This window comes from Lates calcarifer, linkage group LG11, assembly GCF_001640805.2.
Source record: "Lates calcarifer isolate ASB-BC8 linkage group LG11, TLL_Latcal_v3, whole genome shotgun sequence".
Classification (NCBI taxonomy): Eukaryota; Metazoa; Chordata; class Actinopteri; family Centropomidae; genus Lates; species Lates calcarifer.
The window spans coordinates 16,369,064-16,485,243 of NC_066843.1; the positions used below are offsets into that span (position 1 = coordinate 16,369,064).

The 116,180-nt window shown below is 43.2% G+C and overlaps 3 protein-coding genes across 4 annotated transcripts; 2 read left to right on the forward strand and 1 right to left on the reverse strand.

The window, feature by feature from the left end:
* The first annotated feature begins 22,663 nt into the window (after positions 1–22,663).
* Positions 22,664–27,181, forward strand: actb2 (actin, beta 2). Its single transcript, XM_018667666.2, has 6 exons — positions 22,664–22,820; positions 24,317–24,446; positions 24,796–25,035; positions 25,474–25,912; positions 26,019–26,200; positions 26,316–27,181. Exons 2-6 carry the CDS (start codon positions 24,324–24,326, stop codon positions 26,457–26,459), a joined length of 1,128 nt encoding a protein of 375 aa, XP_018523182.1. The 5' UTR covers positions 22,664–22,820; positions 24,317–24,323; the 3' UTR covers positions 26,460–27,181.
* A 7,937-nt stretch (positions 27,182–35,118) lies between these two features.
* Positions 35,119–79,012, forward strand: tnrc18 (trinucleotide repeat containing 18). The gene is made up of 30 exons (XM_018667667.2): positions 35,119–35,289; positions 36,951–37,294; positions 49,425–49,565; positions 52,766–52,870; positions 53,296–55,251; positions 57,672–57,759; positions 57,940–58,169; positions 59,284–59,430; positions 59,700–59,884; positions 60,044–60,458; positions 60,763–61,764; positions 61,922–62,067; positions 62,185–62,318; positions 62,481–62,594; positions 62,717–62,897; positions 62,991–63,306; positions 64,293–64,505; positions 67,182–67,358; positions 67,901–68,367; positions 68,830–68,958; positions 69,572–69,713; positions 69,816–69,933; positions 70,675–70,750; positions 70,948–71,056; positions 71,427–71,543; positions 72,467–72,619; positions 73,758–75,535; positions 75,643–75,879; positions 75,992–76,066; positions 76,404–79,012. The coding sequence occupies exons 2-30, from the start codon at positions 37,087–37,089 to the stop codon at positions 76,608–76,610; spliced, it is 9,366 nt and encodes a 3,121-aa protein (XP_018523183.1). The 5' UTR covers positions 35,119–35,289; positions 36,951–37,086; the 3' UTR covers positions 76,611–79,012.
* A 10,185-nt stretch (positions 79,013–89,197) lies between these two features.
* slc29a4a (solute carrier family 29 member 4a) lies at positions 89,198–107,780 on the reverse strand. 2 transcript variants are annotated; one of them, XM_018667692.1, is made up of 11 exons: positions 107,557–107,780; positions 104,851–105,242; positions 101,959–102,090; positions 101,715–101,828; positions 100,630–100,758; positions 99,203–99,277; positions 98,847–99,106; positions 96,229–96,349; positions 95,851–96,038; positions 93,994–94,234; positions 89,198–93,196 (listed from the first exon to the last, which is right to left on the reverse strand). In XM_018667692.1, exons 2-11 carry the CDS (start codon positions 105,083–105,085, stop codon positions 93,051–93,053), a joined length of 1,641 nt encoding a protein of 546 aa, XP_018523208.1. In that variant the 5' UTR covers positions 105,086–105,242; positions 107,557–107,780; the 3' UTR covers positions 89,198–93,050. The 2 variants fall into 2 exon arrangements, with proteins under 2 accessions (XP_018523208.1, XP_018523207.1); XM_018667691.1 differs by having other exon boundaries at positions 98,838–99,106.
* Positions 107,781–116,180: the final 8,400 nt, after the last annotated feature.

Sequence of the window (116,180 nt, forward strand, 5' to 3'; positions counted from 1 at the left end):
CTATGATTATGCATCTTTTAAAGAGATTTTGACCCACATATATGATGAGATTGCTGAGATTAGCAGTGATTGGTGGTTACACCACACCTCAGCCAAACACAAACCAACATGCACATGCATATGAACACATACACACACACACACACACACACACACAAACACAGGCCACTGGAGAGATCTCACCACAGGAGTCTCAAACGCCTGGTCAAAAGGAAGCGGGGAGGGAGAGAGAGGGAAGCAATCTTTGTTCTCAAGCTGAGCATTAAGGACGGTTGCCATGGAGACCTGCCTCAAATCTGTTGGTTGATGAAGGGCAGGCAGTCTGCTGCAGCGTTGAGCGCGCGTACACACACACACACAGAAGCACACGCTGACACACTGACACAGTTGCTGCACTCACAACACCTGCAGACTGTGCAGCACTGCAGCACTGCGTCAGCAGACACAAAGTTGACCAATCAGCATCCTTTTCTAACACACACCTCTGAGCCAGAGCCAATCAGAACTTCTTTTTCACCCCTGCATTATAATATCCACCAATCACGAAACACCTTTCCAGATGTGTCTGAAAATATGGCTAACCAAAGGCCTGTCAGGGAGAAGTTTTTATTGAAATTAGGTCTTTTTAAGAAGCAACTGTGGAGATGTTGTTGCAGCTTTTAGTCATGACTCACAAACTTGACTGAAATACGACAAAGATGCATTTGAAAAAGACAATGAAATTGAAACATGAGCAGAAAAAGGAAGGATGTGAACAGAATAAGAGAGGAAGAGTGAATGGTGTGAATATGGAGAGAATAAGGGAGGGGGATTTGTGTCTCTCCTCTGACCTGTTTTTTCTCTGTCAATCATTTCTACTCTGAGCAGAAACCATTGGATGATTGTGCGTGCAGACGTGTTCATGTCCGGAGTGTCCTTGGTCAGCTGGGATTGTGCCGGATTTAAGCCGACATATTCGAGTGGGCCCACAGGAGCTTTGGCTGAGTGTTCAGGGCGGTGATACACGGCAGACTGATTATGAAAATATGTGGGATCTGTGAGATCCATGTCTGCTCTCCTACATTAACCTACATTTTAGTCTGGATATTGACCAACTAAATGGATGCAGCTCGATCTGCAGTGGCTGCAGAGGTCAGCAAGTGTTTCAGTTGAGACGGTTGAGTGTGAGTGAAGGTGTTAGTGTCTGTCCCACTTGTGCTCTGGTCACACAGTAAATCATGTGACACTGCTTCAGGTAGACACAACAAATACCTCAGTGTTTCCAGGAAAGCATGAAATTGAAATGACTTCATAGTGTCCCATCACAACTCAGTCCCTAATGGGATGATTGTGGTGAGGGCAGCAGATGACCTGACAGTTTTTTTGCACTTACCACTGATTTCAGCTGGTCTTTCTATTGATCATATTGATCATTGTCATGATGGCAAATGTCCTGAGAGACCCGCCCTCCATCTCTCTGTTTCTGTCTCTCTCCTCTTTGTCTGGTTGTTAGGATCATGTTTCCCCACAAACAAGGAGAAAGAATCAGATCAGAGTTACAAACCTCAGTGTTGTCTTCAACTGTGACTGAAGCTCAAAACAACGTACTGACAGAGGGAACAGAACAGCTGCATCTGGATGAAGCTCTATTGCACTTTTCACTGCTCCTCCTGTAGAAGTCTGTTGACAGACTAAAACTTATTCAAAATTCTGCCTGCATGACTCTTGACCAGATCTAAAAATAGGGAGAGGAAGCTATATATATATATATATATATATATATATATATAGCTTTTTTCCAAAGTGGAATGTGATTCCTGAGGATATTATGAGCATTTTTTGATTTTTTTTGCCATGCTAATAATAGCCATGTAGCTCTGAGAGTGGTGATGTTGGTAGGTTGGTCCACCGCTTTTACTTAAAACTGAAATATCTCATCAAATACTCAGTAGACTGTAATAACAGACAGATATGTGCAGACATTCATAGTCCTCAGTGGATGAACTTTGCTGTATTATGGTGATCCACTGACTTTTCCTCTGGTGTGTGCATGAGATGGACATTAATGGCTTTGAGTGAAATGTTTACACAATTATGGAATGGATTATTATGAAATTTAGACTCATTAATGTCTCCTGAGGATGTATGGTGATCCCTTAATTTTCCATTTAGCACCATCATCAGGCCAAAAATTTGTCCAATACTTCAGTTTATGACCAAATTCCCTTCAAAACTAATTACATTACTACAATTACCGCATGTTTAGAATCTTTACTGCATGTTAGCATGCTAACATAGTAAACTAAAATGGTGAATGTGGTAAATATTATACCTGCTACACATCAGCATGTTAGCATTGTCACTGTGAGCATGTTAACATGTTAACTAATGTTATCATTTAGCTCAATGCACCACTGTGCCTGAAAAGAGCCTCATGGAGCTGCTAGCATAGACAAAGACTTGTAACCGTGTTATTTTCATTTTACTGAGGCACTTTGAGCTGTATTCACTGATTAATTAAGTTTATCATTAAATAATCATTGTTGTTACATTAACACTAAAGACATATAGAAATGATATTGCATTCTTAGTGGGCAGAAACCAGAGCAACTGTTATGGACAAATGATTCACTGAGTGAGTGACTGAGCTGTCTGCTGGTGTCTCTTGCAATCACTAAGGAATGCAAGTGTTTGCTTGTGAGAGTGTGTGTGTGCACACAGCTGCAGCCCTACCAAGGGCCTCCTCTCCACCAACAAAGAGCTGGAAGCTGGAGCCACTGGGGAACACCACACACTCCCCTCCTCGCTTTCGCCACCATTCTCCACACAGCAGCCAGGTCAAAGGTCAGCATTGTGTGTGTGTGTGTGTGTGTGTGTGTGTGTGTGTGTGTGTGTGCTTTGGGGGTGCCCCTAGTTCCTCCGCCCTCTTATTGTCATGGCGACAGCAAAGCAGTCGAGCCAAGATCAGCAGAGCAACTTCATAGCTTCTCCTTCTGTTTAACACATTATGAAGTGTGTGTAGCTCTGTGTGTAGGCCTGTGTGTGTGTGTGGTGTGTGTGTGTGTGTGTGTGTGTGTGGTGTGTGTGTGACCATGATGCCTGTAGCCGACAGAAAGATATAGGTCAGTCCAGAGGGGCAGAGCAGTGAGGCATGAGTGGGGCACTTGCAGGGTGTGTGTTAATGTGTCAGCGTGTGTTTCTGTGTGTGTTTTTATATTAGTGTAAATTTGCTTGCGTGTTGTGTGTTTGTGTGTCTGTTTACATGTATGTGAATGTGTGTGCGTGATAGTATGACAGTGAGCTTTGCGTGTAACTGTCACATCATCTCATTTTCACCTCCCCCTCTCCCCTTTTGTAGGAAATGAAACAAGATGCTGATTTTCATCTCAAGGTCATGAGAATGCATCACACTATCTTTTGTGTGTGTGTGTGTGTGTGTGTGTGTGTTTTTGTGTGTCTTTGTGTGTGTGTGCTTGAATTGATTGTGGATGCTGATTGGCGCCTCTAGCACTGACTACAGGGAAACTTGATCAGGACGCCACTAAAAATACCTCTTCCTGCTGCTCAGCCAGGGCCTGTGACATCACATCCTGTCCTCATGAATGAACACTGTTTCTACGGTCAGTAGCCTGAATATCCCTCCTTCCTGACTAATTTCCTTTCTTTTCTTAGCACCATGTGCCACCTCTTTGATCTCCGAGGCAGTAAACAGAGTATTACTTAAACCTCTCTCCATCTAAATAAGAAACAGAGCTTTTTTTTCCTGTATCATGTGACAATCATCAGGAAATAGGCCCAACTTCAGATTTATTTACAGATTAACATATTTTAAAGATGCATTAACTGATATTTTGGGGGATATTTGGAGGCAGCAGAACTAGTTATAAACCCAACACTGACATAATCACCGTAAAAAGTTGTCATAACTAACATGTTAACAGTTTATTTACACATTGACCACTTACAGATGAACATCATCATTCACTGGTTGAGTTGTTATTCTGGCTAACTGGTGAATGTTCTGCTCTGTTTTGGTTGCTACTAATATCAGAGGGGAAATGTCTGGCTCTTGAGCTGCTAAATGCTCCACTATGTTTGGTGGTGGGCAGATGGCGTACAGTGAGCTTTTAAAGCTGCTGCTGGAGATGCTGATGAGAGTGGTGAGAGTGAACCAAAGCAATAAAATCATGGACTGCCTTCTTTCACCTGCATAATATCACCAAAATTAGACATTTTCTTTCTCAAAAGGATGCAGAAAAACTAGTTCATGCATTTGTTACTTCCAGACTGGACTACTGTAATTCATTATTATCAAGCTGCCCCAACAAGTCTCTAAAGACTCTGCAGCTGATCCAAAATGCTGCAGCATGATTACTGACAGGAACTATTTCTCCTGTGCTAGTTTCTCTACATTGTCTCCTGACCCAGAATAGAATTTAAAATCCTCCTCCTCACATACAAAGCCCTTAATGGTCAGGCTCCATCTTACCTTAAAGATCTCATAGTCCCCTACAATCCCACCAGGACTCTGCGCTCCCAGAATGCTGGTTTACTGGTGGTTCCCAGAGTTTCCAGGAGTCGAATGGGAGGCAGAGCCTTCAGTTATCAGGCTCCTCTACTGTGGAACCTTCTCCCAGTTTTGGTCCAGGAGGCAGACACCCTCTCTACCTTTAAGAGTAGGCTTAAACTTCTTTGATAGAGCTTATAGTTAGGGTTGGCTCAGGCTTGAACCATCCCTTAGTTGTGCTGCTATAGGCCTAGACTGCCGGGAGATCTCCCATGATGCATTGAGTTTCTCTCTCTCTCTCTCCATCAGTATGGATTCATATATTACATGTTACTAACTAAATATCTTCCCGTTCTCATAGTATTGTGCTCTCCCATCTCTCTCTCCTCTTCTGTCTCTTTCTGCAGGTATTTCTGCCTCTGGAGCTGTAGAGTCTGATCTGTGACAACAAGCCTCCTGCTGCTCCTACAACTCTGCACAACACCTGCTGCTAGAATTAGAAATTACTAGTACTGCCTCTAGTATTATTGCTACTTTTGCAATTACTACTTTAATTATCACTACCATCATTACCACTACTGTATTATCTCTTTACTTTTTCTTTTTTTTTACATGGAACCCGTGCTATGCTATGTTCTTCTGTCACTACTCTCTACCTCCCCCCCTGCTCTGTATGAAAAGTGCCTAGAGATGACTTTTGTTGCGATTTGGTGCCATATAAATACAGTTGAATTGAATTGAACTGAATGGGCTAGAAAACCAAAACAATGAGGTGAAAGATGCTAAAACTGCACTGTATAGGGCTGAAGGAGAAACAGTTATCTGTGGGTTCATGACTTTCACAAACAAGTCATTTGATCCATTGTTCATCTAAAAATATTGATCAGAGCAGCTTTAAACATGATCATGCTGTCGTGTAACAGAAAACCACATACGTGATCCCTTTTTAATCACAATATTAATGCTAAATATCAATATATATCAAATGATAATATATTATAATATATGTATGACTATTGCATATGAAAACTATACCTGCTGTCCACCCAGTATATGGCTTTAATGTAGCACGTTGTAAACAAGCATTTTGCAACGAAACACCTGCACCATGTCCTGGATTAGGATTATTATTACTAGTGAGTAGTACTAGTAACATAATACATTGAATTGTATTTACTTATTCCACTATATGATAATACAATCGCTGCAGTGTTGTCATTATATATTTTTATATTACAGGTAATATCATGATAGTCTCTTCCATTTCTACTTGTATTATATTTTTATAGTCATTGTGCATCACATATATTACACATATATTATATGCAGTACTTTATACTTTGCCATAATACAATGTATATTGTATGTATCATTCATTATACCTGTGTACCTACACTTCTATTGTACATAGTTCACACAGTATGGCTGCCAGAGTTGTACAACTGGATTTCTTTCACATAAATTTTCACATAAATAATGTTTACATAGTCTAGTTAGGTATTGTAATGTATATATTACAAATAGCTTTTTAATGTAATTTCTCTATGTTCTTTAATCATTTTCTTTTCATTTATTTTTTTCATTAATTTAAAATCTTTATTTGTTTTTGTACCTGTTGTTCCCCATAACGTGGGAGATAACGAGGAGATAACTTTGTTGAATGACTCACAGGTCTGTTGCCTGCACCTAAAGCCTCGTCACCCTCTGAAGGAGTCTAAAGGAGCTCTCCTGCTCCACCCACTGGCAGCAGCAGCAAACTACACCAGTCTGAGCTTCCGCCTACTTATGGAATTAATTTCACGGTCACACACCCACAGATCTGCTCTGGGAACGACACATGTGAATCTACAAAGAATGGACACACACACACACACACACACATAGAGGGTTCATTTGTGTGAGCTGGCAGGTGTTGCTGGTCATTGCCACCGCTTTCCTGTTGTATCCCCTGGGTCCCCTTCTTCCTCTGCCTCACTGTACATCTCCCTCCTTCCCTCTCTCTCTCTCTCCTTCTCTCTGTGTCACTCACTCACTTCCTCTTGTCCTCAGCTTTTCATCTTTTTTTTTTCTTTCCCTTCATGAGCAATAAGGAGTTTTAGATGCTAATGATATGCCCTCTTGCAACAAAGGGTCGGAGGCCCCCCTTACAGAGCCTCTCTGGACACACACACACACACACACACACACGTTGTCAAGCACAAACACCAGCTGTTCTCTGTTGGCCTCTTATTACACAGATCGCCTGAAAGATTTAGTTGCTCTGGTTCTTTTTCATTTTGCACACACAAACACATGCACAAAGTGCAGACATGCATATAAATACACACTTTTTTAACAAGAAAGAACAAACACAGGCTCGGAGTGCCCAAGTTCGATCAGCTCTATATTTTTGCAATTCTATAGACTGTGGTGTGAAATGTAACAGATTTGACAGATTTTACTGTAAATTATTTTCCATTTTTTCCTCACTGGTTTCAATCTCCTGGTGTGAATAATTGATGATGGGGAACTGATAATGGAAGAGAGCATGTGTGTGACAGACACACACCATCTGCTGACACACACATGCACGCACCAAGCTATCACACACACGCACACACACAGGGGGATCATTAACATCTGGCACAGATGGACATCTTATATACACACACACACACACGCACACACACACACACACACACACACACACACACTAGTCATCCCTCTGGGCCAAACCAGGGGGTATGCTGGTTTCAGCCGGATATACAGACACATAACAGAGACATACAGTATCAAAAATTAAGTTTTCTACTTTTCTAAGAGTTTTCCTGCAGCTTTAATTTAGACATTGAAATGAGTTGCAGGCACTATGATGAGATGAACTTATTAATCTATCTTTCTTACTAAATGACCACTGACTACCACCTTTGACACAACAAACGACTGATTTACTGGTATACTATCTTTTAGAAAAGCTTACGTTCTTTTCTTTATTTGATATCATAGCAGCTTTCATTTCCCTCTACAGCTAAACATAAACCAAACTAACAGAACTTGATACAAAGGTTAAATAAGTTTCCAACACTGCTCTCAGTTCTGCCTCTTCCTGCTGAGAGGCAGAACTGCATGTGTTGGAAAGCACTGGGGATGAACTGACCTCAGCCCAGAGATGAGATGTGATATTACAGAAGTACAGACCTGGAGTATTATATGTTTTTCTAACTGCAGTAACAGTTGTAACTCAATCCCTGTCAGTAATCCATCTCTCTGCCCAGTATTTCTGGCCAGTCCTCATTACACAGTATGTGTTTAAATGGAAAGTCAGGCCATGATGAGGAAGTGATCTGTTTTCACTGCAGATGTGGGGATTCTTGAAAGGGTTATCTAATCCTAACTTTGCAGTTGGACACAATCAAGCTTTTTTGTTTTGAGCAAATTTTCTCATGAACAAAGGAACAGTTTGACATTTCAGGACACACACTTCCAGGCTGCAAGTCAGATGAGAGGACTGACAGCGTTCTTCATGCTAAAACCAAAAAACACCAGACGGTGTTTTACAACGGTTTCTTGGCCAGAAGCAGTGACTGACTTTCAGCTGGGTGCCTAGCAACTCATCCTGGCCAAGAAATAGTCCATTCAATTATTGCAAATTGTTTTTTCACACTTTGGTTTTTGTACAGTTTATATTATTTGGATTTTGTCACCCTTGGACAGAGCCAGGCTAGCTGTTTCCCCCTGTTTACAGTCTTTGAGCTTAGCTAAGTTAACCAGCTGCTGGCTGTAGCTTAATATTTATGGTACAGATATGAGAGTGATCTCAATCCTCTCATCTAACACTAACATCTGCTCCTTCAAATACATTTTTAATAAACTAATACATGTAGTCCTACAATTGTCATCGTGTTTATTGATACAGATCTGGATCTGCAGGCAGATTAAATAGTTTTTACTATTTTGTTGTGTTTAAATAACAATTGGTGGATGTACAGAGTATGCACACTCTGGGTGCTTTCTAAGTTGCAACATTTGAATACCTAGTCAAAGCTGACACGTCAGGTTTCCATCAGTTCAGCAAACAAATATAAATTTCCCCCTGTTTTTAATGAGTCATCAGTCTTGTAGTGTAGCGCAGAGGAACATGGTTTAATACTTCTTTAATGTGAGGCCCAGGACCTCCTCAGAACTGCTCACATTATGAGGTTTCACTGTGCTGTTCATGGCCTTGTTTTCACAGTAACTAATGTTCAAAATAAAGGCTTTTGTCCTTAATTGTTTAGGAGAGTTACTCAAGTAGAAACTGCAGCCTGAATTTAAATGTATATACTGTAGGATCCACTTCCACAGACTGATACAGTGAAGGGGAGGATGGTGCCAAGGGAATTTTCCCAACACAAGTTTTATTTTTAATAATTCATGCAAACAGCATTCCCCAGCAAACTTCCCCCCTGTTTTACTTCTAAAATGATACAAATGTGTTTTTCAGGATTTCCCACCACATGCCTGAGCAGAACATTCAGTTCTCTGTAATGTATGTCAGCCAGATTAGACAATTCACTGTAGCTTATACATGGTGATATGTCGTGAATTTAGGTCAGTCTGAGGAGGATGAATTAAAGCCAGGACCCACACACACTCAACATGTTCCTCTTCCTCTCAGCGACAATGTGGTCTCTTCTCTTAAGACACAAATGAACCACAGATACAAGCAAATTCTTTTACATGAAAAAAAAATTGGCTGTGTGACTAACCCAGTTATCCGTGCGTTACCAAAGAAACATGGGAAAAACAAGACAGAAATGGGACTGCTGCTTACTTTGTCACACACTTTCTGCTCTCTCTCTCTAACACACACACACACACACACACACATATAAAGTCTCTCAGGGTGTCTCCTATCCCTTATGTAACAGCTTGGTAGTACGTTCCAGGTTATCAGCTTACAATCAGATGAGCCAAGAAAGGCGTAACTCCCCCTCTCTCAATCCCCCATATCTCTTTCTTCCTCTCTCCCTTCTTCCAATTCATCTTCTTTCTATTGTCCCATCAGCCTTTTGTAGCACAGAGGAGCATGTAAAACAGAAGCTAAAGCAGAAAGACTTTGTAGAGGTAAAGAGAGAAAACTGAGGGGGATGAAAAGGCAGGAAAAAAAAGAATGGTGATTTGAGAGAGTGGAGGAGGAGGAGTGCCTGAAGCGAGTTAATGGGGGATTTACGACAGGTATGTGAGCAGAGTTTCCTTATAAGGCAATCCAATCCCGGTGATTACCTGCAGCCCTCAGCCAATCACCATGCAGCAAGTTATCTACCTGCAAAAGTCCAATCTGTCTCTTCTTCAGCACACTGAGGCCATATTTGGACACATGGCACACACACACACACACACACACACACACTGGACGATGCTGTGTATGCGTAGAGATAGAGACAAACAGCTGCACTTGAAGGTTTCATAAAGAAGTTTTACAGTTGCTTACTCTGGACGTCTTCCCTGCACATCAGCACAGTCACAGCTAACGTTGTGTATCTTGGGTGTGCAGGATCTAGCTTCACGACTGTGCACATGTGTGCAAGTGTGGGCCCATGTGTGTGTGTGTGTGTGTGTGTGTGTGTGTGTGTGTGTGTGTGTGCGTGGTTATGCAACAGTGTGAGGAAAATTCTGTGCCTCTTGACCTACATTTCAGAGTTTGACTGTATCCCACTGCTTAGGGAATCCCACATGATTAGCCATAACACATTTACACACACGCACATGCATGCGCACATACGGATGCACATACACTCACGCACACGGACACAAGCGCACAAACATCTTCTCTTTATGACTTATGCTTTCTTCTCCCCTTCGAAAGATACCCTGAGCCCCGTTCCTCAGAGCAGCTGTTTCCACTTTAACCCCTCGGCAGGAAGTGAATATGTGAACGCACAGTGACGAGGGAAGCTCAACTAGGCCACGGGCTTTGTGCAAACGGTCAGTGTAACAATGCAGAGAGGGAGAGAGGGGAAGGTGTGCAAAGAGGGAGGGAGGGGCTGTCTTATTTGGACACCCTGCCAAACAGGCTTGTTAACCTACACACACACACACACACACACACACACACACAGATGGTGCACTTAAGTGCCATGCCAGAGGAACATACCAAAGTCAAGGAGACAGTAAATGAATGAATGGAGAGAGCGCATCAGAAAGAGAGTAAAGAGGGAGGAAAGAGGAGGAATGTAGCCTGGTCTGTATTCTCGATATTACATCGCCTCCTCCTGTTTTCTCTGGGATGTGGGTTTGTGTGTGTGTGTGTGTGTTGGGCTGGTGGAGGCAGGAGGGGGGGGTGAGGCAGTATCTCAGCTTGAGAGATTGGGGAGTAAAGGCTCTGGCTTGGCAAGGGAGGAGGAGAAGGAGGAAGGAGGAGGGGGAGGAGGATAGGTGGTGATGGGAAAGAGCAAATCCTGAGTCAGAGAAGGATCACGGATGAATCCACCATATATTCCCATCTGTCTTCATCTGTCTCTGTCGGGCTTCTCTCTTCCTCATTCTCGGCTGCACACCTTATTTTTCTGTATTTGTTCTTCCATACTCTCATCTCTCCTCGATTCTCTGTGTGTCTCTTTTTCCTCTTGCAGACTATAAAAGCCTGGAGGGGGTGGTGGTGGGTGGTGGTGAGGCGGTGGAATGTCTGTGGCGGCAGAGCTCGGAGGTCATGCACAGAGAAACAAACTGCCATGGGATGACAGAGGCCTAAATTAGAATCTGTTTATTAATTTCCTGTGCTGCAGTGCTGTTCAGCACATTCCTCAGATGATACAAGGACAGGGTTCAGAGTACAATTAGACTTGTTTCATTCAGAATTTGATGCCTACTTTATGTTGCACGGCTGCAAATACAAACCTGTGTTTTTCAGGCCTGAAAACTGTGAAATTAAACAGTGTTTTTGAGGATTCATGTTGAGTCTCTGCAGCCATGTCATCAGCTCTGTGAGGCTCCACTTAGACATAGCAGTGCTTTAATTCATAGCTAAGACATTACACTCAAAACCACTTATTTTCAGTGTCATGGTGGCACTAAAGCTAAGGTCAAGAGGGTCGCCAAAGTCTGTAGGCCTCATCCTCTGGACACCACGAATGTCTGTACTAAATTACATGGCAATCCATCCAGTAGGTGTTGAGGTATATATGCATTATCATCTCTTCAGCTGCTCTGCTAGCATGGCTAGGAAAAAAAAGAAGAACAGTAGATTTATGCAGCTCAGAAAATTCTCAACAATTTAAATGGCACTTAAAAAAGGAACTCTCTATGCTGTTTAGTCCAGTCTGGAAAAACCAGAAATGCTCTGCTGATGACAGCTAAATAGCCTCGCCAAGCTGTTGCCCAAAATTTCCTGTCTTCATGATGACTAACACACACATGCACACACACACACACACACACACACACTGACAGAGCAGCAGATAAAAGAAAAGACGGTTTTTGCAGCTTCGGTTTGACCAGATATGGCTTCCACTACTCCGCCAATGCCAGTGTCTTAACCCGTGTCTCAATGTCTATACCTGTCAAATGTTAGCCTTATATGGTCCCCTGTAGTGAATAAAGAGGAAGTCCCTGTCTGTGTGCAGCAAGCAAAAAAAAAAGTGACAATCTTGTGGTTTCAGTAGATGCTTGGCAGCTGTAGGAGGCAGCACAGAGCAGCATCAGCTGCAGCCCACACAGCAGCTACAGCTTTAGGAAGTGGTGTGAGTGATGATTTTCATTTCTACATAAACACACACACAAATATTTGCTGTTGTTTCATGCTTAACAGGAGCTATGAAACAGTGAAACAGATTTTATTTTGCTGTTTGAAATAATTCATAAAAACACCCCTGATTTCATCCTGATGTAAAATTGACAAGTCACAGGCCACAAGTTAAAGGCCACAACACAATGAAGCACACAATCCATCATCACACACACATACAGAGAGAAGGAAATTGGAACGTCCTCCTCTGCAGTTTCCAGTTACTGAAACACGACTGAAAGAGAAGTGAAATCTCTCGAGCTGTGAATTCCCCTATAATCACAAAAACGCACACACACACACACACACACACATTCATAGGAAGGCACACGCACATGTTCAAAAAGACACAAAGATACTCTGTACATCGCTGACACACTGATACATAAATGATGGTACTGTAGGTTCTTACAAATGGGAACACACACCTAATGGGACACAAAACACACACTTCTACAGAAGCACAAACACACACATAATTTCACAGTCCTTAGGGGGTGAAGCTAATTTCCTTGAGACGGCATCCCCATGTGACCACATTCCTCAGATTGTTGTCATGTGACAAACTTAAAGATCTCCTTTTATGGACGCCAGCCTTACCAGGAGGGTGTGGCCTCACTAATACACACCCAGGTTAACAAACGCACACACAAATGAGGAATGCACATTACTACACACCACAACACCTCACACACTGCTGCCAACTCAAACACAAGCAAACAAACAAACAGAGAAAGACAAAAATGAGGAGGGAGTTGTGAAATCAGGCTGGCAGCATCATCATCCTCCTCTAAGTCCCTTGACAGGAACAACCAGTCTCAGACCAACTTAAATCAAGCCTGGATCACATAACACTGTATCTGCTGTACTGAAACCCAGTGTAATTTTAACAACAATACCAGTGCTGTAATGGAAGTGAGGGTAGAAATGCTGTCTCTGTGGTTAAGAAGAGTTTAAGAAAATGAACATCACTGATGAACAGACTGTGCTGCAGTTGTGACACTGCAAACATTGCTCAACAGTGTTGGACTGTTTCTGTTTTTCCTCATTTGACGACACCAAGAGTCACAAGTTCTCTCAGGTCTTGGCCTTTGCTAAGGTTGTTAGCATGAGCATATGATTATAACCAAGCTAGGTATCTGTCATAGACAAGGTTTTCAGAAATAAATGCACACTTTAAAAAACATATGAGTTCCATTTCATAGCTGTCTCCATCCTCAATCCATCCATTGCCCTGTGCTTATCACGGTCTGGTTTATGATGGCAGTAGACTAAGGTAGCTCATCCGTTTTCTTCCTGGGGGATCAAGAGACCAGATGGGATCTCTCTGGTGTGCTCTGGTAACCTCGCAGCTGGATGTGCCTGGAACACCTCCACAGGGAGGCATCCTAATCATCAGATAAAATTTTAGGGTGGGAGAACCTTCTGTAAACTCCCTGAAGGCTGCTAAAACCTAAAGGCTCTGACTTTAGTGTCTGCAGTGGTAGCGATGGCTCTGATTGGTTATTATAGGTTTTGGATTTGTTTTCATTATGATACATTAACAAAGCAAAATATTTGATCACACCAAGCATAGTGGGAGACTTTCCTGTCTGTATTAACAAACCTGTGTCCTCTGTCTCTCACACCAACAGTCTTTATGGTGACTTCTCTGTGGATCTAATTGAATTTCTTGAGTTTATCTGCAAGCTACAGCACATCAGCTGGAGTTTACAGGCTCGCAGATGAATAGCAAGCGCTCCTTCAAATGTCTCACACTGACACATTACATCATACTGTACTCATATAACAATCTGCTGCACCACAGCACCATGTACTGAGGCTGCAGAGCTCCAAGTGGACTTTGACCGACCCTCGGCTGTAAAGTAAGGCCAGTGTGCTGCACTAAGCTTTAAGATCGCTGCCATGACTGATTAAGAGGCTTCCAGTCACACACACACACACTTTGAGCATACGTATACGCACAGCAGGTATTACCAGTGAGTCCAGACACGTTTTTGAATGTGCTAATGAGGAATGCTAAGTCAGGAGGGAGAGGGAGGGGATAGAAACAGGAGGAGAGAAGAAGAAAAGAGGGGACAATGAATGGGAATTGTGCAGAGGGAAAGAAAAGTGGATAATTATGCCCAAAAACTAAAGGGATGACATGTTCTGATCTGAAAAGAAGAGACAGAGGAGAATCGAAGGAAAGGTGTGGCACTTTCTTATGAATTCTCTATAGGCTGCACATTCTGCTGCCGGTCTCAGAGAAAGAGCCGGCTCTCCACTTCCTCTTTACCCCATTTCCTGCCTCTGCTGCTGCCCTATGTCCTTATATGGCAGCCGCCGGCAGCCAATCAGAGGGGACCAGGCAGCTCATTCAAACAGCGAGTGTGAGAGAAGAGAAGGGTGGGAACAGCAAACAGAAATGAACAGCACCAGCACCATACAAAACAATATAGCCCCACTAGCACACACTAATACACACATACACACATAGACCCACACACACACACACACACACACACACAATCTGCCTGCTGGCTTGAAACAAAAAAAGAGGTGTTACAATACAACAAAGCAAAGCAACGCATACAAACTTTACTCAGCAATTCAGGGGCACTGGGTGCATGCTGCAGCACCGCATTGAAGTTGTTTTTTGGTGGCAAACGGAGAGGTTGGGCTTGGTTACTATGCAGAGGAGAGGAGAGGAGAGGAGAGGAGAGGAGAGGAGAGGAAAGGAGAGGAGAGGGGAAGAGATTGATTTCTGGAACTGAGAGGAGGATTTAGACAGAGGTATGACTTGGCACCCTGCTAAAATTTCTCTGTATCTGTTTATTTTTATCACTTTAATCAGTGGTTGACTGGCATCTGTCACAGTTAAATGAAAAACAGAGGAAGTAAATGACAAGAAAATGACACAGAGATATGAAAAGATATTAAGAAAATGAGGAAATAAAAGAGAAAGCAAGGAGGCATGACAGGCTCTGATGTTACGTAAAGAACGTACAAACAGAGCTGACTGCCAAGGACTACAGAGCAAAGTGCATGGGCGTGTGTAGGTGGCTGACCTCTCTCGCTGCACAGTCGAGGGGAGCAGCGACGGAATAAGGAATATCAGGAAGCAAGAGCAAGGCTGCGGCCCAGTCGAGAGGCTCGCAGGTTTCACAAACCGGCCAATCGAAAGGCCAGTCGCGTGTGAAACCAGCCAATCTGAGAGGAGGAGCCCTCCCACCAAACAGAGACAGATGGCAGAGGATAGATAAGCCTCCCTGGGTTCACCACCATGCAGGGGGTGAATAAGGAGTGTGTGTGTGTGTGTGTGTCTGTGTGTGTGTGTGTGTGTGTGTGTCTGCATGCATGTGTGTGTGCGTCAGTGGGATATAGAATTAGATACAGAGATAGATAAGTCTTCTTAGCTTGAGCAGCAGAGATGAAGATTTACTTTGCATGTAACTCACATTCTGCATAAACTGTAAAGTTAAGTTCCCCCTTTACTCATGTGATCATGCATGCATGTGTGTCGTGACATGCACTTTATGTCAAAAGGCATCAGACACCTACACAGCAAATACACCAGGACTTGGCGTGCTGATTTGCCTTCACTTCTCACATTTCTCCATTAATGGTTTGAGGCCATAGAAGCTCAACGCCTGTTTTGCGCGACACCTGAATAAAACCTCACAGCCTTAAAAGGCACCTCAGTCTCTGCTTTGGGCCAATGAGAGGCCAGAACACCAAGAGGAAGTGAGGTCGGTGCACAGGAAGGGGAAGAGTAAGACAAAGAGGGGACAGAGTGCCCGGTGTGTGTTCATGAGGAACAGGAAAAAATACAACATTCAGAGAAGCCTCCGCAGCATCGAACGCTGCATGTGGTTATTACATTAGTTTGGCCATTATGGAGAGGCTGCCTTTATCTGACAAAAAACAAAGGAAGTCTTAAAACTGGGTTATACACTTCAAGCTCTTGATCAGATTTAGCCATAATAATCATACGATTTTCAAGGAAAGGGCAGATTCTCCGAGGCAGCATTAGACTTTGATCGATTATTATTAGCTGAAGACGTTTTGCATTAGCTTGTAGCCAGCACTAACAAATCGCATTCGTTTCAGAGCTCTATGCCAGGAGCTGGAGCAAAAACAACACGAGCTGTGACACAGATTTAAAAGAGGAAGTGCCAGGCCTGTAAAATAAATAAAATGTGTTCAGATCCTCACGACAGTATGTGCTTTATAATCTGAACTACTTATTGTAACTTGTCACACACACACACACTCAAAGTGCTAAAAGTTAGGAGAACTCCAATACATTTTCATACATTGTAAGGTTTGATAAATGACATAAGATACTGGTCAGGACGCCATGGTGGGGCGTGGCCATTAAAGTGTGTGTGTGTGTGTGTGTGTTGTGAAGAAGAAGTGGGGGGTTGGAGTTAAGGATCCATTTGGGCTGTAAATGGGAAGCTAATCCAATCGGAGCACGAAGAGGCCAGCTGGCAGGCACAACACACACACACATACACACAGCTGGTAACTGGCCCATGCCTTGGAGTCAGACTATCACCACGGCGACCCACGGATCAATGACGCTGCAGACAACCAATCTATTGGCTGTATCATGGGAGGGGGGGTGGAGGAAGGAGGGAGCGAGCCAGGAAGGGGGGTGGAAGAAGAGCGGTGAATAGGGCTTCCCTCTCTGAAACTATGACCAGTCACAGATGGCAAACAATTGGTCAGCCAGTCACTTTTCAACAGGCTGCAAAGACAAGGGAGAAAGAGAGGGCGTGAGGAGAGGATGGAAATGCCTCCTTAGCTAGACAGAGGGGGTTGGCTGAGTGAAGAAAGAAAGAAAGCTGCTGAAAGACAAAACTTTGAGATACTACATCCAAAGCAAATACATTTGCAGTTTGACATTATTCATTCCCTGGAATTACACTTATATGATGAGAGAATAAATTTAAAGATTGACACCACTCTTCTGTCTGCATGGTAAATGTGAAACTATAAGCCTAGCCTAGCACAAAGACTGGAGACAGGGGGAAATAATTGGCCTGGCTCTGTCCAAAAGCAATAAACTCTGCCTACTAGCATAAAACAATAACAGGCACATAACAATAAAGTCATTTCAGCTTTAAGTTTATTCGGTTTAACATTTGGATGGAAATATGGAGCTACAATCAGTAGGTAGTTAGCTTAGCACAAAGGCTGGAAATGGGGAAATTGCTAGCGTCAAGTGTAAGTGTCAAATTAGCTATTTAACAAGGAGGTTATGTCCCTATTTCTTGTTAGTTGTTATTTTTGAACAGAGCCAGGCTAGCTGTTCCCCCGTTTTCAGTCTCTGTGCTAAGCTAAGCTAACCATCTGTTGTTTACAGTTTCATATTTACTATACAGACATGAAAGTGGTGTCTACAAAATGACCACTGTGTGTCAAACTATTCCTTTAAATCCTTAGCTCTTAACCTAAAGGAGGAAATCCCAACGTTGCTGTATTCACCTTGACCTCACATGATCACACATTCTATTACACATAACCAGTGTTGGAGTGAAGCAAGAGTGAAACTCCTGTGGATGACAAATGTGATGCCTTTCCCAGATGACATTAAGTATTTCTCATCATCCCTCTCTTCTCTAATCTCTCTCTGTGCCTCCATCTGATGGGTTTCATCTCTCGCTTTCATCTCACCCTTATTGTTTTCCACCCCTCTTTTAACATCCACATTTCCAGGCCTTAGCTTTCAACCACACTCAAGGCTAATTGCAACTAATGTTTTTTGTATTGAACTGCAGTCTTGCAGTCTAGAAGCAGAGAGACTCAAGGCAGCAGATATTTAATTCTGTGTGTGCATGTGTGTGTGTGTGTGTGTGTGTGGTGTGGTGTGTGTGTGTGTGTGTGCGTGTGTGTGCGTGTGTGGATAATAGATATAGTATTCATGTCCACCCCCTATGGCTGACTTTACCCATTAGCAACAGGCCTTTCATGGTTCCTCTCCCTTCCCCCCCAAACACACACCCACATACACACTAAAATCCCCATGTTTATAGCCTCAGCTGCCCATATCATAATTAAAAATGTCAAATTCAGACAGTGACAGAAAGAGGAAGAAGAGGAGACACCATAAATGTGCACAAAGAGGAGAGAAGAGGAGGTAGTGGAAGCCAATTTGTCAATGATGGCCTTCTTAGGTTGAGAGCAAAGAGAAACTTGCAGCATCCTTTCTCATTAGAGGAACAGGAAGCCTTGGTGGGACGGGTGTAGCAATGCTGGGAGTGGCAACGCTGCATAATAGACTGTTTCTTCTGTGGTGCTGCTCCTGGTTGGCTGGTTGGTTGGTTGCCTTATTTGAAGAGAAAAACCTGTTCTGGTGACATCACACAAGCGGATGAACACTTTGTGAGGTTGTTGTGTGTGTTTTTGCTATTAAAACTGGATTTTGCTTCTTATAGCTGAGCAGACAGGGTGGCAATCTGTCAGCAAAGAGTCAAGTGTGTTGTTTGACCCTTACACACACAGTCAGACACATGTATGCACTCACTCAGGTCATTTATCCAAGTAAAGCTTACCACTGAGCTGTGAATTACTCATACACACACTTCCACTGTCAGCAAAGATAGCATTCGGTTATGATTAGCTGTTGTCATTTCAGGTTCTTTGACCCCTGAATCACACACACACACACACACACACACACACATAAACAAACGTGCTGCAGTGGACATTGAGTTACTAATTGACATCTCACATGGCCATGGTGATGCCTGGCTTCAGCAGGCAAAAGGCAAAATGTCAGTGAGGTGTTTACTTGTATGATATAAATCAAGGCTGCAGCCACTGCTAAACACATAATGGTTTAATGATAGGGAGACGTTAGAGAAGATTTATTTTAAAGGAATACTTTGTTATTTTGGGAAGTACACTTGTATGTGTTCTTACTAAGTGTTAAATGAGAAAATTGATATCATCTTACGTCTTTATGGTAAAGATGAAGCTACAGCCAACAGCTGGTTAGCTTAGCTTAGCATAAAGAATAGAAACATTAGGGAAAATCAGCATACCTGCACCTTCCAACACATAATCAACTAAACACATGTCTCAGTTTGTCTCCTGCCTGGAAGCTGGTCATGTCCAAAAAATAACATGGCTCAAAATCCCCATAAAAACAGCATTTTGTCATTCGTACGCTTTGAATTTGTGAGCTTTACAGGTGCTAGTAGACAGATTATGAGATCTAAAGCTTAATTCAGGAGGGTTTTCCCCACAGGTTACATAAATTCATGTCAGTATTCAAACCACCAGCTTGTGTGAGTTATAATATTCCAGGTTCTCGGCCCTGTAACATGCCATAAAGAGAGGAGATGTGTGGTAACAATAAGCACTGAAATGCAGACAGCTGAACAATCCACCTGGCTGAAAACCTTTGTACCACCTGACTCTGGCCTCATGTTGGCTTCCACTAGTGGCCGCACAGTCAAGCTGCTGAACATCCATTTTGTAGGAGCATACACACAAGGGAACTTTTTTTTTTTTTTTTTTTTTTTTTTAAGTCAAAGGACTTTTACAGCTAAATTACAGTCATTTTAAGGGGCTGCCTAACTGACTCTAAATGACAGGTTTAAGCTCAGAGCTTCCACTTGTTGCTCCTGTGAAAGTGTCACTTAGTTTGACAAGTGGTCTATTTAGACAACCACTACTCATAGTAATGGTCATTATACACAACACCTCAAGTGCCTGTGTATAAACTCCTGTCTGGGAGAGAAATCCTCAGAAAAATTCATTAGGTGGTTTTATTGCACTAAGGACCTTGGCAGTGGGGTCCAGGTTCAGAGAGTCTGTATTTTGCTGGCACCCAGGGTGTAAACACACACACACATAGAGTCTGTTATGATACATGAGAGGAGTCTTTCCAGGACAGTATTCCAAGCACTTGGCTTGTAGAAATTCCCACTGAAGAGTGTTGACAAGATGCCACTTAAGCAGACACCTCTCACTTACTACTACAGGGACACACACATACATAAATACATACAAGTCCTGTTCACCTGAACTGACAGACAACTGATTTAACACAGTAACTCTAGTTCCACTCTTTACTCAGGATTAAATGACAAAGAATATGTCATACTTGAATCAAAGAAATCTGGACCGGAACAATGACTCATTGTATGTGCAAACATATAGAGACACACACACACACAGAGTGGAGGCACTCCCTTGGGGCCAGATTAAACATTTCCAAGCCAATCCCTGTTTACGCCATTACATCGTCAACATGGAGAAACAATCCTCTCAGCATGTTTCTGGCCAAATCTATGTTGCCAGTGTTACCTGTACCCACCTTTTTTTTTTCAATCTCTCGTAAACTTTTATCACCAATGAAACAAATATGACTTAAGTTTCAGGCTGACATAGGTCAGACAGGGATAAACTATGTGTGAGATTTGAACCCTTAACATTGGGATTTAAGGCCTGTAAATCAATAAGTGGGCCCTGTGGACCTTTGATCATCTTCCTTACATCCGTAAACCCTCTAACAGTGCCTGTGAGAGTCTTTCACAAGAGTCAAAACTCTGACTCAACATTGTTGAGTCTTGCTCTGATTGTTCCCTTTTATTAAATGTTTCCCACCACCAGATAATTGTTATAGTTTTGGAGCAGTGTCTGTGTTTGAAAAATGGCCTACTGGAGCTGAAATGTGTCGCCCTGAGAGTCTTCAGGGTTAGAGAGGAGTCACACAAGCCATCATCATCTTCGCACATATTAAAAGAGCATTGTTTCACACTGTAGGGTCACTGAGTTGTAGCTAATTTAAAGAGGTCATGTGAGCCACATGGGTATGACAGTAATGTCCATTTAAAGCCACCTTAACAGCATGAATGAAGACCAGGAAGAGAAAAGCAAAAAAAAAAGATACACAGGATTTGATACAAGTGAGAGAGAGGAAGGGGAAGTGGTGAAGGAGGAAGAGAAGACGTTGCTGCATGTCTCAGTGGCCACTGTCACAGCTTTAAATGGTTATGAGGCCACCCCATCATTCAGCTAGCATATACATGCTTGTGGTTTAGGAGCATAAAATGAATATAAGTGTGTGCCAGATGTGGTGTATTAAAGAAAAGGTAGATGAGAGAAGGATGGAGGAGATATAAAAGGGGCAAAGGGGGGGAATGAGAATGAAATTCAGAGGGTTGAAAAAAGAAAAGCACTTAAAAGTGGAGCACCATCAGTTATGGTGAATCAAGAATGGAAATTTTACTATCCTGCCGGCCTGGGGCTAAAAGGCCTTTAAATTTCAGTCTGAGAATGTGTCACATGGGCCTCATCAGTCAGGATGTGAGTGAGGCAGAGGGAGAAAAGTCCCAAAATTTTACAAGTTTCAGGCTTACAGTAAAGCACTGGAGCAGAAAGTGGACATAGCATTGTGTTTTATTTGATAAAGATGAATAACAGTGGATAAAAGAGGTAATTTCCAGGCACTTCCTGCTTCATGGTGATCAAAATGACATACTATAGAAATGTAGCTTACATGACTGAAATGAAACAGCAACTGAAAACCTCTGGGCTAGTACTTTCACTCATCGTGTATTTTGGCTTTTTTTTTTTCAATTTTTCACAACATAGCCTATTATTTAGCTCTCCTTTTAACATCTACATCTAGTGCAGTGGAAGCACCATTAAAATCTGACATGTAGCCAACATATCCCATGCTCTCCTGCAATGACACACCTTTATCAAACTGTTGTATCTGTATCTCAGGCAGAGAGAGATAGAGGCAGCCAGCAGTCCGTGACAGGATATTTAGGTGGAGCCCAAGACCATGTAGCCACAGGGCACTAATACTTGATCAATAAATGAACATTTAGGTTGGTAGTATATGGGAAAGGGGCGGCCTACATGCAGTAAACAGTGGTCATTCCCTTGTCTGAGACAGGGCAGCTCCACTGTGTGTCATGTGTTTGACCTGGTGATGCAGGTCAGTGACTCCCACTGGGCTTACAGCTGGTTTTCAAAGTGGACAGCGACATCAGCATCAGCCCCACGCTCTGTATTGTCTGAAAAATCAAATAGTGTGACATTAATCTGGAGAGAAGGACTGGGAGCAAGGACAGCCTTTGGATAAAAGTCTTGGGCCTCTGCAGCCTTCACAGGGAGGAGTCCTGGGTGATGAGCTGTTGCAATTGTCAAATAAGTATGTGATGCCCAGCTGCTTAGAGCAGGTGCAGGGAAAATACTTTCACACTTATTAAAGTTTACACATAATTTAACCTGTATATAAAACAGTATATCAAGAGATTAAGCTTACTAGGCCTCACAACATCAATCCCTTCCCTTTTATTTTCTCCAATCCTTTGCTATTATCGCCTCCCTCTCTCTCTCTCTCCCTCGAATCGCGAGCGCCCAGTGCACCACAGTGTGCACACTGCATGACGCTGGACCAATCAGAGGGCGCAATTCCGAAAGTTTACCTTTTATGGCTAGAGCCGGGCAACTGACGCAGTATAAAAAACAAGCGCCCACAGCTAACGGATTCACTCTGAGCGCCGTCACACACAGCTTGTGCGGGATATCATTTGCCTGAAACCGGTTCCCTTAAAGCGAAAAGCCCCCCACCCAAAGGTAAGGAGACGAAACCAGGATTTACAAAATTTTAAATTTAGAACAATATCGATCAAGTAAACAACGTGTTAATTTGTTTTTTTAATGCATTTGTTTGTTAAATTTGTGATTTTTGAATGCAAATGATGGCAATGACCACGAGGTTCTTTGTCCTGTCAGACATCCAATTGTACTGCTAATTTAACTTAAAATTTTCAAAATGGTAATTATAATAAGACACCAGTCTTGTATGTATTTTGTCCATGTATTGTTTAAAATGTGCAATGATGATGACCAGAGACCGGCACTGAGGCGTCTCACAGGTGCCTTTGCACGTAGCCGGCTTATGTTAATTGTACTTTGTAACCGTCTTACTTAAAATTGATTTGTCTTTGTGTAACATTTGCACTTTTTTTCAGCGCTGGCTTTGAGTCTCTTCCCCGGCTGGATAGTTTTAAAGAGGCTTGAGTTTAGATTGACTAGACCTCGACTGTTCCCTTTGTGCGCCCGATGCGGCGGGGTGTGACCTACTTTAGCATTTTAGCCTAGCCACATTATGCTAACGCCGCCCTTCATACATGCAACAGTGACCGTTTTAATCAAGATTAATTTTTTCAGGGGTACTTGGTTGTACTTTTTGGGCGTGTTAAATTTCACTTTGTCATCTGAATAAGTATTAAATTAGACTTCCTCTAAATGAGGAACATTAAAGAAAATGGGGCCTGCAAAAAGCATTAATTGATTAATGACTTGATGAAATACACCTGTTTAGTCATGAACTGGTGTATTGCCAACTTGAACACGAGGAAATTTCAATTGGCAGATCATCCACTCTTAGAAAAGGCGTGGCTTTCAGGAAATGGAGCAACAGTCAAGGACTTGTGACCCATTCATGACTCAACATGAGTTCATTATGCAATTAGATTTCTCTTTAACGGACACGGTCCAGTATTTTTAGAGGTCGATGCCATAGTTTTTGTAAAAACGTTAAACTGATTTGCGTAATGGTCCTGTAGTCGTGTGTCAGATGGCTAATGTGCAATGAATGAAGCGGTGGAGGATGGTTATGACGCAGTGATATTAAAGTAACGGTTTCTGATGGCGTATTAAAACTAATAAGATTGAACAACAGTAGGAGGAGGCAGGAGAGGAAGTTAAATGTAGTGAACCGGAGGGAGTGGTCGCGGCGCCGGCGTCTGATCGTGTCTTTTTTTTTCTTTCTTTTTTTTTTTTTTTTCCCTTGCTGTGCTGGCCGCGCGCCATGGCGCCGGTAGCCGCAAAGCTGCTCAAAACCGAACCATGTCCTTATATGGCAATAACAGAATGCAGCGCAACTTCCTTTTGTCTGGTTTGGTCGGAATGTGGGGCGCGAGCGCCACCTAACGGCTAATCTCTTTAACTGCAGCTGGCGTGTTAACAGGAAGTGAGAGCTCAGTGTCACAACTGGTCTTGTTGGTAGGAGGACGCCAGACTTCACGTTTTTAACGTTGTCTTTTCTTTTTTTCCCCCCTTAACAGTTCAGCCATGGAAGATGAAATCGCCGCACTGGTTGTTGACAACGGATCCGGTATGTGCAAAGCCGGATTCGCCGGAGACGACGCCCCTCGTGCTGTCTTCCCCTCCATCGTTGGTCGCCCCAGGCATCAGGTCAGTGTTTTGATATTCAACAGGATAAAGTTCTCCAGTTTTAAATAACAGCTAATTTTAAGATTTGTGACTTAATTTTGATTAGAATTCAAAGTTGTTTTTTTGTTTGTGTTGTTGTTGTTGTTTTTTTATTTTTAATATTTGAATTTCTGGAACACCAGCTTCAAAATCAACTTGTGCAAATACTTAGCAGTTTAATGATACTTGGCAAAATTATAACAGAATATTTTGTATTTCTCATTAGTGTTTTGACTCTAGCCCATGTAAGCAAGACATAAGTAGGTTTTGCATATCCCAATGTTTTGCTGCAAAATTGTTTGCTAATTTAACAAGTTCTCATCTCTTTTAGGGAGTGATGGTGGGTATGGGCCAGAAGGACAGCTACGTTGGTGATGAAGCCCAGAGCAAGAGAGGTATCCTGACCCTGAAGTACCCCATTGAGCACGGTATTGTGACCAACTGGGATGACATGGAGAAGATCTGGCATCACACCTTCTACAACGAGCTGAGAGTTGCCCCTGAGGAGCACCCTGTCCTGCTCACAGAGGCCCCCCTGAACCCCAAAGCCAACAGGGAGAAGATGACCCAGGTATATGCCCTTACTTGTACACATTAAAACGTTCATTTCCAGTGTAGTCATTGAAGAACTGACCATTCAAAACTAGTTACCTCATTTCCTCCTTGATTTCCTTTTTCCATTCTCATTTGCTCCCCCCCCCTCCTCCTCCAGGACCTCTCTCCTATAAGATGATCTTTCATCAACAGGTCTCTTGACTGTGTGCCTTTTTATCTGCACTTGTGTCCATAATATATAGCAGAGTTAATAGATCAGTATCTAATTAGACATCTGACTATGCACAAGTGTGAAGGAATGTTGACTTTCTGCACCTTTTTTCTACTAACTTAAGTCTGAGCCTCACTCTATTGCATGTAGTGGGTGCAGTGGCCACAAGTTAAACACCCCTTGCTTTTTTTTTTTTTTTTTTTTTTTTTTTTTTTTAAATACTAAAGTGTTCTCTTTTTACAGATCATGTTCGAGACCTTCAACACCCCCGCCATGTACGTTGCCATCCAGGCTGTGCTGTCCCTGTATGCCTCTGGTCGTACCACCGGTATCGTCATGGACTCCGGTGATGGTGTGACCCACACAGTGCCCATCTACGAGGGCTACGCTCTGCCCCACGCCATCCTGCGTCTGGACTTGGCCGGCCGCGACCTCACAGACTACCTCATGAAGATCCTGACAGAGCGTGGTTACTCCTTCACCACCACAGCCGAGAGGGAAATTGTGCGTGACATCAAGGAGAAGCTGTGCTACGTTGCCCTGGACTTCGAGCAGGAGATGGGTACCGCTGCCTCCTCCTCCTCCCTGGAGAAGAGCTATGAGCTGCCTGACGGACAGGTCATCACCATCGGCAATGAGAGGTTCCGTTGCCCAGAGGCCCTCTTCCAGCCTTCCTTCCTTGGTAAGTTTCCCAGCTTAAGCTGGACATACATCACATGCTAACAACATACTCGGCCTCCAGATACTCTGCACTTTCCACTTGCTAATAAGTGTTTGTCTGCTCTCAGGTATGGAGTCCTGCGGAATCCACGAGACCACCTACAACAGCATCATGAAGTGCGACGTCGACATCCGTAAGGACCTGTACGCCAACACCGTGCTGTCTGGAGGTACCACTATGTACCCCGGCATCGCTGACAGGATGCAGAAGGAGATCACAGCCCTGGCCCCATCCACCATGAAGATCAAGGTGAGCTGACTTGTTACAGAAGCAGCAGAGTGGCCTGTTGTTGCAGCTTAGTGTATGCATTAGTAAATGCATATCTGCTTTGGTATCCTAATGGGGTTTTGTCTTGTCTTGGCAGATCATTGCCCCACCTGAGCGTAAATACTCTGTCTGGATTGGAGGCTCCATCCTGGCCTCCCTGTCCACCTTCCAGCAGATGTGGATCAGCAAGCAGGAGTACGATGAGTCCGGCCCCTCCATTGTCCACCGCAAATGCTTCTAAACAGACTGTTCCTCCTCCCCTTCCCCAACCAAACGCCCAACAACTTCAGCTCTGTGCAAAACAACCACACCACACATTTCTCATACACACTCAGGCGCAGAGCCTAGACGACCAACTCATTGGCATGGCTTCAGTTATTTTTGGCGCTTGACTCAGGATTTTAAAAAAAACTGGAACGATGAAGGAGACAGTAATGTTTGGCTAGGTTTAAAAAAAAAAAAAAAAAAAAAAAAAAAAAATACACCCCAGGGTTCTGCAGTTGTGTCTGGGGACTTAAAAAAAATTGTACATTTTGTTTTCTTTTTTTTTTTTTTTTTTTTTTTTTTTTTTCTTTTGAGTCATTCCAAATGTTTGTTAACTGCATTGTTCAGACACATGATTCCAAATGTTAACTGCATTGTTCAGACACGTATTCGCCTCTGTGAAGGCTGCCCAGTGGTTGGCGCATACTTAAACATGGTTGTAGTATCGCTTGTATGTAAATTATGTCTGGGTTTTTTGTACTTTCAGCCTTAAAAATATCTTGGTCCTGTTAATTTTTTTTGTTTTTGTTATGCAAAACCCAATCGTGACCTCTTCTTCCCCCTGATGGAGGTTTCATCCCCGGGGTGGTGGGGCAAGGGGTCTTGAAGTGATGGGGTAACATGGGGTGCCAGACCGGTGGGGCCAACCTGTACACTGACTAAACAATCCCAATAAAGTGCACATGTGTTCCGACATGACGCCTGACTCTTTGTCTTCCTTTTCAAGTGTTTGGTTTTTAAAGCTGCTGAAATGTAAGAATATTTAACTTTTAGACCAGGGAATGGTTAAAGTAGGAATGTTTTCATTCAGTGTTAAAATACTAGATACTTTAGTGTCAGTGCTCACAGTAAAAAAAAAAAAAAAAAAAAAAAAAACTAGTGTAGCAGTAAAAATCAAACCTTGTCTTGACCAGTAACTTCCACAGGCTTTCACAAGCTTTTAATGATCATTTGAGTTACACTGAACTCTGCTCAGTTTTCCAGCTTCAGTCAATTGAACTGAAATAACTTGGATTTTAAATATTTTATTTGACAGAATCAAAAGGATGAATTTCCTGAGTTTAAAATGGTAAAAAAAAGATGCTGTGATAACCAATACTTTTGCTCAACCCATTTCATCTTGTTGCCATGAAAGATGTAACTTTCAGAGGCCACATATTCAGAGTGCTAAACACTTCCTTACTCTTTTAGACAGAAGTCTGAGCCACTATCTGAGAAATATCACTGACTTGGAAAAACACTGAGTTATTATCTAATGCTGTTTACACCACATATACAGTGACAGGCCCAGGAAGTCATTCTGCTGCATATCACAAACGTGACCTGCAGTAGACAGGACTGCTGACCCCCTCACTGTCAGTCAGCAGTCAGCTTCTCAAGACAGCAGTGAAGTGATGTTAGAGTTTTACAGTCAGAAACAGGATGACATAACCTCTGCTATCGACTGTTTACCAGTTGGAGTTCAGTTTAAAGGGCATGTGACCAGTCATGACTTGAAGTGTGAGCACACCTTCAGTCATGACTGGTCATGACTTGAAGGTGACACTGTATTTGGTAACAGTTATGCACCTGCCAACACCTGCTTACACTAAACTTTAACTCAAACACAACTGTATTTTCAAATGTGTTTGAAGAGGAAATCTAATCTGCTGCTTGCATGTAGAGTCTTAGCACACCAGAGCTAAACAGGATGCATTTTTTCTCTTCAGCAGCGTGTTCCTCAGTGTGATGATGCCGCAGACAGGACTATTAAAACTCCACAAATGGTACATCATTTCTTAGATTACACAGGCTGTGTGTCACTTTGCTTTTCACAGCACCTGAAACAGTCACACAAACATTTTATTGTTAATACACACCCTCATCCTCAAGTGTAGTGCCACAGAAACTGAACACAACTTTATTTCTTTTATTTTGTGTAACTAAAATAAAATATAAAAAATAAAATATAGAATACCTGTATCGTTATCAGGAATCAATACCTTTCCTAAGCAGGCAGCAGAAATACAAAGGGTTTGTGCTGCTTGTGATTTCAGTCACTGGCTGATCCATCACCAGCTCATTTCTGTATCCTCTGTATTCTGACCTGTTTGTTGTTAACGTGGCTCTCAGCTGACTGGGTGTAAAATTAAGGACTGAAAAGGTCAGGAAAGCCCTGAAGACGTCAGTCACTCATGATAAGACCAGATCTCAGAGCAGCCTCTAGTTGTAACATTAAAAAAAAGAAAAGAAAAGCTTTTTTATGTTCGTCCTGTGGCATCCTGTCATGACATCATGAGATTTGTGATCACGCTTGTCTTGGTGGGGTCATGAGATCACAGGTTGTTTATTAGCCAGAACAGACCACAGGGACCTTCAGACAACAGCTGTGCATCCCCCACTTTCCCTGATTGCTTTATGGCTCAGTGTTTGATTCTGACTTCCGTTGATTTCTGTTGACATACTTGTGTAACTGTGAATTTACAGCAGTTACACATTTTAGACAGGAGATGGCGACGAAGACCTGTTATTATTTTTATTCCGAGTGATGAGTCTGTCCTGAATGTTCATGAGGCCTTCATTTTCTCTGCATCTCTAAGCAGTAGTTCATGTTTAAACCTTGTGCAAAGAGCTTGTTCTGAAACTGTGGCTTTTATGCTGATGTGTGTATTATGTGTGAATTTCTGTCTCTGGATACACTGATTGTGTAAGCGTGAGAGAGTGTGAGAGACAGGATTGTGTGTTTAATCCAGCAGTAAAAGGACAGTGGATAAAAGACGGAGCGTGCCATTGACGCTGATGTTTTATTCCATCTTTTCCTAGAATGGTGGAAATAGATCCTCTTGCTGATAGAGGCACATTTCCTGTCCACATCTAAAAACAGATCTCCACATTTGCATATTACAGAGATGAAAGAGGATAAGATGGATGGCTGATGGTGCGGGCCCCACCCTTGTGTTCTGAAGCATCATATCCTGTTTCTGTGTGTGTGTGAGACACCACCAGATCCAGCACTAACCAAAGTCACGCCACCTCCATTAGTCTGGCTGTCCCATTTTCATGCAGTAATTCTGGGCTGCACAGAGACACCTCATGATATATGATGATCCTGGAGGGCTGTGCACACGCATACAGAAGTGTGTGTTTGCACTGATATGAATTCATATATGCATCCATTAAGCCATGCTGCATTCAGACTTCCTGCTGCATGCACACATACGCTGAAGATCAAGTGTGTTTGGTATTGGAAATTTATTCCATCTCACTGCAGCCCCCCCCCCCTCCCCCTCCACCCCCCTGTGATTCTGCTGAGGCTGCTTCCCTCTGATATCCTTTTACTGCCACGCCAGCAAAACACTCACTGCCAGGGAAGCAGTGTTTGGCGTGTGTGTGTGTGTGTGTTGTGCTGTACTGTACGTGCAACTGAGTGCAACCATACTCCCATTTCTCTGCGCTTGTCGAGGTTATCGTGCACATGTGTGTCCGTGTGTGTGTTGGCTGTGCAGGTGTGAGCACCGCATGGTGTTTGTGAATGAGCCGCCGTTCAAAAATGTCTGTAACAGCACAATGCCATCCCTTGAGAGAGGACACAGAGGGGGACCAATTTGTCAGAAAATGAGGCACACTGTGTTCCTCCATTTACTACAGCTGTGCGCCTGTTACAGCAGTTCCATCGGTCAGGTCACTGATCCACCCTGCAGTTCTCATCTCTCTCCAACAGATGGGGCCGCTGCGCTACATCAGCCTTTTTGGCATGTAAAGTAGGTGAAAGGCAAATAGAAGGCTACCACAGCTGACAGAAGGAGGCCAGCAGAGAATAATACATCATATTCAAATACAGTAGCTCCTGTTTTCGCAGGCTTCAGAGTGATTTGCATTTGACTGTGGGAGACATGTTCACTGAGGGTGATGCACCCCCTTTGCACAGTTACTGCAGTGAATATTATTTTGTTTGATTGACACACTGCAGATGGTGGGGTGCTGACTGACAGGATGCAATAAAAACTGGTCACTTGGCTCATTTTTTTCAAAACCAGGTTGGGTGTAGTTTGCTTCCTCTGTTTTTACATATCTCAGTCAAATCAAATATGTCCTTCACCCAAGATGGACACTGCAGAGAGGCGGTGAATGTAAAGAGATGTGCAGGCCAACGCAGGGATTTTCTTTTCTATTTTTTTCTTTTCTTGAGGCTTCAGTGGCCCTGACACATCACCACTGCACTTCTACTCAGCAGGATGTGTGTCTGTTGCATCAATGTTTCCTTAAGGTTGTGGCAAGGCTGGATGGTTTTTTTTTCTTGAGAAAAACCCCATGATTTCTCAGAGCTCTAGAACTCAGGCACCAAAAATACACACACCCTGTGCACTGCAAGCTTGCTCGAGCACCCTGCATGCACGGTTGCCAGCCCCTCCCCTCCCTCTTCTGTCCCCCACACCCTTTATCCCCCATCTTGGTTTGAAGCAGTGGCAGATGGGAATCTCTTTGGTTTGACTTGCATGCGTGTCATCACGTTGGTAACATTTTCCATAAATAAGCATGTTTATCTGTTTTTGATTTAGATTAAATTCAAACTGCAGCCTTTTGGATGGGATTTTTATGACTTCTTTGGCAGGGACAGTAAACATCAGTTTATATTAATGTAGTAGATGCTGTGACATCCAACTACTGGTCTCAATTTTGGTTTGATGTGGTAGAAATTTCGGTCAACTTATTTGTTTTATTTGTTCAAACTGCACTGTTCCGTGTGTGATGGATCAGTGCTGCTACAACAATGACCTACTGTGTGTACTGTACGGGAAGCACACGTCAAGACCATATACACACAGGAATCTCATTATTTTCAGAATGCAGCTCGACCAGAAATAATCAGCCAATCGCCCACTTACACAACAATCACTACACTACAATCAGCAAAACTGTGAATATTTGTGGCGACAAATCCATCACAGTGGCTATATTTTCTTTGTGCATCTGTGTGATCTGACTACTCCACGTTCAGCTGTGTGAGTGTGAGGGTGGTGTGCCTGTGGCCGGCTGTTTGTCCTCTAGCAGAAACCTCCTCCCCCCTCCCCTCCAGTGGTCCACCATAAAACCCTGCCAGGCGCTGTCTGATGATTGGCAGGTACCCCATGAGGGCTGTGTGTGTGTGTGTGTGTGTGTGTGTGTGGTTGGTGATGTCTCAAACTCAGTGGCATGTTTATTGCATGTGTGTTAGTCTCTGTAGTCTCACGTTTGCTCGGTCCAACAGATGACATGACACCACATTTAGCCCTCCTCACAATCATGTTATGGATTTGTCTTGCTGCAGTGCAGTAGCAGTCGATTCAACAACAATACAAGGCTTGTGTGGAGCATGAGACAAGGTATGATGAATGATTTAGCCCTGTGGGCATGCAGGCAGTGTGTGTGTACCAGTGTGTATGTGAGAAAGGGGTTCGTGAGAAGGAGGGGCCACATTGAATATCTGGACTGTTGTTATCTATCGCGGTTTCTCATTAGTTATTTATGGAATATTGTTGGAAATATGTAACTGGGAACATGACCGTGCATTCAGGCTTTATTAGCAGCCCCATCTTGAGGTGAGATGTGCTTGAAGGGTGGGTGCTTATGCAGGAGGACATCGTCCTGTAGTTATTTATTTATGTATTTCTTTTCCAGAGAGGAGTGGACCACCACCACCACCACCACCACCACCACCCCAGCTGAATTAATCAATGCCGTCTCTGTGCTCCGTCCCCTGTGGGTTAACACAGCCACATGCCTGGAGAAAATCAGATAGTCTGGCCGCCAAATCAAATCATTTACCTGATCCTTCAACTGATAGGACAGAATTAACCCAAAACCTCAACAATGATATTTGGGCAGGCACGCGGCTCGAGGTTGATGTGAGATATGGTGCTCAGGCCAAGATAAGAAGGCAAACAAGATGGGAAAGAAAGAAAAACACAAGTAGACTAAAACAGAGTCGAGGATAACAAATGTTCTCACTGTACAATCTTTGGTTCACAGAATAAATTTCATGTTAGCGGAATGAAAAATTGGCTGTGGTATTATATTGACTCAGCAGTGTTTAAGTAATAAATCATGGTTTTTCAGTACTTTTCCACTGCAGCCCCACATAGAGGACAAGCTTAGAGCTTAAAGTTGGACCATCCTCAAAGAACCCAGTTGGTGTATAGGCTATAAAAAAACATAATCTACCAAATGGTCCCATCTGTTCCTGCAGTAAACCGTCACTGTGAGAAGCTCTAACCTAGAAATAAACAGATAGTGGATGGGTCTGTTATTATTATCCAATGACGAGGGCGAGAACCTGGATATACACCACACATTGTGCTACTGATAGACTCGTTGCTGCTGTATGTGGACAGTGCAATGAGGAATTCTGAATTCATTTTTATTGGGTTATTTTGGTTGTCAGGCTCTAATAATTTAGGACTGTCACAGCATGTGGTGAACAAAATTATTCCATTAAACTTAAGTTCATGTTAAATGTTGCCGAATGAATTTGTAAAGCATGCGTCCCAATCATTTATGGATTTAAATGTGTTGAGCTTTTTTTATCTGAAGGAATTATGACTTAGCTGTTTCATAAAAGTGTAAGAAAACCACCACGACCCTCAGCGACCCATGTAGCCGCCATACCCACCTCAAAGTGGAGATAACCCCCCACGAGCACCGCGGTATTTGACATGGAAAAAACAACAACGAGAAGATGAAACCTGTCTCACGCTCGCAGGAGTGAAAAGAGAGCAACAATGGGGCCTTAATCTGAAGGCATTGTCTGAATTCCCAGTCGGAGCGATTTGGAGAACAAAGGCCGGCTCGGTCGACCCGGGACGGGACACTACTCTGATCTCCGCCTGGTAATTCCCTTCCCGGGGTCCCGTCGGGGGTGACAGGCGCTGCGAGCAGACAGGTCAGCGGGGTGAGGGCTGCCGCTGAGCGGCTTCGTCTTTTCCCTCAGCTCGGTGGTAATGTCGTCCGAACGGGCTGAGACAAAAACACAGAGGTGTGACCACCGGAACACTGGGCGACCAGTCAGCGGGCACATGTCTCCGCTGCTGCTGCTGCTGCTGCTGCTGCTGGCGTGTGTGTCCGTCGCTGCCGTTCAGAGCAGCCTCCGCCGTACCCTCTCCCTCTCCTTCAGCGATTTGGTCTCCGTTGAAGCGCTTCCTTTTCCCTACCGGAGGGTCGCCTTGAAACCGATACACTGTCAGAAGGAGGGGCTGGAGAAGTGGAGGGGCTGGAGGGGGTGGGGGTGACAGGGGCAGCTTGAAACCGTCTCAGATTTTTTTAATCAACATTTTTTGCAACTATGTAACACGGAGCGGCTTACATTAAAGCAAAACTTATGGATAACAACAAATCCGCGAGAGTCAGGTTATACTGCGCAAGAGGAGGAACAGGGAGGTCATGTCAGATGGGTTTTTAGAGCCCCAGTTCACACCAAAGGTCGACCCCCCCCACCACCTCCTCCTCCTGAATTTTAGCATAATAGCACTAAATGAGCACGCCACTTTTTCCTCCCCTTCTAATGCAAATGTATGCGCCCACCCCTCTCAGACTCTATCCACATTATGCCCGAGGAGACATCCAGCGCTGCTTCACCTACAGCCTGTTTTGGTACATTTGCATACCGAAAGAAGGCCATTATTCCTCGGTGAGAAACTGTGTGGGGCGGATCAAAAATGTGGCGGTCATGAAGGCGACCACAGTGACAAGTCTCAGTGTGTTTATGGCTGGAATGAAGAAGGTCCAGGATGCCTTTGGTCAGTGACACACAGTGTCAGACTCACTGTAACTGTCACTATGCCTCTTCATACTGTCTCTCCCTCCATATTGAACTCTTCGCGGCACAGGCCTCAACTTTGTTGCATCAATATGTGTTTTTTTTTTGTTTTTTTTTTTTTTGCTCCCAACATGTTTCTTTTTTCACTCACTCCAGCTTTTCCTGTAACCATATATCCATAGTAATTGGCCTATTATGGTTTGTCTAGGGTCTGCCAATAGGGAAACAACGCCCAAACTGCGGTCACTTAAATGAAATAGAATAATTGAATTAAAAATGAATTGAAGAATGTTATCTCAAGTTTTGATTTTGATGATGGAGGTCGCATTTCTTTCCCTCTGGAGGGTGAGAGCCGGTGCAATGGAAAGTAATTGACTTGAGTAATTATTCACTGCTTTCTAGTAACTGAGGCCCACACTATATTAAAAACGAGTGCAATATTTCTGAGGGTAACAACGCCCCCACACTTTCCGCTTCCCAATCATTGAGCGTCTATTATAATCAGCGTGGAAATGGGTGAGGTGGTGGTGGGTCGCCGTGAAACTGGCCCCCACCACCATTCAAAAGAGAGAGAGAGAGAGAGAGAGAGAGAGAGAGAGAGAGAGAGAGCCACTGCTTGTTTTGATCACTCAGTCTTGAAGGGAGAGGGGACCTTGAAACGGCTCAACCTCCTTGCTCCATAATTGGTTTTATAGTGCTGGCGATCGGCCAGTGTTTTTCTTTTTTTAAAAAAAACACTGGGGACTTTTGATTGACACTTGGTGCAGCCAATCAGACCGCGACTGTGTAAAACGTCCTGGGCTGGGCTGGGGTTGGGTGGGAGCGAAGGAGAGGGGCGGGGCTTGCAAAACAATGCTGTGTTTCATTGCTGAGGAGTTTACGGACGCGTCAGGGGCTTTCTCCCCCCCTCAGTTATCCCCCAGTTTACCTTCGGACGAGCCTGTAATGGACTATTCCAGTTCTCCCAGCAACCTGGACGGATTTTGAGAAACGTTTGCATTTTTAGCTCCTTCCTTAAAAGATTTTCTCCATTCAAGTAAGCGCTCGGCATGTTTTTTTCTTGTTTGGTCTTTATTTTTCCAGCCAAAATGCCAGAGTACTCGGTGTTTTAAAATATAATTCGGTGTGTAAATGTGAGCGAAAAGGGCGCGGAGCTTTGCATACGACATTTTGTTTTTTTTTGGGAAGCTGTTGTCGGAGTGAAAACCCCACTCTCGAGACGTTTCCTCCGAGAAAGTTTTGTGTGTCGTTAATGGAACCGTGAAAAGTTTGAAACGTGGCTGAAATGCCGAGCTCCTCCGCTGCCGTGCCGCATGGATCACAGCCCGATAAGGATACAGTCTAACTAACCACCAGAGTCTCTTCTAGAGCGCTTAGAGGCAACATTTGTGTCTGGTGTGTTTTTGTAAAAGGGGGAAAAAAGGTTTATTGTGATTTCTGAACGAGCCATTCTTCAGATCCCGCCCGCCTGAATATCACGAGTCATTGCTGTAATGTGTTTGCTTGCAGCCTTTGAAGGTTAACTCGACTTTCGCCTTGTTTGTTTTTTAAACTTAATTTAATTTAACTTACACTGTTTAACTAGTGTTTATTTTCGGTCAACGCGTGAAAAATTGTCAAAATCCACAAGACGCCAAATTGTTATCTCCGTGTTGCCTGCGGATAAAGTCGCAATTGCTTCTTCTTATTGTCCTCCGTAAAGTAACTTTTATTCTATTTTTGTGTATTTTAATATCACACATGCGGGTGTCTTCGAAGATTGTATTTTACGAGCCTTTTTTCAAAATGGTTTTTAAAAGATCTTTTAACAGATTAAAGACGCATTGCTCCGGTCAAACTGAGTTATCCGTCGATTAATGGTGTAAAACACACTATTATATTTTAATGTTGGTACAAACTTTGGTCTAGATGGTGAACAGTCGATAGCCCGGTTATTAAATGGGGTTTTAGTTTTTAAACTGTGGACTGAAGTGTTTACGGGTTGGGTTTTGATTTCTTTCCTTGGGCAGCACCCATGTCCAATTGCGAAGTAGCCCGGACTAAATTCGCCTCTGTGGGCAACAAAACACCGCTAACCCCGCTGATTAATGATGCAGGCTTTTGCAACCTTATTTATTTTTAACCCGTTTGAAATTTATATTTGATGCGCCTCCAGTATTTATGGTGTATTGGTTTACACGGCGAACTCGGCCCCATAGCCCGCAATGCTGGTTTACGGTTTAAGAAAACGGCTGGGTAATCTGAAAAGGTAGAATAGGTTATTAAAATTTGACGGTGGGCCATGATTGTCCATCGCAGGGTCGCGGGTTGTTTTCACGGCCGGGGCAGAGCAGCTGGCCGCCCCTCTCCTGCTTGTGTTTCCCTGGGAAGCGGAGCCCCGGAGCGACTGCCTGCTCGGTGTGCGGTGGGGGTGGAGTGCTGCCAGTCTAACATTAGATCATAATATTGTGGATATAAGTTAAAGCTGCACTAAGACCTGCAGTTAGGATACACCAGGAGCAACTCTCGTGGTCTCAATGTCGACCAGCTAATACTCAGCGTTTAGTTTTTGAAGTGGTTTTCCAAACTGCGTCATTGCACGTATGGGCCGCCTGTTCGCTGGAAAGAGGAGAAATCCTAAAACTACCAGCTCACAACAGTTTGCTCAGTCTGCCCTCAGATTGTGAATCAAGCGATTTTCTTGTTGTATTTTTATAGGTCAGCAGGATGGCTGAAAAGGAGCCCGAATCATCTGGAAAACTAAAGACATTATTATAGCCAGAATTGTCTTTTTCGGAATAGGGGGCCTATCCGAACGGACAATTTCTTTTTACAACTTTCCCCTCTGTGGATAATGGATGGCAGAGATTTTGGACCTCCCCGATCCGTCCACGTTCCACCTCCGTTGTTGGCGGGGCTCGCAATGGAGTCTCACCGACTCGGAGCAGCAGCAGCAGCCGGGAGGATCCCTCCCTCACCCGGTCACTTGGGCGCGAGTCATCCGCCGTCTCTCCACTCTGGAAAATTCTTGCCATCGGCCATTAACCTGCATCCACACCACAGTAAGTATAAGATGTTATAGTACTACATTGCTTTTGCCGTGGTTGCCACAAAAGCACAACCCGCATTTGATCAAATATTAACTTGAAATAAGGCTGCGGAAAAATGCGCAGAGTTTGTGGCAGCATGTGCGGTTATTATTTTGATGTCGCTATGCGGTGATCTGTGGGAAATGAACCCAGATGCAGGTTTCAGAAGGAGGAGTGGCTGCTATAAAGCTGTGACAAGTTTCAGATGCGAAAGTATGGCATCGTGTTAAGGATTCTCAGCCTTAGCAATGGGCAACGACAGCAGCGGAAAATTACTTGGCAGTTTCTCCAACACACACATCGTCGGGTTTTAAGGCATAACAGGGTTGACAGTTGAGGGCTGTGGTGTGGGTGTTGTTGCAGCAGTGTGTAGGTCAGGGTGCAATGGCTTTGGATTGCATGAGGACCATTACGCCGTCATTGCTGTGGGAGCAGATGAAGGTTGTGTTTAAATGTGTGTGTGTCTGTGTTTGTGAGAGTGGGGGGTGGTGAAGTTGTGACCTTAAGAGGAGGGATGACAGACCACTTCTTACCCTGTTGGGAGAAATTGCTGGAGTGTTTGTATGAGTGAAGAATGGCTGTGGTATCTGGAGTAAAAGCCACTCTCCTGGAACATTTGGCAAATGGCTGATGCTGCTTTTTCCTGCATTTGTACCAATTCTATTGGACATCCCCACTGCTGCCTCAAGTGGATCAGGGAATCTGTGTGAGGGAAAGAGAGAGAGGTTCTGTATGTGTGTGTGTTTAAATTAGTGTGTCAGTCTTAAACTAGATGGGTTTTATGTGTTTGGCCATTAAAAAAAGGTGTGGCATTAACCAGAGAGAGGCTCCTTATAGCATACCCCCATGTGTTTGTTTACATCACTCTCTACCTGCCTTCTGTGTGTGCGTGTGTGAGAGCAGCCAGCATTACCTGACTGCAGTCAGTAGATCATCCACAGTGTATGTTATTCCCTGCTGAGCTGGTGATTTTCCTTTTACTTTCACTGCCTGCACGGTGATCTCTGTTCCTGCTATTAGTAATGGAAGCCTTGAAATAACACCGCAGAAAAAGATAACATTGGATGTTTGCATATACAGTTTTGTGGTCAGTCACAGGGGAAAGTCAGAGCGCTGTTGTCAAGGTTCAAACCATATGTAGCATTTGTCTGCTGTGCCTTTTGGAAAAATGGAAAGTCTGACACAAACACTCTCATCGAGTTACTTACATCCCCCTGAAGTCATGTAGCTGCAGACAGAGATACAATTACAGTTTCTCTGGTTTCTTTTCAGAGGTAAACCCCGGAGATAATACTATTCCAGTTGAGCTGTGTATCCCCCCGTCCTTATCGCAGAGCGTGGGTTCAATGCAGCACTTGTCATTTGGAGCGCGAGGTACTAGAGGTCTAGTAAAGTGAGGCGGTGCTGGCAGGGTAGGGCTCTGATGAAGCGTTAATTTGACACACCGGCGGAGCCTACACACTCAACTCACGCACGCACATGAAAAGCTGTCAAGAGATGAAATCAACTCACAGCAGGGAGTGTTAGGATGATTGATGGGTGTATCGCGGCAAAGAGATGTGCCAGGGCGCAGTTTGTTGCAGCTAGTTGATCTGATTTTGTAGCTTTAGAATAACATGGAAATGTTTTCAGGTGAAATGATGAGATGTGTGGATTTACTATAAACCCTCTGCAACAACATTTGTTGGTAAAATGTGTCTTTGCAGTGGCAGCGGCAGCAGCAGTGTGTATCAGCTGATGTTCCTCCATTTCCCCTCCTGTGGCTCTGAAACAAGCTGAAAACTGCTTGTGGTGTGTGTGCAAACGTGCTTGTGTGGAACAACTTGATGTGTTGCCAGAGGGTGGGGGGGGGTTGTGAAGTGGAATTGACCCAACCACTGTTCCAGCCCAGATTGGCAGTTTAAACACTCCTTTAAAATGGGATACATTTTATTCTGCCCACACACTGACCTTCTCACTCTCTGACTCTCATCTCCCCTACGCACACTCGCAGCCTCCGCCCACTAAAACACACCACTGTACGACACAGGTCATTTAGCTTTATGGCGCTCCTCCATATCAAATCCCCACACATCACATTAACCAAACCCGATTGAGATCTCAGTCCCATGCTTGTAATAACACTATACAGCTCTGTTACATGATAATTACCCGGTAATTGCAAATGTTCATAATGTTCCTATTTAATTGCAATAAGCAGCACGAATCCAGCTCTCAAGGAGCCAGTGTGCAATCAGAGGAGCCAAGGCCACCCCACTACTGTTTTTGTTTACATGTATCTCATGGAATGCAAGACATTTTGTTGCACTGTTGTGTTTGGCTGAGCTCTTGATAGCAGGGTTGACTGTTTATAGCTGCCAACACACTCCTATTTCCCAGGAGTCTCCCTTATTTTCTTTTTTAGTTCAGTTTTAATAGGATTTCCACCTGACTTAATGGAGTAAAGTGTCACCTTTATTTCCACACCTCCAGGTTGCCAGGTGTGTGTGTGGCAGAGAGACAGATTAACATTTGTTTTAAATGCATTGTGAAGCTGAAAATGGTTTGTTGACATTTGTGCTGCTCGTACACTCTGCAGCAGAAAGGGACTTCCAATAAGCAAATCCTGCTCTCTCTACCCTGCACTACCTATTCCTCTGTATTCACACAGGTTATATCTAAACAGGAAAAGGTCTTAGTCACTGTTTATAGATGTAAAATGGCTGTAAATGGTCCTCTGTCTACTGGAGGTCTGCCGGTGCCTCCATCACCAGATTGAGGCCATCTGTCCTCTTCCCTCCCTCTCGCATCCGAGAGCAGCGGAGGTAGGACCTGCTGAAATGCGACTGCACAGAAGGAGACAAGGCCACAGCTGCTTTTTATTTCCAAAATTGTACTGTTGCTATTAAAGGCTGATGTGGTTGCATATTATTTTGAATAGTGTGCATCATAAATTAAGGATAAGCAAGGATTTTCATCTGTGTGAACTTTTTTCTGCTAAGCTCTCTTTGGCACTGCTTTTCCCAGATATCACTTGACAATGAAACTGTGTGTGACATCTTTTTCCTCTGATTTTGTCCAATTAACTACTCAGTTCTTATCTCTTCACACAAACCAACTAATGTTGCTGCAGCTGTGGGAAATGTAAGGCACAGGCCAGCTTTTTTCCGGGTGTTGAGAGCAGAAATTGTCGTAGGAGTGTGCATAAACCGAGCGCACTTTGAATCACTGTCATGTTTTATCCATTAGACATCTTGTAGAAGATTACTTTAACTGAATAAAATGACCATAGGAGTTTAGGAGTACAGTTTGGAACAACTGCATGCTTAGTGGGGCGAAAAAGACTTTCAGGGCGGCGTCCCTCATCCACAAGACTTAAGGGAAAACACGCCTGAACCAGCAACTTTTACTGCTCTTTTTTTCCATACGCATCACATTACTATATTTTACTGTTCACAAGGGAGTAGCAGAAGATGGGAGTGAGATGCAAAAGCAAATGTAGGTGTTGTGGCGAGTGCAGACGAGGGACGTCAATAGATGGAGATGAAAATTGCTCAAGACAAATGGAAAAGGAGAAACAAATGGGCGCGACCCCCAAGGTGGAAAGTGGTGTTTTTTGTTTTCGAAGGATAAGAGCTGAGGTTGTTGTTGTGTGTATGTGTGAGTGTGAGTGTGTGAGAGAGAGAGAGGGTACTGGTGTAGATGAGAGGATTGAGGTCTTGTGTATGGGAATAGGAGCATGTGATTGTGCTTAGTGCAGTTAGAGCTGGGGTTTCCCCCTGGGACTCTCTGCAGAGAGAAAGGAAGAGATTTATCCTGACCACAACACATTCATACACAGTTAGATAAATGCGGTAGCTCTTCAAATGTTCTCTCTTTCAGTCTCACACACACACACATGGGCACAGGAGTGTAAGTATAATTCATGCAGCTTGCGGGGCAGGTCAGGGTTGTCTTTCCTGATACCAATTTGTCTTCCACGCTACTTGGTTAAGTGTGTCTGTTTATGTTAAAATTAATGTGGTGAGTGTGTGTTTATATGTATTCAAGGCACAGACTCCTGTGTGTGTGGGTGGGTGTGTGTGTTTGAGAGAAGATGTGGTCCGGACACCCTCTCAGATTAATTGAATCTTTCAGGAGAGAAAACAGGCTCCTTAAGAGAAAGCACAAAGCGCTGTTGCCCTGCTACAATAAACCTGTCAGACACAGACAAATGACACACAGTCAGTCATACACGCACACACACGTGTACACACACACACACAGAACTGTCAACATAAGAGTGACAGTCCAGTGTGTGTGTGTGTGTGTGTGTGTGTGTGTGTGTGTGAGAAAACAAGCGTGCCATGGCATGTTGAAATACCCAAAGCATTAGCTAAGTTGTTCTCTCCGCCAGAGCCCTCCCTTTAACTCAAACAACACCCTCCGACACACAAAGGTCACACACTGCGTTGCGTCTGTCTGTTTGGCTGCATGTTGAGTCTCTACGTGTCCCGTTACATAAGGTTTGTAATATTCCTCCCAGGACACTCAGGTAAAATTCAGAATGCGCAGTGATGTGACAGAGACACAGAGAACAGGTTTTTTACAGGTGAGAAAAGTCACATTTGACTGTTTCTTAATTATGAGCCACCAAGGCGACCTGCACCTCCGACTGTTAACTGACATCTGCCACTGTGATTTAAAATTACTCTTTAATTTGCACACTTAATTTGTCCTTGCTGTGGTTTCTACTCTTTGCACCAGCAACCCAGGAACAGTCTCACTTAATTTATTAGTTAATCCTTATTTGCTTGTTGATAATTTTCATCATGATTGCTGTGTTTCTTATATGACATCATTTCCTGTCAGTCAGAACCTCAGCGGTTTTGTTTCCATTTTTAGTTTCTGATAAATGTTAAACCATAAACCGGCCAACCCTGTGTTACCAATATGCATATGGTTGTCACGTTTCCGTATGCCTTTAACTATGTGTGTGTGTGCGTGTTTGATTGCATCTGTGTGACGGTGCAACTGTGCATACCATTCTGTCCTGTGTGTGACACTGCATGATTGTGTGCTGCATGATGAGCGATCCCATTTGCTGGTATCGAGGTGTGTGTCAAAACAACAACTGTCGTCTTCACAGGAGATTTTCTGTGTGTGACAGCGCGGCACAGAGAGGCACGTATACACAAGGTGTATCCAACCGCCAGGGCAACTTTAGCTCAACTTTAGTTTCAGAGAGCTGTACGTCATAAAACACTCACTTGGTGTCTTGTCTGTCATTTGATTGAGGTGAATTCATTGACCTTTGTGTGACTAGTAGCTTGGTTTCAACTGAGATGGTTGAATTCCATTTAGTTTCAGTGTCCTGTTGCTGTCTCACCATCACTGCAGTGAATAAAGACTATTGCAATTTATAAACAAAAATAATACTAGTGTTGTGGCAGTTAGCTAAAGTCTGATTTCCAAGGCCACTTAATCAGTTAATCTGGAATTAGACAATTAACTGATTTGTTGAGTTCCAGAAAATTAATTATCATTTTGACAATAGTTTCAGTTCAAATAAAAATCGGTTCTTACATACCATTGAAAACGGAATATTTTGGGGTTTAGGACTGTTGGTCAGACAAAATAAGCCTTTTGAAGAAACCCTGACGATTGCTTTCTGTTATTTTTGGAGAATTTATAGCAAAAACAACTAATTAAGTAATTGAGAAAATAATCTGCAGATGTTCAGGTGGAGAAACATTGAGTGAAGGTTTATCATAATATCAAAGCAGGTGATTCTTATCCAAAAACTTGGTCTATTGCTGATGTTCTGTTCCTATTTACACCATGTTACATCATATAACATTTTTGCAGAAGTCTCTACATCACATTAGCACCATGTTCTTAAACTAAAAACTGCCCTACACCACTGTCATCAGTCATAAACTACACAAATCTAGTAATGTACCTGTCTGTATTCAAGCACTTAAAAAAAGTAGTTCATCCCTAATATTTTTTTAAAAATATACATGAACTCTTTTAAAAACTTAGAAATATTATAGATAAATTAAGAACATATATATCATATATGAAATGAAAATAACAGCAGTAACCAAAAATATTTTGGGAAATATACTCACATTTTCCCATCCGTCCTGTTGATGGATTTATTTGTAGCTCCAGTCCAGTGTTGCCATTTTAAGTCTAGTATATGGTCATTTTTCCCTATTTTTTCTTGCAGCTGTGCTTCTTGAACTCTTATGACATGTTTCAGTTTTTCCATGAAGTAGAGTTCAACAATTACTAGCCATTGCTCCTTTTGTCTGTGACACTTCCTTCCCATTTTTCCTCCCACTTTTTTTTATTGCTATTTAAAGTATTGTAACCAAACATGCCACTTCCTATTACACTTTCTACAAAGAAATTATAGAAGTAAAGTACCAAAGGACTCATAAGGACTCCATATCCTAGAATTTGTTGTAGCACTACGTTCATTTTCCAAAACACACTTATTTTCTTATTTGAGCGAGCCATGCCATATGATTCAAATGACTTTGCTATAAGGCTTTTGCCAGTGTATTTCCTTTTGCAAATATATTGTGTAATTTCTTTATAAACACAACAATACTACAAAGACACATCAGATATGAACACATTGCAGTCTGATTTGCGAAACTAAAAGTTGACATGTCGTAACTTGAACTCGTCATAGAGCAGAGGCGTTTGGAAGTGAACTTGAGAAACAGTTTGTGTTCAGCTTGAGCTCACAAACACACAAACAAAATAGTTTCCTCCAAACAACTCAAAACACAGGAAAACCAGACTCGTACATTTTGAAATCATTAACACACTTTAAACCACATGCAGCCCAAATGTACATGCTCGCACACAAAGACGAGTACAGTATCTGTTGCCTGTGTTTAAGAGAGGAGGACCTCTTTTTCTGCTTTACAGTCAGGATTAATGGTTACCAGTGTCAGTGTGCCAGTTAGCTGTGGCAGAGACAGAGAGCACAGCCGAGTTTTACTGTTTGAATGTTTTTCTTGCAGGGAATAAAAACCAGAGATCAATAGAGATTCCCCCCAGCTAACCCTGCTCTGAGTACCACTGATGGGTAACAGATGGGTTCACAGAGTGTGTGTGTTTGTGGTGTGTGTGTGTGTGTGTGGCAGACATTTTTACTGGAGGTTTTTTCTCCTGTATTTTTTTGTGCTTTTGTACATGTTCCAGTATTGTTTTTCTTCTTGTTTTCAGTCCATCTTCGATCAATTCTGCGATCAAGACTCTTGTTGTTGAGCTTGATTTTGCTGATTTTCACTGTGTGGGTGGGTGTGTGTGTGAGATTTGCAGCGGCGTCTCTTATCAGAATTGATCTTCAGCAGGCCTCCTCTTCTCTGATATCGAGATACGTTTCTTATGAGGATCTGAAAATGGAGGCTCAGAACGTGTTGGGAGTCAGAGAGCGTGTTTCTTGGCAACTCGCTTATCCCAATATGGCAAACTAACTGTCTTGTGAAGTGGGAGCCAAATGGTGTGTGTGTGTATGTATGTGTAGAGGGTGGGAAAGCGGGATGGAGTTGTGAAGGGAGAGAGAGGAAGGAAGGAAAGGGCAGAGAGAAAAAGAGAGGGAGGTAATGAAAGAGTAATTTCAAAACATTTAAAGAAACATTTCCCTCTCAGCTACCATTTGGATGTTGTTTCTGGAACGAAGAGAGCAAATGTTTTCCCTCGTTCTACCCCTCCCTTTTCTTCCTCCCTTAGACTGTTCAGGAAGGGGAAAAGGGAATTTGGGATTGTATTTTTTTCCTGATCACTGGCATGAAGCGTAACTGTGGACTGTCTGTAGCGCTGTGTGTGTGTGTGTGTGTGTGTGTGTGTGTGTGTGTGTGTGTGTGTGTGTGGACTCCACACACATGGAAAAAGGGCCTGTAGGCGGCTGTGATGCAGAGATTGATCCATACTCTAGTGGGGAATCTGTGCCTTGGTGTGTGTGAGTGTGTGGTTGTGTATTACAGAGACCCTGGTGTTTGGCCTGAAGGAATGGAAACTGCTGACATCTTTCCTGGGACCTCAACATCCTTGACAGGTGGTGGTTGTGAATGTATTCTATGTGAGTGTGTGTTTGTCAAGGTCTGAGTCTACGTTTTGTTCACCACACACACCAGGTAACAATTAGAAAATGGATTTGAGGTGGGGGTAATTTGTTAGAACAACACTGCTGGCACGTAGCCTGACACACTGGAGTGAAGGGTGGAAAGGTGATGGTAAAAATGGGTTTCTTTGTACTTTTCTTTATACCTCTTTGTGGTAAATAATATTACACCCACACAGATGAATAGTCAGGACATGACATCAGATATTTGACTTTGGCATCTAACATCCATAAACGCAACACATAGTTTAGTTTAACATGTTGTTGCTGTCCTGAAAAAAGCTAAACACACTAGTTTTTAGCTTTGTGACAGTGCCTTCTTAGCTAATCCAGTGAATTTTTAACATGTCTATTTATTTAAAGTTACAATGCTTAAGATTTCAGTGACATCTAAGCCAGTGTTTGATACACTGTTTTGTCAGGATTTTTAAGCAATAGCTATTAAATGTGTTTTACATTCTGTAATTACCTCTTTCTATAGCAGTTTGAGTTTAGTGGCGGACCCCGCCATTCATACACATGAGGGAAATGATGCAGCATGTAGTCCAGTGTTACTGTAATTTTATCTTATTGATTCCAGCCTCACTGATATCAGTCACTCTCTTACATTGGTATCAAAGCTGTATTAAGTTACTGCTAATGTAAACTAAACATTTCCTACTACAACTGCTTCACATTAAAAGCGTCAAGCTAGTGAAACACAGGGAGGCTTTTATTGTGAGGCAGTCACAGGGACCTCGGTGCACCAAGGTCACCAGCACTGATCATTCATCAAAAATGCATCTATATGACACAGTCACCGTCGGCATGTTTTGGCAACTGCTCAGTTTAAGGGAGGAATAGAACAATAAGGTGCAGCCATAGTGAGTTGTGAGGTAGTGTTGGATTTTGCGTGGCATGTAATCAGGTCATGGTCACTTGTTGGGGAAAAAGCCAAGTTATTGAGTAACATCTTTAAAAACAACCATGTTGCTTGTTTGGCTGCACTTTAAACATACCGTACACACCAGTTGCTCTTCTGTTTGAGGTATTACACCACTCTGGTTTGTACCACCACAATGCATAAAAGACACTTAATCCCTCTGTACTTTCTGAAATATTTAAAATGACCAATTTTGAGAGACTTAGGATTTCTTTGGTTAGTGCCTATTTAAAGTATGCTAATGAACAGGACATAGTAGATGATGGCAGTGAGACAGATGGTTAATTATCACCTCTGTGTATGAATAAGTCCAAACTACAATAATATATTGTACTATAAGAGTACACAGGTAGTAAGGACAACAGGTGTGTTTCCAACAGAAGAAACAACTGAAGAATAATCACAGACATTTCTGTGTGTGTGTTTTCATGCCTGTATATTCCCAGGAATCCGTGTGCATGTGTGAATTCATAGAGGCTTGTGTGTGTATGTGTGTGTATGTGTGTGTGGCTCCTGCAGTGTCTCTGACTCAAAGGGCATTCACTGCAAACCCACACAGAACTGTTTGCACATGTCAGTGATCATAACACGATGCAGTGCAGCCACTTAATCTATGCACACAGAAACTCTCAGTAAACACACGTGCAGTACAGACACACACACATGCAAACACAGAGGGGTTGAATAAATCTGTATCTAATAGGGACTTGGTGTGGAAGGATCCACCTACACAGTATTTTTCAAGGCAGGGAGAATAAAGGCACACTGCATTACTCCTGTATGTGTGTGTACACGCCTCTTGTTTGTGATTAATTGGAAAGCTGCATTTGCTATTGATTTAAAATCCAGCGTGTGTGTGCATGGGGGTGTGTGTGTGTGCGCACGTGCAGGCGCTGATGGACTGCGGTTTTAATGTACTGATTTAGATGCAGGGGAAACTCAGCAAGCACAGCATGTCTCTCAGATTCCCACAGGACTAATACAGAAACACACACACACACACACTCAGTCCCTTCCCCCTCGCCCTCATACAGACAGCACCCTTTCCCCTACACACATGGTTAGTTTTATCAGGGTAATGGCTGTGCAGTGCGTTCAGTAATGGGGCTGGGTGGGTGGGGGACCACAGCTAAACACGAAACCTTTTCCAGCTCTTAGAAGGTTGTGATTGGAAGAGGCAGTAATGGTTCAAGGGTTCAAAGTTTACTAATGGGCAATGGTGCACACATGCAGGGGATGGAGTCTAATAAAAACAAGACTAATAAAAACAATCGATAGCGGTATCATGTTGAGATATGAAATGTTTTATGAGGATTCACTCTGTCAGTGTTCAAGCGATGGAACTGGTTATAATGGTGAAGTGTGTGATGTCAACAGGCTTTGCGTTTACACATATCACGAAGAGCAGAGTGGATTATTTGTTCAAACTGAATAGATAGTTTTGGTTGGATAAACAGTTGTAGAAATATTGTCCTTCTTTCTCATCATCATCAAATTTGATGTGATGGAATGATGTTAATTTGAATTTAGTAAGTAAAAGTCCATTGGACTTGGGTACAAGTTCCCATCATTGATGTTCCTAGTATTAATTGTATTATTCAGATGGTCCCATGGTAAATGTGTTTCAGACGGTTAGAGGGTCGAGAATCTAGAATGTGAAGGAAATGCATTAAAACAGTTAAAGTCCCTGATGCTAAATATCTGCACGAAGTTTTAAGCAGTTGACAGATTTGATCCTAAACAAGCCTGAATCTGCCAGAGCTCGGTACTTACCCTGGCCCATTTATGACCTCAACACTGTACATTATATGTTTGTAATTTAATCATACAGCAAATCTTACGGGAAACGATAAACATTTATTTTTTATGAGTTCTGCAGCAGCAAGTTGCATCTTCAGTGGTATTTTATATGATCCAACTGATGTCTACTTTCTGGCTGGAATGATTAAATATTTGCTTCGTTCTGAATGAAACCAGCTTTAAATTTCCGCTGACCGCTCAACTCTGCTCTTCTTTACTTGATGTACGTTAAGTCTGCTGCACAGGCCGAGCCAGAAGTCAGTGCTGTCTGTGGAAATACTGGATTTAAACTTTTAAACTTTTAAAAGGCATTTTGGTCAAATATAGTGAAGAATGCAGCACATTCTCAAGTTTGAGCAAATGGGAGGATTTGCTGGTTTTCGTCATATTAAAGTAAATTAAGTATCTCTGGGTGTTGATCTGACAAAACAAGACATCTGAAGATTTCACCTTGATTTATAATGAAAATAGATTTTAGTTTTATCCCTAGTATGAAGTGCTGAGGTCAGTAATGAGGATATATTCAACTTATGTCAGTATTAATAGGTAAATCAGACCCTGTGTATCGGCACAGAGTCCACTAGATAAAGAAACACACAGACCAGTACACTTTAATAAATATTAAACCACCCAGTGGTTGTAAATTGTCTCTTCAAAAACGTGATGGGAACAGATGTGTGTGTTTATTTGTCTTCTGGAGGATTTGAAATCAAATAGATCGTTTCTCGACTGAGTTACACCCACACATCAGTGGTTTACATGTGAGAATAACTTTGTCAGTTATATTAAGAGGGAGTCAAATCCTGAAGAGGAAAAATATCAGCACAGAGACAAATCTGTTAATCTGTATTTGCCAAGAGAGAGAAAGTGCCGGTTTGATCCAACAGGGTGGAGGCTACTTCCTTACTGCCACATCAAATCACTGCTTCCTCTCAGAGAAAGTGCCCTCAACATTACACCACATGGTTCCACTCCTGCTGTGACGATTGTGGTTTTAGACAGTGGTTACATTAACTGTCCTTTTCTTCGGAGGGCAGTCTGTCTGTGGTCTGTCTTGTTGAAAAGGAGTGCATGGTAGCTCGGTAATAATGTGATTACAACAGACTGCTTCAGCGTAGAAACATCAGCGTGTATTGATCACACACACACACACACACACACACACCACACACACAGGAATGTGACAGAATGTACAGTCTACATCGATCGTCTTTTGCGTTTATTAGTTTGCTTCTTGTGGTACGAGGTTGACTGACAGTCTTCATTCTCTTTCCTAGGTGATGCCTTCCCGACAGGCTCCGGTCCTTTCCTGTCAGGCTATCCGGGCCCCTCCCCCCTGACCTCTGACCCTGCGTACAGATCGGCCAATCCCAGCAGTCTGCAGATGGCTCAGCTCTGGGCATCACACGCACATGAAGGTAAATCATCATTTGCAGACGTTCACGCTTCTCTCTCTCGCTCTCTTTTCCTGCCTCTGTCCTCCTTTTCTGTCTCAGTCCACGATTCAAATGTTGAAGACACATGTGACATCATATTTTCATGACATTTCTCACAGTCCCTTTCTGTCCAATGCCCAGGAGGCTTGTTCCTCTTCTGTTCCTCATTGCTTACACCAGTGGGATCCTGTTCCATTTCTGTCTCTCTGCTGGTAGCTCTGCTCCTGGCTCTGTCCTAAATGTGTCTTGCTTCCTATGTCCACAACCAGTCTCTTTACTTTTCGCCTGTCACACATTACGGTAATCTATCTTCCTCTCTCCTGTTCTTTTTTTGAGCTTCCTGTCCAGTATGCACTTTGTCTCAGTCTGTCTCTGTAGCTCTCCTGCCCTACTTTTCTGCATCTCTCTCCTGACCTAGCTTATGAACACGGTATTGGACACAGGAAGGCGTAGACACACACACACACACACACACACATACACACACACACACACACACACATATATATATATATATATATATGCAGTATATTTATCTGTGTGTGTTTTTGTCCTCTACTTGGACCTCTCTGTCTGTGAGCTCTTGTTAAGGCCTGCTCAGTAAGTGATTGAATCTCTGTTCCCTCCTCATTCCCTCGTGTCCTTTTGTGTCTCCTTATCAAATCTCACTGGAGTAGAAGGTCAGATAGGAGGGAACACATCTCACTGTGCATTTTGGCAAGGTAAAGGGAGAAGGACGAATGGATTCCATTTAGGATTCATTTTAAAGCTGATTGCATCGCCTGTGTGACAGATCTTGTTCAATGTTTTCCAAACATAGCAAATCAGATTGTGTGTGATTAGCCCCCCCCCCCAAAGATTTTGTCTTGAGCTTCCCTTATTCAATTCAGGGACAGTTCAAGGGGGCAGCACTGACACTTGATTGCAACTATGGTAAATCCCCTATAAAACTACCTAAGCTAATTGAATGCTGGATGTAGTCTTAACTTTCTACTAGAAAGCAAGTGTATTTCTCAAAATGTCAAACTAGCCCTTAAACACAGTATTACATGCACACCCATGAATCCCCTGTGTGTGTGTGTGTGTGTGTGTGTGTGTGTGTGTGTGTGTGTGTGTGTGTGTGTGTGTGTGTGTGTGAAGTCAATTTGTATCCAGTGTGGTAAGGGTGGACTGGACAGGTAACCACAGACTGTAAATAGAGTCTTGTGTTGTTGAAGAAAAAATTCTAACCATAAATGGTATCAGAAACATTTTTTTAAGGAGGATGGCTTTAAATTATAGTTTTACATACACAAGTCAGTCACTGGCCCATCTGCTCTGAGTGTCTGCCCCCGCCAAGACACACCCTGTTTGACTTTATATTCAGCAAAAGAAGGCAGGGATAAAGAATGAACGGACTTCTGACGCTTGACTTAAAGTTTAGCCCGAATTGAAGCTTGAGTATCTAAAGCTAAGGAAGCTAAAACCCTCTGCTGGCTAAAGCAGCCATAGACTCCACTTGCTCTGATATGAATAGAATCCTTCACGGCCTAAGAGAGAGTCTTAATACCTGGTGGCTGGCTTTAATAGCAGCTAGAGTTACTGAAAGCTGGAGATGTTTCTGGGCAGCAGCTATGAGGAAGACTTTTGGATATGCCTGGGATGCACCGTAGCAGCACAGGAACCCCATATCAAAGCTGCTAGAGATCAAGGGTAGCTGTTAACTGTGGTTAAAGGAAGCTTTGCAAGAAACCAATCCCGCATTCCATTTCTCCCATCACATCATTCCTCTTATATTTCTGTCTCCCAATGCCTTCCTCTAACCACTTACACCCGCCTCCCCTGCCTTCTCCATTTCTGCCTCTCAAAATGGAGAGGAGGCAGATTTATACTCTTCATGCTGGAACGGCAGCGGCGTCTTTGATACTTCTTGGAACGGCCGGAGTGTGGGAACAGGGAATGTCTCACTCTCTCTGGGTGGCAGACTCTTTTTTGTTGTTGTTGTTTTTTTTTCTTTTTACTTGTGGCCTAACACAGTGACACAAGCCAGCGTCCGAGCCACAGCCAGCTCAGTCCTAACACAGAAATCCAGAGCATTACACCAGAGTGCAAGGCTTTGTCTATATTAAGATCTGGTCTCTGAGAGCAGCAGCTGGCTGACGGGCAGACTCTTGCCCAACACCAACCCCAGACAGACCACATGAACAAAACGAGTAATTGCAGGTGACATGGGGTCGACTGTAACAACTTTCTTAAAGCTTAACATGATTTAAAAATGGTAGTAGTTGATTCATTGATAAGTTAAGTGACAGAAATAAATCTGCAACTATTCTGATAGTCAGTTATGTCATTTGTAAAGTAAAATGGCAAAAAGTCAACAGTCACAGTTTCACCAAATGTGAATCTTCTCTGTTTTAGTCTTAGTTTTCTACAGAATGCCTTGGGGTTTTTTTTTTTGTTGGTCAGACAAAGCTAGACATTATAAGATGTGACCGTGGGAAAATGATGACAATTTATAGAGCAAATTATTGATTTATAAAATAAAATTTGTAGTTTAACTGATAATAAAGAGAATCTGAATGTTCAGAGTGGGTGATCAGTCTGCCCTCATTGATAAAAACGGTGTAGACAAAACCTTAAAAACAGCAACACATATTAGTTTTATAGGTGGTTGCTTTGTGGAATGATGCAACAATGTGAAATCCAGCCTCAGTTTTTTCCCCTCATACAGTGTTCACAGTGATGTTGATGGTAATGATTACTCATCACTTTCAGGTGGATGTAAGTTCGGCTGCAACCAGCAATTATTTTCATTATCAATGAGTCATTAATGATTATTTTCTCAGTCCTTTCATCCATTAAATTAAAAGAAAGAAAAACAGTGGAACAAAAGACTGATCACAGAATCCAGGGTGATGCCTTCAGATGTCTTGTTTTGACAAGTAACATCAGTTTGCAGTGATATAAAATCTTCACAGTACAGAAACTGAATTTATAAAATAACTGAAACAATCAAACTATTATCAAAATATCTCACTGACTGTAGTAGATGTTTTTCTACACTCTCCAGAGGTTGTCCTAATTCTCCAAATGGCACTCATAAAAAATTCAAGGAGGCCACGATATTTACATTATTGATGTATCACTGATGTATTTTGCTTAATCTGCAGTGGATGACATGTTCTGTGTTTGTGTGTCTTCAGGCTACCCTCCGCTGCCAAGCAGCCTCTACTCCAGCCCCTACCTGTCCCTGGGGCACCTCGATCCCCCCTCGCTCTCCCAGCACCCTCTCTACGACTCACATAAAGGTCAGTCACTGTCACCAGCCACGTCCATTTAGACAAATGGCTGAATTTAGAGAACATATTCTTTCATATCCTGAGGTAATTCAGTGGTAGTAGTTCTTGTGTTAACTCTTCATTTTAGTGAGAGGAGCCACAGTTAAATGTGGAACTGGGCCAAACCTGCAGCCAGGAAGGGGCAACGTTTGGCTGACAGGTGGACCAGTTTTGACCCTGGTTCTTTTTTTACTTTCTTGCTATGTTAAGCACTTTTTTCTTCTCTTCCTTGGTTATGGCTGTTGCAGATCCACCGTAGGTCTTTTACTGTTGCATTTTTTAGCAAGTCACCATTTAAATATTTATTACGTTCTCCTCTGCCTGTGCTCTGCAGCATGGATTCATTTTATCACCTCTTTCAACTGTGTGTGTGTTTTATGTTTTGTATTTTATAGAGGGTTTTTACCTGCCAGCCTCTTTGAGCCAGTCACCGCTCCATCCTCCGGCTGCACCCCCAGCCGCCCCGTCCAGCTCCACGCCCCCTCAGAGGACGCCACGGGATTGCGGTAGAGACCGGCCCTACCGGGGGGAGAGGGAGAGAGACAGGGAGCGAGAGCGGTCGAGAGAGGAGCAGCGGCCACACAGCGTGGTAGACCTGACGCAAGATGGGAGGAGCGAGGAGGACCGCCGGGCGAGGAGCGGAGACCGGGAACGAGAGAAAGAAAGGGACCGGGACATGGAGAGAGACAGAGACAGAGACAGCTGGTCTTTCCATCCTCACCTCCACCAGCAGAAAACACACTCTCACCCCTCCACAGTGGAGGCCAGATCCAGGCCATCACCTCCACAGCCCTCCTTCCCTCCAGGTGGGGGCATGGGCAGGTTCCATGGACCAGAAACTGACAGAGGGGGTCGGGATGAAGAGAGCGGCTCTCGACCCCATCACAACCATAACTCTAACGCTAACTCAAACAACTCAAACTCTCAATCAGACAGACAGAGGAGGAATGACTCTGTGGCCACGTCAGCTGGGACCCTCCACATCTCCTACGTCCTTCCCCCGGCGCTCCAGCCCTCTGTTGCTGGTCCGCCCCACCCCTCCACACCCAGAGAGCCTATCAGAGAGCAGCGAGTCAGTGCACCGACATATGTGCCTTCTGTGGAGGTTTATGACGAGCGGGTCGGGCCCATCCAGATTGCCTCACAGGCCCGTGACAACAAACACAGTGACAAACACCGAGACAGAGAAAGAGAGCGAGACAGAGAACGAGAGCGGGAGAGAGACAGAGAGCGTGAACGGGAGCGAGACAGAGAACGAGAGCGGGAGAGAGACAGAGAGCGTGAACGGGAGCGAGACAGAGAACGAGAGCGGGAGAGAGACAGGGAGCGTGAACGTGAGAGAGACAGGGAAAGGGAGAGCTACAGGTTTCCTGAGAGGAGCCTGATGGATCATCCTCGACTCTCCCAGTCTAGCGAACCAAGCAATCAAAGAGAGGAAGGTTCTGTCATTTGTTCCAATGGTTCCATTGGTAAACGAGGCCAGGACACATTGTATTCCTCCAGTCAATCAAGGTTCAGCCCAGAAACCAGGGACATCTCTAAACACTCAATACGATTGGGTATAGAGCGGGCAGGGGCAGAGCCTAAGTGGAATAATATCAGCCCATTGGCTAACTATGCCACAACTCACATGGCTGCTCTGGCGGCCCAACACGGACACACACTCTCCTCACCCCACAGCCAGCCAACACACACACAAATGTCCCATTCCCCCCACACAACTCACCGGTCCAACAATCACCCACACTCCCACAGCCATTCCCCCCAGACACACCCCTCCCAACACGGACATGGGCGCGCAGGTGAGGAGGGGAGTCAGAGACGCTACCTGGACCCATCAGCTCTCTACCGACCTGGGGGGTCACTTGCGGGAGGGTCTGGAGGTGGAGAGCGAGGTGGGGGAACTGGCTCTGACCCCACAGAGGTTTCAGCCATGCAGAGTCTGATTAAATACAGTGGAAACTTTGCTGCTGAAAGCTCCGGGTCTTCCAGGCACGCCGCGGACGGCCGAGGGCCTTTTGGGGGTCTGGGTAACATTGGCATGGAAGCTGAAAGGGAGAGGGAAAAAGAAAGAGAGCGGGAAAGAGAAAGAGAGAGGGAGAGAGACAGGGAAAGGGTAGCGGTTGGACCAGGTGGCTCAGGAGCGTTGAGGGTCCCTCCCCAGCTGAAGAGAGAGCAGGAGCGGCCGGACAGCGCCCGCTCGTTTGGCCGGGAGGGCGAGGGCGAGGTGCGCCACCCTCCAGTTGGCATTGCTGTGGCTGTGGCCCGACAGAGAGACAGTGGGAGCAGCAGCAAACCAACCACTGGACCTTCAGACACACAGAGACCCCTGCTGCAAACAGCCATCAAAGGTAATCATGACTTATTATGCAAGATGTGATAAACACATTCTGCCCGTTTTCTGTGTTTTCTTTCATGCGACTGATTGAGGTAAAAATTAAACTGAAAATTGAATTGCTGCTGTGATAACATGAATGAAGAGACCACCGATGTTGTCATTGGCTAAAGGCTTGAAAAACCTGCAGGAAGTTCACTCAGCTGATCACACAAGTCATTCCATGTTTGATAGTTTGTGGCGAGTTAAATCAAGTGTACTTAATATATTTGAAACATTTTTCTAATGCATTTCCTGCTTCTGCTTTCGACTCTCCACTGAACGGTACTGCAGGGAGCATAGATCCCCTTAGTTAAATGAACCAAGAACAAATGATTCCTCATTTTAGTTTCCATGAATAATGGAGGATTCATTTTCTTTTGGATCAAAGTCATATTTCCTCAGCCTCCTGTTTGACTTTGAGGTGTTCATGTATGTAACGTGACTAGAATGGTGAGAAATCAAACTTTTTTGCTAATCATGTCATGGGATGTATTTCGTTGAAAGGCTCTTTTTGGCAAGTCACTTGGCTCTCTGCGCTGCATAGCAATTCCTGCCATAGTACTCACTATTCTTGGACGTCAAGGTCATTCAGCAACAGTGCTCCCTCTCCATCTCTCTGTCTTTCCCCTTGTTTCAGTTTCTCTCCCTTCTTTTTTCTCTCAGCTCCATGCTTTTTCTGTCCTCCCACAGTTCAGCCTCTCTCTCTCTCTCTTTCTCTCTCTCTCTCTTTCTCTCTTTCTCTCTCTCTCTTTCTCTCTTTCTCTTCCTCTCACTCTTTTCATTTTGTTGAATGTCTCCCTCCTTCCCCTCCCTTCCTTCCTCTCTGAGAAGGTCTTTGTAGAGGCACTCCCTCCTTGTCCCACCTCAGGCCCCCTTCTCTTTCTCCACTCTTTTCTTCAGATCCACCTCCCCAACCCCACCTCCACCCTCTCTGCATTAAACATGTCATTACAGAGTGCAGCTAAAAGCTACAAACAAGCCTTGAATTACAATAAGACCATGGGTGCGTTGCTAAGCAATGGATCAGTCTTGAGAGTGACGGACTGCGGGTGTGTGTGTATGTGTGTGTGTGTGTGTGTGTGTGTATATGAGGAACTGTGTGTATTTGTGAGATACAGTGGATGCTTGTGTATCTGCATGTGCGTGTGCATGCACATGCATCCCCGGGGTTTATCCATTTCCTTGCTTGAGCAGAGTGATTGGTTTAATAGCATCAATCCCTCACGCTAAGAAGAGTTCTAAATAAACAGCAGAGGATTTACAGTGAAAATACAAATAGATGGATGAATGAATGAGTGGATAGATGGATTGGTAGATGGAGGGAAGCAGGAAGAAGAAGAAGGATAGGCTAATGATAAGAGATGGACAGATGGGCTTAGATCGATAGGTTGATAGACGGGAAGAGAGGGGTATGTCAGGAAGTAAAAGAAGTTGCGAGATGGTGTGAGATGGAGGGAAGACGAGCGATGGAGGAGTGGGGAGAGAGAGGGGGCGTGCAGCGCTAATCGCTGGCTTTCTGATGCAGGGAGGATAGCATGTGGGACAGGCTCCCTGTAACCTTGGTAACAGTCTTGAAACCTTTCCTGCGGAGCATGTCAGGGATTGTTAAAGTCTCTTGTCCCCTTTACAGGCTACACACACACACACACACACACACACACACGCGCACACTTCTAGAGCAGAACTGAAGGGTTCAGCACACTTGTATAAAACCTCTCTGCTGCTCAGGGACCTTCAGTCAGTGTTGATGAGATGGAAGAGGGTTAAAGGGAGAGAGCGCGAGGAGGAGATCCTCATGTTTATTCTGGATGGCTTGGTTGAGTGCCGCTGCTTTCCATCTCTTCCCTCCTTTTTTTTCTCTCTCCATCTCTGTCGTTTGCCGCTGGCCCTCATAGTAAGCAGGGTGGGTTTAAGACTCTGACTGTGTGTATAGTAAGGCTGCAGAGGAGATGTTCACACATTTCCTGTGGCACTAGACTAATAACTGATAAGAGCTGACACTCAAAGTGAGAGCTGTCACTCCATTTTTGTGTGTGTGTGTGTTTGTACAGTATGAGTGCACACACTCTTTGTGTTCAGGCCACAGCCCAACATCGTATTTTTAGCCTCTCCCCTCATTTTGACATGTTGTGTCATGTCACCATTACAGAGCTGGTGTCACCTTGTCTTCTCCCTCTCTACCCTCTGTTGTCACCCATTTTTCTCTTTCTGTCTCTTCGCATACCTTACTATCCATCTAGCATCTAATATCTCCTCCTTCTCAGCTCGTGCTCTTTTCTTTAATGTATATTACATGTGGGATTGGGGATTAAACATTTAAGAGTCTCAGTGATGCAACCACTAAACAAGCCTATCTAATCTTTTTCTCTCCCTCTGCACCTGAACCTGTCATAGATGAGGAGCGAGGGGAGGACCGCGCTCGTCACCATGATGACAGACTGCTGGCCGGCCGACTGGAGCGTGAACAGGAGAAAGTGCTCAGGTGAGGGGGTGTGGCTGACCACACTTTAAGCTTTTTCCCTCATGCTAAATTATCCTCAGTAACCTAATCCATTGTTAGAGATTAACCATGGCAAAAAGGCCAAAATCAGTTTATGTTCATAAAATCACACAGTATTAAATCACACAGTATTAAATATAGATGTGGCTTGTTTCCTCCCAGAGAGTCCAAAGAGCTGGCAGAGTTCACTCAAATGCACCCTGCCCCTTTGTCTAGCGGCCTGACACCAAGTATGATGACGCCCAGCCTCATGACCCCCAACCTTATGGTAACAGGAGGGGCTGCCCTGGCAGGGGCGGGGCGTTGGCCTCCAGACCCCTCAACTCTGACCTCTCATCCCTGGATGCCCCGACCTGGAGCCCCCCCAGTCTGGCTCTCCAGCACACCATACAGTAAGTTGACACACACAACTGATGACACATGTTAACATCCACAAGCACATGTTTAGCTGTTCCCAAACTTGTACTTAACATTCCCAGAGACACCTTTTCTATAATATTAAAAATGATTAATTGACAAGTCTGTCAATAGAGAATTAAGTCATTTTAAAAGCTAAAATGCTTTAAACATTACATTGTTAGCTGTTCAGCTGCTTAAATATTAGGATTTGCTACTTTTCCCTTTCTTGTGTGATCTGAATACCTTTCCATTTTAGACGACTGGTTAGATTAAATAAGAAACTTTAAGACTTCACCCTAATTTGCTTATTGCTTGTAGTATGACAACATGCTTTATAGTTTATTACAACTTCAGTTTATTAGCACAGTGTTTTCATCACAGAAACATCAAGCTAAAAGAAGTATAGTTTCTACATGTACGACACATTCAGTAAGCCAGATGCACACTGCTCAAAGCATTAGTAGCACAGTAGTTTTCAATGTGTGCATTTTGCGCTTTTCAGAAGTCATCAGTGTCTTAATCTCTGCACTGTGCGAAGTTTAGTGTAAATAAATTCAACACCAACACATGACATACTTGCTAAATTCTTCATAATCTCTGTAGCCTCCTCTGATTGGCTCAGCAGAAAAGGGAGGTGCTCTCTGTCTGACGAGTGGCCATCCAGTAACAGCCTCCAGGGGTCAAGTGCCACAGACATTCCTGATCTTTGCAGGACATTCCAGACCTGCTCCTCCAACGCTCGGCGTCCAGAAATAACAGCATCAGGGCACACATTCTTGCATACTTGTGTGAGCTTACACATACCATCTAAAAACATAGAGACACACACATGCGTAAGCAGAGCTCCCCAAGGGCTTGCTCCGTCTAGACACTAAGGGCGAAAAAATGACAAAACCTTCTCAAAAGCAGCTAAATTCAGCGTGTGCTCTCATATGTAACTCCATTATGGCGTCAGTGGGGATATAAATACTGCATGAAGAATGATGCTGAGTAAATGTTAGTTTTAGCTTGGCTGAGTTTTTTCCCCTCTTACTTTGTCTGCCTCTAACATTTCTCACACTTTTTCTTTCCGTTTTCACTCTTCCTGTCCTGTCCCGTCCCATTCAGGCCTTGGTCCCTCCTCGCTCCACCAGACCCTCCCTCCAGGCTACCCGCCCTCTCTGCCAGGCTCCTTACCCCCTTCCTACCAGTTTGCCAGAGACCCACAGTCTGGACAGCTAATAGTCATCCCTACTGAACACCTGCCACACTACGGTATGAAAGCTGCTCTGCGCATGATGCTGATTTGCTGATTTTATCACTCATGAAATGACTGTTGCATTTTGAGCACCACCCTCATTTTGAGACAGATGTTTGCTTTGGTAATCACTGTAAACAAATAATCAGTCTCCATGTGGTGTTGTGGACTGTGTACCAGTGGTTTTTGCTCTCTGCTAGTTTACAGCACAAACAGGGCACTGTGACGCACTGATTATCCTCCTCAGTTTACTGTCTTCCTCTTGCCTCCCTTCATTCCTCTGCAGGAGGCGATGTGCTGGAGCGTGGAGCCCCAGTGTGGTCGGGGGTATACGGTACAGGCGGCTCGCTGCAGCACGCGGCCCAGCTCCAGCTCCTCTCCCAGCAGCAGATGCTCCGGCAACAGGAGCTGCTCATGATCCAGCAGCACACAGTCCAGGTCCTGGAGCTGCAGAGGAACGCACAGCTAGTTGTAAGGGGACTTTGTGTTGTTGAGCACCTTATATATCCAAACAAAACACAGCATTATTATCCTTACAAACACACATTTCATCAACAGTAAACACAGATCCTCACATCATAAACACACTGTGCATATACTGTATACAGAACTCTGTCTCGTGTGTTTCAGGAGCGTTTAAAGGCCAGCGAGCATCGGCCAGAGGTAGAAGACAAAGCAGACAAGCGGAGCGTAGACCCCAAACCCAGACCTTCCTCAATATCTTCCCCGTCTCCTTCCCCCGTCCTGCATCCTCGCAAACCTCCCCCTCCCTCTCGTTCACCGACCCCGTCCACGTCCTCGCTCACCCCGCTGCCTCCGCACCCCTCGCCAGTGACCACCCTCAAGTCAGAGGAAGGGGGGCAGAGGGTGTTGGCGCACCCGCCGACACCCCTGCCCCACCCGCCATCGCCACGTTCAGCCTCTCCACCCCCATCTTCGCCGCGGCGGCCTAAACAGGAGGCGACCGAGGAAGGGGAGGTGGGACGGAGAGAGCAGAGGGAGGGACAGAAGCCGGCCTCTGGACCCTTTCCAGGCATCTACTCTGGTGAGTCTGGAGGAATCTAACGTTTGAGTGACCAGCTGCTCCACCCTCATGTTGTGGTTAAATTATTGAACCCTGCAGTGTAATGAGAAGTCTGTATTATTCTGTTTGGCTTGAGAACACCTGTATTATTTTGGATATTTATGAGGTGTTGGGGCTCACTTGCTGTGTGGAGCTTTGCTGGAACAAGGATGGACAAAGGTTTCAGTAGTGTGAACAATTGAGGAATGTTTGAGCAATAAATCAGGCCTGAATTTGATAGTGTGTGAATCTGTTACTAATTCTAATCTGTGTTTTTACTTTCCAGATCTCCCTCCAGGTTACCCCTACCAGTCTATCACTGCACCATTTGGCTCTCCTTTCCCCCCTTACCACATCCCAGCACCTGCAGGGGCAAACACAGAACTCGTCCCACCCCACCGCTCCCGTTCTCCAGCCTCAGCTGCCCCTTTGCCCTCACCACACCTCCATTCAAGGCTCCTGAATTCAGACATCAAGCCACAGAAACTAGAGCCGTCAAAGATCGGGTCATTCCTCAAACAGGAACCGGGTGTGGATCGGCCTCAGCTGGCCATGATGCCAGAACCTCTGGGCCCCCTTCGCCGGAGCTGCAGCCCCATCCGAGCCAACCAAGACAGAGAGACGGACAGAGAAGCCCCCAAGCCCCAAGCTCAGCCGTTACCTCTGTGCGTCCCCAGTCCTCCACCTCAACAAAGTGAAAGACTGGAAGATGTCAGGGAGGAAGAGAAGGAAGGAGGCCAAATCAAAATGGAAGTGTCATCTTATTCATGTCAGGCAGCATATCCTCTACCCCCTCCGCTCACAGAGGCTGAGCCTAAACCAAAGGTCATCAAGGATCCGGAGCGAGCACGATATCCTTTGTGCATCACTGCAGATTCAGAGAGCCAGGAATCAGCACCGAAGTTGGTGTCACTAGAGCAAACCACCAGCACAGCGTGTGAACAACAGCAGCCAGACACTCCAATCGACTCGCACACTCCCAGCCAGAAAGACAGTGGAGCTGAAACCCCCATTTATCCTCCTCCCGCCTCCGACTCTCCGCTCCCGCTGGTCATCGGTCCTGAGGATCCCATGGCTGGGATGCTCGCCCTGCTGACAGCCAGTGAGATGGCTGCCCAGGACCGCCCCAGCACCCCACCTGCCCCAATACTCGTACGGCAGATTGAAAACCCTCAGGTGGGGGCGGATTGCAGCAGCGCGGGGCCTCTGGAGATGGTGGCACTGGAGGGGATGGCCCTGCTTAGCCAAATGGCTCAGAGAGAGATGGAGAACATCAGCCAGGAGCAAGGTGAGTAGATGTGAGAAAGTGAGGGGTAAGAGTTGGGAAAAGGCAAGAGGACAGAGGGCAAAAATAAAAGGGGCGAGTGTAATACTCATGTCAGCTCTGTTAAAGTGTAGTTTTTTATATTCCTCTAATGTTTTAATATTCTCTGCATACCGTCCAGATCTGACATTAGGGGGTCTGGACTGTCTTCTTGAAGCAAGCCGACAGATCCTGTTGGAGGCCATAGAGAAACAGTCCCACATTGATCTGCCCAGAACGCTGGATCCCAACAAGAAATACAGCTGGAGGCAAAGGAAGGAGGAGCCGGTAAGAGGAATAAAAATTTCATGGTCAACCAGAGATGAAAATCTGTCAGTTTGTGAAATGTTGTGACAGAGTTGTCACTTTTTCCCCCCTCTTCCTTTTTGTCTCTCTTCCCTGCAGCTGTACAGTAAAATGTCTGTGGACATGTTGGACACAGTCGAAGTGGAATACCGTGTCCGCCTGGCTGAGCTGCAGAAGACATATAAGGAGAAGCAGAGAGAGCTGAGCAAGCTGCAGAGACGCAGAGACAAGCAGTGAGTGCTATTGAACACAGCTCACGCATATTGTACAAACCACATTCAGAGTTAATTAATCACACCACTGCTATTATTACACGCTGATACACACCTGCGGAAAAATGCTTCCACAGCTCCACCCCAGACAAAATGCATAACTCTTTTATGTTTCTATGTCAGTGAGCGGCAGCAGCAGGAGGATGAGAGGCGGAGTCTGACCAGACGGGGCAGAGGGCGACCCAGGAAGAGAAAACATTTGGTCACGCCTCCCAAACTGGATAGCAGGCCTGGAAAGTGAGTGTGATCTGTAGTTGAAATCAACCTTTTTTTTTTTTTTTTTTAACGCATTGACACATTTTTCTTAAGTGCACGTTTAGCTTTTAGCTTCATACAGTGCAAAATTTCCTTTATCCCAGGGTGGGTAGGACAGTGCAATACTCTGAGGACTCTGAAGCTGGGGAAGGACAGAGGAAGAGGTTCCGGGTGTCTAGAGAAGAGGAGGAGACGGAGGCAGGAAGTGGAGGAATGAAGGTGAAAAAGAAGAAAAAGAAGAAGAGCTGGAATGACCAGGAGCCATCCACCAGTCATGCTCTGGAGGTAAGCCACTTGGAAGTGCATGTTTAGATTTCAGCAGCTTTATAATGCATTTGTTCTGAATAATTAATGTAGCTTGTTTTGTGGGGTTCTCAGGTGTTGAAGGCGAAGCGCGGCCACGTGTGTGAGCAGGAGCAGCTGGCGTCAGACCTCGACAGAGCTCTTTCGCTCTCGCAGCTCAGCTCCCTCGGCGCATCCCGCAAACTTAGCTCCAACTCAAAATTAGACAAGTCAAAGGGCAAGTCCGCTGACAGTCGGACAAAGGAGCGCGCCATCCATTCCCCTGCCAAAGGAGGGAAACACAAGATGTCCACCAAGGCTTCCTCTTCAGAGACCGTCCAGAAGGTTAAAGGTCAGAAGAAGACTGCTTTGTTCTCTCCTATGAGATCAGAGCTCAGCAGCTGCTCCAACAGTGAGTACCTGAGGACAAACAGTCTGACAATTATATTGTCAGATATTAACTTTTTTCAGTTTTTATATGCATTTGTGTACCTGTAGATGATGTCTTCAGTCCACAAACCACTTTTCTCAGTCAGACTCAAACCAACAGTGATCTGACTAAGTATTGTTGGTAGATGCATTTTATTGCTCTGTGCCATAGAACTCAATTGTTGTTCAAAAAGTAGGTGACATGTTACATCACAATGATCAAACACACTGTGAACATCGCGTACATTATCCTGCTGTCATTAATACTTAACAAATGTGTATTCATCCACTGCTGAAAATAGTCCCAGACAAATGCACTATTTACTCCTGTTGGAGTAATGCCAAGCTGTTTTTGGAAATTGTTTAGCCCTTTTTAAAAATATAACTATATATTTTCAACCAGACCTTATTAAATATTTACATTATGAGACAGAACAAATGGCCACAAATAGGGTAGTGGAGTCAGAAAACACTGAAGTGTTTCTGGTTTTGGTCTTTTCATGGGATTTGTCCACAATAAGAAATATGAAGAGAGTGCCAGACTTACTGAATTATTAGCTTATAATCTTATCCATTGAACTATCATATTTATTACATTTTCCTTGGATTTTCTTTGTCTAACTGGTGCGTGAGGATGACTCATAGACTATTACCTTTTTCTTTTTTATCTCAGTCCTTTCCAATGTGCCTCTTCTTGACACATACCTTTTGGATGGACATGGTGGCATTGTACAACCATTGCATGGTGGTGGTAGAAAGTGTATCACTGGTGGGTTGTTTAATGGGGTCAAACCCATCAGTTCATGTAGTTAGGTTGAGTGAAGTCAATAGTTCAGGAAACGGCATTAATCCCGGTTTAATTTGCAGAATCTTCCTGAGGTTGAGGTCGAGAAGAAACCATCTTTGTCTGACTCTTTGTTTTCATCCTTGTGACCTCATAAATCATTAACCACACTCTCTCCACACCAGACTCAGATTCAGAGGAGCACAATTCTGCTCGAGGGGGCTGGCCCCCTCTCTCAGGGACACGTTCCCATGGCAACCTGACCAGGAAGAGGCGGTCCGCATCGTCGCCGACATCCCTGCTGTCCAGTCAGAAGTCTCAGAAGAAGAAACACAAGCACTTATCCCTGCTGCTGGAGGAAGCGGGCCTCAGCTCCTCTGATGACTCCTTCGACCAAGGTTACTGACCAAATCTTACAGCTCCTCGTCCCTTTGCTGTTGAGTCAGAATATATTGTGTCTTTGAGCCTCGTCCCAGCTCGTGTCTTTGTTTGCTTTTCGCTGAGGCAGCTGTTTTCAGACTGTGCTTTAGCTCGACGATCTCTACCTCTCTTGCTGCTGGCTTCTCTGCAAAGTTGCCTTTTTTTAAAAAGAGTTTACCTATTTCTATGGTGTTTTTTATTGCCTGGATTGCAAACCGTTTTTGTAGCATTTTGTACATTTGAAAAATTGTGTGAATTGTGAGATTTTGTTGTATTGCAGTTTGGTACCTATAAGCTTTATTAAAGGTGTTGATCTGATTGGTACAGAAAGCGAAGCGCTGTGGTCCTTGTGTCTGCTTCATCTGTCTGTCTGTCTCTGTCAGTCCGTCCAGCTGCCACTGCACCTCACACATCCTTTAGTGCTCTGTTCGTCAAATATCCCTTTACTTCTCCTGGAAAAGGTCGGAAAACAATGTTCGGCTTAAAGTTTACATCTGGAAAACTGGAACATTATATGTGGCAGATTCACACAGAGCTGAATCTGATTGGACAGAGATGCTTCCTGGTCAGCATAAATGGTTATAAAATAGAGAGAGTTTAATGATAGTTGGCTTGTTTTCTAGTTTTTTGGAATGGTAAGCTACTTTTACCTCAGACTAAGTGTTTATTGGTGATGTGGCCTGGTGTTTAACGTTGTGGGGGAAGTAAATGCACCAAGAGTGATTGTTTTAGATGTTGGGGATATTTGCACAATAGAGCTCCTCCTCTGTGTCTACTAAACCTTCAAATAACCCTTTTCCCTTTACGTTGCTCTCTCAGATACCTTGCTCTGTCCTCTTACCTTTCCCTCCTCACCTCTGACCCCCACCCCTTTCCCCCCTTGTCCTACCCATGATGCTTTGAGTGTCTCTCAGCCTGTTCCATGTGCTTGTGCTGCTGCCGCTGCGACATTACAGAAGCTTGGCAAGGACTAGCGCAGCCTTGAGCCCATGCTACCTCGCTGCGGCTAGTCTACGCTGTGGCTAAAGCTTTGCTTAAGCTAGACTGTGCTAAGGCCAGGCTACGCTACGGCTAGGCTGCGCTCTCGCCGCCACACTGCCCCGCCCTGCCTGAGGCCACACCCCTGTCACCTGCTCTGTAAGTAGGAAGTGCCCCTCCCTCTATTTTTTTTATTGACCGCTAACATGGACTATGCTGAAATTGAACTACATATACAGAACATTAACTTTTACCTTAATCAGTTTTTATTTTTTGTTCTTTTTTTCCCCTCACAAATTAAAGCTCTTGAATGAGAGCCATGGTTACTCCAACTTACCCAGCAGAAAGGTTTTAAGGAAGGGTAACCATGGTTACTCAAACTTCATATGAAGATTATACCAAGGGGCCTCACAGGGCTGTCCTCTCAGTGCCTGCTTGTTGTTTTGTCTGCTTGCTACTGTTAACACAGTGGATTCACAGTACAACATTTGCACCAGATTTGACTTTTAAAACAAGTTTGAGCATATTCAAAGTTGGAGTTTACTTTATTCCATACTGGAGCCAAAACTAAAGTTCAAATAAGTCACATAAATAGAACCAAGCATTACTGTTTTTGTTAAAGAGTGATTTAACGCCACGAGAAAATCTTGTTTTTTGCTGACTACTTGTGGTTTAACCTCCCACCTTGCTGCGGTGATGTATGAGTGGACTCCAGTACACTGTGACATCACAGCTGGGTGTGGTCAGACGTTAAACAAGCTTGAAACTTTCAACAAGAAAGGCCAGAACAACACGGTTTTTCAGCCTGGTGTTCTCTCCAGTGCAGTGCATGCTGGACTCTTCATAATCACCTATAATTGCTTATTTTATTACTTTAATAATTTCATACTCTAATGTCAGCGAGACTTTAAATTAAGTTTTGTTGTCTGTCGTGATTCAAGAGATCTTGTACTGTGCATCCACCCTCTATGTTAACACTCTAACCCCTGAGGAGACACTCCTCCTGTTCATCTGTTGCCATGGACCTAACTGCTAACTTCCAGCAAGACACAGCTAACCAACAGTATGCTACTGTATATGTGTGTATATATACAGCATATGTATGTGTGTGTGTGCTGCTTTTCTGTGCTCTACTGGCCTGTCAGAGTTAGAGGAAGGAGTGCAGTTTTTCATATTCCCTGAAGGATTTTTTTTTTCAAAAATAATAAATGATATCTGAGTCAGAGATTCATCTCACATGGTTTCAGCAGCTGTGAGTATGTATGTGGCTCACATGCATGTGGTAAATTGTAATTTTTCCTGCTGTTTCTTCTATAACCGTGTGAAGGCAGGCTGCAGTGGTTTGGACAGTTTATCTTCTCTCTCTCCACTGTTGTTTCTGATCAGCCTACATGTTAAGATGTGTGATTTTGTGTTTGTGCTTCTGGGTAATTGTGTAGACTGTAACTGAGTTACTGTAAGATCCAAACTGCTGTATCCTTTTCACGCAGGGTTTAGCTCAGTCTTTGTCTATGAAAAGTTGTGTCTTTATTGTTTTTCTTTTGTTAATGCTCCTCTCTGTGGTGCACTCTTTGTGTCCACTGTCAGTAGAAACAATAGGAAGTGGTTTGACCTATGGCCCAGACCCATGCTGCAGCCACGTTTGTCTCTTAGCTGCATCTGTTTTCTATTTTCAGAAACCTCAGAGGACGATGAAGACGACAACGAGGAGGAGTCCGACTCAGACGACGGCGGCTGTGAGGAGAGTGGGCTGGGTCTGCTGGCTAGGTTTGCGGCGAGCGCTCTCCCTGTCAGCTCGACCCCTTTGAGCCTCCTCCATGACGGCAAACACCGCAGCAGGCAAAGCACTCTGGGTAAGAACACAACAAACACAAATAAGTTATGTGTGAGTTTGTACAAAAAACCTGAGCAAACTTGGGTATGGATTTACCTTTTTGTGGAGAGTAGGAAGATAAAGGAAAAGTTGAGAGAATGAAGTGATCTTCTTTTCCTTATTATGTTGAGAGAAGTTGCAGACAGACTGTTTCCTGTGCAAACTCCTGTTTTTGCTAATTTCACAGGTTCCCCCGACACTGTTCCACACTATAATTGTATTTTTTTGTGGTTGAGCAGGTTCTCTGCTCGAGCATTTGTTTGGGATTATGTTATTGATTCATGGTTAAATATTCATTCATTTGTAATTGTCACATCAGGGTGCATGTAAAGATTCAGTCTTGAATTATGTATTAGTTTCAGATTGATCAATAGTCCTATTCACTGTGTTATTGATTTCAGTAAATCTAACACCTTAGTTTATAACTGGCTGCATTTTTATGGGAGGAGCTGGGATTTATCTGTAGGATTTCTGTGTGTGTGTGTGTGAGTTTTTACATCATGTGACCCTCTCCTCTGTCAGGTTCATCAGAGTGCGAGTGGTCAGACTCTGGCTCAGACTTGCGGCTGAGAAAGTTTCCCTCCCTGCTGCACGGCAAACGCTCCGCCCCAGAGCTCCCCCTGTTGCCCCCAGCAACCCGCCGCACCGACCAGACCAGCCCCACTAAGCGAGACGAGGCGCTTCCGGTCAAACGCAAACCCCTGCCCAAGCCGCGCCCCTCGCCTCGGTCGCCCCGGCGGTTCAGCTTCGACCTCGCCGCCGGCCCCGGGTTCGGAGGCTTCAGCGAGGATGAGGGCTGGAACCGACGACGCAGTGAGAGGATCTTCCTCCATGACGCTACCACTTCTGCCAGTCAGATGTCCGTGCCGGCCCCTTGTTCGACCAGCCAGAGCTCCTCCTCCTCCAGCTCAGCCCCACCTCTCACCCCGAAGCCCACCTCCAGACCCAAGCCCACTCCGCCCAGCAGAGAGGGGAAAGATGTGGTGAAAGTACGTCAATAATTCATTGGGTTGTTGTTCACCATCTGACAAACCTGAAAAACAAAGACACGCAAGCCTTTTCTTTCTCTGTCTTGTCTGTTACTGTTTCACTTCTGCCCCTCCTTCAAACTCTGGTTCCCTTTTGTCTCCCTTGACACATCTGTGTGTGTGTGTGTGTGTGTGTGTGTGTGTGTGTGTGTGTGTGTGTGTGTGTGTGTGTGTGTGTGTGTGTGTGTGTGTGTGTGTTAGAGTGCCAGCAGGGTTTCCCAGTACTTCAGTCACTGCAGCACTCCCCTGCTGTCTGTGTCGTGTTGCTGACAAGAAAGGACAACTGCAGGCAGCCTGGCAACATCCCACCCTCAGTGTGTGTGTGTGTGTGTGTGTGTGTGTGTGTGTGTGTGTGTTAGTCCAGTCCAGTCATTCATTCATATACATGTTTTAACTCTGCACATTGTGACTTTCGAAAACCAGAAAAAGAAGTCGAAGGACTCTCCTCTGCCCATGAGCCCGTCCACTCTGTGCAGTCCAATCACAGACAGCCCTGTGCCTCTGAGCCCTGCACGCAAGAGCCAACCAAAAGCCAGGACCAAGGCCAGAGAGGTCAGTGGGATGATGGATCAGCTGCAAAGTCATTATGGTTGTGAACTTAATCATCCTGGCAAGGACAAAACCCCAGAACATTTTAGTTATTAGGCCTAAATTTGCACACATGCTTTACTTTATAGAGCATTATGCACACACAGAAAAAATATGCCTCGAGAAATTAACCAACTCCTTGTGTTGTAATTAACACTGCTTTGTTTCCTAGTAGAGAAAAAAGTAAACCTCTTGTATGGTGTGATTTCTGCCAAAGTGTTGCATTGCTCTCCATCTGCCACCAGCGAGAACTAGAGTTTGTTTTGGAAACACTAAAGGCAGCTGAAGTGTGTGCACGGCTCTTTGTGGTGGTGAAACAGCAGAGAAAGATTGTGTGTAATGCAACAGCATAAGTGTTGTAATATGTCACTGTTTCCCTTTGAAAAGTTAATATGTGGTGCATCAGGCTGGTAGTTTGGTCGGCTGCCACAAATTAACCTCAAGCAGCAGCATCAGCTCACAAAAAACTAATTCCTCAGTCAGGTGTTGTTGACAATAAGACCGATTTCACTAATGACAATTTTTGTTTTGGGATTATAAACTTAAAATTAAAGCCCTTATTTGTGTGTTTTTGCAGCCTTCCAGGGGAGCAGTGAGCCGGCTGATGGAGAGCATGGCAGCAGACGAAGACTTCGAGCCCAACCAGGACAGCAGCTTCAGCGAAGACGAGCTCCTCCCACCTCGCAGCAACAGTGTATCAGAGAGGTCCTCCACACCCGGTGAGTACACCTGGACACACTCTGATACTGCTTACACACCCGCACACACACACACTATACAATGATGTGTATGATTATCGCACATGTTGTTGTTGTGTTCAGCTCCAGTGCAGTGCGTGCTGGATAAGGATTCTCTGGTGGACGGACTCAGAGTTTTGATCCCGATGGACGACCAACTGCTGTACGCTGGACACGTGAACACCGTACACTCCCCTGACATGTGAGTGCACGCGAGCGGACGTTTAGTCTTTAAACGGAGCAACATGATTGATTAGCAGCCTTTAATAGAGGAAACACACACATCTGTTTGCACTATTAAAAGCTGCAAATCAATCAGCGTGCTCCAGTTTTTGGGTTTTTTTTTTTTTTTTTTTGCTGTCCTTGATTTGAGCGGTACCTGCAGCTGCATGCCTGCAGATGCAGGCCATAACAATCTGCTCTGTTAATTTTTGTACAACACAGAAACAAGGATTTTAACTGCTCACTTTGCCCTCTATACTCGTATGGTTAGTTTGACATTTTGGGAAATAGCTTGTTCTCCTTCTTGCCAAAACTGTACACAAAATATAAAGCTAAATCCAGCAGTCAGTTAGCCTAGCATAAAGAATACTTCATTAAAAGAAAACAAACAAACTAAAGCCCTGTTCAGACAGGATTAATATTCCAGGGATGATGTGGGTGTTAGCTTCACTCCCTGCCAGACAACATTTTAGCCAGAGCCAAGGTGCTGTAGTCATTATTTGTAAAAGAAGACACGTTCCCCAGCCTGCTACACATCAAAGCGGTCTGAATGAAGATAAGGGCCCACCACTCGCTGTGTCTGGCAAAGAGACCATTCACACTTCAGACAAAGCTGATGTGGCTCTGGATACTGTCTCAGAGTGTCGTAAAAAGCGCTCGCCCTTGCACACTGACCCCAAACTTTTGACCCTCACCTTCTTCTGATGACTCCTTCCTGCAGATACAGCGTGGTGGTGGAGGGGGAGAGAGGGAACCGACCACACATCTACTGTTTGGAACAACTGCTGCAGGAAGCTGTGAGTAAACTGCACATTTCTCACACATAGACCTTCCTCTAGGTACTCTTCATCTCCCTCTGTTTCAGGTGATACCACTTAGTAAGAAGAAGAGTGTCCGAGTGTACGAGTCCGTCATGTGAAATAATGTGTGTGGGTAAGAGTGGTCGATGACATGCGGTGTTAACATTTATGAGTTCTTCATTCTGTATGTGCAGATCATTGATGTGAAGCCTCCATCCGTGCGCTATCTCCCAGAGGGCACCCGCATTGCAGCCTACTGGAGCCAGCAGTACCGCTGCCTTTACCCTGGCACTGTTGTCAATGGTACAACAACAGCACACAAACACGCACCTACTGCTAATGTGATATGATTCATAATCCACTTACATGGGCAATTAAATTGTAGCTGGCAGCACAAATAAATGTAAAAGATCTTAACAGGGCTGCTCCTTCAGTGTTTGATGCAGCAGAGTCTATTATTTTTAAGAGTCAGATGGTAATGGAAACATAACTGGTCTGGGTTCTGTTATTATTAAACTCTATCAGCTCAGTGAGCTCTGCTGTGAATGAACATGAGTTACTGTGTGTGCCAGATACACAAATCAAAACACACTTCTGACATATCTGGTGTTTTAATTTGCAAATGTGTCCAAATCAAATATTTGATTCAGACTCTTATTTTTACCCAAAACAGGAAGTTCAGATATCGACGAGAATGACGACCTTATCACGGTGGAGTTTGACGATGGCGACACAGGCCGCATCCCCCTCTCCCACATCAGACTCCTGCCGCCAGACTACAAGATCCACTGTGAGCAGACAGACACGCACACACACACACACACACACACACACAACCAGTTCAAGTTGGTAGACAGTTCTGTAACAGCCACATCTCAGTCAATCATGATCTCTTAGATTTTTCTTGTTGTCACTCTCAGTTCTCTGTTGAAACAGGGAAGGAGAAAAAGGAACACACACACACACATACAAATGCACACACACACGCATGTGCATAGACACACAGTTTCTCCCACAGATTTGAATTTTATCATCTACTCTGGGTTTGAATCATGCTGTATATACCATATGATCTCACCTGTTTGCATTTGCATAAATGCTATTTGTGTGTGTTGATGGTTTTAGCAACAAGTGTTTTCTCAGTAGACTACTTATAGCTATTCCAGTGCATTGCTTCTCCTTACACTCGTGTGTGTGTGTGTGTGTGTGTGTGTGTGTGTGTGTGTTGTGTATGTATGTATGTACATAATTGTTCCTAAGTGGATGTGGATATGTTTCCCAAGGCTGAACTCTTGCTCAGGCTTCATGAGTCTCTATACATTATATATACATACATTATCAATACATATTTAGACAAATAGAGCTTCTTAAAGGACATGAGCTGAGGCACTTCGTTTACAGAAATGAAAGTATATTGAGCACTGAAGTCAAAACACCTTGTTGAATTGCAGTCTTTTTGTTAAAGCTTTTGTCAATTTCGGCACATTAGTAGTTGGTAAACCAGGTGCTTCCAGGATGGTGAAGCTTTATGAGGAAATGAGCACAGTCAAAAAGGCATAATGGTGTCAGCTGATAACAGGCCAGTAACAGACAACATATTGCCTTTATTTTTGTGTTTTCTTGAAAAGAAACTTGAATACCAGTGTATGTAAGCATGTGGGTTAAGTTCTCGAGCTAAAGCTTTAAGGCCACTGGCTCTCTGCTTCTGTCCAGGCGCTGAGCCGTCCCCTGCTCTGCTCGTGGCCAGCTGCTCCAGGAGGAGAGTCCGCAAATGCAGCAAAGAGGGCAAGGAAGCAGGAACCAAACCAGAGGAGACCACTCCAAAGATAAAAGGAAAACCTGGTCGCAAACCAAAACCCAAACCAGGTGAGCCGATCACACTGCCTCCCACAGATTGACACATGGAATAATAAAAGTCTTTGTCAGGCCTCTGTTGTCATTTCATGGCTTCATTGGGGCTGGAAGTTGGAGTTTAGTATCATCATTTTTAATAGTCATTACTAATACGCCAACCTCCTTCTTATTCTTCTAATAGGTAATATCTCCTGTGTCTCATTCCACTTCTCTGTAATGGATCAGTGAAATAGTTGGTTGAGACAGCAAATTTTCACTGACGTGTCAAATCTATTAGAATTATTAAAGAAGGAAATGGTAATGTTTCCCACTGGAGGTAAAAAATATTGGAGAGAGTGCTAAAGTAAAACTAATCCAACGCACTTTAAGTACTGCCATCACTTTTGCCATTATTTGCCTTTTTTCTTCTTTGAGTAATTCCATGGGACCAGTAAAGGACATCTCCTCACACACTGGAGGCAAACGTATCATAATGAAGAGATGGATTTCACATTATTTGGCTCAGTGCTCATCATGGAGGCGCAGTGTGTTTCCCTCCTGAGTGCTTTACTTATCCATTTAAGGCAGTTAGAAATTTGCTTCATTTGTGTTTATTAGGAATAATAATAGAAATGAGTTTCCACGTGGTTTGATGCCATCTTTACTGTAACATATTTATCATAGAGACCATTGAAGAGCTAAGCTCAAAAATACTTTTCTCATGTTTTGATGAGTCTTTTTAAAACAGCAAAAGTAGAACAAAAATAGAACAAAAGCTCAGAAACGTCTTCAAACATTTCATATTTGAGCGCGACTGTCATCTCTGATATCAGTTTAATAAATTTACTCAAACAGCTTCTCTGTTGTTCCATTAAAGCTCAGAGTCTGTTACTCTGGCTGTAATACATGGCATGTTGCATGTCTGATTTGCTGACGCCGGCCTTGTTTCAACTGGGTAAGCAGTTCTTAAATGCAGTGTTTTCATTCCAGAATTGTTTCCTTGCTGATTTGTCCACCATTCTCAGCATGTGAGGCTGCAGACCACAAAAATCACACAATGGCCACACAATGAAAACGTCAGCATATCCAGCGTGAACCCATTTACAGTGTAGTTTGGCCAAGAAATAGTTGTTAAACTTTTCCTTGTTTTTCCTTTTTTTTCCTCCCTCAGAAACCTCCATGAATTCAGATGGCCGGGAGAAAACTGATCCTCCGCCTTCCTCCACCCAGCCTCCGGAGAGACTCCAGGCTCCAGCTAAACCTGCACAGGACAGGACCCCGTCTGTCCAGAAGGCTGGTCAGGAGAAGCCCCGCCCCGCATCCCGGCCGACAATGGGAACCCAGGCAAAACCAGGCCGTAAAAGCTCCACCACGTCCCCCGTGAGCAGCCCTACCCTTCCCAACCCAGTGCCCAGGAAGAGCAGCTCGGCCGTCCAGCCTGCTACTTCTAAACCGGCCCGCTCCCTCCCTCCCTCCCTCTACCCCTCCACCTATGGAAAAGTCCTAACTGTGGATCTGTACAGCGAGCCCAACCTCAGCTCGTACAACAACCAGCGCAGAGAAAGAGAGAGTAACAGCAGCGTCAGTCCCACAGCCAACAGACCCATGTCCAGACCCATGGCAACATCTGCCGCGCCCAAGCCCAGTGCTTCATCCACGCCCAGGCCCACCTCTGCCTCCACGCCCAAAACCAAACAGTCCTCAGACCATCACGGCGGCTCCAGACCCGGCCTCAGCTCTGGACTCATTCCCAGCCCCATCTCCAGACTGTCAACAGGCAAACCCAGCTCTACTCTGACTCCCAGACCTTCATCATCATCGTCATCCTCACTGTCGTCATCATCATCATCCAACCCCAGACCTAAACTTAAGATGCCATCCGAACAGTTGTCCCCCAGCTCCAGACCAAACCCCATCTCCAGGCCCAAGCCCAGCCAAGGGCAGAGTGACGGGGGCTCTGCAGTGAGGCGGAAGCCCCTGTCTGCAGAGCCTCTCGTGAAGCTGGACCACGAAGGTGTCACCTCACCGAAGACCAAGAAGACCAAGGCTTTGATGTTGCTCGAGGGTCGGGGCGTTAGACGAGATCACGCCCCCATCGCCACGGCCTCGACCAATCAGAAACTGCTAAAAGATAAGCTGAGAGCTCCAGAAAGAGAGAGCCTGCCAGAGAAAGACTCCACCTACAAAGCACCAATGCTGGCTAAGGAGAAGGCAGACAGTCGCGGAAGAGGACCGGAGATGGACACCAGAGAGGAGAAAGTTAAAAAGGAAGAAAGAAAGGAGGTGGACAAGAGAGAGGAGAGAAAGATCAAAGAGGAATCTCAGAGCAGCAGCAGCTCAGAGTCGGAAGAAGAAGCAGAGAAAGGGAAGATGAAGAAAAAGAAGAAATGCACCTCAAGCTGCTCTTCCTCCTCTTCATCCTGCTCGGGATCCTCCTCGTCCTCTTCATCATCTTCGTCCTCGTCATCCTCGTCCTCCACTGACGACTCCTCCTGCAGCTCAGATGAAGAGAGGACCCCTACACCTCCACCGGGCCCCGTCTCCCCGCCTCCAGCGCCGGACAAGCCAAAAGAAGAGACGAAAGAGGAAGAGGAAGAACAGGAGGTAAAGAAGGAGGCAGAGGTGAAGGTGGAGGAGGAGGAAGAACTGTCACCTCCCTCACAGTCTCCCTCTCCGTCAACCTCTCCGACCCCCGCTGCTTCTGCTCCTACTAAACCTGTTAAACCGGCCACAGGGAAAGGCTCCGGGCAAAGAGGTCGTCCTCCAAAACCGAAGCCCAGCGGAGGAGAGGGGAAGGTGGGGAGACCAAAGCGGAGAGAGGGGGTTCACCTCCCCACCACCAAGGAGCTGGCTAAACGTCAGAGGCTTCCCAGTGTGGAGAACAGGCCCAAGATTTCTGCTTTCCTTCCAGCCAGACAGCTCTGGAAGTGGTTTGGAAAACCTACTCAGGTGAGGAGAGAAATCATATGTAATCAGAAAAAATTAATGGCTGTCATTTTAAATAGACATCTTCCTTTCACTCTGTGACCAGTTTGTCCTCTTATGTCCACCTCCAGAGACGTGGTATGAAGGGCAAAGCTAAGAAGCTCTTCTATAAGGCCATTGTTCGTGGCCGAGAGATGATCCGCATCGGCGACTGTGCCGTGTTCCTGTCTGCTGGCCGGCCCAACCTGCCCTTCATTGGCCGTATCCAGAGCATGTGGGAGTCCTGGGGCAGCAACATGGTGGTCAGGGTCAACTGGTTCTACCATCCAGAGGAGACAAACCCCGGCAAGAAACTCACTGACAAGAAGGTAAGAGTTTTTACTGGTGGCCAGATGAAGGTCAAACTGTGAAATGAGTGCAACTAAGCAGACCAATAAGTGACGTAATACGACCTCCTACAATCATATCTGTCCTCTCCAGAACTGGGATCAGATGTGCGGTCAGTCTTTACCAGCAGCCCTGCACTCTTCTATCCAGAGGAAAGACTTCATGGAGGTGAGAGGAAAATTAATTATTTTACCTGTGTTTTCAGTTCTGCTCCTCAGGCTGTAAAATCGTGATGCTTTTTAATGTAAGACTAATGAGGACCAGACAGTATGGAGCCTTGAAACTTACAAGTTATCAGACAAGTCAGAATTATAATCATGAATACATGAATAAATTGTACTATTAGTTAAGTAACTAAAGTGGAATGTAAAAGGAAATATAAAGCTTTATATGTTTCCTTTAACCTCCAATAAGTTGATTTAAAAAGCATAATTAGCTGTGTTTTCATCCATGATACACCGTACACAGCAGTTTTAGAATAAAAGCGTCTGTGTCTCTGTCGCAGCGTGCCCTGTACCAGTCGTCTCACAGCGACGAGAATGACGTGCAGACGGTCAGCCACAAGTGCCTGGTGGTAAGTGTGGATGAGTATGAGCAGATGACCCACACACGCCGCTACGCCGATAGTGAAGACCTCTACTACTTGGCCGGCACCTATGAACCCACCACTGGCATGATCTTCAACACAGACGGAGTCCCAGTCATATGCTAAAACGAAAAACACAAACATGTACGAGTCGCTGAAACCAAATCGTGGACTGACTTACCAACTTTGGACCTCACTGGGAGTCAAACACAACCCGTGGTCTTTCCAAGTCTAATCACTGATCTTCACTCACGATGGATCTTTTCTCAGCCGTGACTCAATGAACTGAACCGCTCCGATACCATGATACACTTCAAACAAACTGTCATGAACAGCTACTACTACTACAGAGACAGGAGACACTACAGACAGTATTAAAAGGAACAAGTCTCCTGAAACATTTGCACACACAGACTCCATCAACACATACTGTTTTGCTTCTTGTGTTCATGGGAAAGTTTCAGAACACGTATGAGTACTTCAGTCTCCATTTACATGTAAATATACCCTGCATAAACACAGACACATATTTACACTCACATGCACAGACACATGTAAATACTCACCCCCATGTAACACACACACACAGTTATATAGAGGAAAATATGAGTGTTTTATTTTCATGTAATAGATTTATGTCAGAGTACTTTTTTCTAAAGAGGTAAACAGTCAAGAAGCTTTAATGAACTGTGAATGATGATACAGGAGAGAGGCTCGTGTCTGTCCATCCGTCCTCTCCTGCCCCCGGCAGGACGGACAGACAGATGCGCGCACACACACGCCGGTGGTGTGACGTTGTGATTATGATGTTGCCGTGGTGATGTTACAGTCATGTTACAGTCATATAAATGTATCTACAGAACAGCAGGAGCGACAGACAGACGCAAAAAGAGAAAGAGATGCACAGAAAGAGAGAGGTAGAGACTCCTTCCATTGCTGTCCAACAGAGAGCACTTAAAAAACACTTAAACTCTGTCCTCCTTTAATTTAACCCCTTCAGTTCCCCTTGACAATCCTAACTCGGGCAGGCAAACTGTCCGTGAGCTACTAAAACTTCTGACTCCCTCAGAGACTCAGGCTTAAGAGAGAGGAAGGAATCTTGTACTATTAAAAGCACTTCCCATTTTCATCTTTGAGTTCCTTAACTTAAAGGAAAAATCCACCCAGAGACACTTTGAACACTATGAAACAAAAGCAGCTGCTGTTGATGTATCTTTTTTTGTTGTTCTGCCCATTTTGCACTGAGGCTGAACAACAGTACAGGGAAAAATGGATCATACAGGAGGTGCCACAAGATGTGGTGCGTCCAGGCCTGTGTGGGGGGTGTTGAAAAGCATTCTGGGAAACGTAGAACACCCTTTTTTTGTAAGAAAAATTGGGAATGGGTAACCAAGTAAAGTAAACTACAACACTTGACTCACAAAGTAACTCCATGAATGCACTGAACAAGACAAGCTGGTATATAAACAGTGTAGGAGTCCCAGCGGGTGGATTTTTCCTTTTATTTTAAGGTGTTTTCAGGGTTGTAAAGACTGCAGTCAGTCCAAGATGCATCAAGGTCATGGCACTGATACACAGTATAAAGCTGCCAGCACTGATTAGATCAACATAACTCAATTTTTAACACTCATCTTCCACAGTTTGGCTTCATTCATTCAGTTTGGCTGCAGTGTTTGCAACCTCTAAATGTCCTGTGTTAAATGTCTCTTATATTTCTTTTGCTTCTGCTGTTTTATGGATGTCCATCTTACCCTCCTATGATCACATTTCTCCCTCCAGGCAATCATATTTGACATGAGTGCACTTTGAATGAGCTCCGCTGCGGAGGAGACTCTGACTGGGAGTCCTGTATGTCTTCCTAGAGAATTTGATAAACCCCACCCCACTTTCCCACCGCTCTCGCTGCCTCTCCTCTGCATGCAGTGATGCCCCTTTGACCCTTAGCCACAGACAAACAAACAAACAAACAAACACACGCGACCACGTCCCTTTTACACGTTGTTCTTTTTGTGTCTCTTAGCTGCTTTTGAATTTTTTCTATGTGCCTAGTTTAACCGTTTTTTAGGGTGAGACTGTTGAATGTCGTGCTCAGGGTTGTGAGCGTTTTGGGTGGCCTTACTCTCTCAGGCCTTATGATGATGATTCGTCAAATCACTCTCTTAGGTCCCGCCCCCTACTCCCGCCCATTATCCTCGGCTCATTTAGGTGCTGGGGAGAAATCAGATTGGTATTTTCTCCAGTCTGCTGAGATTGGGAAATACCGTTCTTCTTTGTGATTTATAGTTTAAACAACCCTCCGTTCCTGAGCTCTTAACCCACTTAGTTACACTATTGTGTATAAAGTGTGTATCAGATATATCTGTATCTATATACAGTATATAGTATACTGTATATACAGAATATATCTGTGATTATCGTGTTGATTTTCTTGTATGTTTCTTACCACATTGCCCTCTCTCTGCTTAACTGCAGAGATTGAAGATTGTCTTGTTGATATTCAATAGGTTTAATATTTTCTACTCTCTTGAGATCTTTTGGTTTTGTCTGGATTTGTCTGATTTTATTATAGTCTATATCATGTTTTTACTCACGCTGATACGGCTGTGTGACGTCTGGAGGACGACCCAAGATGTTAATGTTGTTAATGTGATACTTTCCTGACAAACGCCAAAAGACGTCCGCCGGTATAGCAGCATTTCAGCGCACGTTTGTACAAAATCCAGACATGATAGCCACCCAGTAAAACAAGTGGATTTGTGCTAGTTGTATTGAAGTGTTCAACAGTACAGAGTGATTATGTGTTTTTTCAGAATACAATCAATGAGAAAATTATCTAAGCAGCTCCTCAGGCTGTCAGCTTCAGCTGAACAGACAGAAATGTGAAAAAAATGAAAAAAAAAAATGAAGAAAAAAATGATTCAGGTGTACCTCAGCCGTTGGGATGGTAATGGATAGACAGGTCGTACCGGTGTTTGCAGAGTGTTAAAGTGCCCCGTTATGAATCTTTGTTTACCCCTGAAGCTGCTCAAGCACTTTTTTCCCCTGTGTGTGTGTGTGTGTGTGTGTGTGTGAGGAGAGAGAGTGTGTGAGATAGAGAGGGAGGCTGATAAGACATCACACTTATCCCCTTGTATTACCACATACACACACACACACACATACACACTTACACACTTTGTGTGTTATTGCCTTCCACTCTATTTGCCCCCTATCTCCATCCAAAGCCCAGCCTTAGGCCTTCAAACAGGGTCCAACACACACACACACACACACGAACACAAACACTTATTCCCCACTTCACCTTCATTTTCATTTGGTGTTATATGTTTTAAGAGCCTGACTTTATATATGTTCTTTCTATCACCAGTTATGTGTTTTACTTTTGGTCTTTAAATTTTTAGTTTTTTCTCTGATTTATTTTTCTCATTTCTGTTTTTTTTTTTTTTTTCCCCACGCACGTTCCTGTCATTTTTTCCCCCTTTGCTTCCCCTCTCTGAACAATCGTCCACGCCTCTCAAGCAATACTGCTGACAGGCACTGGGAGCTAGCTGCTAGAGAGAGAGAGAGAGAGAGAGAGAGAGAGAGAGAGAGAGAGAGAGAGAGAGAGAGAGAGGAATGGGAGAGAGGGCAAAAGAGAGAATGGGAGAGAGAGAGAGAGGTGGACTGGAGGCTGGTTCTTCGTCTGCTGTTCCTTCAGTATCGTTATCGTCCTGTTACAGAAAAAAAGATTATTTTGAAAATGAATAGAAAAATCATCTAAGTTTTGTAAATGATCCTTCACTGTCGAGGGGATAAAAAGCTATCAGAATATACTTTGTACACATGTTTAATCTTGTAAAAATGCAAAAAGAATACATTTTAGAGATAAATCTGAAACCAGATATATTCTGTCGCCCTATACTGTATGTGTAAGGACATTTTTTCTTTTTTTTTTTTTTTTTACAGACAGCAACCACGTTTATCAGTGTTTCTTTTAAATTGTTTTAGTAACTCAATATTTTATAGTTAATCAATAAACAGATGGAACTGTACTTTGGGTGTTCTGTGAGTCTCTGGCATGAAAACAAAGCAGTTTAATTTCTTTGAGCTCTTTTCTGATATCAGTGCTTTTTGATGACGTTAGTGTTCCTTTTGAACTGTTAAACTGCTGCAGCTTACCCTTTCATCCCTCTCTTTGACTGGGTTTGCCATTTCAGTCATAAATTTACAAGAAACAGGGAACACAGCTTTGCTTCATTATTAATTTTACTTACTCCAACGTGACATCTTGACAAAGCATCTGAGAGATTTTTTGGAGGAGTAGTTTGTTACTTTGCTTTCTGAGAGTTAGATGCGAGGACCACTCTTATAAGGCTATGACTAACTTACTGTTAGCTTAGCACAAAGGCTGGTAACAGGGGGAAACAGCTATTATATTATAAACACATTATATTACTTTTTTAAAACTGAAATGGGTTTATGTACAGCACTACTTATGGAGTGGGAGTAGTACAGGAGAGGAGACTGTAGAAAGATACTTGCCTACTCCCAGTCAAGAAAAACTCCAGCACTTAACGTCTTGTAGAAAGGCTAATTGTCCTTTTTAAACTTCAAGTTTTCGTACAAATTGAACAGACAAGATATAACATATTAATCAGTGAGCTTTAGAGGTGCTGGTAGCTGAATTTTGTTACCTTTGGACAGAGCCAAGCTAGCAGTTTCCCCATTTCCAGTCATAATGCTAAGCTAAGCTAACTGGCTGTTGGCTCTAGCTTCTTATTTACCACACAGGCATGAGTGTGGCATCAATCTTCTCATCTAATTCTCAGCAAGAAATCCAATAAGTGCTTCTCCTAAAATGTCAAATTATTCCTTTAACAGAATAGCAATCATCACAGCAAATATTCAGCTCAGTACAATTTTGCTTTAATCTTTCTCCCATCTCCTTGTCTCCTGCAGTTCTCACTGTCACCAGAGGGGGCAGATCACCCACCAAAATTAACTGCTTTCTTTTTTTTCCTTTGCTTTGGTGCCTTGTTTCAGTTTGTGTGGCCTGCCCCTTTAATCAACAGTGGACTCCATCAGGCCTCCATTTTGGCAGCCCAGTAATGAAGCTGCTGGTTGTGATAAAATGGAGGAAAGTTCAGCTTCCTTTGGTGAGCTGCAGAGCTGACCGCGGGAGACACATTTTCCACTGCTGACCGTTCATGACTGGCAAGGGTGTGTGTGTGTGTGTGTGTGTGTGTGTGTGTGTGTGTGTTTGTCTTCTGAATTCCTGTGTGTCCACGTGTAATTAAATCTTTGCTGACATGAACTGAGTGTGTGTTCCTGTTTCATGGCGAGAGCAGCAGTCAGGGGTTCGGCCGCCTCTCTGTTTCCCCCAAAGGACCAACATCAGCATAACATCAGAACCTGCTGGGAGCTTCCTCTGACACATGTACACACACACACACACACACACACACCCTGATACACTACACAGGCACAGAAAGGTATCCACACATCCTAACACACACTGGCACACACTCTCTCCATCCTACCTCAGCAGCGCTCCACACACCCTCCAGTGGGTGTGTCAGCATGCAGGGCTCTGATTGGCCGACAGCACATGAACAGGGGTGTTCTATTGGCTGAGGCTTCATTACAGTTTGAACACAGGGAGCAGAGGGAGCCAAGATGCAAGTGTGTGTGGGTGTGTGTGCATGCGCTTGTGTATATGTGAGTGTTTGCACTCATTACTGTTGAATCCCCCCACCTCCTCTTTCTTTCTTTACTCCTTAGGTCTTCCTGGCAGCTGTGTGTGTGTGTGTGTGTGTGTGTGTGTGTGTGTATAGTGTGTGTTTGTGTGAGTGAGTGTCGCACACTGGTTTCCCAGGAGACAGGTATCTGAGTGAGGGGGCGTTCAAACGCACACTGAGCACTAACAGTTTGAAAGGCTTGTTATTCAGACTGGAGTCTGCTCACTAACTTTCAGAACTCTGTGTTTGTCCTTTAAGTCTGTTTTGTCAGAAAAAGAAAAAATAAAAGTTTTTTGTATGGATTTCCAACTCTTTCTTTCTCTTCCTTCCCTGTCTTTCTGTCTTTCTTTCATTCTCAGCTCTGTCCCTCTCAGATTACTTGTGTTTTTCCACCCGTGTTTTCCTATTTGTTGTCAGAGACGTCAACCTGAAATAATGTTCCTGAAATGTGTGATGTTATTATGAAGCTGAATTTCTGGAATACAGGTGTTAGTCTAGCAGCTTAGTGCAGTCATTCCCCAAAGGTAACAAAATCCACCTATCAGCACCTCTAAAACCTACTAATTTACATATTATATCTTCATTGTTTGGATTAAACAAACACAATATATTCATTCATCCATTCATTCATTTATTATCTATATCACTTATCTGTTAAGGGTCACAGGGAAGCTGGAACCTATCCCAGCTGACACTGGGCGAGAGGTGGCAAATATGTAAAAACAACAATTAGTGGTTTTGTGAGGGTTTTTAGTCAATACCACTGTTATATTTGTATGTCAAGTATGGCCTAGTAGCTTGCAAGTAGCTTAGCTTAGCATTAAGCCTGGCTCACCAAAGTTTAATGATTGGCTAACCATCACTTCCAAAGATCACTGATTAATAAGTTATGTGTTAATTGTTCAATATCACAGTGTCAAAACAGCATTTCTGGTTTTAGGGAGAATTAAGTACTTTAACTGTTTTGTAGCAAACAGCATCCTAACTAACTAACTCTTTTTGCTAAGGTAGGCTAATTACCTCCTGGCTCTTGCTCCATACTTGACTCACAGAATGATATTCATCTTCTCAGAAAGCAAGGGAGCATATTTAAGCTCCCTAATCATGAACCCTCATTTGTGAACTGTCTCTGGTGTCAGATATTCTGAGTGCTGATGTATCCAGTGTCAGAGTGAGAGGAGGTTTAGACTGTACTGTGTGTACATGTCTACATTTCACCTGGGTACAGTATCAGTTTGTGGATGCGCATGTGTGCGTGTTAAAGTAGTGGTGTTACTCTAGTAGAAATACAAAAGATGGTCTGATTACTTTTTATTATATTACGAGGTTTGAGCCCCAGCGGTGAAAGAGAACATCTTTCTATAGGTCCATTAGCCATAACAGAGTAACTGAAGTTTACTCTATAACTCATACTTTTTCAAAAGTAGTTCAACACTTGATCGGGGATCTAATGAAGTGAAAGTTCTGATGTCACAGTGAGAAAAAGCTGCTCTGTTACAGAGGTAGGAATAGTTGTTTAATTTCCACCCTCTGCATGTTTGTATGATATATATGTATATGTGTGTGTGTGTGTGTGAGTGAGTGCGCATCCTTTGTTTTCTCTGGCTTTTGATCTCTTTCTCTCGCTCCACACTGTGTCTCTTGTTCTTTTGCCTCCTGTGATAAATTTGAATGTGAAATGACAACTGAGCCTTACAAATATTAGTTCAGAGTGCGATCCCACTGTGGTGTGTGTGTGTGTGTGTGTGTGAGAGAGTGTGTGAGTGAATGCATGTCCGTGTGTATGTGCATGCGTGTGCGTGTGTGATGTACTGCATATCAATTAGCTATCTATTATTCATGCTGACAACGTAATGAATGAAACATCACAGTCTTTGTATTTCAGGCATGTTTACTCTCTCTCTCTCTCTCTCTCTCTCTCTCTCTCTCGCTCTCTCTCTCTCTCTCTCTCTCTCTCTCTCACACACACACACACACACACACACACACACACACACACACACACACACACAGCTGCTGTTGTGGGTATTTAGACAGGAGTGACAGTGTGAATGAAATCCCATTGTAGCAGTGAAGACGAGGTGATGCCCACTGAATACCTGACAACTGAATCCAGCTCCAGACTGCCAACTCCTGCTAATGAAGTAGCAAGGGCATAATTTACACTAAGGACGAATGGGACATGATTAAGTCTCTAACATTTCTCTCAACAGTGTCCTCTGACTGCCCAGCTGCCACAATCCAGAGAGGGAAGGACTTGATAACCATGTTAATACACTCATCTGTTTTGCCTTCATTTGTCAGGAGCAGCAGTAAGTGTGTTACTTCAGTGTTTTCCCCTGGGTTTTGCCTCTCGGGCTACATACAGGCTACCCTAACCCTCTGATTATTGGAGGTGTCATAAGATGCAGCCTGAGAGGAAGCTCTGCAGACACTACCATACCCAGGCCTGAAAACAGTACTTCCACCTCCTCCTCATTTGTAGGGAGGAGGTGGAAGTACTGTTTTGATGCAAATACAGTATTGTAGACCAGTAAAACTAAATGTGATTTTTGGTGTCATGGAAGCAGAAATATTGCAGCCTGAGGGAAGACCAGGAGAACCACATATGAAACATTTGACCACTAAACTGTATCTAATCAAATGTTGTTTTTTATGATTTGTCTGTTTCTCTCATTACAGTGCTGTGCAGAACAGTAATGTCATTGTGTGGTATAGGCTAGTATACTGCCAAAATGCACTACCTTAATATTCAGTCAAATCTTAGTCAAACCCAGAGTCTGACTTGTTGATATTTATTTTTGCTATATATTTGTTATGCCATAGACATGTATAATTTAAAAAATAAATAAATAAATAAAAAAAACTTCAAATGTGCATTTACACTAAAACACAGTTCAAAATCAAACTACTTACACAGCTAAAGCTATTAAACCAAGTTTTGGTCAACAGAGTTCTCAGTAAGAATAAAAGCAGCTGAACTAGTCCTGCTGATAAGATGCTAGCCTAGCTTAGCAGAGTGGTACTGCTGGCTGAAATCTCAACTTTCAAATCAAATGGAGTTGAAAATCTGGTTTGGTAATGTTACTTAGTAAAATGTATTAAATTGTAAATTCATTTATCATGTTAATTTCAAGGTAATTATAAACAATGTTAGATGGAAATCTGAAAGAACACATCTTGTTTGTGGGCACAGCTGACAGAAAATGAAGGTATTACATGAGGAAGATCAAGGCTGCCACCTGTAGGAGAGGACCCACACTCACCACCCAGGACGTTTTCTGTCATATTTCATTTTTATATCTTGTTACACAGAGACAGACTGTTTTTATCGTCCTCTATCCATCCTACTTATGAGATGTATCTGTGCATTGTGTCACTTATCAGGATCCCTCTCCGTCTGTCCTTCAGGCCAGTCCCTTCTTCTCTGATTTTCCCTCTTTTCTCCCATCTCATCCATCACCGCTCCATCCTCTCTCTCTCCTCGTCCCTACAAACCTTCATGTTTTAGCCATTTTTCATCATCTTCTCCTTTCACTCTTCTGCCCTCCTCTACTTCTTTCACCTTGGTTATGCTCTCAGTCTTTTCTCTGTTTCCTCTGTCGGCCTTCTCTTTCTCCCTGCACCCCTCTTTTTGTTGTTTCTCTGCTCTGTTTCTTTAACAAAGTAGAGCTCATTAGGTTTGGTCGCCTTTTACTACCAAACACAAAAAGAAGAAATGGTAAAAGGAGGATTAATAAGTTACGGTTTCCTGAGAGTATTAGTATATAGCAGTATTTCTCACCCTTGTCTTTCTGTAGTCGAAGGAGTCCTCTTTTTTTACACATATCTCCAAGTTACAGAGGAGAACTGAAATATCAACACTAGAGTTCAGTGCCCTTGACATTAAATGTCCCACTTTCTCCAAAAAAAGGCAGAATATATTGGTGATACCAAAATATGTGGACATGGTTGATAAGTGCCAATCCACAGTCCTTTCAGTAAGACTGCTGGGTGCTATTCATTTAGATTTCTACTGAGAAGTTGATTTAAAAAAAAAAAACAGATTTGCATAATCTCTTTGTCGCAGCCTTCCCTTATATAATTTTTTTTTGTGTCATTTGCTTTTATAATATAATATATAAAAAAAATTTAACTGTCAAAAGTTGAAGGACGCCCTATTTTCCCAGTTTTTATTTAAGCAGTGAAGAACTGTAAATGGTACAAAGGTCAGCAGTAAACTGTCCAACATTAAAAACAAAAAACCTTGATCATGTAAATTTAATGGAAAAAAGGCGATGAAGAAACTGTTTAACTTACAGCTTTCCTACAACAATGGAGATGAATGAGGCCAACAAGCTGTGTTACTACTTCTTCTGATGTATTATTAGGACCATACTGTTCTATAGGAAGTAGTTCTGACATAACAAAGTGAGAAAATGTTAAGAAAATAAGGACGTCAGACTGGTTGGTCAGAGGTTCATTCTACAGCAAAGTAATGACCCAAAACATTAGAAGAACAGAACGAGACAGTGGCTTCATGTGAAGAAGACCAGCTCAGTCTCCAGGCTTAAAGCCAGTGGATCTGGTTTGGGATGAACTGGACAGAAGGTGATGGTGACCGACAAGTGCAGCACATTTGTGGAAACTTCTGCAACAGTGTTAGGACAAATTTACCAAACAATGTTCTATTTCTGGTGGCACGGTGGGGCAGTGGTTAGAGCTGTCACCTCACAGTAATAAGGTTCAGGGGTTAAGCCCCTGTTTGCCCAGGGCTTTTTTATTTTTATTTTTTGAGTTTGCATGTTCTCCCTGTGCCTGCGTGGGTTCTCTCCAGGTACTCCAGCTTCCTTCCACAGTCCAAAGACACTAGGTCAATTGGTGACTCTAAATTGCCCATAGGTGTGAATGTGAGTGTGAATGGTTGTTTGTCTATATGTGTTGGTCCTGCGATGTCAGCTGCGATGTGCTTCCAGTACCCCCTGTGACCCTTAACAGATAAGCTGTATAGATAATGGATGGATGAATGAATGTTTCATTTCCATTGTAAAGAAAGTAAGAAAGAATACCACATGTGTGTTCAGCTGCAAACGATTCAGAGTATATTAAGTCTAAGGTTTAAGATTCAATCATTTCTTTTTGTTAAATGTCCAGTTGTTTATTTGTTCTATGCTTTAATTTACATTTAAAAAATGGAAAAAAACTGAAGCACCCTAAAAGTTAGACCAGGACTATATAAATGTCTGGGTAATTATTGATAGATTCTGATTATTGAGGCATCATTATGTTGTAATCATACGTGTCTGTTTACTAACATCGCATTTGTGATAACAAGATATAAGACAAGGAAGTTACTAGAAAGAAGGTGACTGGCCAGTCAAACAGTTTCAGATGTCATTTTGATATCAAATGTATTTTTACAAATGTCTTCCCATAGAAATCTGTCCTGCTTCCCTCTTTAATTGGTTTGATCTACACCACGGAGACAGTAAAGAAGAAGAGCAACACTTTTTACTGATGTGAAAATGCCACATGTAGCATTTTCACATCAGTAAATGGACCTCATTTATTCAAACAAACAAGACTGGAGTTGCATTCTGCATTTTGTGGCACAGAGTGACACTGATTTATGGCACAAGAAAGGAAGAGGACACCATTTGTCCAGGTTTCTTGCAAAAACAGATGTTTAAACAGGCCCAAAGATAAATCTAATGGAACAATTTGTTGAAGGAAGCAGTGGGTTTAGGAGGCACATGTTAATTTAACTAACAATAATACTGCTTGGTTTATCAGAATTTGCTTAATTTGCTCATACAGAGTCATCAGAATCCATTTGAAAAGCATATACAGAATATAGATCTTTAAAACACAGCAACAGTAAAACACTGAGTGGAGAACAGACTACCAGACCTCTTTACCCTTCCACTGTCTCCTCCATCTTGCCTCTCCTCCTCATCTCCTCTTCTCTACAGTATGTGGAGCAGAATGACTAATGATCAGTTGCTCTGTCACACGCCAGAGACTTTCTTTCCCTGCAGCCACATCCAAAATTAGCACACACACACACACACACACACACACATACCCACACATGCATGCACACACACAAACACCCAGATATTCATAGAGCAGGTGTCTGTGCACATATACAGTGGGTGCAGCTCCACCAGAACACTCTGACCTCTGTAACTCTATGAACACAAGATGCAGTAGAAGATGCGATGTAGAAGATAATCTGCTTGAGACTTGCATGGTTATGCGTCCTGAGCAGAGTCACTGTCCTACAACATAAGGGTCAAAGGTAAAAAAAAAAAAAGGGGGAATTTCCCTCCACCAGAACCTCTTTCTTTTGGTCTGGCACAGATATGAAGCTGAATAAAGACACAGCCTCTGATCTGCGATACAAACTCTCCACACCAGCATCAGTTTGGACCTGAAGTTCGTCGTACTGTACCACCCTCCATGCTGTTCTCTGAGCAGCGGCGCTATCTGCTGGAGAGGAGAGGTGACTACAGATTTCTTTCGTGCACTGGCTTCATTTCATTTGTCAAACCACACAGAGAGAATCCAGATTCTTGCTCAAGGACACTTCTGTAGGGAAGATGCTCGCTGTCATCACACAGAGCATTACCACATTAAATTTCTCATCTCTTGTTTTTGTCTTGGCTGCCACAACCTGCTCACTCTGCTACACATGACACACTTAAAGTCGACCTGATCAAACCTGTTACTGATGGTTCATATTCAACACAAACCTCAGCAAGAAAAATACCAAACATTTATAATAACGCCTGGAGTTGAGATTTTGTGAGATTTGAGGCTTTGTGGTGCAGATCTGTTCTGCTGACAGCTGTTTAAACAGGAAAAAAAATCAGACTGACTGAATGTGGTCGCTTCCTGTTTTGACAGACATAGAGAAGCTCTGATCTAAACCATAACGTGTCTTTTCTTCTTCTATGTAAATAGGTAACAGCTGAAATAGCAACAACATCACATAAATGAGGCAACAGACGAAGATATAAACAACTGTTTATTAAGCGCTGCTGATGGTGCAATGTTGGGCACAAACTTTTTGGGAAAATCCATTGTCTTAAACTGAAATCATGAAGCTTATGCACAACAAAATAAAATGTCAGCTCACATTATTGGAGAATTTGGTACCTGCTCTGACAAGTTAGCAGGTTAGGAGCGTGATATCAGCTGCATTTTGATGGGTTAAGCCACATATATGATTTTTTAGGCAGAAATAATGTTTGGAATTAAACACTGTGAGTTGAATGGCTACAATTTGCACCCAGTCCTGGTTCAAATCATGAGGTAATTTTCCTTCCATTTTAAAAAACAGGCCAGACGTCATCAGAATAATCAGCTAGAGTCTGGCTGTTGAACCCTTTAGTTACATGTATGGATTTTACATCAAAAGCTAATTTCATACCCAACCATCATGCAATAATGACACCAGCAAAATGGCCAAATTCAGCTCACTGCACCCAACTCACTAAAGCTCTTAATTCTCTTCTATTCTTTTGTCACAAATTTCGTCTGCAAAATATTTTGTTACAGTAGATATATACATATAAACATCTGTGTTCAGTCTCGTTGATTTTACACCATACTGATATTTCACAGTGCACAGTCTAAAATAGTCACTATGACACGGTTTCCGAGGAAATTCTTTGCTGTTCATGGTGAGAAACTGTAACTGGTATGAAAAAAAACACAGTAACAGGAAGTTACATGGCAAGCTGACAAATACGAGACCTTGAGAATAAAATGCAGAATTTACATTTTTTAAACAGGCCAGAATGTTTGCATGCAACAGTACAATCAACTCATCCAGAGCTGCAGAGCCAACTCCAGAGACATCCTCTATCAGGGGCAAAAACATCACCTGATGATTATCTTTCCTCTCTGCTCCACAGCCCTGTGTCTCTGACCTCTGCTCTCCCTGCAGTCGGCCATCTTTATTTTTAGTGATCACATTTTAGTGCTGTTAAACTCATCATATGTAACTGTGGATAAAAATGTCAGCTAATGCCAAAAATAAAATGTGAAATGATAAATTATTCATTGCGAGAGAAAAAAAAATCCAGTGTGCACACAGTTGTTCTTACAGGAGATTATTTATAAGATTTGAAAGTGTCTTTTTTTAAACAATCAAAGTGTCATTTTCTCTCCACTGAACAGTTTAAAGTTTAAGCTGGTTATAGCAATGGGAAATCACCACACTGGGTCCAAGGAAATTACCCTTGTTATTTCAAATGTAGCTTCAATTGGTGCAATTCTTTAAAAGTGGGCTCTCCCTTCTCTCAAAATGCCCCTGTAGTTTCCACCAGAGAAAGAGAGAAATGAGAGTAAAGAGACTTTTTATGTCCTTTAATGACACATCTGACCAAAAATAACTAAAAACACCTTCAAACTCAGCAGCTCACTGAGAGCAGATTGGCCCTGGGCAGTATGGCACCATCAGCACAGCAGGACCTACTACATACAATAATGAGGTTAGCTCCCAAATGGCACCCCACCATTTTTCAAACAGCACCGACATTGGGCCCCATTCAAGCCGTCACCTACATAATGTAGTGCACTTTGTGGCTTTCTACAAAGAGGCCTGTTTTCTTCATAATGCATAAACGCTGAACTCTGCTGATCCTCTTATTGCTGAAAAATTAATCAAATCCAACAGGAAACGTGGAGGAACTGAGAAGCTGGGGAGGCTGCTGCGTCTGTGTTGGAAAAAAAATAAAACTAAAGGAAACAGGTACTTTCCAGATCACCTCAGCTAAATAAAGCTACGCAGTTACAAAAGATATGAGTCTGATACTTTCTACAGGCTCTGATGTGGATAAAAAAAAAAAGCTCTTCACTGCCTTGAGTGTATTTTATTCTGTACATTTACAACTTTACATTCACTTTTTTCTCAGCTATTATCACTGATCAGAAACAGGCAGAGTTTTTGGCACTACTTGTTTTTTTCCCTCTCATAATATCCCACATCATTACATGGACGTTAAACACATACACAGTTCAGAGGGACAAAGAGGGGACACAAGCCATCTATGAAAATTCATACCAACATTTTGTTCTCCTCTCAGCCATCAGGGGGTGCACGAAGTGATGTGAACCTCACTGAACAGACTGAAATCTGCTCCTTCTCTTCTTCTTTTAGCACTGGTGTAACAGGGAAGAGCAGCTGCTAGTGCCAATAAAGATAATTATAATGACCGCAAAAAGGTTTAACATTATTCATTTCTTTTTTTTTCCCCCAGATATACTATATAAGGCTCATGAGAATTAAAAATGAAAATAAATACAACTGAGTTGAAAGATGGACAGGAAAGATTTCAGTACGCCTTTTGGTGAGGGGAGATAAAGATCTGATGTGATGTGATACTGTCTAGAAAAACTCAACAACTCAAAGGAAACTGAGTTTTGACAGTATCTTGTGTGACAGTTGTATGTCATTAAACGAAAACTGTAACCCCCCTTAAGGACACAGTAAAATAAAAAGTTAATTTTCCAAGTTCCAATTCTGTGTCGCTGTGTTAACTGCTCAGTTATATCTCGTTACATGCTTAATATATGTTTTTATATCAAAGTCCCTCTTTTTTTCTCTTCCTGTAAAATGTATCAAAATGTTTTGATGACTCATATTGTATATACATTTGTATGTAGGGTGTGTTTGGTTCTGAGTTGGCAAAGACTTTGCTTGTATTTCCAATTGTTTAAATCCCTCTCATAATTATACATATGTGAGTCCACATATTCCATTATTCTAAGAGAAACATCATTTTACTGAAGCTAAAGACTCTGTGAATTAAAATGGACTCCCTTAAAGATGCTATATGTAAGTGTTTGCTACTGCTTCATAGCCAGCATTAGCATTAAACATCAAACTTCATTCTTTTACTCATCAAGAGCTGTCTCCAGCGATGAAAAGCAACACCAGTGTTAACTCTTGCTTTATTCCTGTTTCTATCACCTCTTTTGCTCCACTGAAGTTAGCATGCTAACCAGCTAACCCCAGTCTGTCCTCAGTCCAACATGAGAGGATGACAAAGTAGCGCTGCACAGAGGCAACAATGGCTGAGGCTCTTGGTAAGTAAACAGCTGTTAATGCTAACACTGGCTATGTAGCAATAGCAAAAACTTATATATAGCACCTTTAAAGTCACTGTTGTTGTTTTTAAATGGTGCAGGTGGAGGTTTTTGATAACATTAACCAAATCAAATCCCCATGGATGGAACTCAGTGTCAAAAAATATCAGTCATATTTTCATCGCAGGAGATTATAATGAGGAAACATCTGAAACAACCAGTCCAGAAAAATCCACACTGACATCATATCTCTATTTTGAGCAACAACAGTTCAGAGAGATCATGAAATGTAATGTAATGTGACCCAAGACACGAGGTCTCCTTGAAAACTGTGACACGCTCATTCCCCACTGTGAGATATCACTTGACTTTACACTGTAACAAATGTCAGCCGATCTGTTCACACACATGCAGACAGTAATTACGCGGTGAGACACTCAAAGGGCTGACAGGTGCACAGCTCCTGTTCTTCACCTCCAGGGGAAAGTTCATCACAGCCAAGCACATGAAGGTCACTGGATCGCCAGGCTGGAGAATGAGTGAGTGAAGAAATCTGCTACGTTTCCACTGTTTAAACATCATTTCCTTCAACGCTACATTTCACATTTAGTCTCTTATTCCACTTCCTTTAGCCAATGAGAGGAGAATCTATCTATCAGAAGTCCATCAGTCTGTGCTGCTTCTTGTGTAAATGGCTGATAGGTGTGTGTACATGTATGTGTGTTTTACGTCCATATCTCTGTGTGTGGGTGTTTTCATTGTGTGTAGACATTCAGAACCCTGTGCCGTTGGCAGGTGTGTGTATGTTGAGCGCGGAGAAGTGTGTTCCTGTTCCTGGAGCGGTGAAGCTGTACGCTGCATACGCCACAGCAGAGCCCACCATCAAACCTGTCATATAGGAGACTGTCATGGTGTTCCCTGGAGAGACATGCACAGAGCAGAGAAGGACTGTAGAGCTGATACAGACAGAGAACAGAAAACCAGCTTATACACAGTGAGTAGACTTATTTGTTTCCCTGTAGCGAGGGTGGATCTTTGGTTGTTTACTTGACATTTTGGGAAATACATGTATTTATTTTGGTGTTGAAAGTTAAACGAGATGAGCAATGTCACTTTCATATCATGTCTGGGAAATATGGAGCCAAAGCCAGAGGACAGTTAGCTTTTTATTTACTGTGAAGTATTCTGTTTGAGGGATAATTTGACATTTTAGGGAATACACTTATTCACTTTCTTGTCAAGAATTAGATGAGAAGATTGATACCACACTCATGTCTGTGTGGTAAATATGAAGCTAGAGCCAGCAGCTACTGTAGTTAGCTTAGCTTAGCATAAAGACTGAAAACAAGGGGAAACAGCTCATTACCATGCTATATCTTTTTTAAAAAATCTATTAATAAAAAGCAAAAAGCTAAATTGGCATCATTATTTCCACTAGCCCAAGATGACAAAGATATTTCAGTAACACAAATCCTCACATTTCTTGCCTTTTTAAGAAAATAAAGCACTTAAATGATGAATAGCTTTATCAATTGGTTAATTTTCTGTAAACAGTTTAGCGTTTGACATGTTATTATTTCACTCTCTTCCACTGAAATGACAGTGAAAGAAGACAAAAAAAAATCAACATCACTTTAGTGTGTCAAAGATAAGATGCCAACATTTACTAACAATCTCTACATATTATATTATTTGCCATTGAGGTGTCTACTCACCTGCCAGCTCCCTCTGTTCAGGTGGCACTTTGCCAGCGGCCTGAATCATCGGCACAGACCCGAAGTATCCATTGGTGACTCCCATGAGGAGGGAGAAGAGACAGGGCCAAGCGGGATGGGACAGGGTGGGTGCGTTGGCCGGGTAAACGCACATGACGAACAGAGGGATGAAGACCACCCTGAGGCAGGAGAAGAAGAGCAGGCGGCCTCCAGACCAGTCGTATGGCAGCGCTGCCAAGATCTGAGGAGCAGGGGATGTTTCAGTAAGTTTGGAGGGGCCAGCTGCTTACTACGCTTCATTGGGAAGCACAACAAATAAAATGCCAAAGAAAAATAATTTTCTCCACTCCATTCCTTACTTTCTTATCATGAGGTTTTTTCTTTTCTTTTTTTTTTTTTTTTTTTTTTTACCTCTAAGCTACCTTAATTTTCCTTTCAACATTTCTGTTTAATTTCTCCTCTCCTTATCTCTATTTTTCTGTTTCAGCAAAATGTAAAATTTGCCATGAGAACAAAATTGAAGCACACAATTCAAACAACTTTCACAGAACTTTTTTCCCTTCAAAGTCACAATTATGACTTGAGGACACCAGATAAGGTTTCATTTCTGAATATTCAGATAAAGCCTTTGAGCTAAGTGCAATTATCCAAAAATAAACCAGAGTTTTCCCAGCCTTTCTCTCAGGTTTAATAAATGGGGCGACTCCTTCAACAGTTTCACAAGATTAACGTCAGTGTTATAGTGTGACTTTGTCTCTTCAGAGCCTCTATGGTACAGAGAGGCCTCATGTAGAATTAAATCCCAGAATCTGTAGACACGTGGAATGATATTTCCTAGTGTTGCCAAGTTTGACCAACACAGATATCTCACTTAAAGTAAAATGGGTTTTATACTCAAGAAAATAATCTGACAAATAATTTACACACACCTCTAATGGTTGCTAGATGATATATATACATGATAAATATAACGTGGATAAAAGTGCCGTCATCAAAAAACTCACTGGACTCAAAAGCTTAAATAATGACACCACACCTCCAAATCAGCTTTTCTACAAAGACAGACCAGAGATTTTACACCTGAGGCTATAAATGTATAAATAAAAGGACAGGGTTACTTCAAATATTTGGATTAAATTGAGATGAAGTTAAATAGGTTACGAATTGTTTAAAACAGCTTGTACTTTACTGTAAACCTGCAATAACTGTTATTTGTTTGCTATTTTTTGGGCCACATGGGGGCAGCAGACACAATCTGTAAACAAAACAAGTCCATACAGCAAACAGAGGGCCTAGTGCTGGGTGGGTTTGGTATGGCACGCTGCATGTTTGTTGATGAGCGATGAGCGATGTATGTTCCCACTGTGAGGTGATGTTCAGCCAGAGCCATGAGAAATAGAGGTGCTGTGGATGCTGCAACCCCACCTCCAGGTATATTTGTATTAATTATATTTTACTGTCCCGTTACGTTCCCCGTCAGCATCAATATCCTTTATTTTATTAGTGCAAGCCACGTAAGCTTTCTGGATGATTTCCTGTATTTTGCACAGTCCAGTAGTAATCTGTCTGTGGGCCTATTGATCTGTTGTGGCAGGAAGGCTTGGACTGGATTCAGCCTCTCCATTATGGACCAAATTAAAGTTCATATCCAGCTTTCAACCAACAGCAGCACTTAAAAATGTGGTTTTGCAATGAGTGACAACTTCTGTCAGTGCATATCTTATCTTGATTTCTTGAAACAGCAGCCTCTGTTGCAGGACTCTAAAACCCAGTACAGAATTTTCTATAGTTATTGACCAGTTGGTCAGGTTGAAGTGAAGCTGGTGCTATAGTGGAAATAACATTTAAGCGTCTCACCTTGCCAACAAAGTCCGACATGTTGAAGGTGGCCATGATGAGGATGGGGAGCCATTCCCCTAAGGTGGGGTTTCGTATCTCTGACTCCAGCCCAGGAAACAGACACAGAGTGATGCTGTAGGTCACTGCTATAGACAGCATGTAGGCCCAGATCACACGGGACACCACGTAACGATGCAGGATCATGTCTGGTTGGAGAAGACACATAAATACAGGACGTCATTTAAAAATCTAAAGCTCTCAGTTCAGCAGGTAAATTCACTAAGAACACAGTCCTCTTTCCAATAATCACCAGGGGACACAGTCAAATTCCAGATCCATCTGTTAGAGTCAGAGGGTAATTGAGCAGTGAGTATATGAGATTAAAACAGAGAGTACCACGGACACCGGGCCAGCTCCTCCTTATCTTGGCTTTTGGGGCATCAAATCGCACATAGGTACCACCAACAAAGTCCTCTGCGCCTTCTTCTGTAGAGGACGGTCCTGTCCCACCATTTCCCTGAAGAGACACACAGACTTTTTCAGACACGTGAGAGACATTACATTATATAAACCCCCCAAGTTCAAATTTTAATTTTATAAATGATTAGTTAAATCCCCTCATTACTTTAGTATTTTTGGAAAATTGAGAAACATAAGGAAATACCATAATTTTGTTGTTCACTTTATGAGAGCATTTTCAAGGCTTTTTGAAGTTAATTTAGAAAACACTAGATGTAACCATCACACAGTAAATATACATATTCTCTGGCATTGGTTTGAACTTCATCTTTTTGTTGTTTTTTTTTTCATTGATAATGGCTTCCTGGCTGCATGACATCAGCTTTTTATGGCAGCGGCTATTAGAGAGGATGACTATGAGTGGCTGCAGGTTGATGTAATGATGTTAGACTGCAGAATGGACTGCAAATAAGCCCAGGAGCCACACACACACACACACACACATACACAGAGAAAGAGAAATCCACAATCACACATGTTCTCTTTATCTAAACATATATGTGCATCCTTCTAGTCATGGATCTTTCCAAACACACACTTCTTCATATGCACATCACACACAGGTCTGCACAAGCAGCGACGTATACACGCATGCACACACACACACGCACACAGATCCATTAGTTGATTAGAAGGACTTGCGGGCCAGAGGGCACCACTCTTCTTGATTATCCAATAATATAGAGCGCTGCTTTGGTTTCCCCCGGCAACCAGAACAAAGAGCTGCCTCAATCAGCCCCCAGATGAAGAAAACACACACACACACCAACACACACACACACAAATACACTAAAACACAGGGGGGCCTCCCTCACACACAAACACGCACATATGAAAAGACGACAGCCTGAGGGGCTGTGTTTTCCTTTGAAGGCTCTGAACACACACACACACACACACAGTGATGAGGAATATTAGCTCTGTGTCTTCAGGCTACAAAGTGCTGCTTTGAGCGTGACTACAAAGTGGATTTTCCTCCTCTTGTGTCATTTCTTTCCGTCTGTCAGGACCGGTGTCCTGCCCTGTGTCCTCTCTCCTCTGCTTCCTTGCTCACTTTTTCGTTTCATTTTTGTCATGATCCCTCTCTCTTCCTCCCCCTGACAGGCTGCCTCTCTGACCCCCATCTCACCTCTCATTACCTTTCAGTTTTCTTCCAACCTTTTTCCCTCTAAACATCGTGACTCTCATTTTCTCTCTGTTCACAGGAGACCTGTCCTTTTCTCTCTAAAACTCCATCTGTCATCTTTTTCCTGCGTCACCCACACCACTCTCTATCTCTGCATACCTCATCCCTAATAACCCCTCCCCAAATCCCTTGCTCTTTCTGTTCCTCTTTCTGAGTGGCAGCCAAAAAGCAGCCTGTAGACTTAAATAAATGATTCTGCATTTTAACACACACAGACCTCAATTCCTGTGTGCACGTTAACACTGACGCACTCCTCACAGAAATTAGCAAAGTAATGGAGTTGCATGACACCACAGTTTAAAGGCCTAACATTTTTTCCCTGTCTGAGTTCAGAAACAGTTTGTTGTTGCAACATTTACAAAGGGTTTGATGAATGAAACATGTACAAGAAATTTTAATGAGAGAGTAAGCTGGTCCATGTGGAGTAGAGGAGTCGATCTCTCGATATAACTTGAAAAGACAGACTTGAGAAAATACTGAATCACTGAAGCAACTAAATCACATTTGCAAAATACTGACTTGAAGCAAAACATCTGAAATATAAAGTTAACCGTGACAAACTGCCGGCGCAGCAGACGCAAAAACTCAAACAGTACACGTCCTCATTCACTCATTCACTACTCCTAATATATACTGCATATGCTTCATAGGATTAGCAGAGAGTAGTGTACATGTCATGGATGCTATACACTGTATGTGTGTGTGGACATAAACTGGTAGAGGTTGAATAATATGCACTATATAGTGAATAGGGAGTAATTGGACACATTAGGAGTCTACAGCCATAATAACAGCTGTGTGAGGCTCTGCTTACTGTAGAGGCAGCAGTGCTTTGAGTTAAATGCTAAAGTCAGCATGCTAACATGCTCACAATGACAACACTAACGTGGCAGTGTTTAACAGGTATAATGTTAATCATGTTCATCATGTGTCTTAGGTTGGCATACTAGCATGCTAATATTTGCTAATTAGCACTAATCACAAACTAAAGCTGAAGCTGACAGAAGTTTTATTAGTTTAGCAGGTATTTACTCATAAACCAAAGAACTGGACAAACTCTAGAAAACATCAGGATCACCGGTCATTAGGATTCATCTTCTGGGGACCATGATGGTCTGTACAAAATTACATTTGTCGAGGTATTTCAGTCTGGGCCAAAGTGGTGGACCATGTGACCAAGCCATCCAATGTTCTGCTAGCACGGCATATTCAGTGTATTCATTATATGCATATATGACACACACACACACACACACACATACACACACACCGTATGATCAAAAAGTGTCCACACACTTACAAATCTTACTTCCTCTGCAGTGACATCGTGGTGAACCCTGTATCCAGTCCCATTGTCGCGCGGGTCGTGACCTTTGCCTGGGTCTTTGCCCTGGGCGTGGTTGGTGTAGTAGCGGACGAATCTGGAGCGCCGGACCAGCAGGTGGAGCAGGAAACAGAGCATCTCCATGCTGATGGAGACGAGGAAGAAGATGAGTGTGTTCCTTCTCTCATCGGTGATCAGCAGCTTGGTGAAGATGCGAGACAGGGAGATGATCACCCCGGCTGTACCTGGAGAGACAGAGGAAGGCAGAGTCGAAATAGAGAGACAGGTAAGACCAGAGGGAAATAAACCAGGTAGAGATCTGTCTGTGTGAGCGTACTTACTCTCTCCAGTCATCACTCCCTGTGTGTACCTCTTGGGCAGCATCCCCATGTAACCATAGAAACTGGACTGCTGCACTGGGGAGGGATGAGGAAGTGGTTATCAGTGCAAACAGTGGCCCAACAGTCAACACTGTAACAACAACACTTTAAGTAGAGGCACTGCTTCCTGAACCTCCACACACACTTGAGAGAAGCTGCTCTGACCTCTGGACTTCCACTAATTAAACTGTTACTTCTGTTGGCTGAAAGGCTCTCTACTCACAGTTACAGTGACAACAACATAACTGGCTCAGTATATGAAAGTCTTTAGCAGCAGCTGATGACTACAGCCTCTGCTGTGTTTGTGTTTGTCCTGACACTGCTGCTTCTCCAGCTCTGACTGATACTATAAACATTATGCTCCATATGTGTACATACAGTACAGGAGGTGGACAGAATATCATGAACACTTTTACAATGTAGCACAATGCAGTCTAATAGCAGCACAATAAACCTAACTTTTATGAAAACTTGTGATTTCATGTAGTGACTGTGTCAGACAGGTTTGAATTATACTCTAAGGTAACTTCTGAGCCTTTATTTATACCTGCATTCTGTATGATACATTAAAGTAATAATATTTATGTCCACTTTATAGGTCTCCCCATAACTCCTGATGGTCCAATCAAATTCACTATAATCAAAATATTCTGGATATTCTATGTTCAACTTGGATTGAGGGTGTTGCAGCAGGGTTTGATGGTGCAGCACTATTTTTCCAATCTTTAAACCTGAGATAATTAATATTTGACCACTTGGAGGCAACGTGACAAGACGTACACATGCCAACAGGTTACCATCTTATCAGGTTGTGGTGGCAAATATGTTCACGCAAGTCCAATATTCACTGTCCTTTTAGCTTTGTTTTGGTCTCCACTAACTCCTAAGGGAAATATCAGGCACTTCCGCTCCACTATGTTCACCTGCTACTTTGTCTATTAGCCATTTTGTCCAGGGCAGGTAGTGCACTGATTTTGTCCACCTGATGAAGGCAAGTCCAATTTTCACTCTCCTTTTGGCTCTGTTTTTGTTTCCATCAATTCCTGAGGGAAATATCTGGCTGATATGTTCACCAGCTAGCTGCTAATTGTGTCTGTCTGTTGTTTGGTGCTGTGCAGGTCATGCATAGTGGGTTTTTACGCATAGAGACTTTTTTTCAGCTGCCTGCTGCTGATTATTTCTTCTAGCTAAAAGACAGACACAGCAGCACAGTTGGGTGATAATTCCCCGTGGGTTTGTCAGTGTGAGCGACACCTTTCACATTACACAGTCAGTTCATCCATTGCTAGAATATAATAGATAGATAGATAGATAGATAGATAGATAGATAGATAGATAGATAGATAGATAGATAGATAGATAGATAGATAGATTAGCATTAGTAGTACCTGTACATCCAAAGGCTACCACTCCCACTGACACAAGGTTGATAATGTAAGCCTGCCTTGTGGTGAACTTTGCCAGCCAGACATCAAATACACTGACGAAGACCAATGGCCCCAGAGCCAAGATGTAACCTGCAGACAAAGAAACCCGACAGACAGACAGACAGACAGACAAATGGACAGTGATGAGATGCTACTGAACCCAGTCATGTTGTGATTGCACTGAACACATATTTGACAGGGCCAAACTGCTAACAGTATCACTTTTAACTGAAGTCCAATCTCGAGTTTATTATCTCCAGAGACAAGCTCCTGAGCAGACAACACACTTCAAAAGACATCTCCTCAAGGATGCAAGCAGAGCTATTTTAAGCAGCAGAGGGTACAGTGGTGAAACCTTGTGCTTACATACACCGTATATGTGCAAAGATATCCAACTTCTCCTGGGGGAACATACATTTTTAAAGAACTTTTTCTCATTTTTCCTCAAAAATGGTTTGTTATATAAGGGTGCAGCTGAAGAGCTTTAATATTTCCATGTTAGTCTCCAATATCAGTGTCTAACTGAGAAATATTTACACGGCAAAGATGTGGTAATTTAAAAAAACAGCTTTTTTATGAATAATTTTGGGCCATATTTAATCTCTCCAGTATTAGGCTTAGGCTTTCACAAACCTGATGTAAAATCTGCCTTGATGTGTGAATGGTTTACTTAAATAGCATCGTGAGTTCACTTGTTTTGAAAGCTGAAAAAAGAAACTGAGGATGATGCAAGACTTTAAAAAAGCAAAAAGACAAAGTAAAACAAAAAATACATGCACTTTTGAAAGAGAGCCCCTTGTGAATTCACAGTCTTTGGCAAAGTTTGTTTGAAACAGTTTACGAATAAAAACACAGGAGAATTATTGCAGTGTTTTTTTCCCTTCTCTCTTTTTACTGTCTTCCAATTTATGCTCTGCATATTCTGCTCTGATAAGCCTTGAGCTTCCCAGAGGGTCATTAATAAATGAGCAACAGTATAAGTTCCTATAATGAGAAATATTTCACAATTAGAGATTTGTCTGTGAGCGGGTTCCTGTGTGACTTACCCACAGTAATTCTGGTGTGCATGCTGAGTCTCTCCACCAGCACGTTGTTGAGGATGACGGCCAACAGAGCCACCAGGATGTACGTCAGACTCATGTCGAACACTATGGAAGTGCCTGAAACACACACATGAGAGCTATGACTCCTGGGAGTTGGAAATGAATGTGTCTGTAAAAATTTGTGAATACTCTATAGGTGCTTCTTGTGAGAACATTCGTGGTTTTATCTGCTCCTGCATTGTTATACCTTCAAACTTGTGGTGCAGGTAGTCCACGTCAGTTATGAAGCTGTTGTAGGGAAGCAGGAAACCCACTCCAGCCAATAGCATTGCAAAGTAGATGCCATGGTAACGGTCGTCAGGGATCGGCTCCTCAAAGTCTGAACGGGAATGAGGGAGTCAAGGGTTAGAGAATTAAAAGAGTATGAAATCATGCTCAAGCAGCAAGGATAAAAATGACTTCAAAACATCTGAATTAGGTCTGAAGCCAATGTACTCAATCTTCATTATAGCTAATCAGGATGAATGTAGCTGTAGCAGCAGCAGCTACGCCTCTGCTCTGCTGATAGAGCAACTAATGCTGGAGAGGACCTTGTTCCTGTTGTGCCGGTGAAAGATTGATCAGAGGAATTGTTGATGAATCAGTGGGCTAGCTGCACAAGTAGTTTCAGTTAGAACCTGGACTTTGTGTTTTGCAGCTGAGTCAGTTTCATGGTCAAAATGTAATGTGCAGGTTCTTTATATAACTGTTTATAATCCGCTCCTAATCCTGTGAGCCTACTATTAACAGCTCCAAATGATTTCTGAGCATTTTGATTTGACAGCAAACTGAGGGGAAAAACCCCAATAATTTTGAGGGTATCTTATGTCACGTTTTAACTGATGCATTTAATTTATTATGATGATAACTGGGGTTGACAAATTATTTTCCTACTCCTGATTACTTGACTAATCCACATGATGCCTGTTTTAATCACCACATTTCCCTTTCTGTTGGGTTTGTTGTTTCTGGGGTAAAAAAAAAAAAAAAAGCCTGACACACAGGGTGTGAAGCAGTTTAGGCTTACAGCAGCAGATTTGTTCAGAATGAAGCAAACTGTGTAGTTAGCATGAGCAGTGATACGTCCTCATCACGGCTGCAGAGGAGGAAAACATCACCGCCTGCAGAAAGTCAAACCTCATTAACAGAAAATCCAATGAAGACACCACAGCACTGCTCACACTGTGTGACTAACATTTCAGACATTTCAGTGCAAAAACTAATATGGAAGTGCTTTAGGATGGATTTTGCCCCTCTAATATACCAGTATAAAATTGGTAAAATGTCAGTAATAGTGTAGCTCAATTTAAACCTTATGATCGTAATGGAACTGGTAATGTGCATCACCAGTGTACACATGCTAATGCTGTCACTTTTTATTCAAATGTGTAGCCATCTGTAGCTCCGACTCACGCATTACACTGTACAGATTCCATTCAAAGGAATCCAAACGAATTACATGTTCCTTCAGGGGTAAATAAAATGTTTTTAAATGTATCTGCTTAAGAAACTATCAATTATTTTGCAATGGATGGATGAAATAAAAAATTAATCTCCAACCCCTAAACGATTTTCTTACAGTCCCTTAGTAGAACCACAGATTGTAGCGTAGGTGCAGGACTGCGATGACAGCCTAAGATTCATTCAGTCTTCTGCCTTCTCACATCTCTGAGTTAGTTTTTTTTCTTTAAGGGGAAAGGCAGACTCAGTCTCTGCAGAGATTGCACACTCTTTCTATTTTCTTGGTTGCACACTGAAGTATGGAGACCGACAGCTACAGGAGACAGCGAGACAGAGGCAAAGGATGAGGAGACGGGGAGCAGAGAGAGGGTTTCTGACAATCTGGAGCCCCTCGCTGTGTGTCCTTGGTCACTTCTGATTTGATTAACGTGCCCTTTGTAACCAGGCAACAAGGCAATTTCCTGTTAACAAGCCTGCCTACTGTGTTTTACATACACTTCCTTTCTTCTCTCTCCCATCACTGTTTTCATTCACTCCCGCCTCCACTGTCATTTACAAACACACACACACACACACACACACACACACACACTGCAGTGTAACTGAAATTTGGATTCCCCTCACTTTTGGTTTAAGGACATATAAACCATAATGATACTGCAGCCATTGTGCATAATTTTCAATTTTTTTAAAGTGGATAAAACCTTTTTTGGACATCTTAGCAGACACTGTGTTTAAGCTTCAAGCCTCTTTGTGGGCATTTCCTTTGGCAGCAGCTGACTGACATTTGAGAGAGGGTCTAGCTGGTGTTAGCTGTCTCTCATTCGTGGGTGTAGTTGTGGTTGCAGCTGTCAGAGCTCAAAGCAGCGGGTCCTGTAATCTCACGTACATTTCTCTCTGATTCAAATCACAGCAGAGTGACTAACCTGCGCAGTCACAGAGTGTCAGTCAACTAAAAATTCACACTGAGGGAAACACCACTGTAGTAGGTGCAAAAAATAAATAAAACTTAATTTTCTTCTCATTGGTTATTAGGATATTTGTATTTCCACTTTGATATATTGTTGTTGCTGATAAATCTTTTCCTTCTCTTCCTTATTTACATTTGTCTATTAGAAGAAATAGGGATGTACTCTATAAATATTCAGTACAGGGCTCTCTTTAAAACGGCTCTGCGCCATCAAACTCTACTGCAGTGCCTCTGTAACATGGCAAAAATATACAGAAAACACTGGAAATGATAACTTCCATGGAATATTAAGGAATTATGGGGACACTCCAACTGTGAATATGGATAATAGTAAAGTAGCCTACATATGTTCACGATATTCTGTCCACCTCCTGTCTATATACATACAGAGTACCATGTAAAAATGTGGTGCAGGTGGTGCCCCACTAAACGCACAGTGAGACAGTAATATGTAATATGCTCTGTATCTAACACTCTTTGTTTTTCCTGGTGTTTTGGAGTAAAAGATGGATATTCATGTGGTCCTCTTTTTTCACTGATAAATTGATGTTGTTGATACATCTATTTCTTTCCTTCCTGCCCACCTTGTTCTTTGTTCGACTATTTATATACACACGCTCACACACTCACACACACACACAGAGTTAGTGAGAACAGAAACTCCCTCACCGGGCTCGGACAGAGCCAGCACTCCTCGCTCTGGGGCGTCTTTATTGATCTCCTCCTCCTCCAGCTGGTACGAGTCGAAGCTGTAGCTCTGCACCACGCCGCTCTCTCTTCCCTCTCTCCAGCCCTCCCTCCCCACATCCCTCCATCCAGCCCTTCCTCCATCCCGCCACACATCCCTCTCTTCTGGCGTCTGGACTGGCGTGGGCCTGCGGCGTTCCGCTCCCACTGAGCCCATCTCTTCACTTCAAGTATACACACACACGCACACAAACACACACACTAAACACACCTCTTGGCTCTACAACTACACACTCTTGGGAGTGTGCATGTTAAACACAATCCCAGAGACACACCTTGGAAGAGAGGCAGGAGACCTTCAGATGACGGAGGATCTGCAGGGGAAACCACAGGAAACAGAATTAAAATGTAAAAGAAGTGGAGTTAGATTTTTTTTAGAGGTCCATCAGTGTTTTTCTGAAAGTAACGAAAGTAAAGTAAAAAGTCAAGGTTAGACACCCCAAAGAAACATAGATTGCTGTGTGTGTGTGTTTGTGTGTGACTGTGTGAGAGGCATATTAAATAAAAGAAACAGTGAGAGAAGGATGCATGACTGAGTGACAGACAAGGTCAGCAAAAATGCAGCTCTGTATTCAGTGAACAGCCACTGCATTTATATATCACCAGAAGAGAAAGTCAATTAGTAGACTGACAGAAAACTAGCTGATCACTGATTGGATGATCATTTGTTTAAGTTATTTATCAGGCAAAATGATTTACTGGTTCCATCGTCTAAAATCTCTGTTATTATATATTGAATATTTTGGACTTTACAAACATGCTGAAGACATCATTCTGGGCTCAGTAAAATAATTTGTGACACACAGTTATCACTGTTTTTTGAGATTTAGGGACTAAACAATCAATTTATTAATCAATTAATACACAAATGAACTCACCTTTTGTGTCCATTAATAGATGAATAGATTCATCAATTATTAATTGATTATTGTATATTGTACAGTTGCAGCTCTGTGATACATAGAAGAAACACCCAGGATACTAGAACAGCAAACTATATGTTTGTTTTAAATAAATCAGCTGACATTATATTGAATTATGGGAAATTAAAAATAAGAGTAAAGACTGCTGCTAACAGGTGTAAAAGGCGACTACTATACTTCATCATCAGGCAATATAGGGTTGCAATTAACAATTACTGTCATGATTGATCACTTTTTTATCACAATTCACTGATCAATTGTCTATGAAACATCAGAAATGTGTAAGATACTGATCACTATTCCCCCAGGTTGAAGTCTTTGTGCTGCTTGTTTTGTGCTTTCAGTGATATAAATGAGACAAAAGCAGCAAATCCTCACATTAATCGATTAACCGACTAATCATCTCATCATCATGCAGCGTCCACACCAGCTATGAAACACGTTTGACAGTGTAATGAAAAACAAATAAGCTCCATCCTCCTCCTCCCTCATGTTTAAATGTAAACACTTATCAGGTGTCCTGTCTGTCATTACAGCAGCTGAATAACCTGCTTTCATTCACTCCAGTCAACAGGGAACTATTGAGGGAAATGATATTGTTACAAACTGGATCAATATAAATGGCTATTGACATTGTTCCTAATGCAAACACCCCACACACGCGCACAAAATAAAAAAAACATTACAAAAGCTTCATCTATTGTGCTAACCTGTGCGGTTACACAAACCCTTGAGGACATGCAGAGCAGCTGCCACAGGGAGCCACACAATTCAGCTCTGTCACCAGCACGTCAGCCCTGATGTGGTCGGCCTGTCTGCTCACCTCTGATGCCCCGAGCGTTACACTTGTCTGTTCTGACCTAACAAAAAAAATGAAGGTAACAGGGCTGCTGTTTTTGTGCTTTTTTTAGGGTGAGATCCTATTTTAAAACCCACGGCTGTCTGGAAACTGGCAGGATCAGATGATGTAAGAAGGTTATCATCTCTGTAATGTGGGCTCATCCTGGGCCTCCAGTGGATGGAAGGGAAACAGGTGATTAAATAGAGGTTATCCCTCTCCTGGACATTAAACAATAAAAGCACTGCAGCTTGTGTGGTTGCTCTAAACCTAATAATGATTCCAGTTCAGTGGCAACAAGGGACATGTTTTGCAGAGTTTCCATCTCCAGACTTGAGGCGGCGCTCTCATCCTTCCCCCTTTAAATTAAATGGCTCCAGCCAGCGACTGTAATTGTTTTTCATGTCTGATAAAACGCTGCAGTTTCTATTGTTTACTGACAAAATGATAAAATGACCATCAAGAGCAGCAGCATCACACAAGCACCTGATTTTACGCTTTAAGCAGTCTACCTGCCTGGGAAATAAATCTTTGGATTATAAACGCACCAACTCCAAATCAATTAACCTCACGTGTTTTGCTTGTTACAGAGGCGCACGTGAAAATTAAACATTGCTATTAATCAAATGCAAAAACACACACACACGACGCTGAGCAGTGAAGGTACACAGAGGATCATCTCAGTTCACGCGCTTCCTCCTTTTTCCCCCAAATCATCATTTAAACCATCCAAATCAAGTCCAAGCAGCTGTTATATGTCGCTTTATAGATCCGTCTCTGTGCGTCTGTGCACAACCACCACCGCGCTTTCACCCCCAGACGAGAAACAAAAACACACAAACAACAGGTTATTAATGGCCCCTTTACCTCCCCCGTGTCTCCCCTCTCTCTGTCTCTCTCTCGCGTGTCCGCTCTCCCGGTTTCCTCTTTTTCTTTTACAAACGCAGAGTCCTTACTCCGGGGTTGGTCTCCGCCGACCGGACCTGGTCCCTCCTCAGCCCCGTCTCCATCCGACAGAAGAAGAAGGGAAACCCCGGCGCCGTCCTGCGTGCGCTCCTGAAACGCACCATCCAGGCAGCCAGGCAGCAGAGTTGGGGGGTGGGGGGGTGGGGGTGGATGGATGGATGAGGAGAGCGAAAATGGGGGGAGAGAGGAGGAGGAGGAGGAGGAGGAGGAGAGGGGGTGTTGCCTCTGGCTGTTCATCTTTTGCCATCACTCCTTTCAAACGCGCTATTAGAGTGAAGGATGAAAGCATCCAAATCCATGTTCAACAACTTTTTTCTCTCCTCCATGCAGGATCCGGTTAGCACACATTTTTAAATTATTGAGAGTGGGGTTTTTTGTACTCATCCTAGAAAGTAGGATCAAACTGGGATTAAAAATTACATTTTCAAGGAGGGAAAAGACCAAATGAACGTAATTTGCAGCAGCTTCATAATTCACTTTATTATAGGCTACAGCGCAGACAGAAACCCTCACTTTCCACTATATTCAAAAGCTTATTCAGCTGCCAGAGCAATCAAATGTGAGTGTCGGAGTGATGGCAGAGGAGATCAGAAATGATATAAAAATATAATAGGATCACTTAAAATTCACTGATTTCACAGTTAGGTACATAAATCCCAGGAGGATATTAGAAAATGTGATTTTTCATGAGAGATTCTCTCTTGCTCTCTCTTCAGTATTTTATCTTTTTTTCAGTTTCATTTGGATTTATTGGCAGAATATGTAAGATACATGTGAGCTGCCAAAGCAAAGATAAGAAAACATTGATAGAGGAAAAAAAAGAACAATAGTGAATAGGAAGCTGTATCTTTTTTTCTCTATCTCTTGCTAAGATACACACACATTCACACGTAGCCTACACACAGACACAATGCTGGCACTGGAGCCTCTGTGTGATTGACAGTTTTATCAGTTCACTTCAATATGCTAATGCCTTATTATTGGCTCTGTCATATTGCACACCCCCACTGTTGCCACAGAGGAGCAGAGCCAGATGGGAATTAGCTAAATGGTATAGCTGTCTTTTTAGGGAGCAGCACAACAGATCCAGGATCTGCTGCTGGGGCTACATTGCAGGTTGTAGGTTTGAATCCCACTCTCAGTGTCTTTGACTTTGTGTACTGTCTCATAAAGACACAGTAAGATGTTTTGACTCTGCAAATTTAGAATTCAGTTCACCTAACTTTTGGCTCAACATCAGAGATCTCATCAAAGATCAACTTTATCAAATGATGTAGTGCATCGTGCAAAAGGTTTACCCCACCTGAATACTGAATCTGTGCTTTGGTGAATTTTACAAATAACGTCATGTTGATCTGCTATAGATTATGCGCAGAGAGCATTCCCTTTAATATTCTGGATATTCCTGTTTCTGATTAGATCAAAATCCTACATCCTGGCAAATACCATATGAGGTAAAATTAATCCAGTATGGATGAAGACACACAAAAGAACCAGAAACATATATGAGATCCCTGAACCACAGCAACAGCATGAGTTTCTCCCAGGAGTAACACTGTCACTCACATCACAAGGACAATGTACCTCACTATATCCAACAGGAGCATGTTGCACATACACAAAAATCCAATAGGTTAGAGAGGTAAAAGACGAAGCTGTACGTCTAACAAGATTGCAGTTGTGTCTGCTGTGTCTTACTGTACCCTTGTGTCAGCTTTGGAAAGACAGCAGACATTGAACTGGCTCCACTGTTCCTCCCTGCTCCTGAGACCTTGACCTTACTTCATATTTTGTCTCACTGTTGAGAGTCTTACACTTGAAACATGTAGCGATCTGTCTGCACTGTGGCCTGAGCCTGAGCATTAGATGAAAAGACAGTACACAGTTTAGTCCGTAGGAGAAGGTACAATGTGTGAATCACTTTAAAGATGCAGGTAAGAGGATTTTGTAACTTTCAGACAGAGCTAGGCTAATTGTTTCCCCTGTTTCCAGTCTTTATGCTAAGCTAAGCTAACACCAGCTGGATGTAGCTTTATATTTTACTCAACAGTAGTATCGATTTTTTTCATCTAAATCTCAGCAAGAAAGCAAATAAAGGTATTTTCCAAAATGTTGAGCTATTGTTTAAAGAAACTGCTGGGGTTTTTGCTAGGTCTGAAATATCAGTACGTTAAAAAATTGGAAAAAACACAGCAAACTTTTGCAAGTTGTTGGCTGATGGTTGAGCTTGAGAAAGAAATTCAAATATATTTAAATGTTTTCTCCCCATTGGTAGCAATGGAAATAAATCACTATTTAGTGTGACAGTGTCAAAAAGATCCCAAACTCCAGCACTGGGAGCCAAAGAAACACTAAGAAACGCCAGCTTTTCATGAAACAGCTCGGACAATGAAACAATTCTAATCTGTGACTTATCAACCAAACTATTCTTTCTGACACATACAAACATGTGCTATGGCACAGCAGGGGGTTTTGATGCTGGTCCAGAAACACGTTCTTTAGATGAATTTAATCTGCGTGAAATCCTGTGGATCACGAGGGCGTTGTTTTCTGGTTGTCTGCCTGCTTATCTCTTTAGCCTGCTGTTTGTTTACCTGTCTGACTCTCACTTTACCTGTCTGTCTGAGTTATAATTGAGCTTCCAGATTTCTGTCTTTCTGTTTGTCATCCTGCCTGTCTAGTTCTCAAATTGGCTGCCTGCCCGCCTCTCTCTCTCTCTCTCTCTCTCTCTCTCTCTCTGTCTGTCTGTGGCTGTTTCATTCTCTAACCTCAGCTTGTGGGAAGACTCGCAGCTCTGGGTTTATGCTGCGTGTTGAATAGTAATGGTTTGTCATGTTGTTTTAGCCTACAGCAATCTGTCCAGAAAAGAATGAGTTAGTGTCGATTTGCTTGTGTGTATGTGTGTGTGTGTGTGTGTGTGTGTGTGTGTTTCATAAATATTTTTCTCAGCAGCTCTCTGTTATGCATGTGTAAAAAGGTCAGACCACGTTACGCCTCCTTCACTCAAATGGAATTATTTTTCTGTCCAACCAATACCCTGCGGGGCTCGTACTGACTGAAGTGTCTGTAAGTCTGTAACAGTTGTACGTGTGTGTGTGTCTCTCTATCCCTCCATCCATTCATCCATCCCTCCTTCCAGCCTGGTAAAGATGCTGAGCCTCGACAGTGTCTATATTTAGCTGCTGGTTCAATCAATGACGGCAGAGCCACAGCGCCATGACTCTGCATACTGATAGTACTGCCGCCTATCACCACCTCCACTCACCTCTGGAGAAAGAGATAAAGAAAGACGGAGAGAGAAATGTGAGGAGAAAGGCAGGGAAATAGGCAAATTAAAGAAATTATGACAAGAAAATGAGAGCACGCCACGAAAGACGACAAAAAATTCAAAGAGCGAGAGACAGATGGGGCCTTAATCCTATCACATGGTTAGAGGAAGATGGGAAAGAGTGTGTGAAACAGACATCAGGAGGAAGAAAAGGAGGAGGTAATGATGTGCGAGGCAGGTGAGGAAGAAGAGGGATGAAAGGGAAGAGACAGGTGTAAATACAGAGGCAGGGGGATCGAGGGATAAGGACAGATGGAGAACGGAGGGGAAAGAGAGAGAGAGAGAGAGAGAGAGGCATGAAGAAAAGAGGAGGTGGAGAGTTCACGCAGGCGGAGATGAAGATATAGGGACTGAAGGGTGGATGAAGACACAGAGGAAGAAAGTGAGGGAGGGGAGGATAGCTGCAGCGTCTGAGGAAAGAGAGGCAGAGAGAAATTAGTTCCTCAGAGATGGAGAGACCGAGGGAAGAGAGGGAGAAAGAGATACCAGGGGGAGGAAAAAGAAAAAGAGAGTTCACACAAGAGTGAGTAGAGGAAGCTGTAACAGACTGCAGGGTTTTCTGTAGCAAAAGAGCAGAGTGTACTCTATTGGTATGCAATGTCACTGTGTGGATTTGGGGGGAAATGAAAGTAAAGGGACGTATAGAGGAGGTAGGAACAGGTACACCGAGGAAGAAAGAGGCAGAGCGAGTCTATTGACTCTGCTGAGACTCTGCTGAGATGTGACAAAGAGAGGCAGAGAAGAAAGAGAGACTGAGAGAGAAAAAGAGACAGATTTTGAAGCTGAATGCTTTGGAGAGAGAGGTCAGGACTGATTCACTGTTCCCTGGTGTTACACTAAATTCTGTGACCAAAGAATTTCAGCTTTTTACCAAACATGGTTCCTCCAAAGTATTTAAGGAATAGCTTTGGGAAATGAGCTTATGCACTTTCTTACTGAAAGTTAGATAAGAAGATTGTTACCTCTCCCATATCTGTTGGTTCAGTATGAAGCTGCAGCCAGCTAGCATAGCTTAGCACCCCAATTAGAAATAGGGGGAAACAGCTAGCTCGGCAATGTTCTAATGCTATATTCACACAATTATTTAGACTTGGAAGCGTTCATATATTATTCCAAGAACTGAATTAGCTGATGTGCTCAGGTTGGATTGGTTTATCAGGTGAAACCAGGTAGTTACAAAAAACTCCATTTAAACAGATAGACCTATATACTACAGTTTCTATTATCACAGTTTCCACAATTTGTGCTCTTTTCTGTCTGTTTTTCTCTGCAGCTATCAAAATTTGATATTATATACACCATTTCTGGTAACATTATTATTTTATTATAGTGTTTGATATAATAAGACAACAATATTTCACAGCAGCAATATAGCTCAAAACTCTTATTGATACTGAGTCACCAGTGAGCCATTGTTACTGTTTCTGTCCTGCTCAGCTTTTGCCTCATTTGAAGGCTACACATCACACACACACACATACACACACAACCGGTGAATTGTCTATCTCTTTCTCTCACAATAGAAGTCTCCAGTTCTTTATATCAAACACAAAAGCAAGTGCAAGAATACACACACACACACACACACACACACACACACACACACACACACACACACAGTTTGCTTCCTATTTCTGTATGCCACGCAAACATGAGTGCAGATACACAACCACACTCACACAGGTACAACACACAAATTATCTCCATCTTTTTCTCTCATGGGATGCGTATGCAGAAAAATGCAAACACGCTCTGCGCACACACACTCTTGAACACACACTCCCAATCTAAGAAGCTGTGAAAACTGGAAAGCGCCTTGAGCACTTAGAAAGCACTTGCTTTAAATCCACACTGTTGTTATGTTTGGCTGTGATCTATGCTGGGCTGGAATTACATGAACTACACAGGCAGAGCACAGCGTCTCTGTCTGTCTTTTTCTCTGTCGATGTGACACACAAACACACAGGTATACACCAATAGCACCTATTCAGCCATCTATTGACTGCATTCTTCCTTTATAATCAGTCCTGCTTATCCCACTGGGCTTAAACTAATTCTAAACTCAAATCCTAAACTGACGTTGGCAATAAATCTCTGCAGGAGTAGTTTGAAATTTTTGGGAAATAAGCTCATTCTCTTTCTTGCCAAGAGTAGATGAGCAGATCAATACTACTCTCGTATCTGTCTATTGAATATAGGGCTATAGTCAGCATCCCAGTTAGCTTAGCTTAGCATCATCACTAGAAACAAGGGAAAAAGGCAAGACTTATTAAAGGCAAATTCATCCACCTGCACCTAAAGCTCATTAACATGTTATATCAAATTTTAGCTTCATGTTTCATGCTTCATGTCAACCGTACAGACATGAGAGTGGTATGAATATTCTTATCTAACTCTGATGTCACAGTGTCAAACTGTTCCTTTAACTGAAAGCAAATTGAGGTTAATATCCATCTCTTAATTTGTGAAAATGATTTGGATTATGTTGATTCAAATAATTTACTGAAAGAACAACTAATATCCTTCTAGATAGATAGATAGATAGATAGATAGATAGATAGAGAGATAGATAGATAGATAGATAGATAGATAGATAGATAGATAGATAGATAGATACTGCAGATAGATGAGAAAGCAGCAGACGACAGGCAGAAATCTTCTTCACAGCTGAGATAATTCTATTCATAGTTCTGCTGCTCTGTTTTGCTGTTTCCATTTCAAATCTGATCCATGCTCTCTGGAGATGTTTGTCTCTGTACATGTGAATGTGTGTGTGTCTGTGTGTTTTTGTTTGTGTGCATATGTGTGCTTTCTCTCTCTCGCAGTTCAAGCTTTTAGAGCTTTGTTTAACACATTGTGCACTCGCACACACATGCACACACATCCTTAACAAACCCCTGCTCTGAAACTCAACACCATGTAACCAAAGCTCAGAGACACTCAGAGAGCCAGAGTTCGATTACTCCTCTCCTGCTTTGTATATCTCATTATCATTGCCTCCATCTTACAGCTGATGTTTATTAATGGTTGCTATGTAACAAGCAGCCCCTTTACCATTTCAGTTACACAGCTCTGCTTGTGTGTGTGTGTGTGTGTGTGTGTGTGTGTGTGTGTGTGTGTGTGTGTGTGTGCGTGCATTTATTCCTCCATTTGTGTTCTTGTGTGTGTGCAATTTTATTTTTCTCTGTCCTCAGCTGTCCTCACAGTAAAGCAAAAGGACCAGTCTGTGTCTAATCTGCTGCAGAGGCTTAAGGCCAGGTCAACTTCACCTTCCCCTGCCACATAGTCAACCCAGTTTATTTTGTCCTGCAGAGGCCAGCACCAACTATGAGGATGAGAACTGATGAACCTGATGATAGTGCAGGATGAAAAGTTGAGGGGGTTGTGATCGTGTGTACCAGATTTTTTGCAAATACATCCAATAACTGTCAAAACATTTCACTAGAAAGGACAAATGGCAACTACATGGTGGCACAAGAGGAACACTCAGGGGATCACAAAATCAGTAGGATTCATCCTGTGGAGAACACGAACATCTACAAAATCAAAATATATTTTCAAAAAATATAATAAATATTGGTTACTTCTTTTAAAGATGCATATGTATATCTAAACAAATATATTCATATTAGGTTTAGGAAATGATAAGTCCAAATGGAGGCGAATGGAGGACAGTAAAGGGCCAATGGTGCTTACAGGCAGTTTCTGCTCAGGATGAGTTTATCAGATTGACTGAGACGACTGAGAACTTCTACATGTTCCAGAGACAAACCCAGCTCCACAAGTCGTCTAACAAACTGGTATGATCCATGGTGCTTGTAAATTTCTCTCACATCTCAACTAAAATAAGGAAGGGCATCGATCACTTTAAGAACAAAGGATGTCTGATTTTTTCTTCAGCTGAAGAAGAAAAGGGCAGTGTATGTAGTGAGAGGTTTCATTAAAAACTACAAGCTCATAGGACAGAGCTAGGCTAGCTGTTTCCCCCTGCTTCCAGTCTTTCTGCTGAGCTAAGCTAATCGCCTCCTGGCTTTAGCTCCATACTTAATGCACACACAAAAGTGATATCAATCTTCTCAGCCAAGGCTTGGAGAGAAGTTAAACAAAAAAAAAAAAAAAATGTTGAATTGTGCCTTCTCAAGTAGAAAAAATGGGCAATGTAAAGTAGCACAGCTCCCTCAAAAAAATGGTTTATGTAGATAGAATTATGAGGCTTTGTGCTTTCAAATGATGAATAGTCTGTCAAGGTTAAGTGAGGATTCAACTCGATCCCAAATAAATAAAGAAACATCCTGACCCACATTTATTCTGCTGTTTGTTATTAAGCATCACAAATATATTTTTTTAAATGACAGCTTTAAAATGCTCTAAGTACCACCTTAATCTTTTTCTGCAACTTCTCTGCAGATATTAATTCCAGCACAAATTCTGCTACAGTGGGTCTGTTTTGCACCGTGTGGCTTCGTATTCTGCACAAGTGTATCTTCGATTAGTCAGCGTGCCATTAGCACCCATTACATCTAAGAGTGTGAGTGAACGTGAAAGGGAAAGTTTGATTTAGTGGCTAAAGCCATTATCGCTGCAATGAATGAAATGGTCCCCGTGGAGCGTTTCTACAAATGTAGTCTCCTCTCTCTCTCTCTCTCTCTCTCTCTCTCTGTCTTACACACATACACACAAACACACAGGTTTCCTCTGGGACACCCATCAGGGCAGCAAGCTCCTTTTAGCAGCTCCCCGGGTGATCTCCATATTTCTAATGAGATTACTGTGGTAATAGAAGAGTTGACAAACCCATTACCCACAACCCACCCCTTCCTGTCTGTCTGTCTGTCCACCCTTTCCACCAGGACAGAGATGAGGAGGAAGAAACATACAAGTCACTGAGAGGAGGAGGGGGAGAAGGAAACAGCAAAAGAGAAGGAGAGGCAGAGGGCAAAATAGTAGAAAAAGAGGAGGGAGGTTGATGAGGGAGGAAAAAGGAAGTATGAGATAGTTATAGATGGAGTAAGGAGAGATCGTCGGAAATGATAATGAAAAAAGTGGCGATTATAAAGGAAAAACAAAGGGCTAAGCCTTAAAAACGAAATGAGAGAAGAAGTAGCATGTGAAGGATGGATGAACAAGGAGTGACTGGGAGGGTGGCTGCTTAAAGGTCATGTGTATTACTGAGCCGTGTGCAGAGACGTGGGCTCAG

Bases quoted from the DNA above. Each gene is read 5' to 3' on its own strand.
- slc29a4a (XM_018667691.1), bottom strand. From the start codon at position 105,085: ATGGGCTCAGTGGGAGCGGAACGCCGCAGGCCCACGCCAGTCCAGACG. The intron at 102,091-104,850 runs GTGAGGGAGTTT...ATTCCCGTTCAG, and splicing joins GCTGGCTCTGTCCGAGCCCG to ACTTTGAGGAGCCGATCCCT. The intron at 99,107-99,202 runs GTAAGTACGCTC...CTGTCTCTCCAG, and splicing joins GGGAGTGATGACTGGAGAGA to GTACAGCCGGGGTGATCATC.
- tnrc18 (XM_018667667.2), top strand. From the start codon at position 37,087: ATGGATGGCAGAGATTTTGGACCTCCCCGATCCGTCCACGTTCCACCT. The intron at 52,871-53,295 runs GTCAGTCACTGT...TGTATTTTATAG, and splicing joins TCTCTACGACTCACATAAAG to AGGGTTTTTACCTGCCAGCC. The intron at 59,885-60,043 runs GTAAGGGGACTT...CGTGTGTTTCAG, and splicing joins AGAGGAACGCACAGCTAGTT to GAGCGTTTAAAGGCCAGCGA.
- actb2 (XM_018667666.2), top strand. From the start codon at position 24,324: ATGGAAGATGAAATCGCCGCACTGGTTGTTGACAACGGATCCGGTATG. The intron at 24,447-24,795 runs GTCAGTGTTTTG...CATCTCTTTTAG, and splicing joins TTGGTCGCCCCAGGCATCAG to GGAGTGATGGTGGGTATGGG. The intron at 25,913-26,018 runs GTAAGTTTCCCA...GTCTGCTCTCAG, and splicing joins CTTCCAGCCTTCCTTCCTTG to GTATGGAGTCCTGCGGAATC.